The sequence below is a fragment of the Erythrolamprus reginae genome, chromosome 4, assembly GCF_031021105.1.
Source record: "Erythrolamprus reginae isolate rEryReg1 chromosome 4, rEryReg1.hap1, whole genome shotgun sequence".
Taxonomy (NCBI): domain Eukaryota; kingdom Metazoa; phylum Chordata; class Lepidosauria; order Squamata; family Dipsadidae; genus Erythrolamprus; species Erythrolamprus reginae.
Window position 1 is genome coordinate 40,761,028 of NC_091953.1, and position 144,179 is coordinate 40,905,206.

Here is a 144,179-nt window from a genome sequence, read left to right on the forward strand (position 1 = left end):
AATTACTCAAAATTTCTACTACCAGTTCTTCAGAACCTGTTAGAACCTTCTGGATTTCACCCCTGCTTTGCAATTCCAAAACACGATTGTGATGAAGCTGCTGTAAAAGTAGATTGATTGGGTGAAACATTCAATAGATCTTATGCTAAATATTTGTTTGATTTAAAATAATTTTAATATATTAAAATATTCATTATAGTTTGGTTCTGCTTTTAAATAATTGCCATGAATTAAATGTTTCCCGTTATAAGTACATGTCAATTACTTCAGTCAATGACAGTAGTCAATCAAGCTTTAAATTAGCTTTATTTATGAGGTGAAGTAAATTTTAATAACTTGTTATAAGAAACTTTAATTTTCATGCAAAAAAGTTATACACTATTCATGAAATTATTTCAAAACAATAAAAGTAAACAAAATTATTTTAATAATTTCTACATAGTAATAATAATAATTTCACAGTCATGTGAAATACAAATCGTTTAGCAAATTTTTTTTTTGCTAAACTTCATTCATATACTTTAAAGTAAATAGTTATTGGATTGCTTCCAATAATTTCAAAATATAACATAAAAGACAATTTAGAACTTTAGTAGTTAGCTTTATTAACATGAAAGACTTCTTCTGAATAACTGTAGATTATTTACCTTCTGTTATCTGCATATATATCTGCATCTTATATACATTCTAAAGTGTTACATACTTTCCCATTTTCTGTAACCATCAATGTAGATTCATTTATGTCAGAAGTTAGTAGTTGCCGGAACCAATGGATTGATTTCTTGGTTTAAATATTCTTCTAGGATGGTATCGACGTGTTCCAGATTATTTATAACAAGATGCTGAAACAACAGACAGCAAACATGTATTGCTGTTATAGTAACAGCTCCAGAGACAATGAACCTAAATGGCCCTTTGACTAAAACTGTGTATCACAGGCAACTGTTGTATGCAATGGTTTTCTTAGAATGGGAAAAGTAACTAGAAAAAAAATTATTCAGACATTTGATTGTGTCTCCCAAACTTCTGATACTTCTGTGTTCTATCGCATCTCAGACATTAACACCCTTGAAAATGTTCAAAGATACTTCACCAGAAGAGCCCTTCACTCCTCCACTCAAAATAGAATACCCTATGAGACTAGACTTTCAATCCTGGGCCTAGAAAGTTTATAACTAAGACGCCTTAAACAAGATCTAAGTATTGCCCACAAGATCATATGCTGCAACGTCCTGCCTGTCGTCGACTACTTCAGCTTCAACCACAACAACACAAGAGCACACAACAGATTTAAACTTAATATTAACCGCTCCAAACTTGACTGTAAAAAATATGACTTCAGTAACCGAGTTGTCGAAGCGTGGAACTCATTACCGGACTCCATAGTGTCATCCCCAAACCCCCAACACTTTACCCTTAGATTATCTACGGTTGACCTATCCAGATTCCTAAGAGGTCAGTAAGGGGCGAGTACAAGTGCACTAGAGTGCCTTCTGTCCCCTGTCCTATTACTCTCCTATATATCCTATATCTCTTCTTCTATTCTTTCATTGATATATTCTATTCCTATATATATATGTATATGTATATATATATGTATGTATGTATGTATGTATGTATGTATGTATATACTGTATATATATATATATGTGTGTGTGTGTGTGTGTGTGTGTGTATTCTATTCCTATATTCTATATATTCTATTCCTATATATTCTATTCCTATATCTTCTTTTCTATTATTTCTCAGATATATTTTACTATGAGTATCTCCTCTATAACCTTCATCATGTATTTTACTATGTGTATATTGATATATACTCACTAAAACCCTCATTGTGTATTGGACAAAATAAATAAATAAATAAAATAAATAAATAAATCCTAATCTTGTAATGCTAGATATGAACATTCAATTAGATCTGAATTTTCATTATTAATAGGGCTTAGGAGATAGCTTCATCAGTTGTTCCAACTACGTAGACAGAACTTACAGAGTTGGGCAGCACATTCATGTTATAACAGATTGCAGTTTTTATTCAGCTTTAAAGTTTAAATAAGAGTAATCTCAATCAGAAAAACAGCAGCCAGAAAAAATATTTTCATCCGAAGACCCCCTTCTGTTTTGCAAATAATTATTTCCTTTTCTGAACAGCTTTTTAATATTCTGGCCTAAGTTTGGAGACGTATATGTTAAGACCTGTATGTCTTAACATATAGGTCTTATATGCAACATATAGGTCTTATATGTAACATATATGTTGCATATAATTTATATTGGAAATTATATAATTTTATACCTGATATTATTATTTGTATCTTTTAAAATGATTTATTATATAATGTCTGTTATTTCTGTGAAATAATGATGCAGCTTTAGTGCAAAGTTATCTTAAATTGAATCACCTGTATTAAAAATTCTAATAGAATCAATAGTAATATTCAAATTAAAAATATTGAATATAGGATTCCATTTTATTTTGTTACACTGTTGTATAAAAATAACTATTTAAGAAAGAATTTTAAGGATCAGCTTTTCTAATGTTTTAAAAAATATTCTATGTATCAACTAATACATAAAGATAGAGATTAGAAATATCTGCCAATAATTTAGTTAATCATTTACGTTTTAATTTATATTTTGATTAAATTAATATATTCTGCTGATTGGGGAAAAGATTTTCCTTTTTCCTTTAATATTTCAATGGAAACAGCATTTGCCAAATAAATAGCATTTTAATATTTTTAATATTTTCATTTTTCATTGGTTATGATTTTAGAACATAAATAGTCCATAAACCTTTAAAAAAAAATTTCCTTGGGTTCCTACAAGTCTCATTTGGATTGCAGCCCTGTTGGAAATATTGAAATGATAATACTGAAATATAACTTTTGCAGAAATAGAATGTGTTTTATTGCATATAATATTGCAATTGAATAATAGCACTTACAGGATTTTTTCTTGATAGCAACGTGGCTATTTTTCTCCTGAGCTGTTCAAGCTTTATTTGGATTGCTTTTACTTGCTCTTCGCGTAGATATATTTCTCTTTCAGTGGCATAGACTTTTTGAAAGCAATGTTGTTCTTCATACTGGAGTTTTTGTGAAAGTTGTCTTTGATACTGTGAGAAATACTGAAATATATGCTTAGATGTTTGTAATTATCAATCAAATACAATGAATACTTCAGTTTCAACCACAACAACACACATACACAAAATAGATTCAAAGTCAATGTAAACCACTTGAAACTCAATTGCAGAAAATACGACTTCACCAGCAGATTGGTCAATGCATGGAATGCACTACCCGACTCTGTGGTTTCCTCCCCAAACCCCAAAAACTTTAACCTTAGACTGTCTACAGTCGACCTCACCCATTCCTAAGAGGTCTGTAGGAGATGTGCATAAACGCACCATCGGGCCTACCAGCCCTGTCTTACTGTCCTATTGTCCAACTTTATCTATACTACTTTGCTTTTGTTTATGTTTATACCATACCTATTGTATTGTACACATTTTGACAAACAAACAAACAAAAAAGTAAAGCTAACTTACTGTGCCCTTTCATGCTCTCCTTAAGTTAAGCATATACAGAGAATACAGATATGGGTATTTACTTACTGAAGTCTGAAAAATTTTTAGATTAGAAAAATATTATCTGTATTCACAAAACAAGGACCAGTACAAATTAGAGAAGATGGTTTTCAATGGCAAAATTAAGGGAATAAGAGTTGCAGCATATCATTCCAACAGAATTTGCAACAATGCTAGCGGCCGAATAATAGTCTTACATATGTAATTCTTTTAGTATTGATTAAGCATGCTATGAATCTCATGAATTGCATTTTATTATTATTTTTGTCGAGAATATATCTATTACCAATGTTAAAAATCAGTTTAGATAATATTTGTCATATTTTGTTTTACCTGATCAATGGATAAAATGACAGTCTTATTGTGATCCCAATGTCCTTTTAACTATTTTTACAAAAATGAACAAAAAGAAAAATAAGAAAACGTTATCACATAGCTTAATCAAATCATTTCTACTTTTAACAGTAGAAGTATTTCAGAAAGAATCAAATTCATATTAGACCCTAATAGAGATTAAGGTATTAGACTAGGAGCTGGGAAACACAAGTTCTTATCTTGCAACATCTACAAAAGCCAGATGATTAACTTTTGGCATCCCTAGGAAGAGATAATTGGAAATTACTTCTAAAAATATTTTCAAGGAAATTGCATGGACTTGTCTATGTAGTCACCAGGAATCAAAACTTACTCAAAGTCACCAAAACACACACAAACAAAAGAAGAAAGATCTAAAAATGTCTTAGACAATCATGGAGCGGAAATTTTAAAAATAATAAATGAAATAAATGTGGGCTTCAAATACTAAGTGGCAGCCAATAAGCGGATGGCAAAAAATGTTTTATCAATGAATTTTGTTCAGATGTCTACAGTGGTGTTGCAATAGAACTCCAAGGTCATAAATCCCTTCATTCAGCACCATCATAACTTTTAATGGTTGCTGAATAAATGGTGTTGGGTGAGACTACCAGTAACTATGTGATATTGTCACATACACGTTGACACATTTATTTTAATATAATTTAAATATTCACTCACATTGAACATAGATAAAACATCTTCTGGGCCCATGGAGGCAATATGTTCTCTTGATTTATCACATTCAGGTAAAAAATAGAGCAATATTTCTCTGAAAAGAAAACAAAGTATTGCAGCAAAATAAAGAGCCATACATGTCAGTCATTACATGGTTTTAGAAACATCATGAAGGAGAAAATCTTCTCATGTCCCTTTTAAAAGGGAAAATACGTACATACATGCTTGCTTCTTTCTAGTGGTAAGAATGGTATTCTGAAGGACTCAGAATCCAGACTTAGTACCATTTATTCTAACTTATAAGAATCTATTTTAGGCAATTGATAAAGTAAAAACATTTCAAAATGGCAATACCATACAAATCTGTTAGTCTTAAAGAGCCCCAGAGTTCTTTATTGAAACCTGGATAATAAATATCCACTATATATTTAACTGCAGTATTTAGGTATTCCTATATTCAACTGAAATTACTGCCATTTTTACAACATTCCAATCCTTAAAAACTACACTTCATGAATTAACACATTAAAGCAATAATGAATTGCTTTTAAAAATCCATTTAACCAATTTGGGTTTTTACTTAAAGGAGTAAAAAAAATATGAATTTCTGAGTTTCTATTCCTATTCCAAAGGAGTTCTGTGTGGTAATTAGCACCTCGGGGAGCAATTAGCAGCTCAGGAGGATTTTTCTCCTAGGAAGAAAATGAGTAAGGTCTTAATATTGCATTAAGACTGGTTGTATTGTCAGTATGCTGCAGTGATTCCTCATTTGTAAAACACATCCAAAATAGAGTGGGTAATGCAACGGAGTTAACAAAAAAGTACAATTGTATTTTTTCAAAAATGCTCTGTTTAAATTATGTGTGTCTGAAAATATAATTCCTTTGATTACTAAGTAAAATACAAAGGTACAATATCTCCCACTACACCAATTTTAATTGTGGCTCTTACTGAAACAAGTCACTGAAGAATTTTATATAGGGTATTAGAAACATAGAAACATAGAAGTCTTACGGCAGAAAAAGACCTCATGGTCCATCTAGTCTGCCCTTATACTATTTTCTGTATTCTATCTTAGGATGGATATATGTTTATCCCAGGCATGTTTAAATTCAGTTACTGTGGATTTATCTACCACGTCTGCTGGAAGTTTGTTCCAAGGATCCACTACTCTTTCAGTAAAATAATATTTTTTCATGTTGCTTTTAATCTTTCCCCCAACTAACTTCAGATTGTGTCCCCTTGTTCTTGTGTTCACTTTCCTATTAAAAACACTTCCCTCCTGGACCTTATTTAACCCTTTAACATATTTAAATGTTTCGATCATGTCCCCCTTTTCCTTCTGTCCTCCAGATTATACAGATTGAGTTCATTAAGTCTTTCCTGATACGTTTTATGCTTAAGACCTTCCACCATTCTTGTAGCCTGTCTTTGGACCCGTTCAATTTTGTCAATATCTTTTTGTAGGTGAGGTCTCCAGAACTGAACACCGTATTCCAAATGTGGTCTCACCAGCGCTCTATATAAGGGGATCACAATCTCCCTCTTCCTGCTTGTTATACCTCTAGCTATGCAGCCAAGCATCCTACTTGCTTTTCCTACCGCCCGACCACACTGCTCACCCATTTTGAGACTGTCAGAAATCACTACCCCTAAATCCTTCTCTTCTGAAGTTTTTGCTAACACAGAACTGCCAATGCAATAATCAGATTGAGGATTCCTTTTCCCCAAGTGCATTATTTTACATTTGGAAACATTAAACTGCAGTTTCCATTTCTTTAACCATTTATCTAGTAAAGCTAAATCATTTACCATATTACAGACCCCTCCAGGAATATCAACCCTTCTCTTCTCTGATTCCACAGAATTCAACTATACTTTTAAGTGGCCATTTCAACTGGTGTGAAATTCAGCCTAAAATATGACTTTGTACTTATTTACAAGCACACACAGTAAATGTAGATTCCTTTATATACTTTCTGAACACTCACTTGATATGAGATGTTAATATCTGAACCACCTTGGCTTTAGTGTCGCTCTGGGAATTTTCAGTTAGGTGTGAAACTTCAATTGACTCCTCTCCCACAATAAAGACTTGATCTTCGTCTTCTTTTGTAGTTTCTGTGGATCTATTAAATAAAAACATTATAGGCCTCATTACAAATATTAAATTATAACATTATTCCCAAAGTAAGCAGATAAGAACCACATTGAAAACGCAACATTAAATTCTAATTAAAAGAATCAGGTTGTGCAGTTTTTAAACCATCTCTATTTAATACTCTAGACAGCTCCTGTTATTCAATGAACACTAAGCCAAATTAACAAATAATCTGATAGGGCTTAAGTTGCTATATTTATCTCAGTAGGATACTAGGTCTTGGAACAAGCCCTGCAATATTATTTACATTTCTAAGATTGTTAGGTCTTGGATTGGCATTTTGTTGCCTGTTCAAGAATGCTCAGTGAAACTGAAATTTACAAATCCAGGTCATTTTCTCAATCTGTTTACGTTTTCAATGCACAATATTTCTTGTCTATAGGATGCCAGGTAAATCACAAAAATTTAGCTCTCTATAAAATCAAGCAGGGCATAATAGAGGTTTTCGATCAATTAGGTATTACTGTTACTAAAAAAACCCAAAGAAATATCTATATTTTATTGTGCGTCTTATATTAAGGATTAAATTTTTCATTATTTTCAGGCAAGCAACACAAAAGATCAGAGGGTCTCAATCTAATATCTTTGGAGCTTTTCAAAACTAGCTGAAGAATTTTAATAGTGGAAGATAAGTTTTTAAAAATTGCCTATAATTATATTAACTATATTCAATAACATACTGTAATTAAAATTCAATTTAAAATAAAAGGAAAAACAGTTTTTTGCTGTGTTTTACCCACTTTTTCTTTTCTTGGTTGATCCATTTTGGGAGGGAATATGGCTTCCAACACTTAGAAGCTACATATGATTTTTTAAATTAAAAAACAAACCAACCCAAAAAGATATCATGAGAGAGGCAAATTAAATAAAAATAAAAATAAAATTTGGAATTAAAATTATTGGGAGAAAAAATGAATTCATTTATGGTGATGAAATTACTTTGTTGCCTGGAAGAGAAGAAGACTTAAGGAATCTTTAATTGAAGGTAAAAGAACATAGTGCAAAACTGGTCCTCAATAGCAAAAAATAAACAAACTAAAACCCAAGTTTATATCTAATGTCAGCCCAAGGCAAGTAAGTAGAGAAGTAGTTTTTATTATTTTATTTTATATTTTAATCTCACATTTATCCCTTTTATAATCAACTCATGATTGCAAACATACCCAGTATCTTTTCTTCCTCCTATTTCCCGCCATAACTGCAACTCTCTGAGTTGGCTGAGAGAGAGCAACTAGCCCAAAGAAACTAATTTTATCTTCCTAGACTCAAAAATTCATAGATAGGTTGACTGCAGCTATGAAGAGATGTATTTACTGCTTAGGAGAATGTAAAACAAGACTTCACCAGAGTATTAATAATGAAGCATTAATTAATGAAGCATCAATATAACTTAGATGTTTTTGATACATCTTTGGAAAATATTATCTCAATTCACTTTTTATCCTTTTGGACTTAGTGTTTGCTATGTGAGGCCTTCACTGTGGCATGAACAGATCAGGGGTGGGCTACTGCCCGGAAGGAGAGGAATGCAGTGGGGTAGCGAAAATGGAGCTCCATCCCAGAGCACCCAATTTGCACTGAAAGATGTTGAAAGAAAATGCAGGGCGTCCTGCATAAGCCATGCCCACAGTGTGGTAGTAAAAACTTTGATAGCCCTTCACTGAAACACACATGCGCGCACACGCGCGCGCACACACACACACACACACATTTCTTTATGTCACAGTGAAGGCCTCACATAACAAACACTTACTAACTCCAAAAACATATATAGTAATCTTCTTATGTTCTATATATATTTATATTATATATATTTATTGGATTTGTATGCCGCCCCTCTCCGCAGACTCGGGGCGGCTAACAACAGTGGTAAAACAACATGAACAATCCAATTAATAAAAACAACTAAAAAACCCTTATTATAAAAACCCCAAACATACACACAAACATACCATGCATAACTTTTAGTAGCCTAGGGGGAAAGGATAACTTAACTCCCCCATGCCTGGCGACAAAGGTGGGTCTTAAGTAATTTGCGAAAGACAAGGAGGGTGGGGGCCGTTCTAATCTCTGGGGGGAGTTGGTTCACTGGAGAAGGCACAGATACTTGGCCAAACCAAATACAATAAAAAAGAAGCAGCAATAGAAGGCAAGATACTGTATCTGTATTACTGTATTTTTGTAATATATGACACACCTAGAATTGACAGGTGAAAAACAAGGAAAAAAGTATTCCGAACCAAATGGTGTAGTAAAATATTATTTAATAAAATACCAGTGTAGTAGAATACTTTTTACAACAACGTACACTTTTTACTAACTTCAAACTTGACAGGTTTAAGACTTGTGCACTTCAACTCCCAGAATTCCTTTTCCAGTCATGCTAGGTCAGAAATGGGAATTGAAGTCCACAAGTCTTCAACTTGCCAAGTTTATATACCCTTGCACCCTAATCCCTTACTCAGGGGTTTTCAAACATGCCAGCTTTAAGACTAGTGAACTTCAACTCCCAGAATTCCTGCTCCAGTCATGCTAGATGGGGTAATTAGAAGGCACAAACAGCCCAATTTTTATGAAAAATGGGTCGCTTTTCTCCCATTTATTTTTTCATAAAAATTGGGTGGACGGAGTCTGGGAAGCCTGCAAAGTGCTACTGAGGACTGTGGGAAGGCAAAAATGGCTCCATTCTATGACAAACTGACCTTATAATTACCCAATCTAGCATGACTGGAGGAGGAATTCTGGGAGTTGAAGTTCATTAGTGTTAAAGCTGGCAACCCCAGACTCTTTGCCCACCTCATTTTCATGGAAAAAGGGGCAAAAATGGCCTGTTTTTCACTGCTCCCTAGCACCCAAGAGCTCTCTGCAGGTGTGGGGTGGAGCTTCGAGACAGCAGAAATGGCTGCATTCAGTGTATAAGACGCACCAACATTTCCACTCTTTTTTTTGGGGGGGGGGGTGCGACTTATACTCCAAAAAATATGGCATATAAATATACCTATGACAGATATGGAAATTAACAAATGATATCCACTGGGTAACAAAGATTTGGAAGTAATTGAATAACAATAAGTTGTTTACACAAGTCTCCTGAAAAGCTTACCCTTTCTATTCTATTATCCCTTTTTGGTTTTTTTCTGGAGGAGACATGCTTAAATGTATACAGCAAACTGAGGATGTGTGAGCAGCCATATCATTCATGCATGACTTTCAAAGAAATTGCTTTATGAACATGCATGGTTAGCGATGCTTTCAACAAATAAAATTGAAATCTGGCTTTAACTGCACTGAGAATTAACATGCATCAAGACAAAGCATCAAGAGTTTTAAAAATAATTTAATATGAAACATATATACTACTTTATTATATGCCACATATCTAATTTTTAAAATTAATCACAATTCTAATTAATAAGTAATACATTTTCTTTGCAATAGTATTTGTTTTGTACAATCAGAAATAACTTAGCGGAAAATTCTGCTTGAGTCCTTATATGTCAAAGCATGTTTACCTCTGATCTAGCAGAATTAATATTAAATGTGATACTTTATATGCAATTAAAACAATACCTTTGTTCGGTCTTCCTTGTCATGAAAAATATTGCAATGTTATATAGAGTATGTTTTCACTTATTCATTAATTTCATATCTTGACTTTCCTCTAGCATTTTTAAATTACATACACTGCATTACATTCTGTGACACGCCCCCCTCAAAAAAAGCCCACCATGTATGTAGTAGATTGGGCTGAGTAACCATTCAAAGCCATGTAGTGCAGTTCTGTGGCTAAGTTGGAGTTGATCGATTCTAACAAGAAAACGTACTAATAGCAGAAATCCAGAATTTGTCTACTAAATGTTCCAGTATACTCACCTTTTTGAGTTTGCTGATAGCATAGATTTTCCATGCTTGTTTAGACCAAGGACACTGTCAACTGTCTCTTCACACTGTTCTTGTTTTTCTTCATTTGGTTTAAACATTTAAGACAATAATAAAAACAGTTATTAATCATGGATTTAACCAGATGGGCAGGATAAGAAAACTGGAGAACTTTCTGTAAGTTGGGATTTTGAAAAAAAAAATGAGTGAAAAATGAAGTTATGTGTTAATTGGTTATATTAGCCGATAAGTGGTACAAAAATTTGAACTTGGTCATAGCTTGACCAACATGAGCACATTATGATTCCCAGTTATTTAGAACATGAAAAGTTTCGTGTGGAAGTTCACATTTTCATAATATAATTATAGAATGTGCAATACAAACAAAAAAACCCCACAAAAAACACCCAACCCCTATTAAATATTGCACTAAGAGAATACCATATTTTCCTGAAAATAAGATAAGATCCTGTCTTATATTTTTTTGAATCCTGAAATAAACACTTGGCCTTATTGTCATGCACTCAAAAGCCCGACTGGGCTTACTATCAGGGAATGTCTTATATTGGAGGTAACAGGGTAGTGTCTAACTGCTGCAGGGCAGAGAATACTAGAAACCTTTTTGCAATGCTTTTCATTCCTGATCATTCAGTGTTATTAGACAGTAAGAAAAACTTTTCCTTCCCCTTTTAATAACATATATCAATACATATATTATAATATGCAATTAATATCATATTATAATATGCCTATTGTTCTGGTTTCTGGTAGAAGTTTAGTAATTACAAATAACTCTCATTAAATGCATCATTTCATGAATAAAGCAATTCCATTTATTTCTCTGCTCTCTTGTACTCCGACATCAATTGGAAATCTAGCCACATTCCTATCATTCTTTTTCCTGATTAACTTAGACAAGATTTATTTCCTAACTACCTATCTATAAAAAATAGCCACACTGACTAAATACAATACAAAATACTTTGGCTTACTTTAGCGTGGCGAAAAAACCCCTCCATATTTCTTTTCGGCAACGTTGAAACTCCACCCTTCTTCTCCACTAGCCCCCTTACGTGCCAAATACCTCACTACAATATTTAACCCATTTCTCTCAATATCTTCTTCCAGACCTTTGTTCTCTACGTTTCTGAATTCTTCTGAATTTAGGATTAGCCCAGCGTGCATCTGATTCTCCCTCGCTAGATCCTGAACTCATAGCCCCATCCTGTGGCTGGCCTCCCACCTGTTCTACTACCTGTAACCCCGGGCCCCCCACTACTTCATAAACACTATCTGAATCTGAGTCCTCAATATCTTCATCATCCTCCAACTGATCAAGAGTATGTACAACACCTATAATATATATATAAGATTATATTATATATAAAATTGTAGTTTCCTTCTACAATACAAGCATAAAGAATCCTCTGCCGTTTATTCAGTAAACACATTCCAATGGCCATTTTGATGTTTTTATTATACAGTATCCTAGTACAATGATACCTCTACTTACAAATGCCTCTACATACAAACTTTCCTGAGAACGGAATGAAAAAAAAATAAATTTTGGCGCCGGACAATGTTTTGTCCCTATCCCAGATGGAGGGATGGGACAGTGGGGCGAGGAGGATCGGGGGGGGGGCACAGTAAACAGAGCAGGAGACACACATCTCCACTCACCTGCAGGTGGGGAAGGGAGTTTGCGAGGCGTTTGTGAGGCGAAGTTACGGGAGAGTTGGGCTCCACTCAAGGCAACCTGGAATGGAGGTATGGCATCAGCGTCCCAGCTTCGGGATTTGAGGGGAGACTCAGAGAAGCGGGACCACCAACTCGGCCTGGGGGTGCTGAGGAGTGGCGATTCCAGACCATGAGCTGGATGAGAATGGGGGGGGGCAGGTGTGGTCAGGCCGGCTTTGGAGGATCCTGGTGGGCAGCAGTTGCAATTCAACCGGCCGATGGGGAGGAGGTGTGAAGAGGACTTGGAGCGGTTTCTCTCAGACGGAGAAGCCGCACAGGGTTGCCGGGGCTGCCGAAGATCAGGCAGAGGGAGGCGAAGTGGCGGCCGGATTAGGACTCCGGACCGCAACTTCAATTGGCTTCTGCCTCTTTGTCCGGGGAGACAAAGGGGAGCACGTGGTTGTCCCCACGGCTCTGGAGGAGGAAGGGGGGCATCTTGTCCAGCCATTTGGTCCCTGATTCAGCGTCTTCCGCCAGCGGGCATATGACCGGGCTTCCCAACTCTCCTTGGCTGAAAGTGGGCGGACAAGCCAGGCTCTCCCTGCCCACTCGGGTGCCAGGCACAGAGCCAGGAGCCTTGTCTGAATCCGAAGCGCCGGTATTCTCCTTTGCCGCCATCGCCAAAAACTTTCAGGGAGGGTGGAAGCCCTGCTGGTTGACAAGCCACCAGACAGCTTCCCACACGTGTCAATCCACCCAGGAAACTCCCTCCGGGCAGCCTCTGCTGTCTTCCCCCCCTCCTCCACCTGCCCCCAAACAAAGATTCGAATGCCGGTGGTAATAAGGCAAAAGGGGGAAGTTTTGGGATTGCACGCATAATTCACTTTTACATTGATTCCTATGGGAAAAATTGTTTCTCCTTACTAACTTTTCTACTTACGAACCTGGTCACGGAACGAATTAAGTTCGTAAGGAGAGATACCACTGTACTTCAATTTTTTACCTTTTACTCAGAGATCGTATATTAGCAATTGAGCAAGAAAGTGAAAATTCCCAAGTTCTGTCATTTTTCATCCAATAACCCTTCCCCCTGGTCAGTGCATTTGACATGTAAAATAATATCTGGAGGTAAAGATTGTTATCTTTAATCCACATGCAAGAAATTCAGAATTCAACATCAACGGTACCTGTTTTCATTAAAACACATCCTGCAAACAATTTATCCTTCGGTAGATCTTCACTTTCACTATCAGATGATCTAATCTGCAGTAAAACACTTTGATTATAAAGAAGTAGCATGCAAGTCCTAAATAATTAATTTCAACTTAAAATTTATTCTTTGCACACCTTGATTTTTCTTTTTATTATTTACACGTTTTAATTTTTGCATTGGAGGAATAACTATACATTTTCTTATCTACTCTCTTGGAAACTACTAAAGGTTAGAAATAACAGTTTTCTCCATTTATAAAAACAAGTAGGAGACGAGATATTTGCTTTGCTACAAAAATGTGCTCCCTCCCAATGCAAATAACTTTTTTGCTTGTAGTTATTAAGAAGTATTTTTTTAATGATTTCTCCTAATTTGATGCTAGCCAATAAAGAATTATAACTCTTTCTTCAAGGTTTCCTTGGTGTACTATATGTAGAAAAACAACAAAGATTTACTATCACATTTACATTTCAAATGGACTCTGGGAATGCAAACAACATTTATTTTAATCTCTGGTTATTATGCATTTTATGATGCAAATGATTCTTAAGTTATTCTAAAATGTTTGTTTTGCATTATTTCCTGGAAGCCAGTTTTCTTTTCCATATGCTACTTTAAATCAGTCTCCAAAGTGACTCTAAAATAGTACCTTCAAATGCTAATATTCTTTTCTCCCTAGTTAGACTAGTTAACGTAAGTGCAGTAACATAATTAACTGACAATGGTTAATTCTTCTGAGCATCTGCTAATTACACCAGAGTAACAGTTTGGGGACTGTCTTTTTCTTTATTAGAGACAGAATATACAGTATTTCTGATAAACCAAACATCAAGACAGATGAGTCATAAAGTAATAAAAAAGTAAAGAACATTTCAAAGCAGAATTTCAGAAAGTTGGATGTACCCAACTGAGTAACATTATGCTATATTATCTGTAATGAAAACTTTTTTGTTGCAAGGATGTTAAGAAAGAAAGACAAGAGAATGAAATGTTTACTTCTAAGTATGTTGAACAAATCTTTTAGTAGTAACAATCAAAACAAGAATGTGATAGCAATTGGTAGGATCTAGCCATTTATGAATGATCTCATCTCCTTCCTCAGAAGTGAAGTGAGACCTTGCTGGAATGTCAATTCTCTAGTGAGGAAAGAGGAAAACCACTCTGGAAAGTGACAACAAACGTCCAGGGAAAGACAATAGTATACAACTTCTATATAGAAGAAAACTATATGGGTAGTCCGTAGTTACCAAAATTACCAAAAGAGCTAGGGTGGCGCAGTGGTTAGAGTGCAGCACTGCAGGCTACTTCAGCTAACTGCTAGCTATAGTTCAGTAGTTCAAATCTCACCACCGGCTCAAGGTTGACTCAGTCTTCCATCCTTCCGACGTAGGTAAAAAGGGGACCCGGATTGTTGGGGGCAATATGCTGATTCTGTAAACCGCTTAGAGAAGGCTGTAAAAGCACTATGAAGCAGTATATAAATCTAAATGCTATTGGTATAAAACCAAGCTCAGTTTGAGTCTTCATTCATTTGTCAGTGAGTCAAAGTTTACTGTGGCCAAATTCTAGTATAGAATAAAGCAATTAACATCCATTTAAAATTAAAAGAAGAGGATAAAATAGAGAACACAAGCTAAAGAAAAAATATGCAATAATATAACAACTGATTAATCATCTCAAACCCCCCAAATCACCAGGGAAATTCATTCTGTCCCACAGTGGTCTAGGCAAGATCATTCACCACCCATTGCACAGATTATGAAGTAACAGTACATACCCTGCTATTTCCACCCCAAAATTACAGGTGACAATAAAAGGAGCACCAACTCAACAGGTCAAAGTTTTCAGATGCCTTGGAACTGAATTTCAGGCTTCAAGTGCATGAAATGCATATCGGAATTATGTAACTCAGAAGACCCGAAGATTAGCCTCAGCAACTGAAACTTTTTACAGAACAGAAATACCTTTTTATTAGAGCTGTCACTTATAAAATATATGCCCAGTTCTTGTACAGAGCATAACTTGGTCCTTACGAAAATGGTTAAAATTAGAAATTGTGCAATCCAAATTCTTAAGAAATATCCTCCAAGTACCATGCTGGCTCTCTAATGTTATAATGTAATTCTGTGAAACAGGATCAATTAGACTATGTTTAAAAATATGGCTAATTTTCAAGTACTGCTGAAGTTAATGTTTTTCCATCTAGGATTGACCCTCCTGACAAAATCAAGATTTTTTAGCGCCATGTGAAAGTGAAAGCATCTTGATAAAATGTACAGTGGTACCTCAAGATACGAACCCCTTGTCTTACGAACAACTTGTGATACGAACCCGGGGTTCAGAAAAATTTTGCCTCTTCTTACGAACTTATTTCGAGTTACGAACCAGCGTTCGGAGACTGCAGGGAAGCCGCGTGGCTGTTTTAAAAGGTGACAGCCGGGTGGCGGGGCTTCCCAGCAGCCTCCCGAACGCCGATTTGTAACTCGAAAAAAGTTCGTAAGAAGAGGCAAAATTTTTCTGAACCCCGGGTTCGGTTCGGGAGGTTGCTAGGAAGTCCCCCAGCCCGGCTGTCACCTTTTAAAACAGCCGCGCGGCTTCCCAGCTGTCTCCGAACGCCGAACGCGGAAGTTCGTGTTTGGCGTTCGGCTTCGGGAGACAGCTGGGAAGCCGCGCGGCTGTTTTAAAAGGTCATAGCCGGGCTGGGGGGGCTTCCCAGCACCCCCCCGAACCCCAAACTTTTGCCGAACTTCCAGGTTCGGGGTCTGGGAAGCCCCCCAGCCCGGCTGTGACCTTTTAAAACAGCCGCACGGCTTCCCAGCTGTCTCCCGAAGCCGAACGTCAAACCCGAACTTCCGCGTTCCGCGACTGCTGGGAAGCTGCGCGGCTGTTTTAAAAGGTGACAGCCGGCCTGGGGGGCTTCCCAGCAACCTCCCGAACCCTGAACTTTTGCCAAACTTCCGGGTTTGGGGTTCGGGAGGTTGCTGGGAAGCCCCCCAGTCCGGCTGTCGCCGAACGCCTTTTTTTTTGGTTGCACGGATTAATTGACTTTACATTGTTTCCTATGGGAAACAATGTTTCGTCTTACGAACCTTTCGTCTTACGAACCTCCCCCTGGAACCAATTAGGTTCGTAAGACGAGGTACGACTGTACTTTTAAATATCTGCAAGCAAACAACCAAGTTAAGAGAGACAAAAAAACTCCACAATTAACACTGTTTTTTGGTTCTACAGACACAATTTATACTAGTAACAATAGTGATAATGCAGTGGTTCTCAACCGTCTTATGCTGCGACCCCTCAAGTTGTGGTGATTTCCACCCATAAGTCTAGTGACAATTCTCCCAACAGAGCTTTATGCTGATTGGCAGGAAAGACAGAGGGACAAACGCCTGATTGGTCAGATTGTAAAAATATGTTCTAAGATGCCAGAATAGAAGCTTTAGTTCCTAACACCATGGGAAATTTGTCTGTGAAATGGTCATTCAACCCCCAAAGGAGTCCCGACCCCAGGTTGAGAACCACTGTGATGTTTCTATTATTCCTTAGCTTATATTTTATCTTAAACTTTGACTGACTGAAGATTTATTCATTTGATTATTCAAGAAGTGTGATAGCGGAGTACAGTGAACCCTCGAGTTTCGCGTGTTCAAGTATCGCGAAAGGGCTATTTCGCGAGTTTTCAACCAGGAAGTAAACTCCACCATCTGCGCATGCGTGCCCTTCCACGCATGCATAGATGGTGGAGTTTCCCCGCCGGGCAGAGGCTTCCCTGGGTCTTCCCCCTCTTGCCCCCGTAAGACCCCAGCGGCGGCGCGAGCAACGGCGTGGGCGGGCGGGCGGCACGCGCTTGGGGACATCCCAGCTCCGCTCCCCAGCTGGGGAAAGCGCGCGCGTTTGGGGACTCCCTAGATCCGCTCCCCAGCTGGGGAGCGGATATAGGGAGTCCCCAAACGCGCGCGCTTTCCCCAGCAACGCGCGCGCGTTTGGGGACTCCCTAGATCCGCTCCCCAGCTGGGGAGCGGATATAGGGAGTCCCCAAACGCGCGCGCTTTCCCCAGCAACGCGCGCGCTTTCCCCAGCAACGCGCGGGCGGTGGGGACTCCCTAGATCCGCTCCCCAGCTGGGGAGCGGATCTAGGGAGTCCCCAAACGCGCGCGCTTTCCCCAGCAACGCGCGCGCTTTCCCCAGCAACGCGCGCGCGGTGGGGATTCCCTAGATCCGCTCCCCAGCTGGGGAGCGGATCTAGGGAGTCCCCAAACGCGCGCGCTTTCCCCAGCAACGCACGCGCGGTGGGGACTCCCTAGATCCGCTCCCCAGCTGGGGAGCGGATCTAGGGAGTCCCCAAACGCGCGCGCTTTCCCCAGCAACGCGCGCGCTTTCCCCAGCAACGCGCGCGCGGTGGGGACTCCCTAGATCCGCTCCCCAGCTGGGGAGCGGATCTAGGGAGTCCCCAAACGCACGCGCACCCCAGGCGCGAGCAACGGGGTGGGCGGGCAAAGGGCGGGCGGCAGTGGAAGCAAAAACACCATCTGCGCACGCGCAGATGGTGTTTTTACTTCCGCACCTCTACTTCGCTAAAAATCGATCATCGCGTGGGGTCCTGGAACGGAACCCTCGCGATGATCGAGGGTTCACTGTATATAGATTTTGTTGTAAGTGACAAAAATAGTGATTGATTTGCTTTAACCTAGATCTACCCAAAACATATATCAAGATTTAGGGGAAACACGCTGCCCCACCCCCCGAAAATAAACATGACATATTCTTCCACTCAAGAAGATTCCTTCCCATTTTTGTTTACCCAAGCTTAATTTAGCTATTAGAATCAATGTAAAGTTATCTCATGTAGATTCCCTAAATCCTCAAAAGCCCCTCTTCGATTTTGAAAACAGCTCCCATTCCTCCTTTGGAACATATTTAAAAGTACCCTATTTTTTTGAGTATAAAGCGCAGTTTCCTCCCCCCCCCTTTCTCCCCTTTTCAATAGGATGAAAATTTGGATGCGTCTTATACACTGAATGTAGCCCTGCTCAGCCTCTTAAAAAGAGGCCTTTTTTCAGCCTCTGAAACCTCCTTTTGAGAGATTGGGCAAGGCTACAATGGAGGTTTCACAGCATGCAAAAAAGCCTCTGAAATGGAAGTTTCAAAGGGTGTAAAATGCCATTGAAACGGAGATTTTACAGGTTGGAAAAGTAATGCACAGAGCTCACAACCAATGAACCTGTTGCTAAAGTTCACTTCTGGGAACATCTGATTGAGGGTATTCAGGGAGGCCATCCATCCCCCAATCAGCTTTTTTTTAAAAAAATTATCCCCAAAAGCTAAGGTGTGTCTTATAGTCTGAAAATACGGTAATTGTATAGGATCAGACAGAGGAAAAGCAAATCAAAGCAAACAGGCTCTTACATAAATGATTTCTGGCTTGTTCTCTGATTCAATTTTCAATTCAGGCTCTTCACAATACAGCCTCTCAAAAGGTACTGAAGGTGGCATCTGTATGAGAATTATTAACAGTAGGATGAAAATTTGGATGCGTCTTATACATTGAATGTAGCCCTGCTCAGCCTCTTAAATGGAGGTTTCAGAGGCTGAAAACAGCCTCTGAAATCTCCAGTTAAGAGGCCTTTTTTCAGCCTCTGAAACCTCCTTTTGAGAGATTGGGCGAGGCTACAATGGAGGTTTCACAGCATGCAAAAAAGCCTCTGAAATGGAAGTTTCAAAGGGTGTAAAATGCCATTGAAACGGAGATTTTACAGGCTGGAAAAGTAAGGCACAGAGCTCACAACCAATGAACCTGTTGCTAAAGTTCACTTCTGGGAACATCTGATTGAGGGTATTCAGGGAGGCCATCCATCCCCCAATCGGCTTTTTTAAAAAAAATTCTCCCCCAAAACTAAGGTGTGTCTTATAGTCCGAAAATACGGTAATTGTATAGGATCAGACAGAGGAAAAGAAAATCAAAGCAAACAGGCTCTTACATAAATGCTTTCTGGCTTGTTCTCTGATTCAATTTTCAATTTAGGCTCTTCAATATACAGCCTCTCAAAATGTACTGAAGGTGGCATCTGTAGGAGAATTATTAACAATAATTAATGAAAACTGAAAGACTAAAATAAAATAAGAATGGCCTTGCTCAAATTATTCACTAATTTATATTAGTTATAAACAATAAATATACAACCTTAACATTTAAGAAAGCTTCCTATGTTAATTTTTTGCATAAAAGCCCTAAGCTGCTGTCAATTTATTCCACATTGTTATTTTGTTAGTGCTCTTGTTTGATTTAAAATTAGTATTTTTGTGATTTATTAGGCAAATAATAAGATAATACAATGAAACTATGTTTTCCAATGAGCTTCAAATTTACCAACACCATCCCTCACACTAGGCTTCTTATGGTCATAAAATGTGGTCGCGTGTCCATGGGATGGTGCAAATGATTGCAATGTTCCCATGTTTCCAAAGTTCAGGACTTGAATCTGGCTCATCAATCCCTTCTCAAATAAAGCAATCTTTTTAACAGAATCCCATAATGAAAACAAAAATTCACATTGTATTAAAATACAAATGATTAAGCACATGTTAACTATTGTCTGTTGTGGTTAGCTCTGGCCCAGCTCCTGTCCCAAGGACTGTGGATGTGGGGGAGACATCCACATGCTGCAGGCCTGTTTTGCGCCTGGTGGAATCTGCTGATGAAGGCTGCTCTGATCAAGAAGACATGAGTGACAGGGAGGAGGAGAGTGTGGCAGACAGCTCAGAAGGAGATCAATTATCTAGCTCCTCCTTGGATTCAGAACAAGAGTTAATGATACAGCCACGCATGTGGAGAGCGATGCATAGGCAACAACAACTGAGAGATTATTATCAAATAAAATGAGGCCACCTGTGGTTGGGTGGGGCTGTGGTAATTAGTGAGGCTGCTATAAATAGCAGCCTGTGGGTTTGGCCGTTGTGGAGGATTATCTGATCGTTGTGTTTCGTGCCTGTTTTGCTGACTTTGACCTTTGTGTGCTGATTTTTCCCCGCTTTGAAACTAAACCAGAGCAAAGTGTTTCACTTTGTGAAAGAAGAAGGACTGTGAATTGCCTCTCAGCTGCAAGCTAAGTATCACAGAACTGATCAGGGACTTGTACAAATTACCAGTTAGTTTGGAGATGAGTGCTCTTTGCTATACAAAAAGAGGGCTTAGTTTAAGTGAATTTTCATTATAAAGAACATTGTTTTGAATTTTCAAACGTGTGTGTGTCTGAAATTTGTACCTGTGAATTTTCGGAAGGATTCTACGAGAGAGCCCGACAGAACATTGTCACGTGTTTCTTTTCAACATTCTGAAATATACTCATATCCAATGACCTAAATGCCAGAGCCCACTGTAACAACATTGCCAAAAAAGCATTGTTGTTAATCTAATCTTACCTACCTTCTTCTCCAAAAACATTGAACTGCTAACCAGAGCTTACAAAACCAATTCTATCAGACCAATTCTAGAATACAGTTCACCTGTATGGAACCCACATTGCATATGAGACATAAATACAATCAAGAGAGTCCAGAAATATTTTACAAGAAGAGTCCTTCACTCCTCCTCTCGCAACAAAACACCTTGCTCCACCAGACTTGAAATGCTGCGATTAAACAATTTACAACTATGTTTGCCTCCGATCTGATCTAACAATAGTTCATAAAAATCATATACCAAAATGTCCTTCCTGTTAGTGACTACTTCACCTTCAACCGCAACAACACATGAGCATGTAATAGATTCAAACTTAATGTAAACCGCTCCAAATTAGATTGCAGAAAATATGACTTCAGCAATAGAGAGATCAATGCGTGGAACACATTACCTGACTTTGTGGTTTCTTCCCCAAACCCCAAAATCCTTAACCTCAGATTGTCTACAGTTGACCTCTCCCCTTTTCTAAGAAGTTTGTAAGGGGCGTGCATAAGTACACCATTGTGCCTACCGTCCCTGTCCTATTATCTTCTTTCATCATTACTTACCACTTATGTTATGCTTATACAAACTACAATCCTATACTTGTTTGACAAAATAAATAAATAAATAAATAAATAAATAAAATTACATAAATAAATATTATACCTTTGGCATACTGTGATCCTTTCTGTGTTCCATTGTGGATTTTTTTTCATTCTGATCAAAACAACGTGTCCTTGGTGAGCAAGCTGTTTGCGTTGCCAATGCCCGCTTTCGATAATTTGATTGTTTCATATCCTTACTTGCATTTTTTATAGCCAGGTGTCTGTCAGCTTGAGATGAATCTTTATTAAAAGTCTATAAAAAGAAATGCAAGAAAGAGATAATACTGAATTCTACCAAACTTATATATAAAGGTCTAAACATCTATAACACAACCAAATCTTTCAGAATCTGAAAGTATATAGGAAAAAAAGGGGGGGAAATTTTGTAAGCAATCTTGTTACTCCCTTTGTTCACCAGACACACAAAACTGTTGTTTTAGCAAATGATTTTGGATAATTTACGATTCAGGCGATATGTCTGAAATTAATATAGATTAAGATTTAGGTAATAATATACAATATAGCAATGTAAACGAGTATGTTGAAACAACAAAATAATATAAAAATAGCTGTAGCAATAGTGTCAATGGATAGGTTGGCAAATATGTAAATCGTTGAGTGTTTAAGATTTGATAAAGAATTGTAACTATGAAAATGACATTTATATGTCTGTATAGGTGGTGTTTTGTTTATGTTTGTTTTGTGGTATTTATGTCTTTTTTCTTAATGTAATAAAGATTATTTAAAAATAAATAAATAAGAAGTCTTCTGGCAGACATTTTTTTCAGACAAGGAAAAAAACCTCACAATCCTATATCATCTTTAAGCCTGGATTTGGATATTCTCTAAAGTCTCAATTCATTCAGTTCCTTAGTTTGGTTCTTGGGGAAAAAGATGGCCCTAAAATTACATAATTTTGCAAATTTGTTTAATGTAGGGGTTCCAAACTCCCAGCCTCAAATATTACTTGGCCTTGAGCCATATGGAACTGGCCTAAAGAAGTGGTAGGCAAGCATCTACATGCATACATCCCCAACTTGCGTGAGTAGTAGACAAACACATGCAATGAATGCTTGGGCCCACCACTTGTGCTGACCTGTCTCCTCTCTCTCTCTGATAGTCTACAACAGTGTTTCCCAATCTTGGCAACTTGAAGATGTCTGGACTTCAACTCCCAGCATTTGCTAGCTGGGGAATTCTGGGAGTTGAAGTCCAAACATCTTCAAGTTGCCAAGATTGGGAAACCTTGGTCTACAAAGCAGGAAAGGTTGGGGAACTCTGATTTAATGTACTGAATAGCCTGACATTCTATGTTTCTACTGGTTGTATCTGCATAGGATGGACATAATTATTTATTTCCTATTGGATAATTGCTTGTCTAAGTAGAAATTAGCATAGTAGTGTTCAAATTTTTGCTTTTTTTACAAACTGGGACTGCAAAATAAGGTCTACTCTTGGTTTCTAAATCGCAATTTAACTTTGTAGCCCGTAAAAATAAGTTTTCTAACAAATTATTCCTCTCATGTACTTGTGGCTGATGCAGTTTTAGTTAATTAAGGAAATACATTTCCACATAAAGACAAAATACATAATTATAACATACCTTAAATACCATATTTTCCAGAGTATAAGACGCACTGGAGTATAAAACAAACTGGAGTATAAGCCACACCTTAGTTTTTTGGGGGGAAACTAGGGGAAAAACAATCTGCCTACCAAATATTCATCAGGCTAGCATGCTTAGTCTGGTCAGCTTCAGCACATTATTTTGTCCCGATTAGGGCTTAAAAAAACCTTATTCGGAGGGAGTAATGAAAGAGCTTGCAAGCTGGGAACATTGTTAGTACCTGATTAGTGCTGGAAAAACATTCTTTGCAGAAGTAACTATGAAAGGGCTTGCAAAGTATGAGCTGGGAAGATCATTAGCACTTAGTTAGGGCTGAAAAAAAGCTTCGAAAAAGCTACATTCAGAGTATAAGACTCAACCAAAATTTCAACCTATTTTAGGGAGGAAAAAGGTGTGTCTTACACTCCGAAAAATAAGATATGTAGAGTAGACCCTGCGCCTTCATATGTATATTTGCATACATAAATGAAGGTATCTGTTTTGTTGACTATAGAATATTTGGTGCACAGGATTAAACTGTAGAATTCTTAGTGTTGTCTGAGTTTCTTAGTCAAATATAATATGGTTGATAAAAGTAGAAATAATTACATAACATGCTTTAGAAAAAAATTAACTTAAATTCAAAATATTGTCAATTATCAACAACTAAGTGTTGATAATTGACAATATTTTGAATTTCATTTAATTTTTTTCTAAAGCATGTTTTGTAATTATTTCAACTTTTATCAACCATATTATATTTGACTAAGAAATATTGAAATAGATTTATCAAATGGACTATAATATGAATAATTATGTATTGGTACATATTAATATTTATTTTTGTGTTACTTTTTTCCCTTCTGAGTTTAATCTAAATAAGGTTTAGATTTTCATTCTAAGCTACAGCTGTTCTGTTAAATTTTTAAAAGCATAGGGATGCATTTCCAAATAAGATTAAACTATGCATTAGGTTCAGTTCTGAAGCTTATCTCTGATTTCTATTGATAGTAATGACAAATATTCCTAGGAAAGTTATATATAGATTTGCAATCCAGATTACTCACATTCTTAGCAGGAATTTTGCTGTCATGTGTACACTTAGAAAATTTATGTGGTTGAATCAAATGAAGTTGCTGTAAAAAATACACAAAAGTAAGGTTTCTGTTTTTACTTTTTATTCTTTCAAATAACAACTTTATTATGAATGGGGAAACTAAGGGGAAACAATCCTATTTGCCACCTTGAACGCTCACTACGTACAAAGGCAGAATATCAATCAAACAAACAATGACATCCCTAGATGGTATATAAAAACTTTCTATTCCTTATCACAATGCAGATAGAAATAGAAGTTTAAAAATATTACAGTCAGAGTGTTCGTGATTTTGTGATTTCCCCTGAAGTACCTTTCAAGGTTTATAGAACATGTCTGGAAGTTTGGAATACAGGTTCTCTAACCCAACTATATAACTTATTTAGAAAGTCCTTTATCAACAGGAGTAGGAATCACTATTGGACCAATATCCTGACTGTAGCATATTCCCTACGTGCTCCTTTGGGACAAATATTGGGGACTGCAGTTCAAGGAATTTTTTTGCCTTTTCTATGCATTTAGCATGGTCATCTTATCTTCTTGAGTATCTTAAAAATGAGTTAAACTTCCGCCGCCCCGAGTCTGCGGAGAGGGGCGGCATACAAATCTAATTAATAATAATAATAATAATAATAATAATAATAATAACAACAACAACAACATTTGCCACAAATTCTCATTCTAAAATGTTTCTGAGACATTTTGAAATGTATTGAAAAAATACAGAAAGTACAGAATTTATATGAGCAAATCCTTCTATTGTACTTATTTCTACCAAATATATTATATTTAGTTATATAACAGTCCATATAACTTCTGTCTCATTCTAATAAAAGCTACAAAAACAGCAGACATTTATAAAAGCATCTACACTACAAGTATACAGCCCCATACTCTTTGTCAACTTTCTCCTCCTTTCTTTCATTTTAAATGGAAATTGATCCATTTCATCTATATATGCAGCTTTCAATATATGAGACACACATACTGTACATGTATTTACATTTCGTCATGCTGCATAATAGGAAGATAATGTATAGTCTAGTTTTCTGCTTTATGTGAAGTGGGTTAGATCAGCAATCTCCAAACTTTCCGGCTTTCTGGACCAGATGGCGGAGAGAGGGAATAGCTACACATAAGCACAAATGGGTCTGTGCATGCATGCGGTTGTGCAAATGCAACTATGCGCATACATGAGCTCACCTACTATTTCTGCAGCCAGTTCTGAAGAGGCTAAGGCCTGGCAGTTGCCTGCAGCCCAGCGGTTGGGGATCCCTGGGTCAGATAATTCTTAGATGGCCCTAGCAAATTTCTAGCAATTTGATGCTTTTGAGATGCCATTTCAATTTTGTATTCAAAATCATCTATTTTCCAAAATACCAAAATTTTAATTATTCAAGATGTATGTAGAATTTTATATTATTTAATTAAAAAATGATATTGTTTAATTCTACCCAGGTAAATTATGGAACAAAGCATATTGATCTCTTTGATAATGTATATTATAGCTCACCAGTTTTTCCATTTTCCTTTTATTTCTCTGAATGGAATCAATTAGTAGCTTTGCTTTGTCATTCAAATAATCAGTTGGGTTGAATGTGCCCAAAGGAATTTTGGGCAAATTCTCTGGTACACTGCACCTTTCAAATTGCAAGAAAAATACATTATTTATAGAAATAATTATGGTCTCCTCTTTATGTTTTGTCTTGGACAAACTATTTTGCAAATGAGTGGGACAATTTTAGCTGAATAGCTTTGCACATGGTTTTAGGCTACTCATAACAAAAGACAAAACCCAACATCACTGATCATGGGCATTTGTATTTTTATATGTGCATATATATAGTAACAAACAAATGAAAATATAACTCAAATGTGTACTTTATACAGTACTGCATGTAAGATGTTTGGTATTAATATTTTATTATTCTGACCTAGTATTCCATGAGCTATGTACAAAATGCTGCACTTAATATCTTAATGTTGTCTTTCCATCATTTCTGATATTACTGTTTGAACAAATATTGCTCCAAATATTTTGTTCTACCTTTTCTGATGGTATTTAAACATTCAACCAAGAATATTTACTCAATAAAGGTAAATGTTTTGTTAATCATAAAGAACAGAAGCTTCTTTGAACACTTGCTCTTCACAACAATTCCTATAGTCAGTTTATAATAGTAATGTTCTTTATCAAAATGACCAATTTTAAGTGATTTGCTTGTTAAGTACTGCTATTGACTTTAGGAACACGCCTACTATAGACTTAAATAGATTTGTATTATAAAGTATTTATAAATATAATGAGCTTGAGAGACATAAAATATAGTTGGTATGAATATAAAAATAATTACAAGTCTGATGTCTTATTAGGATCATGTATACTTAATGGAATAGTGCAGAGGAAAGGAACTCTGCTGGTAGTGAAAGAGCGCAGATTTATTGTAATATCACTACTTACTTATTTTCTAGAAAGTTGGGATTTTTTTCACAGTGCCAGATGTCATGATCAACTTCATTATTTATTTCAGTATTAAGTGACAAGAATCTCCATTTAAGGCAAATATCTAATGAATTAACATAATTAATCCAAAATTAATTATAAATTTGATTTTATATGGAACTTTAAACCTCTATCATTTATTTTATTAGGAACTTGAGAAGTTTTTGGAGAAGAGCAGTATACAAATCTTAAATAATAGTAATAATAATAATAATAATAATAATAATAACAACAACAACAACAACAATAACAACAACAACAATGTATCATAAATCTGAAAGTATTACTAAAGATATGGATGTCCCCTTCAGAATAATACTACTATTATCTGAAATAAGCTTAGAAACATCTAATGAATCTAAAATTAATTATAAAGTTAATTTTACATGGAACATTAAACCTCTATCATTTATTTTATTAGGAACTTGAGAGGTTTTTGGAGAAGAGCAGTATACAAATCTAAATAATAATAATAATAATAATAATAATAATAATAATAATAATAATAACAACAACAACAACGTATCATAAATCTGAAAGTATTACTAAAGATATGGATGTCCCCTTCAGAATAATACTACTATTATCTGAAATAAGCTTAGAAACATCTAATGAATCTAAAATTAATTATAAAGTTAATTTTACAGGGAACATTAAACCTCTATCATTTATTTTTTTAGGAATTTGATACCTATATCATAAATCAGAAAATATTACTAAATATATGGAATTTTATTTCAGATAATAAACTATTATTATCTGAAATTAACTTAGAAACATTTGAGTGCATGAAGTAGTTTCTTTCAAGTTGAAATAAAAACCGGGTAATCACATCTAGATTGACTTCCTGGAAGTCAATAAGGAAGCAGTTTGCTACTATCCTTTTTTAATCCCGTTTCACCTAATATTTCCATCCAAATATGAATCAAAACCTAAGCTGACTAAGTATTATCAAATATGCAATACTATTCACAGCTGAAATACATATTTAAAGAGCATTTTCCCAGATCTCTGGATTTCATTTAATCTTTGAATCACATGCCACGAGTTACATGCAATAAAAATCAGTAGGGAAAAGACCAAAAAAAGTTAGGACAACCAGAATAAAAACAGCATTTAATTTAAATTTAGATTTTATTAAGAGAAGATTAGAGATAGTGTCAGGGTTCTGACGGATGCACTAATTAAATCATAGACTAAAAGTAGATTAAAAGTAGATTAACTAAATGCATTTAATATAATTAATTACTGCCTCACTTAGTAGTGCTTGCTTATAGACCACAACTGGAATTGGCAATATTTTCCTAGATCTGTAGAATGAGCCCAAAAATCAAACTGGTAACCTTGAAGAGAGATTCTATACAGTGATCTCTCGGTTAGCGCGGGGGTTACGTTCCAAGACCTCCCGCGCTAACCGATTTCCGCGTTATACTGGATGCGGAAGTAAAAACCACCATCTGCGCATGTGCGCCATTTTTTTCATGGCCGCACATGCGCAGATGGTGGAGTTTGCGTGTGGGCGGCGGGGAAGACCAAGGGAAGATTCCTTCAGCCGCCCAACAGCTGATCTGCTCCGCAGCGCGGAAGCAGCGAGGAGCCGAAGATGGGGTAAAGGCAAAGGGGAAACCCCATCTTCGGCTCCTCGCTGCTGCCGCGCTGCGGAGCGGATCAGGTGTTGGGCGGCTGAAGGAATCTTCCCTTGGTCTTCCCCGCCGCCCAGGCAAAGGGGAAACTCCAAGATCGCTTGCCGCTTTGCAGCTTGGAGCCTTGCTTCGCCTCCTTCGCTGCAATAGGAAAGCGGCAAGCGATCTTGAGAAAGAGAGAGAAAGGAGGGCGACTTGCCAGTCCACGCCCCCCTGGATGAACAGCCTCGCATGGCCCCAGCGCCGGGCTCCGCTGTTGCCTCCGCCCCCATTCGGCTCTGCAGCTGAGAGGCCTTCCCGGCAGAGCCCTCCCCAACAGCTCCCGCCGCCAGCGCAAAAAAGAAAAGAAAAAAAAATCCCAAAAGAGGCAGGCACAAAGCGGGGGCACAAGGGGAGCTGCCCGGCAGAGGTTGCTTTTTTTCTTCTCGTGGGCAAGTGGAGGGGGGGAGAGAGAAGGGAGGAAGAGAGTGTGAGAGAGGAAGAAAGAGAGAGAGAAATGATAGAAAAAAGGGGAGAAAAAAGAGAAATGAGAAAATGATTGAAGCATAGTGACAGGAAAGAAAGAGAAAGAGACAGAGAAGTGACTCTTGGTGATGACGTATGACGTCATCGGGTGGGAAAAACCGTGGTATAGCAAAAAAAACGCGGACTTATTTTTTAATTAATATTTTTTGAAAAACCGCGTTGCAGCGTTTCGCGCTAATCGAGAACGCGTAAATCGAGGGACCACTGTATAATAGTGATGGTGAGTGGCACGTGGAGTCATATCTAGCTCAGTTCCAACATGCATGTGTGTGCTGGCCAGCTGATTTGTGGCTCGCACAGTCTCTTGAAGGGTGTTTTTGGCTTCCAGAGACCCTCCAGGGGGATCGGGGAGGGTGTTTTTACCTTTCCAATGCTCTAGGGAATCCTTTGGAGCCTGGGAAGGGCGAAACATGAGCCTACTGGGCCCACCAGAAGTTGGGAAACAGGCCATTTCTGGCCTCCAGAGGGCCTTTTGGGGGCGAGGGCAGGTGTCTTCGCCCTCCCCAGGCATTGAATTATGGGTGTGGGCTCTCACACATGTGCGATAGCATGCACACACGCTCTTTTGGCACCCAAGGAAAAAAAGGTTCGCCATCACTGCTATATAACATGTGTTATTCTAGAGACATATGTAACTACTTATGCAACTGCCTTTGGCATCATCTTGTTTCCAGAAATTCTTCAAAACAGCCCACACAGAGAATATTAGAGTAGTCTAAATGGGAGATGACTAGGTAGTTTTGAGCAGAGCCATCCAATATAGGAATAGATGCAACTGGTGCACAATGTGAAATTGTGCAAAGCCTGTTGTAAGCCTGACTACCATTTGCTCTTTGAAAAGGAGATGAGAGTCCAGGAGGACCCAGGTTGTGTAATGTCCATTTGGAGCTGCACAACCCCATCCATCATCAAGGATGGCATATTGCTAGAACTTGCGAGTCCCCAAATCAGTGTTGACAGGGTTTATCTGAAGCCCAGTGTTTCTTATCCAGACCCTCACAGCCTCCAGGCTCTGGGATGGTGCCTATAGCATAGTTTATTTTGTCAATGGAACAAAAATGTAATTGGATATCATCAGCAAACTGATGATACCTTATCCAATGGTGATGGATTAGTTCAATGGCCTATTGTAAAAGACAAATAGGTCCAGAATAATATAGACACATAAGTGCCAAAATAAAAATCAGAAGTTGGGCAGAAAAACATAAATCTCATGAATTACTTCACATAGGAAAATGGATATTAAAGAAATCTTAAAGTGCAATTTGAAAAAAATAGAAGGCTGAACAAGATCCTGTCAAAATAGATCTAACATTTTTTTTAAAAAAAATTCAGTTTGTTTGTATATCTCTCTTCTATCTCAACATCCCCAGGAATGTTGAGATAGAAGAGATTAAAAGAAAAAAAATATAAAGTTTTTTTTTATCTGAACAGTTCTCAACAGATAGTATACTTGCCTATAATCCTTTTTATTCTACTGTGAGGCCAACAAAGACATTTGTTATATGCGCTAACTTTACAATAAAACATGAAGGAAAACTTTTACATCTGCTGACTGATAGTTTGCTTTTAAAGGCAGCAAAAAATGAAACAAAGGAAGTGTTTACAAGAGGACCTTTTCAATGAAGAAGTGAAAAACACAGCTGTATGCACACCTGTGAAGAGGATAGAGCTCAAACTCTCTTCTTTGAAGTAAAAGGGAAAAAGAGGCTTTTTAGAAACATTCACTGAATTCTATCTTTACTTCTTTTTTTCTCTTTTCAAACTGCCTAGCTATAGAAACTCACCACATTGCACAATGTAAGGAATTTCTGCCGCTCGTCTTCTTTTATATTGAACTATCTGAGAAGGTCTTTCATACCATTTATCACTTAGGTATCCAAACTCATTCCAGAAGTTTTCTCCTTTTTGACCTTGGAAAATAAATAGTTTCAATATTACATTATATGTTGCAGTGAAAGAACAATCATAAACTCTATCAGATCAATTTGGGTTGGAACACTATGAAGATTGCTGGGTTATAGTCCGGAACAAGGACAAGAACAGGTCAAAAAGCAGTGTAATGTAATGGCAACTTGGTCACTTAAATAGAGTTCAACTTCATAATTTTTGTTTTTTCTTGATGACAGTCTTATTTAGACTGAAAAAAAATCTTGAAATTGTTTGGTTTAACAATGTTAAAGGGAATCAATGACTTAATTTTCAAGCAAAATTATGCTGCTATTTCCCACTTGCTCTCATTAATTCTAAACTCTCTTACAGATTACAAAATAACCACAATCCATCTGCATTTTATTTATAAATTTCATAGGCATACCAGTTATCCTCTAGACGAGTGATGGTGAACCTTTTTTTCCTCTGGTGCTGAAAGAGTGTGGGTACACACTCACACATGCGCGAGTGTCCACACCCATAATTCAATGCCTGGGGAGAGTGAATATAGTCTCCCTCACCCTCCTGAGGTCCTCTGGAGTCCAGAAATGGCCCGTTTCCCAACTTCTGGTGAGCCCAGTAGGCTCGTGTCTCACCCTCCCCAGACGCCAAAGGCTTCCCTGGAGCCGTGGGAGGGTAAAAACGCCCTCCCCCATTTCCCCGGAGGCTCTCTGGAAGCCAAAAATGCCCTCCCAGAGACTCTGTGTGAGCCAAAAATCACTTGGCTGGCACATACATGCACGTTGTAGCTGAGCTAGGGCAATGGCTCATGTGCCAGCGGATATGGCTCTGCGTGCCACCTGTGGCAACCGTGCCATAGGTTCACCATCACTGCTCTAGACGCTTAAGATGAAATAAGTAAAGGTCTTCTAGAATTGCCTCTTCACAACAATAACAATCCTGTTACTACAGTGAGCTCTTGTTAAGTAAAAACCTGGGTCTATCCAGCTGAATTTCAATACAAGCCATTAAACATGGTGGAGAAGAATATTGTGCCTTCAAATCAGTTTTGATACCTGGTGATGGCCAAGATAAGACAGCATTTCTTAGCAGCATTTTTGGAAGTGGTTTTCCACTGCCTTTTTCCTTGGGCACTCCATGAGAGAAAATGACTAGTTAAGGTCAGCTAGGTGGCTTTATGCCTAAATTTATAGAAGCTTCGTGCCTTTGTGCTCACATCAAATTTTTGCTCTATTCCTGTCTCTCTCTCTCTATTTCTTTCTCAAAACTTTCTCCCACAACATATTTCATCCTACATGGAGCCAAAATAAGTGATCTTTTGGAAGAAACAACATTATTCTATCCCTGGCCATTTCCCATAACTGATTAATAAAAATTCTGAATAATACTAACAAAATAAATATTCCATGTAATAATTTTTTATAATACATTACTGGTATACTGCATATCTACATTCAAAGAGACATTTTATATTCACATTGCTTGAATATTACGGACATATCGTTTCTGAATTCCCCCCTCCATTTTTCCACACAGAGAAGGCAAAATAAGAACTGATTTCTCTTTTCTGCCTTATTTATTTCCCCCATCCAATGAGGGCTTCCCTCTTAATTTGTCTTCAAGTGAATTAGGAGTAAAAGCATCATTTGATAAATGTGGAAAAGAAGTGGGAAGATGGCATCAGAGCTGGTGTGTATGACTGTATCATTTAGGCTGTCAGGTGTCTCATTGAGGCAGAATGTCTTAACAGAAATAACATGAACCTATGGTGGTGCAAATCACCTTCAACCATGACTACTTACTCATCCCCATGTCCTTCCAGTATTGAATAACATAATTTTCCATTGATTTCAGCAAGTGCATGTATTCCTTAATGTTAGCAAAAGCCTGCTTGTTGTGTGTGGGTTCCATAATGTCTAACGATACATCTATAATTCCCACAATTCCAGCACCGAAACTGTGGAGATTAAAATGGGTGTTAAAAATGAAACAATGGATCATGACTTTAGTCCTAAATGCTTTTATTTGTAACAATTTTCAGAAATTCTGTGTTCATTTTTAATAAAAAAATTAATACTTTATAATTTTTATTTATAATCAGAACTTTATATATAACCAATCCAATGAAATCAAATAAATGTATTTATTTATTTGATTTATTTAAAAAGTATTTTTTTAGCAATCCATAAGTTATTCTTACATGTTAAAGAAGAAAACTTACAATGGTCCTACGGTTTTCTGTGATTTCAGTTTCTCGAACATTCTGATCAGTCGATTATTGCTATAGACAAGCATTCCATCTTGACTTCTGTTTTGAATGTTTATTCCAAATATTATAAATAGCTTTTTTGGTCTTCTCAGATTTCTAATGAGAAACAAAATAAAGGGAGGTGGAAAATTCTCTCTTTCTCTAATACACACCCATGCATTTGCACCCTCCCCATCTATATGTGTATGCACACATACATACAATATATATATAGTGAAATATTAATGGCATAGAATGTAACTTGGGCCAAGAGTCTCTTGCTATCTTCATCAGGAGTGGAATTAAGATCTGAAGCCATAGCTTTTCGGATTAACTAATTCTCTACCATTTGGAAAAAGTGCTAGAATATGGTACAATGTGTTAACTGTAGGAATTATGAGAGAAACTCTGAGCACTAGGTAATGACATTTAAGAAATTGAGGATTCTAGTCCTGCTTTAGGCATGAAAGCTGGTTGCTCAAAAAAAGTCACTGCTCCACTAATCTCATAGAGTTGTTGTTGTAGTAGGAAAAATAGGAGGAAAGAGTATTACATAGGTTCAACGCCTCAAGTTATTTATAAAAATAATAAAGGCTTAATTAAAAATAATCTGAAAAAAATGCTGAGCAGCCAAAAAATATGTCATCAGTTATGAAGTTTAGCAGGACCCATATTGAGATGGTGTTGAACATGTAATGATTGTATTTCCATCAAACAATTGTGTAAACTAAAAGATTCCAAACAGGTGTGAATTGCAAAAACTGAAATAAAGAAATTGAGGTTATTTCTGACACTTAATTTGAATAATTATTGGTCTCAGATGTACAACAAAGCTATGATAACTAGTTTGGCTCTAGAACTAATTTTTATAACTATTTGTGATATAAGGTAATCTATTTTTATTTTCTTCAGTTGCAATACCTTTTTGAAAAAGTAAATTGTTATGTCTTTAACTTGCCTTTTTTTTCTCTTCATTTTGTTCTCTTCCTCTCTTTTCTTCCTCCAGAGCTTTTTGTAATGCAACTTGCAAATTCTTTTCCGCCACAATATCAGAAAGGAAAAATAAGTTATTCCATTATTTATGACTGACATGTGGTTATTTTGAAAAACATTTGTGACTAAGAAGGGATAAGTAAACTATAGCCGTCAGTTGTACATCAGTGATATAGTTCCTGCCTTTTTGTGGTTGGGGTATACAGTATATTAAAACTAAAATCCAAAACACAAAGTAGACATATCTAGTCCCCAAATTCTACTAGAAAACCATTGTTGCCCCTTTAGTTTCTTCGCTTGAAAAAGGTTATCTGCTCAAGGCTAAATTAAAGGATACATAGGTAGTATTTCATTCTACATTCGGTTGTAAATTAAGGAACAAATTGGAGGACAATGTTAAATTTCATTCTTAGATGTTGCCTTGAATTTGTAGGAATGCAACCTCATAAATTAAATTAGAATCTCCTTCTATTTTGGAGGAAGCATGCGCAATATATAACAGTCAATGAAGAAATTAGCAATTTTTTAGGACTAAGAATTCTCATGCACTCCATCCCTTTTGAGGATACAAGACTGATTGATGGAGGTTTTGTGGCTGAGGATGCATAGGATTGTAAACAAACAAACAAACAAACAAACAAACAAACAAACCCAAAGCCAATTGCTAGAGAGACAGAGACCATGAAAGCTGTTTTGTTTTGTTTGTCATGTGTAGAGAAATTTCTACACAGAATTAAGAAAAAAATCCAGATACAGCAATGTATCCAAAGTTTCGTCCTCTCATCTAGCTCTCAAAGGATCCCCCCTCCTTTATTTCTCTTCTAAAGCTACTGTACTTGGTATAATCACCTACTCTCTTATTTACCTACCATTTTTCTGTCTCTCCTTTTCCCCCATTCTCCTCCAGCTTTTGACAATGGGTAGTCCTCGACTTACAACCACAAATGAGCCCAGAATTTTGTTCATAAAACATTGTGATTGTAATACCCTGTTTCCCCGATAGTAAGACACCCCCGATTGTAAGACGTATCGGGGGTTTCAGGGGGGTCGGCTAATATAAGCCGTACCCCGAAAGTAAGACATATGTCTTACTTTCAGGGAAACACGGGGGTATTGCCGCCTCCCTCTCATCTAGCTGCGCGCTGCCTCCTGCCCATGTCCGCACCGTCCCCCTCTCCATACGTCGCTGCGTCTGCCACCTCCCTCTGATCTTAATGAGCGCCGCCTCCTGCCCACTTCCGCGCCGCCCCCTCCCTTAGGTCACTGCATCTGCCGCCTCCGTCTGATCCAAATGAGCGCCGCCTCCTGCCCACTTCCGCGCCGCCCCCCCTCCATACGTCACCGCGTCTGCCGCCTCCGTCTGATCCAAATGAGCGCCGCCTCCTGCCCACTTCTGCGCCGCCCCCCCTCCATACGTCACCACGTCTAAATGTTAATTTTATGGTTAAAACAAAAAATTTGACAATTTTTTTCCAATATAAAACATACCCCAAAAGTAAGACATAGTGGGGCTTTTGGGGATAAAAAGAAAGTAAGACACTGTCTTACTTTCGGGGAAACACGGTATGACTGGACTTGATTTTATGACAGTTTTATGATAGTTGTTAAGTGAGTGACCATGAGACTGAAGTTAATATGGTGCTCGTAAATCAGAATCCCTTTTCAAATCTCAACAGCTTGTTGCTGGACATACTTCCCTCCAGGTCTTCTTCCTCCACCATTTTCGGCTGAGGCTTTCTGGAGTGCTCCAGCATCTCTCTGCTCCCTTCTAACTTGGTTTTGGGGTAAAGTGGATTTCTCTGTCTGGTTATTCATTGATCTTCTCCCCGGGAAGCCTTCAGCTAAAATGTTTTCCCTCTTGGATCAGGAAACAGCAACTGCCCACTCAGTGACCCAGCATAATCACACAATGTCTCTCCAGCCACCAATTTCCTTCATAGTTACTTCAAAGCATTTAACTGCCTTCATGCTTCAGAGTGGCACAGGTTCAAATGTAGCAATATCTATTTCCTTATTTCCACTCTCTCTGGCTCATACCAATCTCATTCCCCCCAGTAATAGAGGAGGAAAAATAGCCCTCACTTTTCAATTCCAAAGCCTATATATAATGCTTAGCTTTCTTGCTGAATGCTGCCTGCATCTACTCTACAAATATCCTGGCTAGCACATCTGTCATCCTAGGCCATACCTGAGCTTGTTTTTCACAACTATTTCCTCTATTAGAATTTGCCTATACAGTGATCCCTCGATTTTCACGATCTCTATCTTCGCGAAACGCTATATCGCGATTTTTCCCACCCGATGACGTCACTCTCTTCCTTTCTCATCTTTCTTTCTCTCTCTCTTTCTTTATCTTGCTTCTTCTTCTCTCACACTCTCTTCCTCCCTCTCTCATCTCTTTGTTTCCTTCTCTCTCTTTCTCTATCTCTCCCCCTCTTGCTCTCGAGCGGCGGGCGAGCGGCGGGCGGGCAGCAGCGAGGAGCCGAAGATCGGGGTTTCCCCTTTGCGTGGGCGGCGGGGAAGACCCAGGGAAGGTTTCTTCGGCCGCCCAGCAGCTGATCTGCTCGGCAGCGCCGCAGCAGCGAGGAGCCGAAGATCGGGGTTTCCCCTTTGCGTGGGCGGTGGGGAAACCCCGATCTTCAGCTCCTCGCTGCTGCGGCGCTGCCGAGCAGATCAGCTGCTGGGCGGCCGAAGAAACCTTCCCTGGGTCTTCCCCGCCGCCCACGCAAAGGGGAAACCCCGATCTTCGGCTCCTCGCTGCTGCGGCGCTGCCGAGCAGATCAGCTGCTGGGCGGCCGAAGAAACCTTCCCTGGGTCTTCCCCGCCGCCCACGCAAACTCCACCATCTGCGCATGCGTGGCCATGGAAAAAGGGCACGCATGCGCAGATGGTGTTTTTACTTCCGCACCACTATATCGTGAAAAATCGAGTATCGCGAGGGGTCTTGGAACGTAACCCTCGCGATACTTGAGGGATCACTGTACTACCTCTGGCTAGGAGAGGTTGTTGCCAGTACCCAGGGTGAAATCTAGTAGTTTCCGGCAAACCGGTAGTGGAAATTTTGAGTAGTTTGAAGAACTGGCAGCGAAAATTTTGAGTAGTTCGGAGAACCGGAAAATACCACCTCTGTCTGGCCCAGAGTGGGGTGGGAATGTAGATTTTGCAATATCCTTTCCCTAGGAGTGGGGAGGGAATGGGGATTTTGCAGTATCTTTTCTCTGGAGTGGGATGGCAATAGAGATTTTGCAGTATTCTTCCCTTGCCACGCCCACCAAGCCACACCCACAGAACCCGTAGTAAAATTTTGGGATTTTTACCATTGCCATACTTATCCCTAAAAAGACTAGAAGATAGGGAATTTTGAAAATTACAGAAGCAGCCTCCTCACAAGGAACAGCTTATCATTCCACAACTGTCCTTTCATCTTTTTTTTATTGTCCACAGTGCTGTGGAATACTGAATTTGGAAGATCATAAAAAACTTCTGAAAATGTTAGGATGCAATGTTTTAAAGCAATATAAGTAATATTTTAAGGCTTAGAGTAGGTTACATACATATAATTACTAGGAATACATAAATACAAAATCAACCCATGCTGCACATGGATGTAAGCACTAATAATCTAGATAAAGAATCCCTTTATCCTTTTAATTGAAGATTTAAATAAGGATTTGGCATGCCCTCATGTAAAGCTGTCAAAGACCAATGGAACTTCCACTACATTAAAATAATATTTCTAGTAGACTGACCAGCAGAAAGGTTCATAAGACATTTTAGTTGTTAATTAACACAAGTATTTTACTATCTTGACTTGGGGTATGTAAGACTATTTACATGTAGCACCCAGAACATGATGGGACACTACATATATTTAGCAGGAAGCTTTGAATTATTAGTACAAGTCATAATTCCTTAAGCATAAAAATTCAACACCGTAGGCATTAATTACAAAATTATTCCCAAAGAATATTAAATAATGATTTAGAGAGGTATAATTAGGCTTCAATTACCATGATGAAATCCAAAATGAAAACTGCTTTCTTAACATTGTTTAAAAATAAATGAACCTAAAGCTAAGATAGCTTAGCAAAAACTTGGCAATAGTAAACAGGCAATTAACAAGATGTGAAAAATTTTCTTACTGTTTAAAGGTCATGCCAGGCAAACTTTCAATAAACTGGAATTAGCAATGTTAATAGCTGTTATTTTTCAGCAACTAACCTATCTATCTTAACAAACCCAGGAAGCAAGGTTTAATGTAGTTTATATGTTGATGTTTTGCAGTGTTTTAAAGTTTTTGCCATATTTCTCTTAGAATTTGTGTTACCTAATGTTTTTAATGCAAACAGAAATTGGGTTAGAAATTGTAGGACATACAGTATATTAAAAACTAATCTAATCCCTGCCATATTTTAAAAGGTAGCTGCAACAATACTGATCAAGAGTTTTCAACCCCTTTAATTAGATACATATAGTTTTAAAAATAATGCTGTTCCCTCACCACCCCCACCACCCCCACTTTCTTTTCAAACTACTGGCTTCACAGATTGTGTAAGAAGCATAATGGAGAAAGCAATTGTGTATTGTATGTAGAGAAATCTGCTTCAGTGATACACATATAATTCCTCCAAAGTTGGATTACTGCAACATGGTCTTTGTGTGTAGCCCTTGCACCTGACCTAAAAATAGCAGACCACATGGTGAATAAACTGCTCAGAGATGTCACATCTCACATGTAGAGTACTACTATACTGAATTGATTATTTCCCAAGCAAACAAAGACTTTACTTTAGTGTAAACTTCCTAACCTGATTTATTTTCTTGGACCCATATAGTCTACTCCATGCCTCAAGTCTTCAAAAGAATAACTTTTGTATACTTCAACTTCATGCACCTAATGTTGATAGTAAATCCTCTTTTATATTTCAGAGTACAAACTTCTGTAGTAAATATAAAATTTCCTTATCACCACTTTATTTTATCTAGGCCTGCTTGAGTTTATAAAAGATTAGAGGTTTATGCATCATTTTTTTCTTTATTTATGTGATTAGATGCCCAAAACCATTTGGGAATTAGCAGCATATGTGTAAATAAAAGGTAAATATAAAATAAAATATATATAGAATCACTTAATTATACCCTTTGACTGAAACTCAATTAAATTCTTAAATTCACACTTCTATGAAGTTTACAGCACAGTTTTTCAAATAAAAATTGTATACATTATATATAGCATACGTGTATCCAAAGACATATCGGAATCTTGCTTGCAAAAAGTATAGGTTCCGCAAAATAGTATAAATGTTCATTTAAAGAAGCCGTATGTACAAGTATACGGAAAACCAAAAGTATTTTTTGGCATAGAAAATTGGAATATTAAGCCAATGTAATACCGAGAAGTGTTCATCTCACTCCTCCAATTCCATATTTATCACTCCAATTCATTTCAGTGAGCATTATGCTGGGGATACCAAAAAGGATACTGATCTCTGAAAAGAAAACTTCAGATAAATATAATATAAACGTTATTCTTGGTTCCATACCTCACTATCTTCAAACAAGGAAAGCTGTTTTAGTTTGCCTTTTACTTCTGCCACAGCATTTTCGGCTACAAGCATAAGCAAAAGAATTTGTTAAACTATTTGGGAGAAATGTTTCTTTAGTCTATGTGACATACAAAGCAAAACTATTAAAGTTGACTCTAGCTGGCATCTGATTTACCATCCTTTATTGAACAGGGGTAGCACAAAAGATCTCCCTGCATTGGGATTGATCTCTGAACATGCCTGGATTTAATTCAAAGTTAGTTTTGTAGGGGTGAGAAGCCGAGGTAAAACAGATGAAACTTTTCAATTTTGCATATTTTGTGACATTTACTTTTCACATGCAATTCTTCCTTATTTCCAACTTATATTTTAAAAGTAACATTTTTGTATTTTATTATTGCAGAGGTATGAGCTACTGATTTTCAAAACGATGCAGTTGATTTCTCTTTAGCCCATATTATTTTTTCCTGAGGGTAAAAATTAGGTAAATTTCAAATAACCAAGGGATTAAAGACGTTCCTAAGTTTTTAAAAGCTTAAGGCTTATCTCAGTAGCTGCAAAGGTTTTCCTCACAATGGGAAAATGTCTGTCAACTATTTTTCTTTATTGCCACAGAAAAAATAATGCTGTAAAAGAAAACCCAACTTAAACATTCAAAAAAATCTGAGTGTGTATGTGTATGGATATTGGATACTGCATACCAGCCTTCAGTTCCATTTGTGCCTTCTGTAATTCACGAGTGGCAATTTGTTTGAATGAAGATGATATATATGGATACATCCTATTAAAACATAAAACATGAATTTCACAGAATTAGTATCCATACAAGGGCCGGTCTGGTGTAATGGTTAAGGCACTTGGCTAGAAACCCACAAACACAAAAGCATGTAACTTATTTACAACAATTATGTAAATTAAGCATTGATTATTTGCATTATACGGGTATTCATGGCTTCCTATGCATTTGGAGAATCATGTCTTGTTTATTCCTTTTCCCATACATTCTACTTATTGCATGGGATATATGAACAATAGCAATAGCGCTTTGACTTACAAACTGCCTTATAGTGCTTTACAGCAGTCTCTGGGCAGTTTACAATTTATTTATTTATTTATTTTGTCCAATACAAAATGAGGGTTTTAGTGGGTATATATTTATATACACATAGTAAAATACATGATGAAGGTTATAGAGGAGATACTCGTAGTAAAATATATCTAAGAAAGAATAGAAAAGAAGGTATAGTAATAGAACATATCAATGAAAGAATAGAAGAAGAGATATAGGAATAGAAGAAAGGTATAGGAGATATAGGAGAACAATAGGACAGGGGACGGAAGGCACTCTAGTGCACTTGTACTCGCCCCTTACTGACCTCTAAGGAATCTGGATAGGTCAACCGTAGATAATCTAAGGGTAAAGTGTTGGGGGTTTGGGGATGACACTATGGAGTCCAGTAATGAGTTCCACGCTTCGACAACTCGGTTACTGAAGTCATATTTTTTACAGTCAAGTTTGGAGCGGTTAATATTAAGTTTAAATCTGTTGTGTGCTCTTGTGTTGTTGTGGTTGTCAGCATATTGTCAGCATATTGCTTCCAACAACGTGGGTCCTCATTTTACCAACTTCAGAAGGATGGAAGACTCAGTCAATCTGAGCCACATCAGGATTGAAAACCAGGTTATGGGCAGACTTTGCCTGCAATACTTCACTCCAACTACTGTGCCATCAGGGCTCCAAATATATAATATAAAATTCCCTTTATGCATCTGTGGAACTCTGTCCACAGATATGTCATTTACACTACATAATTTGTGAGTGGAAAATGAAGACAAGTTTCTTAGGAATTTCTAGAGGCCTTCAAAAGCCAGCCTCTATAACTGAAGCAGGATTTGAAACTAACAAATATTGTGACGTGGGTTTCACTTTTCTCTTTCTCTAAAATGATTATATCAGCAAAACATAGAAGTCAGCCTGGCCAGGTACCATGGAATTAGTTAAAATATTTAATTTGTGGTTCTCACACAAGATTCAATGATTATTTTTCAAACAGGCAAATCTGAGAGATCAATGGATAGTTTATCCTCTTTCCTCGAAGTTCATAATACCAATAAATCATGATCTCCAATATATGTGTATGATTATGTTTCATTGAGTCAGATCATACACAAGCCTTTTGTAGTTCTGGATATAAAATCACTCTGAGACCATAATCTCCATAATGTATGGAAATATTATAATTTCAGTGATTATCACTACCGTTATCACCTATCTAAGGAAACGTTAAACACAAAATGAGACTGACAGCTAACAATAAATACATTTATACTATTACTTATTGTCACCATGAACGTACAAAAGTGCTTTTACAGTGCTATAGGCCAATTGTGTCTGGATTTGGAAGCTAAGAAATGAGAGTCTAGAGTCCTTCAGGATTGGGCGGCATAGAAGTTGAACAAACAAACAAACAAACAAACAAATCAGTATTATTGTCAAAAAATATTTTATGGAAATTATCAAGTAATCTGATAATAGGTGAAGTTCCAACTGATGTAGTTCTGGATGCACCAAAATTTTACCAGATTACATGGCTGATACCTAGGTTGCATTGTGTACCCCAGGCTGCCTAGTGATATTTATTTATTTATTTATTTATTTATTTATTTATTTATCCATCCATCCATCCATCCATCCATCCATCCATCCATCCATCCATCCATCCATCCATCCGATTTTTATGCTGCCCTTCTCCTTTAGACTTAGGGTGGCTTACAACATGTTAGCAATAGCACTTTTTTACAGAGCCAGCATATTGCCCCCACAATCCGCATCCTCATTTTACCCACATCAGAAGGATGGAAGGCTGAGTCAACCTTGAACCAGTGATGAGATCTGAACTGCTGACCTACAGATCTACAGTCAGCTTCAGTGGCTACACCACCCCGGCTCATAATATGATTCAAAATACTGATTATATGGCATATACTTCTCCTTTCACTTTATAGTTTTCAGTTCCAGGATATTAATTATTAAACTTCCAAATCCATGCTGTATTTGTAATGGTTAAATGAGAAAGATCTTGAGAGAGAAAGTGAAGAAATGCTGCCTAAGGAATAGACACAGTTCCGAGTATTTAATAGATAGATACAGAGACTCAGAAAGGAGAAACCCTAACTTCTGGTTCTTTGAAAATTAAATTGACTCCCTCTTCTTTGTGGCAGCCGGGATGGCGTAATGCAGGGGTAGGGAACGTTGGCTCTTCTATGACTTGTGGACTTCAACTCCCAGAATTCTCTGAACTAGAATGATTGGCTCAGGAATCCTGGGAGTTGAAGTCCACAATTCTCTGAACTAGAATGATTGGCTCAGGAATCCTGGGAGTTGAAGTCCACAAGTCATAGAAGAGCCAACGTTCCCTACCCCTGGCGTAATGGTTAAGAGCAGTGTTCCCTCTAATTTTTTTTGGGGGGGTGGGTGGGCGGAAAAGTATAGTGTCTGAGCAGCAGTCCCTTCGGGACTGGACGGCACAGAAATAATAAATAAATAAATTAAAAAACAAACAAACAAACAAAAAACAAACAAACAAACAAATAAAAAACCCACCCTGTTTTGCCTCAGAGAATTTCAAAATAAAATACTGTACTGTGTGTCTATAACAGTGAGCTCATAATAGGGCAACTCTATCAATATCAAAATGCCACTTAAATAGTTGAGCTAGTTTCAAACTAGATTTTGATTTTCTTTCTCTCTTCCTTACTCCCATTATTTTCTTTCTCTTTTCCTTCCTCTCTTTTTTCTATCTGTTTCTCTCTCTTCCTCTCTCTCTCCTTCCCTCTCACTCTTTCCCTCTCGGCTTCTGGGCAGGTTTGGAAAACTCTGAGTTGATGATGATTTTTAAGTGAGCGATTGCTCACTGCTCAGCTTAGAGGGAACTATGGTTAAGAGTGCAACATTGCAGGCTACTTCAGCTAACCGCTAGCTGTAGTTCAGCAGTTCAAATCTCATCACCGGCTCAAGGTTGACTCAGCCTTCCATCCCTCCGAAGTGGGTAAAATGAGGACCCAGATTGTTGAGGGAAATATCCTGATTCTGCAAATTGCTTAGAGAGGGCTGTAAAAGCACTATGAAATGGTATATAAGTCTAAATGCTATTGCTAAATAATGCAATATTGCTATCATGTCACCCCTCACCCTTATTTTTTCAAAACTGGCCAACACAATTCCTACAATGTCCTTCATGTTTTTGTCTCCAGGCCTTTAATCCTCTTAGTTTCTCTTCTTTGCACTTTTCCAAAATCTCAACATCTTTTTTTGTAACGTGGTGATCTAAAGCTTTCAAGCACATTGCTTCAAACATTTAAACTTCGTTCACATTTACCATGTATGGCAACTAATTTTATGCAAGAAATCCACTGTACTAAAAACAAGGATGTAATTTGGAACTTACAGCCTAGTCTATATATAAAGCGAACATAATTGCAAACAGCCGGTTGGGAGCATTTTTGAGCAAAATTTAAAAAAAGATTTTTTTTTAATTTCATTTTTCATTTGTTTATGATCAAGCATGTTCACATATAGTTTACTAATGAAATAGGTATTCAAAAAAACACTTAGTCACCGTTCCCCATAAGCTGCGCCCGTGAGCAGGTGCGCACCCCCAATACCCCCGCGCGCGCCCTTTTCCACGGGCGCACGCTCCCCATCCCCCTGCCAGCCCGCAGGGGGGGGGGAGGTGCGGCAGTAGGAGGAAAGGGAGCCGCGGCCGCCCCTGCCTCTCCATGGTGCCTCCGGCCAAATGCACCCCTGGCTTCTCGGCCCTGCCCCCCGCCCGCCCGATCCGCCCCCTCTCCTCCTCCGCCGCCTCCTGCCTTGGGACACGACTTCTCTCTCTTTCTCTCTCCCCCTCTTGCGGCGGTGGCGGCTGCGGCTTCTCCTTGGGATGAAATCGCTGCCAGCCAGGGGGCTGCGAGAGAGGGCTTTCTCCGCGGCCTTCGGGAATGCCCGCCCCGCCCCTCTCGCAGCCCCTTCGCTGGGAGCGCTTTCGTCCCGGACTTCCAGCAAGGGGGCTGCAGTAGAGGCAGGGCAGGCGTTCCTGAAGCGCTCGGAGAAAGCGCTCTCGCAGGCTCAGCCCCCTCGCTGTCGGTGCCTCCGTTCTGGAGCTCCGCCTCACAGCTGATCACTCTGCCGCCGCCCACGGCTACTGCCCAATGCCGCTGCTGAGAGAGAGAGAGAGAAAGGGGGGGAGGTAGCAAGAGAGAGAAGAGGAAGACAGCAATAGAGAGAGAGAAAGAAAACAAGAGAGAAAGAGGGAGAAAGATGAAAGTGGTAGAGAGAGAGGTAGCAAGAGAGAGAAGAGGAAGAAAGCAATAGAGAGAGAGAAAGAAAACAAGAGAGAAAGAGAGAGAGAGATGATAGGGGGGAGAGAGAGATAGCAAGAGAGAGAAGAGGAAGAAAGCAATAGAGATAGAAAGAGAGAGAGAAAGAGAGAGAGAGAGAGCAAGAGGGGGAGAGAGAAATGACTCTTGATTTAAAGCATATGGTAAAAAGCACCCAAATAATAACAGAGAAAAAAAAACCCAGCCGTTTGTGTGTGTGTGCGTGTGATTGAACTCTTGAAGTATTTCCAATAGCTCACCTCTAATTGGAAATGGTTTAAGAGTTCACACACACACACACCCACAAGGGGGGAGGAGACAGGGATGGAAAAAGAGAAGATAATAATAGTAATAGATTTTGGTTTTGTTTTATTATTAATTTCTTTTAATTAAAAAGAAGGGAATTTTTATTTATTTATTTATTTATTTATTTTTCTATGCTGCCCAGTCCCAAGGGGACTGCCACTCAGACACTATACTTTTCCGCCCACACCGAAAAAAATTTAGAGGGAACATTGCTTACAGTACGTAAAATCAATCTTTTTCTTAGTCTGGGACAAATAGACCTGGGAACAGTACAAGTGTATAGTCATTCCGCCCAGCAAAAACTAAACAACAACAACAAAAAACACTCATAGAAGGAACCCCTCAAATGAGGCAAAGTCATGTAATTTCAAGTTTCAGATATGCAGGGAAAAGTTTTTACAGGGTCTCAAATTTTGTTTGGGGTCAAATAGACCCGAACACAACACAAATATTAAATGTGTGCCTTTATAACAGTAAGCAAAGATTTATTTATTTATTTATTTATTTAGATTTGTATGCCGCCCCTCTCCGCTGACTCACCTGGGCCTGTAAAAACAGAAAAGCAAATGCTTGGTTTTGACTTTTTCAGCTTGAATGAAGATCCTCATTCGTGGATTGAGATACAATATAGCTGTATAACTTCTTAGTGATTTTTCTTCTGGATAGCTGGTGTAAAAAACATTTAAGGCCAAATAAATTTCAATTAGAGAATTGTACTAGATAGAGACAATAAATATTTATTTATTTATTTATTTATTTATTTATTTGATTTGATTTGTATGCCGCCCCTCTACGAAGTCTCGAGGCGACTAACAACAATAAAGAAAACAATGTAACAAATCTAATATTAAAAAATAATCTAAAAAACCCCAATTTAAGAGACCAATCATACAAACAAGTATACCATGTATAAATTCTATAAGCCTAGGGGGAAGGGAAAAAATTTCAATTCCCCCATGCCTGACGACAGAGGTGGGTTTTAAGGAGCTTGCGAAAGGCAAGGAGGGTGGGGGCAACTCTGATATCTGGGGGGAGCTGGTTCCAGAGGGTCGGGGCCGCCACAGAGAAGGCTCTTCTCCTGGGTCCCGCCAAATGACATTGTTTAGTTGATGGGACCCGGAGAAGGCCAACTCTGTGGGACCTAACCGGTCGCTGGGATTCGTGGAGCAGAAGGCGGTCCCGGAGATATTCTGGTCCGATGCCATGAAGGGCTTTATAGGTCATAACCAACACTTTGAATTGTGACCGGAAATTGATCGGCAACCAATGCAGACTGCAGAGTGTTGGTGTAACATGGGCATGCCTTGGGAAGCCCATGATTGCTCTCGCAGCTGCATTCTGCTCCATGGTTCAACGATATAGTGTATTACTAATGTGAAAGAAAACATACAAAGCTGTCAGAAAAAACTGCTATTCCTTCCCAAGAAAGGCATATAATTCTTTTTTTTTTTTAAAGAACATCCTGGAAGCAACTAAGAAGAAAAATATTCTTCATATGCTTGGCTAAACAGCAAGGTGCAACATGGCCAATAATCTGAGATTACATTTATTTTTACAAGATAATAAAGTGTTTAGTGAATATATTTATCAGTACTATGATGGGCAGCAACTTCTATGGAAAAATGAATTTAGGAATCTACCTTTCAAATAGATATGTATCACATATGTGATCTGTAGGTATCAGCTTTAATAACAAATTTATAAAAAATATTAAGTCATACTTTCTTTTTTATAATAACTTACTTCTCTGAGATCCTATCAGTCAATATATCCTTCTCATCTGTCACAATATCAAGTTCTGGCTCCCCATTCAATCCGAGTTTCAGATTATATATCACAATCAGAGTTCCTAGGTATGAATATATAAATAAAAGATTGTATTGTGTTTCCCCTCCCAAAAAACACTTACAATGTCAGTGAACATTCACTATAACAGATAACTATAATAGCTTATCTTTTTCAGAACGATCTATATATGGATATTTGGGCACTCTACATTAAGATCCCTCTCTTTGGGAGTAACTCAATTTTTAAAAATATACAATAAAGAACACTATTTTTGTTATCACCAGAAAAACACAACTCTGTTACTCCAGTAAAATGTGAAACAGAATGTTTTATATTGTTATGTAAACGGAGATTTATAAATATTTCTTGTAAAATTTGTTCAGCTAGATTTTATACTACTCACTTAAAAGCACATATATAAATTTATGAAGTAAACCACTTTGTGCACCTTTATAAGGAAAGTACAAAAAAAGAAATCATTACAAATATAAAACACATTATTCAGAAAATATACATTTTCTATTTTAGTTGTAGTAGAAGGGCACATTAATTTCTATTTAAAAGTAATTTTATTCAGAATTTTCTGTAAATGCGTAATCAAAACCTGGCCTTCCAAATCTATTATTTAATCTACATAATCTGCAAGATCATTTTTAGTTTTGCTTTAATTATTCTCTAGGTTGGAAGTTATCTTTACATTGGTATTCTGCCAGGCTCTCTGGTAGAAGCCTCCTGAAAATTCACGGGTACAAATTTCAGACACACACACGTTTGAAAGTTCAAAACAATGTCCTTTATCACAAAATTCAAAAGAAACAAAGCACCCTTTTTGTATTGCAAAGAGCACTCTTTCCCAAAACAACCTTGTAGGCTATACAAGTCCCTTAATCAGTCCTTAAGTACTTAGCTAGTAGCTGTGAAGAAACTTCATAGCCCTCCTTCTTCCCATGAAGTGAAACACACACACATTTTACTCTGCTTTGGTGTCAAAGGCGTGAAAAATCCACAAAGTTCAGAAACAGCGAGGCACGATCCTGAAGAACTGCAATCAGATAATCTTCCACAACGGTCAAACTAGCACGCTGCTATTTATAACAGCAGCTCTAATTACTGGAGCCCCACCCAAACACAGGTGGCCTCTCTTTTCTCCTGTAATATTTCCTCAATTGGTCTCTTCGATGCATAAGTCTGCGCCTGCGTGGGTCTAAAACTTCATCATCCGAATTGACCGAAGATAATGGTGATTGGCTTCCTGGGCTGTGTACCAAGCCCCCCTCTTCCATGTCACCCCCACCTTCTTCTTCATCTGAGGAAACTGCACTCCCTGACTCTGCCGGTAACAAAACAGGCCTAGGACATGTTGACGTTTCCCCTGCCTCCACCTCCACATTCCCAGGCGCAGGAGCTGGGCCAGAGCCAACCACAACACAATGGTATGTTGGTCAACAACAAATGAGCGCCTTCATACATGCACAGAGCAACTGAAAACTTTGCTGTGAAGAACATACAGGCTGACTAATGGTTCCAATTTTTCAATATACTGATAGACTCAGGATATGCAGAATGCCTTCTATCTGATTCTGAAGTCTATAAGCAAGTGGAGGCTCCGCTGGATTTCAAGTTCCAGAAGAGAAAGCATAATTTATGGGTAAAAGTTCCAGAAAGATATCTATGAAATTTTGAACTTCAAGATGCTTAACGATAAACTTAAAATTCTTTACTGCACTTGCTAATTGCTTGAAAAATATCTATCTACTACTAGTTGCAGTCATTGTCTGTTTCAGTGTTGAAACAATAATGCCTCTATCTTTAGTCTATTGGGTTTTGGTTTTTTTTGCTAATTGCTACAATCTCAATTGACCCACATTAATTCTGCCGCTGCGTGCCTTGGTCCAATTCATAGTATTCATGCTATTGCTTAAAGCAATTATCTGCAGAAGACAGAACAATATTGGAGGCTGTTATGGTCTAGATGGGTGCCAAAAGGCTCAAACTCAACCTTGACAAGATGGAGTGGCTGTGGGTTTTGCCTCCCAAGGACAATTCCATCTGTCCATCCATTACCTTGGGGGGGGGAATCACTGACCCCCTCAGAGACGGTCCGCAACTTGGGTGTCCTCCTCGATCCACAGCTGACTCTAGAACATCACCTTTTGGCTGTGGCGAGGGAGGCGTTTGTCCAGGTTCGCCTGTTGCACTAGTTGCGGCCCTATCTTGACAGGAAGTCCCTGCTCACAGTCACTCATGCCCTTATTACATCGAGGTTCAACTACTGCAATGCTCTCTACATGGAGCTACCTCTGAAGAGTATTCGAAAACTTCAAATCGCGCAGAATGCAGCCACGTGAGCATTCATGGGTCTTCCTAGATATACCCATGTTTCTCCAACACTCCGCAGACTGCGTTGGCTGTCGATTGGTTTACGGACACAATTCAAAGTGTTGGTGATGACCTATAAAGCCCTACATGGCATCGGACTAGATTACTTATGGGACCGCCTTCTGCTGCATAAATCCCAGCGGCCGGTTAGGACCCACAGAGTTGGCCTTCTCCAGGTCCTGCCGACCAGACAATGTCATCTGGCAGGGCCTAGAGGAAGAGCCTTCTCTGTGGCGGCCCTGGCCTTCTGGAATCAGCTTCCTCCAGAGATTTTCACTGCCCCCCTCACCTTTCGCAAGAGTCTTAAGACTCATTTATGTCGCCAGGCATGGGGCAATTAGATCAAGCCCCCTCCTGACTACCAAATGTGATGTGTGGTTGTGACTGAGGTGTTTGACTGTTTTTAATATAGTGGGATCTTAGCCTATAGTTTTAATTAATTAGATTTGTGTACACATTGTTTTATATTGTACCCTGTGAACCGCCCCGAATCTTCAGAGAAGGGCGGCATACAAGTCTAAATAATAATAATAATAATAATAATAATAATAATAATAATGATGATGATGTTGATGTTGGTAGATGTAGATTTACCATTTAAATTTAAGAAGTAAACTCACCTGTTTTTCCATAAATGGCATCAAACTGGTTCATAAGTTCATCTTCCTTATTAAAAGGAGAATATTTCAAAATTATGGACAATTGTGTAGCAAATTTCTCAGGATCATCTATTACTGGAGTCCTTGTGTCACTTGACCATGAAAGGATTGGCACAATGACCTATAACCAAGAAGAGTACAGGTTGTCCTAGACCAGCTATTGTGAACCATGGTGACTTGGTTTATAGCCATCCTCAAAACAGTTGTATTAAGTCATGTGGTGACTCGAGTCAAAATGACCAAATGGCAACAACTGCAATGATCGGTAATCAAAAGTTCAGGCCCATTTATGATTATTAACAAGGACCATTAACATCTGGAAATAGAGAGCTTCACTTAAAATAACCAATCACACATGTGGATACTATATATAATTTCCCTTTTTTAAAAATTTCAAATCTTTTGGGGCTTACAGTACAATTTCTGTCTGTAATGCCTTAAAATGTTGATCAACCATGTGTTCCATGTGCAATAATTATACTGACAAACACAGTAGTAACAAGAGTGGCATGAAAAATATGCTTTGGGAACTGTTTGCAATCTGGGCCATAATGTCTATTTTCAATACTAAGAACATGACCTATTTTCGTGTGCTTCTCTTTTCGACATTTCTTCAATGGGTTCAAATTAGGTCCCCGGGCAAAACATTATTTCTAAAAGAGAGCATGATTTTCTGCTCTGGAATCAGATGTATGTTCAAAACATCCCATCAATCACTGTCACAGCAGAGTGGTCAGGCAGAAATAACAGACACGCCACTTTCAGAGAAGCACATATTTAGTCATTATCCACTATTCTATTGTCATCTGTCTAATGAGAAATGAAGGAACAAGACTTATGACAGTAACCGTCATTTATAATCATTACGGCAATTTGTTCTGAAACTTTCATACAAGTTTCTTTACATTAAGGAACTGTTCCTTTTGGATAGGATATGGGACACAGATATTCTAGGACAGTGATGGCGAATGTATGGCGCAGGTGACACAGGTGGCACGAGAACCCATATCTGCTGACACATGAGCAGTTGCCCTAACTCAAGGGTAGGCAAAATTGGCTCTTCTATGACTTGTGGACTTCAACTCCCAGAATTCCTGAGCCAATCATGCTAGCTCAGGAATTCTGGGAGTTGAAGTCCACATGTCATAGAGGAGCCAACTTTGCCTATCCCTGCCCTAGCTCAACTCCAACGTGCATGTATGTGCCAGCCAGCTGATTTTTAGCTTGCAGAGGCTCTGGGATGGCGTTTTTGACTCCCAGAGAGCCTCCGGGGGATGGGGGAGGGCAATCAATCAATCAATCAATCAATCAATCAATAAATTTTACTCTCCCCTGGCTCCAGAGAAGCCTTTGGAGCCCGGGAAGGACGAAACACGAGCCTACTGGGCACACCAGAAGTTGGGAAACAGGCCGTTTCCGGCCTGCAGGGAGCGGGGAAAGCTGTATTTGCCCTCCCCAGGCATTGAATTATGGTGTGGGCACTTGCGCATGCACAATAGCATGTGCCCACGCTCTTTTGGCACCTGAGGGAAAAAAAGTTCACCATTACTGTTGTAGGATAATGACACTGTCTTCCTGAGCGCAGACATTTAAAAAAAAAAAAGTTACACATTTTTAGATGAGAGGCAGGATTAAAGAGAGAAAAACCCCCTGAAACCGTTAGGTTCCTTTCCTAAAATCTTACCTATTTCAAGTAATCTGGAAAACCAGATTTTTAAGGGTAGATTTTAATTAAAATGTTGAAGGCATAAAATTGACTCTTTGGTCTAATTTGAAGCAAAATATTGCCTTAATTAAGATTCCACTGCTGATTCCATGTGATAAAAGTTCATTATTTTAAACCTGCCAGGGCAGAAAGGTATCTAAAATAAAATGGATCAGAATCCAGAAGTGTATTTCACTATATCTACCTATTCATTCAAAAGTACTTCTCAATTAGAGGAAATAAGAAGAATAAAATACTGATTTATACAGCAGTAAGTGTACTTCTGTTCAGTGCTGCCTGTATTTATATTTTATAAATTTTCACTATACTTATTTATTTATTTATTGGATTTGTATGCCGCCCCTCTCCAGAGACTCGGGGCGGCTAACAGCAACAACAAGACAGCATACAATAATAATCCAATACTAAAAACTATTTAAAACCCATTATTATAAAAACCAAACATACATAAAGACATACCATGCATAAAATTGTAAAGGCCTAGGGGAAAGAGTATCTCAATTCCCCCATGCCTGGCGGCAGAGGTGGGTTTTAAGTAGCTTACGAAAGGCAAGGAGGGTGAGGGCAATTCTAATCTCTGGGGGGGGGGAGTTGGTTCCAGAGGGCCGGGGCTGCCACAGAGAAGGCTCTTCCCCTGGGTCTCGCCAAATGGCATTGTTTAGTTGACAGGACCTGGAGAAGAATAAGGCTAATGGTGTATGCAAGTAGAATGTTTTATACAACAATTTCTGGTGAGGCTGATCCTTGAATTATTATTATACATTTAAATTATTCTGATATTTCTATTTTTGCGGCTAAGACTGGAGTAACCAATATAGCATATTTCGGGCATAAATGTATCTGGAAAATCTTATTGCTAGATTCTCTCCTTTCTTTGTGATGGGTGAAAATACACACAGCAATGCCTATAAATGTAACTGGATAGTGAGGGTAAAATACCAGTATCATCTTTGAACACCTAAGATAGATATGGGTTCCTCCTGGTTTGGACCAGTTTGCCCAAACTGGTAGCAACCTGCTGGTGATGTCATCATGACATTACGGAACTAGTTCAGTCGGTGCCAGTCCGTGGACACTGCCATCTTTTGTTTGGATTTTTAAAAAAAAATTTGGGGAGAGGAAGAGGGATTTTTTTTCTTCTGCACAAGTGCAGAAGCCAATTTTCTGGCACTGTGCATGCAGTCACCACCTTGTTTTTAGCGTCTAAAAAAAAATTCAAAAAAATTGGGGGGGATTTTTCTCAGTTTTTCTTCTGCACATGCGCAGAAGCATAGTTTTTGCCGTTGTGCGTTTGGTCATCATCTTGGTTTTGGCTTTTTTTTGGGGGGGGGCGGACTTTGTTTGGATTTTTTGGATTTCTGCCGCATGAATCCCAGTGACCAGTTAGGTCCTACAGAGTGGGCCTTCTCCGGGTCCCGTCGACTAAACAATCTCGTCTGGCGGGACCCAGGGGAAGAGCCTTCTCCGACCCTCTGGAACCAGCTCCCCCCAGAGATTAGGATTGCCCCCACCTCCTTGCCTTTCGGAAACTCCTTAAAACCCACCTCTGCCATCAGGCATGGGGGAATTGAAACATCTCCCCCTTGTCCATGTAGTTTTTGTGTATGATTTGATTGTGTGCTTGTTTTTTATATATTGGGGCTCTTTTGGATTTTTTAACTTAAAACTGTAATTTAGATTGCGAAATATTAGATTTGTTACTATGTTTTGTTGACCATTGTTGTGAGCCGCCCCGAGTCTGCGGAGAGGGGCGGCATATAAATCCAATAAATCTAATCTAATCTAATCTTTTTGCCACTGTGCATGCGGGGTGTGGGAGGAAGTGAATTGGCAGCGAGGTTAAGTTAGTATCCAACCCTAACATAAGACATATATAGACCTATAGGTATTCTTATACCATAAAAATAAATATGGGTGATGCCTAGATTCTATCCCAAGTGGGTCAGTGCTCATAGTTTAATCCATTTTATCTCCTGGTAATTACAGGTTTTAAGTCAAGCTTCCCTACAATTACACCCAATTTATGAATGGAGAATTCCCTAATCAGGTAGTCATTTCTATAAATATTCATGATAGCGATACCCACATTCCAAATTTTCCCATCTGCAATAAGTAATGTTTATAAGCTTATTTTAAGCATTATGTGGGATTGGAAAAAAAGAATCAGCTGACTTGCAACGATCAAAGCCCGTGAACGAAACATTTATAGTGGCTGCACATTATAGAAATTCCCTTTTAGATATATAAGAGCCGGGGTGGCGCAGCAGGTAGAGTGCTGTACTGCAGGCCACTGAAGCTGGCTGTAGATCTGAAGGTCAGCGGTTCAAATCTCATCACCAGCTCAAGGTTGACTCAGCCTTCCATCCTTCCGAGGTGGGTAAAATGAGGACCCGGATTGTGGGGGCAATAGGCTGGCTCTGTTAAAAAAATGCTATTGCTAACATGTTATAAGCCGCCCTGAGTCTAAGGAGAAGGGCGGCATAAAAATTGAATGAATGAATGAATGAATGAATGAATGAATAAGTTAATTCATATATTTTGTTATGGAGGATTATTGGGATTTTAAAATATTATTCATTCATATAAAAAAGACCTGGAAAAGTAACACAAAGGCAACACGAATAGACACTTTGCATTTTTATGTAAGTAGGAAGGAATGACAAAAATATAAATGCAATATATAATTTTTCTTTGGGTTTCTTTGCACTTTAGTGTTAGTGCTATTTCAGTCTATACACGGTCATGTTTTAATTACATAACGATAACTGAACCACCTTAATATTCTTACCAGGACATAAAAATGGGAAATAAATACTTCAAAATGTAGTTGTGAATAAGCATACCTCATTGAGACCTTCTGTTTCACAGAAAGTCTGGGAGAAAAGAAGACAGGTCATGATATTCTCTTTTTTGGTAAATAATATCAAGTCATTCCCTATACGCATTGATCCTCTGTAGTAAAAACATAGGGGGGGGGGAGAAACATTTTAAAAATGTGAATTATTGAATCTAAATAGATTTTCTTCTTGTTCTTACTTTACTAATTTAAAACACTGATACCATACTGATTCATATAAGATATAAATGCCACAACCAAAATTTAATCTAATATTTTGTTTAATATTTAGTTAATGTTGTGATTCAGCCTGAGGCTACTCAGGGACCAGCTGTGTCTCTGCTGGCTCCATGCCCGGAGGAGGATGACAGCGCAGAGGAGGGGGCTGAACAGTCGGACGGGGGAGAGGAGAGTCAGGAATGGGATGAAGGAGAACAGCATGAGAGCCCCGGGGGGGGGGGGGGGGGCTCTCCCCAGCCAGTAGCTTGGAGTCATTAGGTGATGACGCACAAGCTGTCATTGACATGAGACAGAGACGTTCAGAGCAACGAAAGGAGCAGTTAAAGAAATATTTTCACCATTGAATTAGAAACAGCTGGGTTTGGGTGTGGTCATCATCAGCAGGGTTTAAAAGGCAGGCAAGGCCTTGAAGCCATGTGGAGTGTTATCAATTGGAGTTGCGGTGACCTGTTTTGATTCTCAGCGTCTCTGATCTTGGCTTGTGGCCTCGCAGTCTGGAAGACTCGTGGGAGGTGTCTGTTTGCTATCTACAGCTTCGTCTTGGCAGCAAGAATCTGGTATTGCTTCATGGACTATTCCCTTTGTGTATATATTGGAAGTTCCAGTGTTTTTCCTGTTTGTAAGGACATTTTCTGTTACCTGTGTTTTCCTTGAATTATATAAACTGCCTTTGCCTTTTACCAGTGCGTCTGGCTTCTCTGGTATTGGCTTCTGGAGTAACCCAGACAGAACAGTTAATAATTTAATTTAATATTTTGTTAGCTTCCTTTATTGTTATTTCTTATTTAATATTTAGTTAGGAATTTAATTTTATTTAATATCTAGTTAGTTTTCTTTACTTTCTCCTTGGATTTAAAAAAAAATAATCAAAAAAGTATATCTATTAAAGCTTCCCCTCCCCCGGAGGTAAGTAAGCATGGTACAATGAAAATTATGTTTTACTTTGTTGATGTTGTCAAGGTTATCATCATATTTTGCAGCAATATAACATAAAATCTATTTTGCTTTCACACTGAGTGCAACATTCTTTTATGCCCATAAATATATTTATTACCTGTTTTAAATTATACATTTTCTAAATACAAGAGTGTTGCTTATATATTGCTTCACGAGTTTGCACAAAGGTATTAGTAGTAGTGAAAGTAGTTACTGTTAGATTTGGTGCAAACTTTTATTTTTCTAGTACTTAACCTGCGAGACTTTGGCATTTCACGTATTTCTTCCTGTATTTCAAAACAATCGGAATAAAAATGATACAATAAAACATAGAAAAAAGTAAGTCTTACGATTTCAGTCCATTGCCATAATGTCCAATCATTTTAGGGTCTTTTTTCTTAGTCGATCTTCCAAAATATACAATATCTGTAGCTTCACCTAAAATAGGTTTATAACAGAGTTTCAAATGCTGTTCAAAATTTGGTTTTCCCTCCTACAACCACTGCCTAGTAAAGTCTTTCTCTCCCTCTCTTTTGCAGAAACAGGGTTCAATTTAGCACCGATATGAGTTAAGGTGCACTAGACCAGTGATGGCGAACCATTTTTCCCTTGGATGCCTAAACTATTGTGCCTGTGCCAGGGCCCACACCACCGTTCCCTGTAGGCTGCGTGGGTGAGCGCGCGCGCACCCCAAAATACCGCCCCGCGCGCCCTTTTCCATGGGTGCGCAGTCCCCATCCCCCTGCCAGCCCACGGGGGGGTGGGGGCGGGGAGGCGCCGGCAGTAGAAGGCGCTGCCCCTGCCCGATCCGCTCCCTCTCCTTCTCTTCCAACGAAAGAAACGCGCGGAAGCTGCTTGCTTTCCGTGAAACCAGCGCGCCTTTTAAACACGCTGCTTTCCTGCACCTCTTTTCTGGGGGGGGAGTGGCCTCCTCCCCCCCCACCCAGGAAAGAGTTGCAATAAAGCAGCGTGTTTAAAAGGCGCGCTGCTTTCATGGAAAGCAAACCCGGCTTTCCTGGCCGGCACAGGGCTTTCCTGCCGCTCTCCCCCGAAAACACAACGGAGGTCCAGGATGACAGGCGAAGCGAGGTGGAGCAACGCGAGGCTCAAGCTGGTGGCGGAAGACCTCCGTTGTGTTTTCGGCTGGGGGGGGGCAGGAGGACCTTCCTGGCTTTACCGGGCAGCTGGCTCTAGCCTTGTGCCGGTCAGCAAAGCCGGAGACGTGGAGAGAAAGGAAAGAGAGGGAGGGAAAGAGGAGAGGAAAGAAGGAGGGAGGGAGGGAAGGGAGAGAAAAGTGAACGAGAGGGAGAGAGAAAGGAAGGAAGAGAGGAAGGAAGGAAGAGATAAATATAAAGGGAGAGAGGGAGAAAGAGAGGGAGGGGAAGAGGGGAAGGAAGAAAAAGAGAGAGAAAGAGAAAAAAGTGGAAGGAAGAGAGAAGGAAAGAAAGGGAGAAAGAAAGAGAGAGAGAGAAGATAGGAAGGAAGAGAGAGGGAAAGAAAGAAAGTGAGAGAGGAGAGAGGAAGGAAGAGTGAGAGAGAGTGAGAGAGAGGAAGAAAGCAAAAGAGAGAGAGGAATGGAAGGAAGAGAGAGGGAGAGAGAAATGATAGAAAAAAAGGGGGAAGAGAAATGAGAAAATGATTGAGGCAGAGAATGACAGGAAAGAGAGAGAACTAGAGAGAGAAGTGATTCTTGATTTAAAGCATATGGTAAAAGCACTTAAATAATAACAGAGAAAAAAACCCCCAGCCCTCACCTGTTTTTATTAATAGTTATGTTTTTGGATTTGCTGGTTATTTTAGTTTTAATAGTAATAGAGTTTTGTTTTGTTTTATTATTAATTAATTTTAATAAAAAAGTAGGGATTTTATTTATCATTCATTCATTCATTCATTCATTCATTCATTCATTCATTTATTTGTACTTCTATGCCGCCCAGTCCCAAGGGGACTGCTGCTCAGACACTATACTTTTCCGCCCACCCCGAAAAAAAATTAGAGGGAACATTGGCCCACACCCATAATTCAATGCCTGGGTGTTGTGGTTAGCTCTCGCCCAGCTCCTGCCCCAAGGAATGTGCAGATGGATGTGGGTGAAACATCCACATGCCGCAGGCGTGTTTTGCTCCCAATGGAATCTGCCGACGAAGCCTCTTCTGACCAAGGAAGCATGAGTGACACAGAAGAGGTGAGTTTGGCAGACAGCCCAGGAGGAGATCAATCATCTGTATCATCCTTGGATTCTGAACAAGAATTAATGACACATCCACGCATGCATAGAGTGATGCATAGGAGACAACAACTGAAGGATTATTACAAGAGAAAATGATGGGTGGGGCTGCTGTAATTAGTGCTACAGATAAAAGTGCAACCTGGTGTTTTAGCCTCATGGCAGTTTATCTGATTCATTGTTTCGTCAAGATCGTGGTTTTTGTGCTGTTCAAGATTGTGTGTGGACTCTCTGGACTTTAGAATTGGACTCAATTTCCCAGTTATTGGGTGAGCAATTGGATTGCATTTAACCTGTGCCTTGTGTGTACCAGAAAATCCCTTTGACATTTAAAAAGGGAGCTGTTTCTGTTTTTCCATTTATAAAAACTTTTGGGTTTTCCTTTTATCGTGTGGTGTGTGTCTTCCTGGACTAATTTACCCTGTAATTACGCGCAGTTGAAACACGCCGGCAGAACACTGGGGAGGGCGAAAATTGCCTCCCCTGATCCCCGGAGGCCCTCTGGAGACCAGAAGCAGTCCATTTTCCAACTTCCGGTGGGCCCAGTAGGCCCCATTTTTCACCCTCACAGTTCCAGAGGCTTCCCTGGAGCCTGAGGAATGCAAACAAACCCCTCTCTCCCATCCCTCCAGAGGCTCTCTAGAAGCCAAAAAATGCCCTCCCAGAGTCTCTGCGAAAGCCGAAAATCAGCTGGCCGGTGTGCACATGCATGCCAGAGCTGACCAAGGGCAATGGCTTGTGTGTTGTCAGATAAGGCTCTGCATGCCACCTGTGACAGCTGTGCCATAGGTTTGCCATCACTGCACTAGACATTCTGTTTTCTTTTTTACCCTGCATAGAACATGGCAGAGACGGACAAAACTGAAAAATTATATTCAGTATGATTATTATTAAGTATTTTCTGCACCAGGCCTTGCAAAGGTATTATAAAGGTCGAAAAACATAAGGAAAGAGCTATCGGACTGATTTTGGTATTAGTAAAATATCTGAGGTAAAAATAAACATTAAAAAATGAGCTTTATCCAGGCAAAAAGTGAATTTATAGGAATATGTTTAGTAATGTGATGGCTTCCTTTGAATACTTTCTTGCCCTCGCCATTTTTTAAAAAAATGAAATTCCCATGAATAAGAAAATAAAGTTCCTATAAAAATAGGTAGTTCCTGTTGTACATACTCCTGGTTAGTTGGAGGATGATGAAGATATTGAGGACTCTGATTCAGATATTGTTTATGAATTAGTGGGGGGTCCGGGGTTACAGGTAGTAGAACAGGTGGGAGGCCAGCCACAGGATGGGGCTATGAGTTCAGGATCTAGCGAGGGAGAATCAGACACTTGCTGGGTTAACCCTAAATTCAGAAGGGCCCAAAAACGTAGAGAACAGAGGTCTGGAAGAAGACATTAAAGAGAGGAATGGGTTAAATACTGTAGTGATGTATTTGGCATGTCAGGGGGTCAGTGGGGAAGAAGGGTGGAGTTTCAACGTTGCCGATGAGAAAAATGGATGTTTTTCTTGCCACTCTCAAGTAAGCAAAAGTATTCTGTGTTGATTAACTGTCAGGGCTGCTGGTTTTAGAGCTCATGCATTTAGGAAAATACATCTTGTTAAGTGGAGAAGGAGAAGGACTGTGAGAAATGCGGTCAAGGGAGATAACGGACCAACAGATAAGTGTGTGTATGAAATGTGTTTGAATTCCAGAAGAGAAGAGAAATAAATGGAGTTTCTTTATTCATGATATAATGCATTTAATAAGAGTTATTTGTAATTGCTAAATTTCTACTAGAAACCAGAACAGTTTCCAAATTAAAACTACAACAGCACTAAATGTGTGACTTATGTGACTTTTTCACACTTATGACTATTGTAGCATCCCCATGGTCATGTGATTTACATTTGGATGCTTGACAACTGATTCACATTTATGGCGGTTGCAGTGTCCCATGGCCACGTGATCTCCTTTGCGACCTTCTGACAAGCAAAGTGAATGGGGAAACCAAGATTCCCTTAACAAACCTGTTACTAATTTAACAACTGCAGCGATTCACTTAAGAAATGTGGCAAAAAAAGTCGTAAAATGGGGCAAAAACTCACTTAACAAATATCTCAGTTAACATAAATTTTGGACTTAATTGTGGTCATACATTGAGGAGTACTTGTAACCCCCTCTCTGGATCTGAACAGGTTGCTTTTTAAGACATTTACTGAAGATGTGCAATGTGTCTGTATAATATTGCTTATAATAAAGCCTGTGACTTTTATGGTCAGAGCAAAGGCATCTGCAGGATTGGAACCTTTCATTACATTGCTACAAATCAATGCTGCTTTCATTATTTGCTCCTTGTCCAATCTACTTCAGTGAGATTTTCTTCCCTTCAGATGATAATCTCTAAGAAAGTAGAATGGACAAGGGATCATGTAACTGCAGTTGTGACCATCCACGGCTCTATTTTTTAAAGGATTATGTTTACACCTTTTGCTAAGATTGCAATGTCTAAATAAGATTGCTCTTATTTAGAAAATTAAAAAATAACAATATTTTTCTTTTAAGTTATGTCATACAAAATCCAGAAATGAACCATGGGAATACCACATGGAGATTCATTTCTCTTGTTTAAGTCTGCTTGTGAGTCTTTAGTCAAACTTGTAGGTTGAAAAGAACTATACTGCTCAAAAATAAAAATAAAGGGAACGCTCAAATAACACATCCTAGATGTGAATGAGTGAAATACAGTGATACCTTGTCTTACAAACTTAATTGGTTCCGGGACGAGGTTCTTAATGTGAAATGTTTCTAAGCCCAAACAATGTTTCCCATAGGAATCAATGGAAAAGCGATTAATGCGTGCAAACCCAAAATTCACCCCTTTTGCCAGCCAAAGCACCCGTTTTTGCACCGCTGGGATTCCCTGCAGCATCACAAAAACACGGAAGTCCGGAGGTGGGGTTTCCCATGGAGGGGAGCCTCAGGGAAATCCCAGCAGCGCAAAAACAGGTGCTTCGCTGGCAACGGAAGTCCGGAGGCGGAGCGCCCAGCGGCGGCGGTGGGTTTGTAAGGTGAAAATAGTTTGTAAGAAGAGGCAAAAAAATCTTAAACCCCTGGTTTGTATCTCGAAAAGTTTGTATGACGAGGCATTTGTAAGACGAGGTATCACTGTATTCTTATTGAATCCTTTGTTCTGTACAAAGTTGAATGTGCACAACAGCATGTGAAATTGATTGTCAACCAGCGTTGCTTCCTAAGTGGACAGTTTGATTTCACAGAAGTTTGATTTACTTGGAGTTATATTGTGTTGTTTAAGTGTTCCCTTTATTTATTTGCGCAGTGTATTTTTCATATGCAAATCCTATCTTTCATTTCACAACTTAAGATAATGTACTTGTCTTTTTATTCACAACATTATTGATGAAGGCGAAGGTTAAAAGCCATGTCTAGGCCAACATGTCCAATCAGAATTGTGGCTGAATTGATAGCAGAACATGGATCTTTTTTTCCCATGGGTCCACAAACCAAATATGACTGAAACCATGACTCCACACTAATGTTCAAGGAAATAGTACTTACGAGGGGACATGCCACATCCATCATCTAGAAAACACAGGATGAATCCTCCTCGCAAGTTATCATTATTCACTGAAAGAGAAAGCATCAGAAAGATAATTTTTTTTCTTAGTTCCCTCCGCAGTAGTATCTATAGCAGTATTTTTCAACTTTGGCAACTTTAAGACATGTAAACCTCAACCTCAATAATTCCCCAGCCAGATGCTGACTGAGGAATTCTAGAAGTTGGAATCCGTATGTCTTATAGTTGGCAAGTTTTAGAAATTGTATTTTAGAGAAAGCCAACCAGGCATAGAAAAGGCAGGTTTGTACTTCATCACACCTGCACATTTCTCTGTCCCTTTTAGAAATGGCAGGGCTTACATAAAGAAAAAAAAAGAAACCATGAGAGGGGGGAATCAGAGGGAGTGATTGATAGATTGATTGATCCAAGGAGCTTATTGATTCCTTCCCTAGTTTTTATATCTTTATGCTGAAGGTTGCAGTATTAAGTCATTTCCATTTCTTCAACAGTGGCTTATTTAATTTTAAATTTAAAGAAATTAAATTTTGTTCTGCCCAGTGGGGCACATCTACTTAAGCTCAAATAAGATGAAGCAAAGTCTATGCTTCCTTTCAAATCATACCCTTTTTTTGCTTGGATGACAAAAGATCACCGTGCCCATACCCATAATGCAATGCCTACTGCTCCCCCCCCCCCCCCAAAAAAAAAATGCATGAGTGCAAGCCTCATGGAATCCTCTGGCTCTTTTTCACCATCCACAGGCTCCGGAGGTTTTCCTGGGAACGGCAAAACCAGCCTTCCCCTACCCTCCGGAAGGCCAAAAAAAATCAGCTGGTCAGTGTGCACATGCTCATTGGAGTTGACATAGGGCAATGCCTCGATATAGCTCCACACGCTACCTATGGTATGCATGCCATAGGTTTTCCAACACGGACCTATGGGCTATACCACTCTTCACACACACAGCTTGATATCAAATTATAAATTGGCAGAGGGAGAACACGTGAAGAATAAGAAATGGAGCTACTGTATTTCTGGTTATGCCCACTTTATGGAATTAACACAATACTCAAAAGGCAACTGAAGCCCTCATTGAATAAAGGGCTGCACATTCCTCTATCTTATTCTCAAGATATCTTAAACATGCTTATTAATAAATAAAACATATGCCATCGAATTCAATATGATTCATTCCTCCCATATGTAAGATCTTTACTTTCTCTTTCTTCCAGTTGATAAACAAACCAACGTGTCAGATTAGTTTTATCACGTTTAAATCTGTATGTATTACTGTTAAAATAAATGATTATACATTTATAAACTCTCTCTCTCTCTCTCTGTGTATACTGTGCATCCAAAAGTATTCAGACCCCCTTCACTTTTGTCAATTTTGTTATGCTGCAGCTTCAATATAGTTGTTGAATATAATTTTTTCCTCGTTGATCTACACTCAGTGAATACACTGTATATGTATGTGTGTGTGTGTGTGTGTGTGCGTGTTTATATCAGTGTTTCCCAACCTTGGCAACTTGAACAGATCTGGACTTCAACTCCCAGAATTCCCCAGCCAGTGAATGTTTCAAGTTGCCAGATCTCTTCAAGTTGCCAAGGTTGGGAAACACTGGCTTATATGACACTAAATCTTTAAAGTTAAAGACAGGAACATCATCATAGCTTCTACCCAAGTATATAATAGATCTTTGCTTTCTTAAATAAAGGAAGAAAGAAATCTTCCAAATCATAAGGGAGCTAATAAATACATTGTGTTCAATAAAACAATGTAATAAAAAAAAAAAGAAGTCACTGAAAAGTATTTATATATCTAAATTAGTATTTATATAGAACTCACCAGTATAAATGTCAAGTCTTGTGGCACCAGCATCTCTGAAAATATTGTTCAGATATGGAAAGTATTAAAAACAAAACAAAACAAAACAGCAGAGTAATAGTAACTATTATCTTCTTACTCAGGATTTATGTCCTGGAAATGCAGAACATGCTAGTTTAAATTGTATTAACTCACATTAATATGAGTTGCCACTGAATCACAAAATTAAAAACACAATAAAACTTAATTGAAAAGCTACAATAAATTGTAAGTTATAACACCACCAAACCAGTGGATTAAGCATACGGAAAGGCAAAAGAATTTGCAGTATTGGGACTGCCCAGTAGGCTGAATTTTCCCATCTGCATTCTAGTTCAAACCCCAGAAAAAAAGAGGCCAAAAGACTTTTTCCTCTCAACCTTCCATTTCCCCAGTCTGGAGAAAGAAATGAAACGATTGTTTTAAAAAGATAAGATAAGACTGTGAGCAAACCAAAAAGAGAACTATCTTCCTCTTCCTTCTATTTATCCTGCCCAACTGTATCACAAGAACTCTACTACGTTGAGACACACTGAAAGGGGTTCTGAATTACTCTGCCTAACTCACAAGGTCGTTTTTAAAGAAATGTCAATGCACATTGCACATAATGTGCACAGTTCTATGATGCCCCCCCCCCCCCGAAAAGCACTGGGGAAGTGAATTTGCAGTTGATTTGACATAATCTGCCATTCATATAACTTATAAGGGCATTGAAAAATAAAAACAATGTTTTGTTTACTATCATCCCAATGGCTGCCTGATTATATTATCTTGTATACTGTGCACTTTTCTGGCTTAGTTTTTATGCTTCATGTTCAAGAATAGTTTTTAAACGAGTTTGTACTTCACCTAGAAACTGTAGTTAGAAGCGTAGTAAATAAGCCTTTAAAAGGTTCATTATACTAAAGATTAAGCTTCAATAGAGCACCAAAACTGAGCCCAATCAATGGGTGACATTGATTCTTTCCTAGTCATTCTCCAAGAGAGATGTCCTAGACTAAATAACAACATTTAATTAAATGAATAAAAAGAGACAACTACTTAGATTTTGTTTTTGCCAATCCATACCACCTTGGTCAAAAGCTCCTTTATCAGGATTGGAAGAACTCAGTCCCTGAACTTCTAACTCAGGGAGAAGGTCCAGCCTTCAGGTGTAAGTAGGTACTATGGCAGTAGAGCAAGATTCCCAACTACAAGCATGGTGGAATGTCAACTGCTAGAACTCTCAGCCAGCCAAAATCATGTTGGATATTAAAAAAATCTGTAACCCATTCTGAATCCTTGGAGCGTTCTTGGAGAACACTATAGAAGAGATTGGTTTTATTGAGTTTTTCAGCCATAGCTCTTCTGTTGAGGCAAAATCTGAATGAAGCTGGTCAAAGTACCATAATCAGGGTTGGGCTATTGTCAGGAGGGGGACGGGGGCGCAGTGGGGTAGCAAAAATGGAGCTCTACCACAGAGCACCCAATTTGCACTGAAAGATGTAGAAAGAAAATGCAGGGTGTCCTGCATAAGCCACGCCCACAGTGTGGTAGTAAAAATTTTGGTAGCCCTTCACTAACCATAATATTGTCTAAATTGTGTGTGTGTGTGGGGAGGGGATAAATTAGGGAAAACCCAGAATAAAAGGCCACTGGGAAAGGCAGTCAGGTACCAGAATGAAAAGCTTAGCTTATTATAAAACATGGACCTTAAAAGCAACATATTTACCTTGAATTGTCAATCAACTCAGCTATTGCTCCAAAAATGAAGTCGTGTGTTGTGCTAGAAAGAAGCATTAAGGAAATTTTAATACAAAAGAAGTCAGAAAACAACAGGGATGAATTACACAAGCAGAAAATGGCAATGCGAAAAAGGATTTGGGTTGCATTAGAACGCAGTAGTTTTTGAAATATGAAAAAATCAATGGGGAAGGTGGGGGAGATAAATACTGCTTTGAGAGATATTGGTGCATATGTGGGAAAGTAATTTTCTATATGTCCTAGCAAAATAAAACTATTTATTGGCCAAGTTGGATGCCCAACAAGTGACAAATCATGACTATCTCTAAATAGCATACCAGAACAGGGACCATATGATTAGTTCAAACACTCAGTTTAGGACAGGTAAAAAAGCATATCTTTTTAATTAAACCTTGTTATCTTCAACATTTCTTTTAGCTAATGCTTCTGGCTTATTCTTAGTCCTTGTGATCTTACTTCCTTTATTTTCAGGCTTATTGTTAAATTTGTTTCTAACAAATCTGATCAATGATTGCAATAGATTGACTAGGCTCCATAGGATGTCTTATTGCCTGAAACTAAAAACTTGTTCCTACTTACTTGAGAATTATCACCCCTAAACGTAAGAGGGCTACCATTGACCTGAGTAGTCACTCAATAATCTAATGCAACTTTTCTATATTGACAAAACTTCTTAAAAAAGCATACCTTGAAACATATCATGAAATATCACAAGCAGTGTTCCCTCTAATTTTTTGGGGGGGTGGGCGGAAAAGTATAGTGTCTGAGCGGCAGTGGCGGCATAGAAATAATCAATAAACAAACAAACAAACAAACAAACAAAAAACCCATCCTGTTTTGCCTCAGAGAATTTCAAAATAAAATACTGTACTGTGTGTCTATAACAGTGAGCTCATAATAGGGCAACTCTATCAATATCAAAATGCCACTTAAATAGTAGAGCTAGTTTCAAATTAGATTTTGATTTTCTTTCTCTCTTCCTTACTCCCATTCTTTTTCTTTCTCTTTTCCTTCCTCTCTTTTTTCTATCTGTTTCTCTCTCTTCCTCTCTCTCCTTCCCTCTCACTCTTTCCCTCTCGGCTTCTGGGCAGGTTTGGAAAACTCTGAGTTGATGATGATTTTTAAGTGAGCGATTGCTCACTGCTCAGCTTAGAGGGAACTATGATCACAGGCCCTAAAAGATGCAATTCACAAGTTTATGTGCTAGCAAATGCACCCATCCATAGGATGCCCCAATCTCAGGAATTTTTATTCAATTGAAACCAGTAGGACTCATTCCCAAGCAAAAATTAGGTGGAACACATCCCGGTTTATCTAGTTAAATGTTTTTGGACATTTTAAAGATGTGTGGAGTGGACTTCAATCCCTGGATTTCCCAGTTTGAAAAACATTTGGTCAACCATTTGATCCTGTGCTTTACAAATTTGCAAGGATTACTCTTATTTGGTCAAACAGATATTAGACTGAATTTGGCATTATTATGCATCCATTGAATCCTTCCCAATGACTTGGGAAAGGCAGTTATTTCTGTTTATTAAAAGCATCATTGCAGGATGTAATCTGCCCTAAGTAAAGCTGCCTTTTGAAACAGTTATTATTTTCACAATGGCATCCAGACAATAGTTTTTGCTGTGATGCTGACATTAGTATCATTTGTATTTTGCAAAAGCAGTATTAATCATTGTGAACTTTAATATTAGTAAAGACTTAGTCTATAGCAGTGTTTCCCAACCTTGGCAACTTGAAGATATCTGGACTTCAACTCCCAGAATTCCCCAGCCAGCATTCGCTGGCTTGCTAACTTGCTAACCATGATATGCTATAGACCAGTGTTTCCCAACCTTGGCAACTTGAAGATATCTGGACTTCAACTCCCAGAATTCCCCAGCCAGCATTCACTGGCTTGCTAACTTGCTAACCATGATATGCTATAGACCAGTGTTCCCCAACTTTGGCAACTTGAAGATATCTGGACTTCAACTCCCAGAATTCCCCAGCCAGCATTCACTGGCTTGCTAACTTGCTAACCATGATATGCTGTAGACCAGTGTTTCCCAACTTTGGCAACTTGAAGATATCTGGACTTCAACTCCCAGAATTCCCCAGCCAGCATTTGCTGGCTTGCTAACTTGCTAACCATGATATGCTATAGACCAGTGTTTCCCAACCTTGGCAACTTGAAGATATCTGGACTTCAACTCCCAGAATTCCCCAGCCAGCATTCACTGGCTGGGGAATTCTGGAAGTTGAAGTCCAGATATCTTCAAGTTGCTAAGGTTGGGAAACACTGGTCTATAGCATATCATGGTTAGCAAGGAAAAATAAATATACAGTAACATAAAGCAAATCAATTAAGGACTGTGGAGTCTATGGGATTGAAACTAATCTATGTAGGTTCTTTTCTATTGGCAGAACTGAGATTTCAAATTTTGAACAATTTATATAAGAACAACTCCCTTGAGAAAATCTGGAAAATATGGAAGAGGAGAAGACGATCAGCAGCAAGTTGGGTAAACTCAATCAAAGCAATGATTGGAAAGTTTTAAAAGCCCGATTTGAAACGGATCATCCCGTTTAAGTCTATGCACAGGTGAAACAATTAGAACATCGTGCAAACGTTATTTCAGTAATTTAAAAGGTGAAACTTAATATATGAGAGATATTCATCACACGCAAGGCAAGATAGTTCAAGCCGTGATTTGTATTATCAATATGTATAATTCAGAAAACGGACTGGTTTTTTCCCCCTACTGTTCATTGAAGGCGGAGCCCAAACAAGGTATCGCCACCCAAAAAAGGTGACCGTCTCTTCTCACACTCACGAGTTGGCATGCAAAAACTCCAGCGTTAACTCCGCCCTACAAAGACTTCCATAAATAGCCAGTTCCGCCATCGGCGCTACCAAGGAGAAGCAGAGAGAACAATGCCGCTCGCCGCGACTCAACAACAGTCAACCCCTCGTTCGTTATCCACGTGAACGCAGCGCGCCCAGGGCGTGGCTGCGAAAAGGCCACGGAATAGGGATGTGTGTGTGAGAGAGAGGGGCGGACCGTAGGCGCCCTCTTGTGGCGAAAGTGAGACTGCAGTCACGTGGGGACGCGAAAGTTTAGGAGTACAGTACTGTACAGTACAAACAAAATAAGCCCGGAATGCTTGTTATTCCTGACTCTGTAGTCTGTGCATGAATTCCCACCGACCCCAACCGATTACTTTTAGTGGGCGTGAATAAGAATTACACCTTTTATCACAGAAAGCTAGTTTACTGGAGTGGTTAAGGCGCCAGGCTACTATCTGGGAGTTCCGATTTAGGCACAAAGCGAGCTTGGTGGGTTTCTTCCAACCTTAGAGAGGCAGTGGGGTATCCTTCAAAACGCTTGCCCTGCAAACTGCAGGCGTTTATCCACACGGGGCGGAGGGGGGCCCGAAGGACTCAGAGCTCACGTTCACAATAATCTTCCTCGGATTTTAAGCGGGGACGGTGGAGACAATCGCGGGGGAAGGAAGAGAAGATTTGCGCTGGAAAAGAAAGCAGGGAATCGCCGGTTTCCAATTAGCTCCCCGACGCCCAGCTGATGCCTCTCCGGAGCTTCCAACAGCAGAGGATTCCCCCTCACCCGGTGATCCACGGTGCTGCCTGCCTGGAGCCCCTGACGCCCAAGTTAAAAAGCTCAAGCTGTTGCGCTCCATCGGCTCCACAGAGAGAGAAAAAAGAGGAAGGAAGGAAGGAAGGAAGGGAGGGAGGAAGGAAGGAAGGAAGGAAGGAAGGAAGGAAGGAAGGGAAACAGAGAAACAGAGAGAGAGAAAGAGGGAGGGAGAGAGAAAGGGAAAAAGAGAAAAAGAGGTAGGAAGGAAGAGAGAGAAACAAAGAGCGAGAGAGAGAAAGAGGGAGGGAGAGAGAAAGAGAGAGAAAAAGGAGGGGAGAGAAAGAAAGAAAAAGGTAGGAAGGAAGAGAGAGAGAGAAAGAGAGAGAGAGAGAGAAAGAGCGAGGATGAGGGAGAGAGAGAGAAAGAGAAAGAGTGAGGAAGAAAGAGAGAGAAAGAAAAAAATCTAACTCAACTATTTCAGTGGCATTTTGATACTTAGTAGAGTTGTCATCTGATTATCTGCTATCCAGGCTTTTGGGGGAGGATTTACAAGGCAGTGTATGTAACCAAAACCAATTTTGTCACGTTTAATGTTTCTACGCAGGATAATGACAAATTCCCTTCTAATTTTATTGCAGATGTATTGTACAGATGTCATATTTTCAGTTTTTTAAAAAAAGTCAGCAACTTATTTCTGTACAAATGTTTAAAAGTATATGGCTTTTTTAAATTGGATATTGTATTTTTTTTAAGTCTCGTTGAAGGTGCTTTTAATAGCTGCTAAATGATGTTGCTTTTGCTTTTTCAAAAAAACAAAAACAAAACAAAAATAATCAAAAAAATCACCTTAAGGTGCAAGTCATCTGAAAGTCTTAGAAAAGCTGAAATTAACAATCATTAACAATCAAAGCATGCCAAACCGATATGTGTTGGAACTATACAGTATAGTTCCAGTCAGTTTTTAGAAGTTGTTTATGGTTATTCTCGGTTTCTGGAAGTACAGTACTGTCTACAAGGTGGGAAGATGTTCCTCTAAACAAGAGATGTCTCTTGTGGCCTGTACAGATGTTTTAAAATGTGAAACATTTTCTAACTGCCTTGTATAATAATAACAACAGAGTTGGAAGGGACCTTGGAGGTCTTCTAGTTCAACCTCCTGCTTAGGCAGGAAACCCCACACTACTTCAGACAAATGGGTATCCAACATCTTCTTAAAAACTTTCAGTGTTGGAGCATTCACAACTTCTGGTGGCAGGCTATTCCATGGATTCATTCATTAGTCTAACTGTCAGGAATTTTCTCCTTAGTTCTAAATTGCTTCTCTCCTTGTTTAATTTCCACACATTGCTTCTTGTTCTGCCCTCAGGTGCTTTGGAGAATAGGTTGACTCCTTCTTCTTTGGGGAAACCCCTGAGATATTGGAACACTGCTATTATGTCTCCCCTGGTCCTTCTTTTCATTAAACTAGCCATGCCCAGTTCCTGCAACTGTTCTTCATATGTTTTAGCCTCTAGTCCCCTAATCATCTTTGTCGCTCTTCTCTGCACTTTTTCTAGAGTCTCAACATCCTTTTTGCATTCTGGCGACCAAAACTGAATGCAGTATTCCAAGTGAGGCCTTACACTTGGAATCCTGCATAGTATTATAGTTAGATGCCACAGATTTCATTCCAGGCTCAAAACAGTAGGAAACTCCCCTCCCCCCCTTATCAACTATGGTTGGAAAAAGGTGTATGTATGTATATATATGCATATGCATATGCATATGCATACGCATACATACATACATACATACATACATACATACATACATACATACATACTGTTCTGTCTGGGTCACTCCAGAAGCCAATACCAACCCAAAAAGAGAAGCCAGACACACTGGTAAAAGTCAAAGGCAGTTTTATAAAATTCAAGAAAAACACAGGTAACAGAAAATGTCCTTACAAAAAAGGAAAATCCTGTATCTTCAGATATATTCACAAAGGCCAAAAGTCCATGCAGCAATACAGAATTCTTGCTGCCAAGCCAAGGCTGTAGATAGCCAACCTATACCTCCCACGGATCTTCCAAAGCTGCTGGGCCACAAGCCAGGAACAGAGACACCGAGAAACAAGACAGGATAACGCCAAGCTGATAACACTCCACATGGCTTCAAGGGCTTGCCTGCCTTTTAAACCATGCTGATGAGTACCACACCCAAACCCAGCTGTTTCTAATTCAATGGTGAAAATATCTCTTTAACTGCTCCTTTCATTGCTCTGAACGTCGCTGTCTCATGTCAATGACAGCTTGTGCGTCATCACCTAATGACTCCAAGCTACTGGCTGGGGAGAGCCCCCCCCCCATGCTGTTCTCCTTTATCCCATTCCTGGTTTTCCTCTCCCCCATCCGACTGTTCAGCCCCCTCCTCTGCGCTGTCATCCTCCTCCGGGCATGGAGCCAGCAGAGACACAGCTGGTCCCTGAGCAGCCTCAGGCTGAATCACAACACATACTGTATTGGTATAAATTTTATATTGTTTTTCACACCTTACAGAGATTCCAATTCACATACCTCAAGCATAATACAATATAATATCAAATGTCAAATTCTTAGTCAAATTAATTCAATTTTTCTAATTATTTATCCAATTTATTCTGGTACATATCATTCATCCTGTGCTACCTCCTTTCTTGGCTATTTGCTGTTTTTCATAACTATGCCATCGTGCTTCAGTCCATTTCTAACATTCTACTAAACTCATTCCTGCTTTTATTTTTTTTAAAATTGATTCATTCATTATTCTAACTGTCATTTTATCATAGCTGCCCTTAACAAAAGAAATATCCAAATTTACTTCTCTTTGAGACCTAGCAAGGAAAGAAAAAAGAAAAGAAAAAGAGAAACATCATTTATATCGTGTCTTAATCTAATTATAACAATGTCAATATATATCGGAGGAAGGGTTGTTATTAGAAATTTTAAATGTATTTGCTATTCAATTCATTCCTTTCATTATATCCATATATCACTTAAAATTTAACAAATCAAAATCAATATAAATCATATTATTCCATTGTTTTTTCTTTTTCTTTTTTTTTTACAAAAGGTATCTTCCATTAGAAAAATCAATATAATATTATTCTTCCCTAATCTAGGTATTTTCCACTGTCGTTCTTAGTGTGATAGTCTTTCCTAATCTACAAGTTTCATTGCCAATCCCAGTCTAATTATCTTCCCTAATCTATGTGTCACTGTCATATCAGTGCAATAATCTTCCCTATTCTAATTGCTTTTACTGCTAAATGCAGTGCAATAATCTTCCCTAATCTATATATTGCCCTAATCTATATATTTTCCCTAATTCTATATATCTTCCACTATCGAACTCAGTGTGATAATCTTCCCTAACCTGTTCAATTTAACTCTTCCTTGTTTCATCTGTCTTTCCTTGTAGTGCCTAACATAATTGATACTAATTATTAGCCCATATTAATCCTACTCCTAATGTTATATCTCTCTTCCCTTTTCATTTCCCCCTTCCTCCTATTTTATTTAACACCATAAATCTGATAATCAATTTATAATTAAATCAATCAGAAGAAAAAGAAAAAAGAACAAAAAAGAAAAGGAGAGAAAAAAAAGAATATCCAAAATGATAATCATCCAGAAGTAATCATAACCATTTTCAATTATCTCATCTATATTAAGCACAATAATCATAACTATTTTCAATTTTCTCATTCACAAACCATTTAAAATTTCTCTTCTTGTATAGTTCTTCCATTTTAAAGTTTTATATTTCTTGCTTATATATATTCCAATAATAAACTCCAATAAGATTAAAAAATTAATAATTCCAATTCATTATACATACTCATTTCCTTTTATAATTTATAGCTTTGTAGGAAAACAAAACAAAACAAAAAACCCCAATCTTCTTCCTCCAATGTTTTTTCAATCAAATCAGGCAGTCCAATCATATCAAATCAAATCAGTTCAGTTCAGTCAATTTGATTTTGAATATTTTCTTCCTTCCATGCGATAGCTAATCCTCCTTCTCATAGCCAATCAATGTGGAAGCCAAAAGGATGTGTAGGGATCAGACAAATAAAATATATTTATAGGCTAGAATGTCAACGTTTTTAAACAAATAACAAGCTGCTATATTTCCTCCAGCCACACGATGGTGCTAGATATCAAACCTTTCAGCTCTTTTTCCCCACAGCTCTTCTCCACCTATTTCCAGTGTCTTCTTCTGGTATTTTAAGTTCCTCTTTGTTTATATAAGAAAAAAGAAAAATATAGCTTCCACAACAGAAATTTAAGGTTCACAATTTAAAGGGGCAAGTTAAAAAAAACTATTTAGATAACTAAAAAATCCAATGATGGGCAATTGGCTACTTTTTAAAGCTTTGCTGAATGCCACCTCGCACAGATAGCTGCTTTCTACAATCTCCGGCTGTTTTAGCTCCCATCACAAATTAATCAAAAAACAAAAGTCCAAAAATCTTTTTCAGGCATTCTTAGCTCACCACCAAAGACAGGATGTCCCTTCTTTTCTCTGCAGGTAACTCCTCCAGCTCTTTCCAGATGTAACCATTCAGCTTCCATCCCGGCGTTGCGTTGTCTCCGCAGCTGTGTCAGCCCAGGCATGGCTGCCTCTCCGGCTTCACCACAGCTGGTACGAAACAGACCAGTTCACCTGGCGGGGTATATCGGCCCCTGCCAGGCCTCTGGCAGCGTCCCATGTGTCACCCTCCCTGCAGGAGGGATCCGGTCCGGTCCAAAAGGACCAGAACCCCCGGACAATGGAAACTCAGGGCCATTCCCAAGAGAGAGGGACTGGCACCGCTGCTGCGGTCATCAGACCCCACTCCTTCTCCACAAAAAGGTATATTGAGATATTTGCTTTTGTAATAAATGTTGGGCTTAGTCAGATTTACTGATATTGCTTTTGGGCAGTAGATCTATTTAAATAATTGGGAGGAGTTAATGTGATTACATTTAAGAAAGCTTTCTTGGATTAATATACTGCCATAATGTACATTATTCCAATTCTTTACTATCTCTATGGGTCAGGCATACATGCACAGAAATATACAGCAAAGGGGGTATCATATAAATCCAATTAAATAAATAAAATAAAATAAATATCATCTGTGCCATTTGCTGTTTGGCAAATTGCTGGGAAGCAGAGGCCTTTTTTCTTTGTTTTCCTCCCCCAAAACTAAGGTGCATCTTATACTCCAAAATTACAGTATACTGGATTCCTTAAGTTATCCTAACTGGGGTAGCTGTAGAAGAGAATCACCAATACTAAAGGATGCTGTCTATGGGAAGGTTTGCCTATTTGCCGATGACTCTAAAGTGTGCAATAGGGTTGATATTCCTGGAGGCGTCTGTAATATGGTAAATGATCTAGCTTTACTAGATAAATGGTCAAAGCAATGGAAACTGCAGTTTAATGTTTCCAAATGTAAAATAATGCACTTGGGGAAAAGGAATCCTCAATCTGAGTATTGTATTGGCAGTTCTGTGTTAGCAAATACTTTAGAAGAAAAGGATTTAGGGGTAGTGATTTCTGACAGTCTCAAAATGGGTGAGCAGTGTAGTCGGGCAGTAGGAAAAGCAAGTAGGATGCTTGGCTGCATAGCTAGAGGTATAACAAGCAGGAAGAGGGAGATTATGATCCCGCTATATAGAATGCTGGTGAGACCACATTTGGAATACTGTGTTCGGTTCTGGAATCCTCACCTACAAAAAGATATTGACAAAATTGAACGGGTCCAAAGATGGGCTACAAGAATGGTGGAAGGTCTTAAGCATAAAACTTACCAGGAAAGGCTTAATGAACTCAATCTGTATAGTCTGGAAGACAGAAGGAAAAGGGGGGACCTGATCAAAACATTTAAATATATTAAAGGGTTAAATAAGGTCCAGGAGGGAAGTGTTTTTAATAGGAAAGTGAACACAAGAACAAGGGGACACAATCTGAAGTTAGTTGGGGGAAAGATCAAAAGCAACATGAGAAAATATTATTTTACTGAAAGAGTAGTAGATCCTTGGAACAAACTTCCAGCAGACGTGGTAGATAAATCCACAGTAACTAAATTTAAACATGCCTGGGATAAACATATATCCATCCTAAGATAAAATACAGAAAATTGTATAAGGGCAGACTAGATGGACCATGAGGTCTTTTTCTGCCGTCAGACTTCTATGTTTCTATTGCATTGGGGAACAGCAGAAGGGAACCATATTGGCCTGCATTTCAAGAAGTAATGTAGTTTCACACAGTTCTGCTCAAAAGGCAAAAATACTGGAAACGTGTTTGCAATAAAGCTTAATGGGTCCAGTGTCCATTCAAAGAAAGGAAAAACATGTCTGAAGTGAATCAAAACTTCCATGTAAGAAAGTCTAAAGGGCACAGAGTGGTCGATGGAACATGAAAATGCAACAATGGACTCTGCCCTCTTTCTGCACAACTGTGCAGACAGAGTAAATGATTGATAAAGCAAAGGGAATCAAATGGTCAAAAAGGATACAATTTTTACTATTCCAACGCCAGACAAGGCACCATGAGTATTATAATGCTTCATGTGGTGTCCTGTGCTGTTCTGCTTACAGGTAAGCTTTTAAAACACATTATGCTTGTTCTTGAAATATACATATTAATTTGGGTTGGATGAAGTGCTGAGATTCACAAAGAACTGCAAGGGACTCTCCTAAACCTATCAAATTCAGTTTCAATGGGTATAATTGATTGCAACCAGAGAGTTATGGTGATTCAGTCTAGATGGATTTTTCCTTTCAAAATAATGTCTGGTTTTGAGGTTTGAATGCTAATAGGATTATAAAAGGCAGTCTAATCTATTGATATCATGCTTAGTAATATTAAAACATTAGAAAAAAATTTCCCTAGCATAGTACTCTGAAATATAATTAACAGAGCATCACTACATTTTCCATATCTGGTGTGACCAATATATATGGAGGTGGGTTGCTCCTGGTTCGGGCCAGTTCTATAGAACCAATAGTAGGAATTTGCCCCTGCTCGTCGAACCAGGAGAGATGGCTGGCTGGCCATGTCCCGAACTGGCTCTCTTGGTGGTGTTGTAGGCGCCATCATCTTGGTTTTGGCTTCTGTGCATGCACAGAAGCTGGGTTTTCAGCACTGCACATGCACAGTGTGGCCTTGGGACAGGCAACATGTGTGAACCCACATGGTGCAGGAGGAAGCAAACCAGCAGGGAGGTAAGTAAGAACCCACCCCTGATAGCTATTTATTTATTATTTATTAATTAATTGGATTTGTATGCCGCCTCTCTCCGAGGACTCAGGGTGGCTCATAACGTATCAAAACAATAAAAAAATATACATATCTAAAAATGATATGCGTAGAATCTAGCATCCAAAAAAAAAGGCCCAATGAGGTGATTTGTATTATGGCATTATCTATGATTGTTGGAATATAAATAAGTAGTTCATATCATTTGTGTGATGATCCTTAGATGACACATATGTCAGTTGCCCCCATGCAGATGCCCATAGAGCATATCTGAAGATCATCAGATTACAGAAATATGGCATACAGCAGAATATTTTAGATTTTGTATATGCTCTGAACCCATGACTCTCAAGTCTGTGGCTTTGTCATTTCAGTGGCTTGGGGACTACCATTTGCCACTCAAGAAGAAGATAATGAATTTTTAGGACTTAAGAGGATACCCTACCCAGCCAATTGGCATGCAATTACAGTGTCTGAACAGGTACTAACCTTTTCTAACATCTTTAAAATCTATATGGGGGAACAGTGCGGTCAGGTGGTAAGGAAAGCAAGTTGAATGCTTGGCTGCTTAGCTAGAGGTATAACAAGCAGGAAGACAGAGATTGTGATCCCGCTGTATAGAGCGCTGGTGAGACCACATTTGGAATATTGTGTTCTGTCCTGGAGACCTCACCTACAAAAAGATATTGATAAAATTGAACGGGTCCAAAGACGGGTTACAAAAATGGTGGAAGGCCTTAAGCATAAAACGTATCAGGAAAGACTTAATGAACTCAATCTGTATAGTCTGGAGGACAGAAGGGAAAAGTGGGACATGATCGAAACATTTAAATATGTTAAAGGGTTAAATAAGGTTCATGAGGGAAGTGTTTTTAATAGGAAAGTGAACACAAGAACAAGGGAGTGCAAACTGAGGTTAGTTGGGGGAAAGATCAGAAGCAACGTGAGAAAATATTATTTTACTGAAAGAGTAGTAGATGCTTGGAACAAACCTCCAGCAGACGTGGTTGGTAAATCCACAGTAACTGAATTTAAACATGCCTGGGATAAACATATATCCATCCTAAGATAAAATACAGGAAATAGTATAAGGGCAGACTAGATGGACCATGCCGTCAATCTTCTATGTTTCTATATTGATTACTCAATTTCTAATTCGCCTTTTCCCAGGGGGGAGCTTAAGGCTGTATGCTGGCCTAAAACCTTGTGATAAAGACATCTAAAATAATGCAGGCAGTTCAAGGGCTGAGTGGGGTTTGAAACACAAGTGAACCGGCAGCGAGATTTGCACGCATATTTGCAGTAATGAAAAATCTAGAAAAAAAGAGCTGCATGCACAGTGCGAGAACTCGGCTTCTATACATGCTCAGAAGGAAAAAATATTTTTTAAAAAAATTGAAAAAAATACAAAAAAATACCCCCCCCCCAAAAAAAAGAGAGAGAGGGATGGCAGCACCCACAGACTGGCACCAACCAATCTGGTTTGGTGACATCATTTTGACATCACCAGTGGGTTGCTACCGGTTCGAATGAACTGGTCAGAACTGGTCGGAACCCACCCCTGGTGCTGGAAGATGTCCAAATTGTTATTATTATTTCAGTTTATATCCTGCTTTTCTGTTAAGAGCTATATCTATGAATTATAAACTTTAGCCTCTCTGAGATTTTCAATATTCATAAATATGCATAGGACATTTTTTTCTTGTTAAACTAAATCATATTTTTATTCTAATCAGATGAGTGAATACTGGTCATTACTGAAGAGATCATCACAGTATTCCATGGACATGGCCAAGTAAGTCATGGAATTGGAAATTTTTGAAAGAGCTTCTGTATTTACAGCATTTAATGGGATGGATATTAATGGAATGGCGTATATGAAGTGGGATTAATGGGATGGATTATATGAAAAAACTATATTTGATATTTTCAAATGTGTAATTTAGAAATGTTTACTATCTGAACCAACCATTGTTAAGTAGTCTAATAAATAGCTTAGTACATAGGGAATTTTTAAATGTTTGTTTACACTGATGAATCATAATATGAAGAACTCTGGATAATATATGATGCCATGCAAGATGAGAATTTGGCAGGGCATTCCTGAAAACTGAGAAATTCCCAATGATTAGTTTATGGCAAAACTTCTTTACTGTTGATATGAAATCTTGGAAAGAGTTTCATTATGTTGTAGGAGGCTATGGATCCACTGATTTTCTTTTAGCCAAATAATTGTGAAAACACCTTTTTTAGAGCACTGAATTTAAAAAGAAATATTTTATTAGCTTTAAAATGATTTCTGAAGCAATTTTTAAAAATAGTATTTAATAGTATAGCATAGTGTAGTGTAGTGTAGTGTAGTGTAGTATAGTATAGTATAGTACAGTGATCCCTCGAGTATCGCGAGGGTTACGTTCCAAGACCCCTCGCGATACTCGATTTTTCGCGATATAGTGGTGCGGAAGTAAAAACACCATCTGCGCATGCGTGCCCTCGCGCATGTGCAGATGGTGTTTTTTACTTCCACACTTGGGAAGACCCCCGCCCAACAGCTGAGGACCCGCCTGCCCGCCGCTTGTCCGGCCGCCGCGCCGCTCGTGCCGCCGCTGCTGGCGCGAGCAACGCCGCTTCCCAGCTGAGTGGCGCGAGCAACGGCATGGGTGGGCGAAGGGCGGGCGCGCGGACAAGGGGCGCACGAGCGGCGTGGCGGCCGGACAAATGGCGGCCGCGCCTGGCGGCAGCACGAACAACACAAACAGCGTGGCGGCCGAACAAACGCACGAGCAACGCAAGCGGCGTGGCGGCCGGACAAATGGCGGCCGCGCCTGGCGGCAGCACGAACAACACGAACAGCATGGCGGCCGAACAAACGCACGAGCAACGCAAGCGGCGTGGCGGCCGGACGAATGGCGGCCGCACCTGCCGGCAGCACGAGCAACACGAACGGCGTGGCGGCCGAACAAACTCACGAGCAACGCAAGCGGCGTGGCGGCCGGACGAATGGCGGCCGCGCCTGCCGGCAGCACGAGCAACACGAACGGCGTGGCGGCCGAACAAACGCACGAGCAACGCAAGCGGCGTGGCGGCCGGACGAATGGCGGCCGCGCCTGCCGGCAGCACGAGCAACACGAACGGCGTGGCGGCCGAACAAACTCACGAGCAACGCAAGCGGCGTGGCGGCCGGACGAATGGCGGCCGCGCCTGCCGGCAGCACGAGCAACACGAACGGCGTGGCGGCCGAACAAACGCACGAGCAACGCAAGCGGCGTGGCGGCCGGACAAATGGCGGCCGCGCCTGCCGGCAGCACGAGCAACACGAACGGCGTGGCGGCCGAACAAACTCACGAGCAACGCAAGCGGCGTGGCGGCCGGACAAACGGATTCTCCTCCGACCTGCCCTCACCTTAGCTTCCAGCTGATGCTTCGATCCTTGGAAGAGGCCAGAGCGCCTTTCTGCACCACACTCTGCGCTCGGGTTCCTTTCCGGAAGATGGAAGTTTCTCTCTTTCCATCCTTTCTAGCAATACAATACTCGATGGTTAAAACCATTTTAACCATCGAGTATTGTATTGCTAGAAAGGATGGAAAGAGAGAAACTTCCATCTTCTGGAAAGGAACCCGAGCGCAGAGTGTGGTGCAGAAAGGCGCTCTGGCCTCTTCCAAGGATCGAAGCATCAGCTGGAAGCTAAGGTGAGGGCAGGTCGGAGGAGAATCCGTTTGTCCGGCCGCCACGCCGCTTGCGTTGCTCGTGAGTTTGTTCGGCCGCCACGCCGTTCGTGTTGCTCGTGCTGCCGGCAGGCGCGGCCGCCATTCGTCCGGCCGCCACGCCGCTTGCGTTGCTCGTGCGTTTGTTCGGCCGCCATGCCGTTTGTGTTGCTCGTGCTGCCGCCAGGCGCGGCCGCCATTTGTCCGGCCGCCACGCCGCTTGCGTTGCTCGTGCGTTTGTTCGGCCGCCATGCCGTTCGTGTTGCTCGTGCTGCCGCCAGGAGCGGCCGCCGTTTGTCCGGCCGCCACACCGCTCGTGTGCCAATGTCCGCGCGCCCGCCTTTCGCCCGCCCACGCCGTTGCTCGCGCCACTCAGCTGGGAAGCAACGCTGGGGTTTCCCCGCCGCCCACGCAAAGGGGAAACCCCGGCAAGAGGGGGAAGACCCAGGGAAGCCACCCAGCAGCTGATCTGGCCAGGGGGAAGCAAACTCCACCATCTACGCATGCGTGGCCATAGGAAAAAAAAAATGGCGCACATGCGCAGATGGTGTTGTTTACTTCCGGGTTGAAAAATCGCGATATAGCGTTTCGCAATAATCGAGATCGCGAAACTCGAGGGATCACTGTATAGTATAGTATAGAATAGAATAGAATAGAATAGAATTTTATTGGCCAAATGTGATTGGACACACAAGGAATTTGTCTTGGTGCATATGCTCTCAGCGTACATAAAATAAAGTATACATTTGTCAAGAATCATGACAAACACTTAATGACTGTCATAGGGGTCAAATAAGCAATGAAGAAGCAATATTAATAAAAATCTTAGGATATAAGCAACAAGTTACAGTCATACAGTCAACATGGGAGGAAATGGGTGATAGGAATGATGAGAAAAACTAGTAGAATAGAAGTGCAGATTTAGTAGAAAGTCTGACAGTGTTGAGGAATTATTTGTTTAGTAGAGTGATGGGGTTTGGAAAAAAACTGTTCTTGTGTCTAGTTGTCTTGGTGTGCAGTGCTCTGTAGCGACATTTTGAGGGTAGGAGTTGAAACAATTTGTGTCCAGGATATGAGGGGTCAGTAAATATTTTCCCCGCCCTCTTTTTGACTCGTGCAGTATACAGGTCCTCAATGGAAGGCAGGTTGGCAGCAATAGTATAGTATAGTATAGTATAGTATAGTATAGTATAGTATAGTATAGTATAGTATAGTATAGTATAGTATAGTATAGCAATAGCAATAGCATAGCATAGCATAGCATAGCATAGAATAGCATAATTTGTATGGCAGAGTTAAGCCTTTTCCATTTGTTATGATTTACATCCTGAAATAAAACAAGTTGGACATGAAGATAGTCTATATGTTAGTGGAAAAAGCTTGTTCAAAATTCTTAGTTGTCAAAGGCTGCATCATGGTCACAATTAGCGTATTCTTAGGACCAATAGAAACAAACACCATTTTGAAAAATATTCCATTGTTTAATATTACTTTTAACAAAGCATTTTTCTTTTTTTTACAGGGACTACATTAGTTTTTACAAGAATATTTTATGGCAACAGGGAGAACATCAAGCTTGATCTGTGATTCCAAAAAATATTGCCTACTCATTCCATCATATGGTTTCTCTAAATGAATCAGTGTGCAATGTTTATTTATCTACCTGGGAATATTAATCGTTCATGAAAACAGATATAACATAGCAGAATCTATAAAGTTTGAAATAGCACTGAAACAGCAGAGAAATCAAACAATCTCTTTGAAAACTAAGATACACACAGTAGGTACTCCACTAAGCAGGTGCTCAGTTCAGTGTGTGATGTTTGCATAATCCTCTTGAACAGTTCTGGTAAACTACTTCAAGAGCAAGTTACCTCATTAAACAGAGTGGAAAAATAGGGGACAGGTGGATTCATACCCTATCCTTCTGTCACTGTTTTCATCACGCTCCAAGAACTGAGTAGTGTCCTATATTGTTTTCCATGCAATTTACAATTTTAGACACGAATCCCAGCGACCGATTAGGTCCCACAGAGTTGGCCTTCTCCGGGTCCCGTCGACTAAACAATGTCATTTGGCGAGTTCCAGGGGAAGAGCCTTCTCTGTGGCGGCCCCGACCCTCTGGAACCAGCTCCTCCCTGAGATTAGAACTGCCCCCACCCTCCTTGCCTTTCGTAAACTCCTTAAAACCCACCTCTGCTGTCAGGCATGGGGGAACTGAGATAACTTCCCCAGGCCTATACTGTTTATGTATGGTATGTTGTATGCATGTTTTTTAAATTATGGGTTTTTAGCTTTCTAATTATTGAATTTGTATTATATATTGTTTTCTGTTGCTGTGAGCCGCCCCGAGTCTGCAGAGAGGGGCGGCATATAAATTTAATAAATAAAATAAATAAAATAAATAAATAAATTCCTTAAGATATCTAATGGGTTAGTATCTTCAAATGTATTTGTGTTTACTAATTCATTTGCACAATGTCAAAGAAAACTTATTTTGTTCAGGACTAGGTTTGCAGTCTTATATCTCCTTTTACCTGGGAACAAAATAATTTAGTAAGTCTTCATTTGAGCAATTATGAATACATAATTCTGACAGTTCATGGCACATCTTCCTCTTTGTCTGCAGATAAACCAACCTATCTTCATTCTTCTATTTTTCCATTATTCCCGTCAATATCCTTTTGTTTTTATTTCAAAAGATGATGCTATTTTTTAAAACCATAGGCTGGAATTGTGACTCATAATTTTATATTAGCAATAATATAAGATTTTGTAAAAGATTTTAAGTGTCATGGAAATAATGGCTTAAGTTTTTATCCTCAATGGCAAATCCCATTTTTATTCCAAGTGTTATAGGAGCATTCCAAGCATTATTTTAACCAAAACATTTTTTAAAAAAAAGTTATATCAGCTGTCCCAGTTGGGATAAAAGAGGGAAGTACGCCCAATTCTATTAAGATGTATATTTGAATAGTTGGATCTAGGAAACAGCAATACATTCTAAATGTTTTTACACGTCATCCTTTGCAAGACAGTTATATGACATGTTTATTTTTCCTATTTTTATTTATGTAAATAGTACTTTGATTCCCTGGACTCTATTCAGAAGAAAATATCTGCTTATCTCACACAATTTCCGACTACGAGGAAGTATAAATAATAAAAATATGATCGTTTAGATCAGCCAGTCTCAACCTAATTATACTTCTTCCCTCCTCTGAGGTGCGTTGGGGTAAAGTTCCAACATATCTGAAGGGCACAAGGGTGAACCACAGGTTTTTAATCAGTCCATTGCAATCAGTCTATTAAAATATTATTTAAAATACATCGAAATGAAAATGGCAGCACACATCTTTTTCATATACTATATCTTTTTTCTCTGAAGCCCTATAGACAAAGTAAAAGATGCTATCTTCTTAAAAGATATGCCACCTCCTGCTGCTTAGTCCAACAGGCACATGAATCATCTAAAAACAAATAAAAGGCTGCTTCCTCCTTCAAAATGATTTATAGTCTAGAGCTCACCTGGAACTTGGCCTAAACAGATGCAGTTGGAAGAAAGATATGCTATTCCCTGCTTAATGCCAGCCTCTCCACCCCTTCTAATGATCTCTTTCTGTGGAATTGTAAACTAAGAGGAGGCTGGGATCTGATCTGTCAAACACCAGGCAGTTTGAGAGGACATGTGTAAATATATGTCTCATCCCTCAAATAAGATTTCTGTAACTGGATGACACATATTAAAAAAATAAGTTGTCCTGCTGAAGATAACTTGCCATTTAAATTTGGAGGGAGTAACTTGAAACCTAGAGAATATAATTTTTTTTTAAATTGGCCAAGTGTGATTGGACACACAAGGAATTTGTCTTGGTGCATATGCTCTCAGCGTACATAAAATAAAATATGCATTTGTCAAGAATCATGTGGTACAACACTTAATGATTGTCATAGGGATCAAATAAGCAATGAAGAAGCAATATTAATAAAAATCTTAGGATATAAGCAATAAGTTACAGTCATACAGTCAACATGGAAGGAAATGGGTGAAAGGAATGATGAGAAAAACTAGTAGAATAGAAGTGCAGATTTAGTAGAAAGTCTGGAAGTGTTGAGGGAATTATTTGTTTAGTAGAGTGATGGCGTTCGGAAAAAAACTGTTCTTGTGTCTAGTTGTCTTGGTGTGCAGTGCTCTGTAGCGACGTTTTGAGGGCACCTTCTGTTCACAACTACCAAAACGATGGCACAGAAAACACAAAACTATTGATAAAGGCCCTGCTATAGATTTATTGTGGTACAAAAACAAAGACAGAAAGTCCTTCAAGCTCCCCGCAGAGCGTACTGTTACCTATACCCATGTACAGTGAAGGGCTGCAAAAATTTTTACTACCACACTGAAGACGTGGCTTATTGTGTGGGTGTGGCTTCCTGGCCATGTAACCAGGTAGGAGTGGCTTGCTGGCCAAATGACCAAGTGGGAGTGGCTTGACAATCATGAGACTGGGGGTGGCTTAAAGGACATGTGACTGGGTGGGAGTGGCTTACTGACCAAGATAGGTTTTCAAATAGGTGCTTGGACTCTTTCAGTTGATTAAGTCACATTATTTGAAAAGCCACAAAAAGGACAAATGATAGACAGCATTATTTGTTATGGAGCACAGAAACATTTTAAGGTTTTGTCCTAAATCCACAAGGTTCAGTATGATAACAGATTAGGCAAGTAGATCAATTTTAATTGCTATAAAAGTTCAGTTCTAGATAATGATTAAAATGATTAAAGCATTTATGGGTAAAAACATACTATTTAATTATTTCCTATTTTAAAAGTAATTAAGGATCATACTAAGGTACTAGAGAATGAAGGACAATTTAAAAAAACCTATTAAGTATTCAATAAATAGTGCATAAACTTACTACCCCCACTGTGCAGCAGCCTATTACTGCCCATATAAATTTAAAAGGTAAAAGTTCTCCTTGCACATAGGTGCTAGTTGTTCCTGACTCTAGGGGGTGGTGCTTAACTCCCATTCTAAGCTGAAGAGCCAGTGCTGTTTGATGATGATTCTGTGGTCACGTGACTGGCATGACTAAATGCTGAAGGCACATGGAACGCTGTTACCTTCCCACCAAAGGTGATCTCTATTTTTCTACTTGCAATTTTTGCATGCTTTCAAACTGCTAGGTTGGCAGGGTCTGGGGCAAGTAACAGGAGCTCACTCCACTGGTACTAGGGATTTGAACCGCCAAACTACCTGATAAATTTTGTCTGATAAACTCAGCATCTTAGCCACTGAGCCACACGTCCCCTGTGAACTTAGTGTCAGATAAATAGTTCCAGATATATTGCACATATAACACACTCAAGCATGACATGAACTGGTTACCAGTGCGTTTTCAGGTGTAATTCTGAGTACAATTCAAGGTACTGCGAGACTGCCTTCTGCCGCACGAATCCCAGCGCTCGATTAGGTCCCACAGGGTTGGCCTTCTCCGGGTCCCGTCGACTAAACAATGTTGTCTGTTGGGACCCAGGGGAAGAGCCTTCTCTGTGGTGGCTCCAACCCTCTAGAACCAGCTCCCCCCAGAGATTAGGATTGCCCCCACCCTCCTTGCCTTTCGTAAACTCCTGAAAACCCACCTCTGCTGTCAGGCATGGGGGAATTGGAACATCTCCCCCTTGCCCATGTAGTTTTTGTGTATGATTTGATTGTGTGCTTGTTTTTTATATATTGGGGTTTCTTTTTTGGACTTTTTAATCTAAAACTGTAATTTATATTTCTAAATATTAGATTTGTTGCTATGTACTGTTTTTTTTACCATTGTTGTGAGCCGCCCTGAGTCTGCGGAGAGGGGCGGCATATAAATCCAGTAAATCTAATCTAATCTACTGGTGGTTACCAATAAAGCCCTAGATGGCTTGGAACCAGAGTAGCTGAAGGATCACCATTTTTCAAGAGTCTACCTCATCAGCTAAAGAATATCAGCTGGTGGAGACTAGAAAATGAAGCAGATTTTTTAAAAATAAATTGACTAGTTTTGTCCCTTTTCAGTAATTAAATGTAAATTATTATTATACATTTTGTAAAAAGATACAAGGGGAATGTTAGTTTTGATTCCGCTTGCAAACCAAAGATAATATTCAAAATTGCCTGATCACATGGACAGACATATCCATTCTAATAGGTAATGATTTCTAAGTAAGAAAAGACAGCAGCAAAATCTCATTAATTAAATGCCTTGTATCTCAGGAGATGGCCAAACCTCAAAATAAGTAATAATAACAATCTCATTTCCTTTCAATCTTTGCCAACCAAAATGAGGTTTAGAAACTATGAATAACTGTCCATCTTCAGTAGCATTCTTGTCAAAGGGCATCTCTTTAAAACAGGATGAGATTTATACACCATAATAACTCCATAATGATATTTATTCGGGTTTCTGTAAAGTGTTACTACCTTTTTGCTAAAACTTGAGAGCACTAGTAAACCTGTGATTTGAAATGGTCTACACGGCAGCTTCTTGTCAGTTTTGCCAACATAATTTACAGATGTTTGGGATGATAATTTCTATAATCACAACTATACAGATAGTCCTCAACCACAGTTAGTCCCAAAAGTTCTAAAACATTTCTTAAGACATTTTGCTCCATTTCTTGCCACAGTTGTTAAGTAAATCATTGCAGTTGATAAGTTACAATTCAGTTATTAAGTGAATCTGGCTTCCCCATTGACTTTGCTTGTCAAAATTGCCAAAGGTTGTCACATGATCTTGGGACACAGCAATGGTCATAAAGTATGGATCAGCAAGCGTCTGGATTTTGATCACATGATCATGGGGATGTTACAAAGGTTGTAACTATGAAAAATGTTCATAAGTCACATTTTTAGTGCTGCTGTAACATTGAATAGTCATTAAAAAGAGAAACATTAGGACAGGGGATGGAAGGCATTCTGGTGCACTGATACACGCCCCTTACTGACCTCTTAGGAATCGGGGGAGGTTAACAGTGAATAATCTTAAGGGTAAAGTTTTTGGAGTTATGTGATAATATTACAGAATCTGGTAGTGAGTTCCATGCATCAACTACTCAGTTACTAAAGTTGTATTTCCTGCAGTCAAGTTTAGAGCGGTCTACTTTATTTATTTATTGGATTTGTATGCCGCCCCTCTCCTTAGACTCAGGGCGGCTAACAACAATGATAAAAACAGCATGTAACAATCCAATTAATAAAACAACTAAAAATCCTTATTATAAAACCAAACATACACACAAATATACCATGCATAAATTGTAATGGCCTAGGGGGAAGGAATATCTTAACTCCCTCATGCCTGGCGGCATAAATGAGTCTTGAGTAGTTTACGAAAGACAGGGAGGGTGGGGGCAGTTATAATCTCCGAGGGGAGTTGGTTCCAGAGGGCCGGGGCTGCCACAGAGAAGGCTCTTCCCCTGAGGCCCGCCAAACGACATTGTTTAGTCAACGGGACCTGGAGAAGGCCAACTCTGTGGGACCTTATCGGTCGCTGGGATTCGTGCGGTAGCAGGCAGTTATGTTTGTATCTGTTGTGTGCTTGTGTGTTCTTGTGGTTGAAGCTGAAGTAGTCATCAACAGGAAGAACATTGTAGCAGATGATTTTATGGGCTATGCTTAGGTCATGTTTAAGACGACGTACCTCTAAGATTTCTAAACCTAGGATTGTAAGTCTAGTTGCGTAGGGTATTCTGATACGAGTGGAGGAGTGGAGGGCTCTTCTAGTAAAGTATCTCTGGACTTTTGCTAGGGTGTTTATGTCTGAAATGTGGTGTGGGTTCCAGACAGATGAGCTGTTGTTAAGTCAAGAACTACCTGTACGATGTTGAGGGGTGATGCAGTATAGTAATATTAAATCAGCCACAATTTGTTCAACTATTGATATGAATCAAATTCATGCCAGCTGTAAATACCAGGAGTTTCAGCCCTGAAACATTTGAATAAAGGTGTTGCTTAATTAGTATTTACACCAATAATTTGTAATAATATTGTTCTGTTTTGAAATTTAAAGAACAAGATAGTGCAAGATTTGTCAACTGGGCAACGTACAGTTGTATGAATATCAATTCCCAGAATACCAGCAATGGCTTTGTGATTTTAAGTCCACACATTTGGAAATTGTCAAGATTGGGAAAGATAGAATGCTGTATGCTTTTATGTTGAAAAACTTACCTTGTCTTTTCCTTATAAATTCTTGAACAAATGAAATGTTAACATTATCAAAGCATATAGATTTGTATGTGGAAAGAAATAATTGTTTTAAAGCAATTTTATTAAGGCTACCATATGTTAACTGCAAAAAACCAAACAGCCCAGCACAAAGAATTTGTGTTTGTAGCTCTTTGCTGCCATCTAGCAGTATTCATCCTCATGTTGGCAATTTTAGATACGATTTGCTAAATTTATCTTACTTCTTTACTGCTAATCATAAATAGAAACTGCAACAAAATAGATGATATTATCAATATACCTTTAATAACATGCCTTCCTCTGTTCAATGCTTAGCTATAATCCTTTGCATTTAAGATGAAGTTTAAGAAGGGGTACAAAAGCTAATTTGTGCCACTCTTCTAATGGAACATAGGGCAGTTTGGATATGACTCTAACAGGGAATGGAGTGTTCCAGGTCTAAAGTTTCTTCTTGACATTAACTGATGTGTTTTGATATGTCCCTAATTGCTTGCAGTCACATGGAACCGACACAGCTGTTTTCTGCAGCATCAAAGAGGGGGAAAAGAGGAATATTTTGCTATATTATACATTTAAAAAAGAGCAGAAGTTAACATTATGCTAAACATAATTAAACAATTAATTAATGGCAAGTCATGTGTGTCAGGCAATGAAGCAAAACATCTGGGCTGAATGTCAATAAGTCTTCAATTGCATATTAATTTTTAAAATTCTCTGAAACTGTGTATGCATTTGAATGCAAAATTTCCTAGCCTTTTTGCATAGCCATCAAACATAACAAACTGTTTGTTGTTGTTCACATTTCCAACGTAAATTTCAAGAGTAATTAAGAATGCTTTAATACTAGTTGTTGTTTTGGTTAATATTACAAAGAAAAAAGAACAAATGGAATTCTTGATAGGATATCTGTCCCCCCCAGTAATGGGCAGCCAAAATTTATACTGCCACACTGTGGGTGTGGCTTATTTTGTGGGTGTGGCTTAATGGTCATGTGACTGGGTAGGAGTGGCTTGCTGGCCATGTGATCATGTGGGAGGGGCTTGAACGATCATCATCATTCAAGTGAACTGTTAAGTCCTCGACTTACAACCTTACCAGTGTCGCTTGCTGGGATGACAATTTGCTTTGCGTTTCCCAAGCTCTCCTTCCTGGGTTTCCCCCCCGCCTCAGGCTGGGTAGCGAGATGAATGGGTGCTGCCAGAAGCATAAACGCTGCTAGCACTGCTTCTACCCACGCCTTCTGCTTGCACCTCAGGCAGGAGGTAGCCATGTGAGGCTGGAGGGGAGTTGGGCAGGAGAGAGGGAAGCTCATCCGAAGCCAGGAAGGAAGAAAGAGGAAAAAAGCAAAGTGCATAGAAGCAACAGCAGGGAAAACAAGGAGAGCTGAGCCGAGACCAGTAATCAGGGAAGTGACAGCTGTCAATCAACTGGAGCTGCACATGCATCTTTATTTCCGCCAGTGGAACTGCGTTCCATCCTGTCCTGCCTGCTGCCCACCCCTGGTCTCCCCCATAATTATTACACATCATTTATTTTATTAACATCTTCAGTTTTGTATCAATATTTTTGTATATATTATGAGTATCAAGAAATAGGATTAAAAGAACAACTTAAAATTAAAATTACTGTGGTATTATAAAAGTATCTTGATTGGCATTGTTTAATATGCTACTTTGTCTAAAACATGCACATATTTGCAGAAATTATTCTTATAATTATTAATTCTCCAATAAATAAATTATATGTCTACTTTTCGCTGGTAGGAAGATGAAAAAGCAATTAATCAAAAATATTGTGTGTTGATGGCAGACCACATAATAACCACATAATAATTAATATACAAATTAGGCTCTGAGTTAAACAATAACTGTATATTCTCTTCTTTTTCTGATGCAGTATGGTTTAGATTCTATTCAAATTTTCAGGAGATTTACAATATACATTCTTTCAAAACTTCATATGATTAAGGGAACAGTTGTAAAAGGCTAGAGTTGATATTATATTTATTTAATTTAAGAAATTAAAGTGAACAGTAAAAAATAGAACACAAATCCTACTATTCTCAGCTAAATCTGAAATCCATATGATAAACAATGTGAAGTCTGTACTAGCTTTCTGTATTTACTTGCTGCCTCTTTCTCACTACTGCCTCGTTAAAATGGAGCACAACTGGAGAAAAAGAGCTTTTATTACAAAACTAATTGCTTTCACCTCTAAGTAAATGTGTACAAAGAAATTGTGGTGCCCCACCCTTTCAAGTAAATCCCGGTTGGGGTGAGGGGCCTAGAAAGCCTAGAACTACGTCGCCTAAAACACGATTTGAGTATTGCCCACAAGATCATATGCTGCAACGTCCTACCGGTCAATGACTACTTCAGCTTCAACCGCAATAACACAAGAGCATGCAACAGATTCAAACTTAATACGAAGCGCTCCAAACTTGACTGTAAAAAATATGATTTCAACAATCGAGTTATCGAAGCGTGGAACTCATAACCGGACTCAATTGTGTCAACCCCTAACCCCCACCATTTCTCCCTTAGACTCTCCACGATTGACCTCTCCAGGTTCCTAACAGGCCAGTAAGGGGCGTACATAAGTGCACTGGTGTGCCTTTCGTCCCCTGTCCAATAGTCTTTCCTTTCTCTCACTTATCATATATATTCTCTTCCTTTCATATATCCTCTCCTCTAAGTTCACTTTTACCCTTATATATATTACCACATGTCCATTTTCTTCCTATATATTTGTGTATTGGACAAATGAATGAATAAATAAAAATAAATAAAAATGATCTTGGCTTCTCCCCCCCCCCCCCCCCAATGTTTCAGTAAAGCCCTTTTGTATTAAAACATGACTGCTCTTCAGGCACTTCACTTCAACTGTTATCAACTCTTCCATTAGCATAATCACTGTCTGCATTTAAAAAAAATGCTCTGGGAGCAAGGAATATAAATGGTCTTGGTCATTGCCAAGCACCTCCAATACTCTACAGCATTCATAAGTAATTTACAAATTCAAGTCCTGTGTAATTTTAGAAACATTTTCAAGAATGTAAGTTGAAGTGAATTCTCCCACTTTACCTTCAGTGGTGGGAGTCAGATTTTTTTTTACTACCGGTTCAATGGCATGGCTTGGTGGGTGTAGTGTGGCTTGCTGGGCATGGCAGAGGAAGGATACTATAAAATCCCCATTCCCTCCCCACCCCAGGGAAAGGATACTGCAAAATCTCCATGTCCATCCCACTCTAGGAAAATACGGCAAATTCCATTCCCTCCCCACCCTACTAACCTGCTTTCCAACTCCATTCTGCTGTTCAGGGCAACAAAAGAAGATCCAGCCAATCAGCTGGGACTTGGGAGGCAGTGAATAGATGGGGGCGGGGTCAGCCAGAGGTGGTATTTGCTGCTTCTCTGAACTACTCAAGCTTTTCGCTACTGGTTCACCAGAACTAGTCAAAAACAGCTGAATACCATCTCTGTTTACCTTGTAACCACTTCCCCGTGTCAACTGGTTTGAGAACTATTTAAACATTTGTTTAAAGCAGTGGTTCTTATCCTGTGGGCCCATGGAGCCTTGGAAGGCCACAATGTTAGCCCTGGATCAGTCTCTCCATTAAACACAGGCTCCATTTGGAGTTACTATAGCCCCTGGAATTACAGTTAATATACAATTATGCCCACACACACAAAAAAAAATCACAATTAGATATTTTACCTTTCCCTCACATTTATACATCTTATATCTTGAAAAGTCTGGATTTGATAAGCACTAGCATGAGAGACCACCTTTAAATTTAAAGGTTAAAATTGAAAAAAAAAACCTCTCCCAGTGACAATGACAAATCAAAACTATTTTTGCCATAAAAATTATGTAGACATATTTAGAAGAAGTCGAACTAAGGAAATCTTTGCACTTTGTATTAAAGCATGACTTTGGGATGTTAAGAAATTTTCCATCCCTCACTTAAACCGTTTAATACCTTGAATAATTAGCCTTTACTCTTGTGTTATGTAAAACTTTTTGCAAATCATAATTTTCTGCCCTTGAGTTATTTACATGCTGTAAATATTAAGTTGTATATTTACTTAGCATTTATTTCTTTATAAATTTATTATAAATTAATGCATATAAATTATAAATTTACTGTGTTATTTATGAAGTCATAAACTATTTATAAATATATTTAATATGTTTAATTATTCTTGCATCCTATTTGAAGAAACACATTTAATGCAATGCAGTTATATCTTGTCCTTCATTTACTCATTCAAGGGAGCCTTTTAAGATAAATGGGTTCTCAGTTGACAAAATATAGTTTATTTTTATTTATTTATTAGAGTTGGAAGGGACCTTGTAGATCATCTAGTCCAACCCCCTGCTCAAGTAGGAGTCCCTAAACCATTTCGGACAAAATGGCAGTCTAGTCTCTCTTTGAAAGTCTCATGTGTTGGAGCTTTCACAATCTCCACAGGCAAGCTGTTCCACTGGTTGATCGCTCTCACCATCTAGTTGCTTTTTCATGGCTTAATATGTTGTGTGATTTGTTAACTATGGCATATGATGTAGTAGACAGGTAGGTAATCATAGTTTATTCAATAAATCTCTGACTGACGCATGGTGCGAGCAGACCTGGAAACTGACAAAATAAGCTCTACACCAGATAATGAAATTTATCTTATTATCTGCATTTTAGATTAGCTGAAGAATGCATATGTGAAAGCTCAACTAAATGAAGTATTAAATAATCTGACTACAGTTTGGTATCTTAGAATAGGATATTTTCAATTTTAAAAGTTCAAGGCTTGTTTGAGTGATTGTGAGTCTTCCTGGCAGATGTTTGATGTAACTTTTGATGTTGTTGATATTTTTAACTCTAGCCATACTTACTTTTTTTAAATGAAAGGGGTTTATTTAACAGGGTGTAGAAAATATCACATAGAATCTATAATTTCATGTCATTAAAATAATGCTTTAGGATCGTTCAATGGAGATTAGAGCCCTATATGGAAAGGAAGATGTCAGATATTGACGAAACAGTTATATATTCTGTCCTTGTTTATTCATCCTATACAGAGAATGTATGAATTAGAAGATGAATGCATTCAAAATTAGACAAAAAAATTAAAAAAATGTGTTGTTGAAAATACTATTCTGTTATCTGCAAGCCAGAGATGGATGTCACAGACTGTAACAAGTAGTTTGCCCAGAACTGAAAATGTGAGTGCATATGTGGCATCGAAAAAAATGGCGATTATATAGGACAGGATAACGGCAGGGAAGATGGGTAGGCAAACCCGCTGGCTAGAACTACTGGTTTACCCGAACCAGTCTGAACCAACAGCAGCCCAACTTTGCTGCAAGCTCTAATAATGTCAAGGAGCAGAGTGAAATAAATGGGATTAAATATATAACACTAAACAAATAAGAATAGGTCAACCAGTATTGACAGTGAAGACATCAAACTAGATGGATGCAACATAGAGAATCCACTGCTAAGAGTCTAACCTGAGTTCAGATCATCTTGGAAAAAATATATTTATGTGATTTCCATAAGCCATCCCTGATTTGATATCTATCTATCTATCTATCTATCTATCTATCTATCTATCTATCTATCTATCTATCATCTATCTATCTATCTATCTATCTATCTATCTATCTATCTATCCATCTATCCATCTATCTATCAATGAAGTAATCAATCAAGCAATCAAGGATTTTAAAAATGAAAATATAAAAAACTCTTCTTGTTGGGTATTCTTTATTCTTTTTAACTTCTAGACTTTGTAGTATGGAATTTAACAGATTTGAATGTGAGTTTCTTTTTAATGTACTCTATTTTCCACAAAATAACATCCCCTGATAATAAATCCAATCGGGCTTTTGAGTGCGTGGCAATAAGACCATGTGCTTATTTCAGGATTCAAAAATTATAAGACAGGGTCTTATTTTCGGAGAAATTGTATGTTATTGGGAAAGAAAGGTTGTATGCAGACTTGCATAGCAATTTCTTTTGCAATGTACTACTAGCTTTTCCCCCTCTATTCATTTTGCTTGGAAAATAAGCTGAAAGATTTATTGAAATGGATTTTTATCAATTTCCATTTTAACAGTTGAGTTTGAATGGTCACCCCAGCTGATCTATAAAAGAATGAATCCAGAAATCTTTGTCAGAAGTAGAGAAGCAAATCCTGAATTTTAAAAGGCAGAGTAAATCCCTTTAAGCATTGAGGAAAAGCCAATTACTTAATCATTCTTTCTTTTATGAAAATAAATGTTTTATTTCCATAAAGTGAATTCAATTTCTATTAGTGCCACATATATTCAGATAGCAGTCTATTCTGTTAAATTTTAGTTATTAAAAGTATTTGTAATGGCTATTCCCAGCTATACATTCTTTTTCTGTAATACTACTTCCTTATATATCTTATACATCTTTTCCCATTAGTTTTTGAGCTCAGAAATACAGTGGTCCCCCGATTATCGCGAGGGTTCCATTCCAGGACCCCTCGCGATGATCGGTTTTTCGCGAAGTAGCGGTGCGGAAGTAAAAACACCATCTGCGCATGCGCAGATGGTGTTTTTACTTCCGCCGCAGCAGCGAGGAGCCGAAGATTGGGGTTTCCCCACCGCCCACGCAAACTCCTCGCTGCTGCCGCGCCCGCCGCTTGTCCGCCCGCCGCTTGTCCGCCGCCTGCCTGCCCGCGCGCCCGCCCTTCGCCCGCCCATGCCGTTTGCTCGCGCCGCTTCCCAGCTGAGTCCTGAAGCGAACTTCCGCGTTTGGCTTCAGGACTCAGCTGGGAAGCGGCGCTGGGGTTCCCCCGCCGCCCACGCAAACTCCTCGCTGATGCCTGCCGCTCGCCCTCCCGCCAGCAAGAGGGGGAAGACCCAGGGAAGCCGCCCAGCAGCTGACCTGCCCGGCGCCATCTACGCATGTGTGGCCATAGAAAAAAGGGCGCGCATGCGCAGATGGTGTTTTTACTTCCGGGTTGAAAAATCGCGATATAGCGTTTCGCAATGATCGAGATCGCGAAACTCGGGGGACCACTGTATCTTGAATTTTATTCAAATATGCAGATCCTACTTTTATTACCTGGTTTTACCTGGTTTTATTTTGTAATTAATAATAGAAACAAATGACTGGTCCAGTCATGGATTAATTGCAAGAAAGGATATAAACAAAGTATGACCAAAATTGAATCTATATTTATATGTTTACTATCTAAAACATGCTCTGAAACTTTGTCTGGCCCCAAATTAGAATTCTATAAGGTGTTTCTTCCAAACTGGGTTCTTTATTGTTTTCACATTTTTAGATAATATTTCACCAGATTGTCTACTACAGTGGTACCTCTACCTACAAACGCCTCTACTTATGAACTTTTCTAGATAAGAACCAGGAGTTTAAGATTTTTTTTGTCTCTTCTCAAGAACCATTTTCCATTTACAAACCCGATCCTCCAAAACTGTAACTGGAAAAAGCAGGGAGAAGCCTCCATGGGGCCTGCCTAGGAATCTCCTGGGAGGAAACAGGGCCCGAAAAGTTGGGGAGAAGCTTCCATGGGGCCTCTCTAAGAATCTCCTGGGAGGAAACAGGGCCTTCACTCTCCCTGTGGTTTCCCCAATCGCACACATTATTTGCTTTTACATTGATTCCTATGGGAAAAATTGTTTCTTCTTACAAATTTTTCTACTTAAAACTTGGTCACAGAACGAATTACTTTCGTAAGTAGAGGTCCCACTGTATTTGCATTTACAATGTAGTTGTGGTTGTCTTTACCCTCTGTGTCACACATAATATTTTTGCTTCTTATTGAATCCACTCTCTCCTTACTATATTACATCACAAACTGCCTGCTCAAGAAAACCCTGTTTATAGTTGCTGATCTCTGGAATTTTAGCCTGAAGTGAGCAAATATCCAGCTCAATGTTGAATATATCTTTAACAAATTGAACTCTCTGTTTGCATCCTTAGTTTCTCTTCAAAATACCAGAACTAACTTAATAGTTCTAAAAGGAGTTGGAGGCTGTTAATTTGATTTATAAACCTGCCTGAAACCAGGAATAATTACAAGAACCTGTATTTTTATAATCCAGTACTTCAGCAAAAGTAGATATGCAACAATAATTCATAGCTTGATGTATCAGCACAGTGACTGATAACAAATAAAAAGAATATAGATTTTTAAAAATTCTGTAGAATCTTTTTAATTTCTGTTTTATATCTATGATAGTAGAAACATCATACTAACTTTATGACAATGAAACTAATTTTTATTTAAATTCAATTAAGGATTTATGAAACATGGGGAAAGAGTGCAGCATAACTTCCAAGCTTTTCATTTGCTTGTTTACAAAAACTGGTATACCATGCTTGTGTGATGACCCAGGGAGTGGCATAAAGGCAATACAGCCAGAGAATAAGTAGTAGCCCCTTTATTAGCTTTATAAATTTGCTTCCAACATCCCTTTTAGTCTTAAATCTGGAGAAAAACTGTCCCACAAGCTGTGAGATGAAAAACTTCTAATGATTGTTCTGTCGGGCTCTCTGGTAGACTCCTCACAAAAATTCACAGGTACAAAGTTCAGACACACACACATTTGAAAATTCAAAACAATGTTCTTTATAATGAAAATTCACTTAAACTAAGCCCTCTTTTGGTATAACAAAGAGCACTCGTCTCCAAACAAACTGGTAATTTGTACAAGTCCCTTATCAGATCTGTGATACTTAGCTTGCAGCTGTGAGGTAATTCACAGTCCTTCTTCTTTCACAAAGTGAAACACACTTTGCTCTGGTTTAGTTTCAAAGTGGGGAAAAATCAGCACACAAAAAGTCAAAGTCAGTAAAGCAGTCACGAAACACAATGATCAGATAATCCTCCACAATGGCCAAACCCACAGGCTACTATTTATAGCAGCCTCACTAATTACCACAGTCCCACCCAACCACAGGTGGCCTCATTTTCTTTGATAATAATCTCTCAGTTGTTGTTGTTGCCTATGCATCCCTCTTGTTCTGAATCCAAGGAGGAGCTAGATAATTGATCTCCTTCTGAGCTGTCTGCCACACTCTCCTCCTCCCTGTCACTCATGTCTTCTTGGTCAGAGGAGCCTTCATCAGCAGATTCAACCGGGGGCAAAAAAGGCCTGCAGCATGTGGATGTCTCCCCCACATCCACAGTCCTTGGGGCAGGAGCTGGACCAGAGCTAACCACAACAACGATAATTCCAAGATAATTAATCCAGCAGGGCAAGCAAGATAAGGAGTTCCAGAATTAAAGTAGCACAACAGTAAATCAAACCAGTTGAGAGAATGCCAGGAACTTAGATAAAGCAGTGAACATGATCATGAACTTTGCTTCTCCTTTTAAACTTCATCCCCAGATGTGCCTTGTAAAGAGAATTGGGGCATTTTCCTTCCTTGTAAACCATGCAACCCGCAACCCACATTGCTTTCTTCTCCATTCTTCCATTTCCTAGCATGAGGAGGAGGTGGACCTTGAGGTTCATCAGAATCCCCTCTCTCTTGTTCCACCTCTCTCCAGCCTAACTTTGTTACTTCCCCAGTTTCCTCCATAGCCAATGAAGGCACTCTCTCACTCTATTTTTTATTTTTTATTTTTATTTATTTATTCTTTGTCCAATATACAATACATATGAAAGAGAATAGACATTAGGTAATATATATAAAGTAAGAAAGAAGAGAAGTAGAAGGGAAGGAGATAAAATATATGATATATGAGATAAGGAAAGACAATTGGACAGGGGACGATAGCCACATCAGTGCACTTATGTACGCCCCTTACTGGCCTCTTAGGAACCTGGAGAGGTCAATCGTGGAAAGTCTAAGGGAGAAATGTTGGGGGCTGGGGGCTGACACCACTGAGTCCGGCAATGAGTTCCACGCTTCAACAACTCGATTGTTAAAGTCATATTTTTTACAGTCAAGTTTGGAGCGGTTAATATTAAGTTTGAATCTGTTGCGTGCTCTTGTGTTGTTGCTGTTGAAGTTGAAGTAGTCGTTGACCGGAAGGACATTGCAGCATATGATCTTGTGGGCAATACTTAAATCGTGTTTTAGGCGTCACAGTTCTAAGCTTTCAAGATCCAGGATAGTTAGTCTATTTTCGTAAGGTATCCTGTTTCGAGTGGAGGAGTGAAGGGCTCTTCTGGTGAAATACCTTTGGACGTTTTCGAGCGTGTTGATGTCTGAGATGTGGTGTGGGTTCCAGACAGATGAGCTATATTCGAGAATGGGTCTGGCATAGGTTTTGTAGGCTCTAGTCAGTAGTGAGAGATTGCCAGAGTAGAAGCTACGTAGGATCAGGTCATCTCTGTCTGTTCCTCTTCTATCTCAGAGTCACAGTCCAACAGGGGCACGACAGCTTGTGAACATTTCACACAAATATTTTGAACCAGTTTGAAAGGTGTTCCAGATCTTCATTCCCCTGATGCCAGTAGTATTGGAAAACTAAGTGGAATTAATTCCAGATCAATGAAGTATAATCATTGTAAAGCTAGTTTGTTCCTCTCCTTCTCATTTGGAAGCCCTGTGGTTTATTTTGCCATTGAAGGAAATTCTTGTCTTCTGACCTGAAGATCTGATAAGAAAAATCCGATCTTGACAGCCTTGCAACTTCCCTTCCACAAGAGTTTTATCAGTAATGCCAAGCACCAGACTACACATTTCTCCCTTTCTTTTGCTTTTCTCTCTTTTATGTGGATTTTTGTATGGAGTTAAAATTGTCAAATTACGTATTGTATTTGAGAAAGAAATTCTGCTTTTATCTTTTGATATGTGTACCAAAGCATCGGCTTTAGATGAGAGTCGGGTTTGAAAATCCATACTATTTGCAACAATGAGATAACTAATTAGCCCAAATGTTTTAGATAAACATCTGGAAAATACTACATAAGGCATAAAATAAATGAAAGACAGCAAGGAAGAACTGCAGCTCTGCAGCCTTTTTCATGACTTATTTTACTTTTTTATATGAAAAAAATCTTTATTTGTTATACATTTTAAAAATGTATAATATATAATATGATCCAGGGTGGCGCAGCAGGTAGAGTGCTGTACTGCAGGCCACTGAAGCTGACTTGTAGATCTGAAGGTCAGCGGTTCACATCTCATCACCGGCTCAAGGTTGACTCAGCCTTCCATCCTTCCGAGGTGGGTAAAATGAGGACCCGGATTGTGGGGGCAATATGCTGGCTCTGTTAAAATGTGCTATTCTAACATGTTATAAGCCGCCCTGAGTCTAAGGAGAAGGGCGGCATAAAAATCGAATAAATAAAAATAAATAAATAAATAAATATGCATAACAATATAACACAATACAGATGGATAACAAAAAGAAAAGAAAGATACATGATGGTCTATTCCAATGATGGCAAACCTTTTTTCCTTTGGGTGCCAAGAGGGTGCGAACATGCTATTGTGCATGCGTAATAATTCAATGCCTGAGGAAGGCGAAAACAGCTCCCCCCCGGAGGCCTTCTCTGCAGGCCTCCGAGGGGAAAAATGCCCTCCTCCATCCTCCTGGAAGCTCTTTGGAAGCCAAAAATGCCCTCCCAGAGCCTCTGTGCGTGCCAAAAATCAGCTGGCTGGCACACACATGCATGTTGAAGCTGAGCTAGGGCAACGGCTTGCGTGCCAGTAGATATGGCTCCTTGTGCCACCTGTGGCATCTGTACCATAGGCTCACCAGCACATTATAGACTCTATTCAAGATATACATTGATTATTCCATTCCCCTCCATTAATTTATTTTATTAATAGAGTTGAAAGGGACCGTTAGGTCATCGAGTCCAACCCCTTGCCTGAGCAGGAAACCCTACAGCACCCCAGCCAAATGGAAGTCCAATCTCCTCTTGAAGGTGTCCAGAGTTGGGGAGTTCACCACCTCCCCTGGCAGGCAGTTCCATTGGTTGATCGCTCTGACCATCAGGAAGTTCTTCCTTATTTCCAGGTTGAATCTCTCCTTGGTCAGCTTCCAACCATTGTTCCTCGTCCGGCCCTCTGGTGCCCTGGGGAATAAAGAGACCCCCTCCTCACCGTGGCAACCCCTCAAGTATCTGTAAACTGCTATCATGTCCCCTCTAGACCTTCTTTTTTCTAGGCTGTCCATACCCAGTTCTCTCAATCTCTCTTCGTAAGTCTTGGTTTCGAGTCCCCTAATCATTTTGGTTGCTCTTTTTTGCACCTTCTCCAGAGTTTTGATGTCTTTTTTGTAGTGAGGTGACCAAAATTACAGTTAATTTTCTAATATCTGTTTAAGTTTGAATTGATTTAGAACTTCTCCATCATACTTTGTAGCCTTTAATCTTGGTTTTCCTCTCTATCCAATTATATAATTTATTGAAAGTTGCAAAATAATCTGGATCAGATTTGTCCATCTCTGCATATGGTAGAATTTATAATAATAATAATAATAATAATAATAATAATAATAATAATAATATAATATAATAATAAAAAAGCCGGGGTGGCGCAGCAGGTAGAGTGCTGTACTGCAGGCCACTGAAGCTGACTGTAGATCTGAAGGTCAGCGGTTCAAATCTCATCACTGGCTCAAGGTTGACTCAGGCTTCCATCCTTCCGAGGTGGGTAAAATTAGGACCCGGATTGTGGGGGCAATCGGCTGGCTCTGTTAAAAAGTGCTATTGCTAACATGTTGTAAGCCGCCCTGAGTTTAAGGAGAAGGGCGGCATAAAAATTGAATAAATAAATAAATAAATATAACAACAACAACAACAACAACAACAACAACAAAACATCAAACAACAACAACAACAATAATATAAGACTTCTTCTTCTTTAAGGACATTCTGAAACAAGAATTAGAAACTAAAAAGGATCAGTGAAAAACATTCTTTCCTAGCATAGTTGAAAAGAGTAATATATTAAGAGAAGCTTCAAAGGAAATGAAGCTGAGAAACAAAAAAAGTGCAGAAATTAGAAGAGGCATAAAATGGAAGAGCTATTGAATTAGAAATAGAGTTGGTTGGATAGAACAGAACAGAACTTTTTTGTGTTAGTGCCTTCTTGAAAGAATCTGTGGAGGATTCTCTGACCAATCCTTGAGATAGGTTAAGCTAAAAAGTAGATTAAAGTTACTGACTATCCACTTTTTTATCATTTGTTCTACTTTCTTTTCCATTTGCTCTATTCTTCTTTAGTTTTTTTCCTAATATTTGATGGATTATTTCAATTTTATTATCCATATCTTCCCTCATTGTATATCTTCCCTCATTGTCTCATGATTTCTGTCTAATTTTTCCTGGAGTTTTAGCATTGTTTCTTGGATTGCCATTACTGTTTCCTGCGTCTGTGAAATATTGCTTGTTTTTTCTGTTGCTAACATACTGGCTATTGTTTTTTGGGTTGAGGGGAAACCTGTTGTTAATGTTGGATTGGAGGATGGTTTTTTTTGCATATTTCTGAAATGTTGCCATTTTTATCACCCTTATTACTTCACCCCACTCTACCATACAAGTTACTGCAAATGTTTCTTTTCAGTAAGATAAATAGTCTCAGTTAATATCAATTAAATAGTTTCAGTTAATATAAATCCAATATATTCTATCAGTCCAATATATATTATACTATGACTAAATTTAAATTTCATTATTGTGAGTCCTGCTTACTACAATAATACCACATTAACCTCTAAAAATGGTTACATTGGCAGTTTTCCCCAAGCATGCCCATTTATTTAGATATGTATTTATTTATAGTATTTATCACCTGATTCTAAATGACTGGGTGGTTCACAATGCAAAGAAATAAAATATAACAAGAATAGAATAGAATAGAATAGAATAGAATAGAATAACAGAGTTCGAAGGGACCTTGGATGTCTTCTAGTCCAACCTCCTGCTTAGGCAGGAAACCCTACACCACTTTGGACAAATCTTTAAAACTTTCAGTGTTAGAGAATTCACAGCTTCTGGAGGCAAGTTGTTCCACTGATTAATTTTTCTGTCAGGAAAGTTCTCCTTACTTCTAAGTTGCTTCTGTCCTTGATTAGTTTCCACCCATTACTTCTTGTCCTCCCCTCAGGTGATTTGGAGAGTAGAATTCCCTCTTCTTTATGGCAGCCCCTGAGGTATTGGAACACTGCTTTCATGTCCCCCCTAATCCTTCTTTTAATAAACAATAAAAATAAAGAAACAAAAAGATGGCAAAGTTAGGCAACAATGAAAAATTTGCCTAGGCTACTCATGAGGCCTTCAACGACTTTAGCCAAAAGCCCAGAGAAAAAGCTAGGACTTCAAAGGTTCTCCGAAATCTCAAAAGTTTGGAACTCTAAAATCTCTCTTTTTTGTATGTTTTAATAGAATTAAAATATGAGTGGGTGCTTGTTAAAAAATATTATTTTGCTTTTGCAAACGAAGCACTACCCTGTTTCCCCGATAGTAAGACACCCCCGATTGTAAGACATATCGGGGGTTTCAGGGGGGTCGGCTAATATAAGCCGTACCCCGAAAGTAAGACATATGTCTTACTTTCGGGGAAACACGGGGGTATTGCCGGGGGGGAGCCCGATGACGTCGCTTCCAAGCTCCCCGCGCGCCCCTCGCCTTCGCCTTGCCACGGCGCCACCGCCTCTTCCCTGGCTTGGCAAAGCGAAGGACGGCGCTGGTCCGAAGCGAACCGAGCGGGCGGCGGCTTGCAGCGAAGGCGCTCGTCCCAGCAACCGAGTCCTGCCGAGGCTCGGCTGCAAGCGGCCAGCGAGGCCGACCAGCTCCGAGGCGAGCGGCCGGAGCTGCGCCCTCCTTCTCCCGCCTCCTTTCCGGCAGGCAGGTGGGGCTGCCCAACTGCGCAGAGCGGCTCCTCCCCTCCAGACACACGCTTCCCCGACACGCGTCTGTGGCTCCACGCGTGCACGCCGCTTGGAGCCCTGAGGTTGAACTTGGAAAAGGGCTCACGAGGCTCCTGTCCCGCGGCTGCCCTTTTGGACTCTGGGGAGATGCCTTCGGGAACGTGACCCTTTCAATTTTTTTCCAATGTAAGACATACCCCAAAAGTAAGACGTAGTGGGGCTTTTGGGGGGTAAAAAGAAAGTAAGACACTGTCTTACTTTCGGGGAAACACGGTACATGTAAGAATGCCTGCATATTCCACAGCCACATAATGGGAGAAAAATCTTCTAAACAACTGTTTAGAAGTAAGCAAAGTCATGATGTTTGTTTTCTTTCTCTGCTAACTAACCACTAGTGAGATTTTCCTTTCATGCGGGTGTATTTTGAATCTAAAATATCTCAAATGCTCGGGATTCATTTTTTTTTTTTTAAAGTTCAATTGGCTGAAGCAAGCTCCGAGAGTACATCAGCAGTGAAATAAAATAAACCTTTTATCAGTTGTCTTTTGCTCATTTCTGAATGCACTACAAGCTCAGGGGGCTTCTCCCACCGAGGCAGACACCACTTGAACCTTCATGCCTATTATCTTATTGAATTATATGTGGGCCTTGAGAGAGACTGTGTGTAACTGTGAGTGGATGAGTAAGGGCATAAAGAAATTTTGTGCGTAATGTGCCAACGGATTTTTATTTTAAAAGCCTTTGTACAATAACTCTATCTCCAAAGAGGTCTAGTCACCTGGCTACAGTTAATCTCTTCCTGGTAGTGGGCTTCTTGCCCAAAGTGCAGTCACAAGAAGATACTCGAGCATGCCAGGAACTGTTAGTTGGAAGAACATAATGTTTTAACCAGGAAAACAAAAAATCCTACCTAACAAAACCTAGCGGGAATCTGACTCAGGTTTTCTACTTAACAGGGTTCAGTTCTTTCATCTTCAAAGCTCACCCCTTCCCCTTTACAAGCATTACCAAATTAATCCTCACTACACCCTGGGGGAAAGGGAAAGAGTTATGTTCAATGCTATTATTTCACTGCTAGTCCAATTAGGCATAATTGTGTCTCATTTAGGCTGACCATTTAAAGGGCAAAGCAAACAGAGGCGGCAACAGATTAGAAAGCATTCCACATAATATTAAAGAGGGGGAAGTCAGTGTGATTGGCATCGTAATTTGTATACTCCCCAGAGAACTACTAGATGTGATTTTTATTGCTTCATACATAGTGAAAGGACTGAATCTGTAAACTCTGTAAGACTCACTTTTATACATATTTTCTGATAAAACGTGTCTTAACAACCTGTACAGCAGAAATACAGTAGTTGTTTTCTCATGAAAGTAAGGACAGTAAAATGTGAATGTAGATTTAGTTGACAATTCCACTAAATGAGGGCACCAGAGTGCCTTCCGTCCCCTGTCCTAATGTTTCTCTTTTACTAGTATCATGTATATAAAGATTATTATACCTTTGTATACCACTAATACATTTGACAAAACAAATAAATAAAATAAAAATAAACACTTAAATTCGGACAAGCAACTCTGGTGTCCAGATATATAACCAAAGCATTAATAAGTGTGATGGGGTGTGTGCAGGGTTGGGCAGCAGGCACCATGGGGTGGAACACCGTTCCTCCAGTGGAAATGAAGCTGCGTGCGCAGCTTCAGCTGACTGGCGGCAGTCACTTCTGAGACTACTGGTCTTGACTGGGCTCTCCTTTTTCCCCCTCCTGCTGCTGCCATCGTCTGCACTCCTATTTGGACCAGGAGTCACTGCTCACAGTCAATCATGCCCTCATCACCTCGAGGCTCGACTACTGTAATGCTCTCTACATGGGGCTACCTTTGAAAAGTGTTCGGAAACTTCAGGTCGTGCAGAATGCAGCTGCGAGAGCAATTGTGGGCTTTTTCAAATATGCCCATGTTACACCAACACTCTGCAGTCTGCATTGGTTGCCGATCAGTTTCCGGTCACAATTCAAAGTGTTGGTTATGACCTATAAAGCCCTTCATGGCACCGGACCAGATTATCTCAGGGATCGTCTTCTGCTGCACGAATCCCAGCGACCAGTTAGGTCCCACAGTGTGGGTCTTCTCCGAGTCCCGTCAACTAAACAATGTTGCTTGGCGGGACCCAGGGGAAGAGCCTTCTCTGTGGCGGCCCCGGCCCTCTGGAACCAACTTCCCCCAGAGATTAGAATTGCTCCCACCCTCCTTGCCTTTCGTAAGCTTCATAAAATCCACCTCTGCCACCAGGCATGGGGGAACTGAGATATTCTTTCCCCCTAGGCCTTTACAATTTTATGCATGGTATGTCTATATGTATGTTTGGTTTTACAATAAGGATTTTTAATTGTTTTAATATTAGATTGTCATATGCTGTTTTACTACTGTTGTTAGCCGCCCCGAGTCTACAGAGAGGGGGCAGCATACAAATCCAATAAAATCAAAATCAAATCAAATCAACCCTCACTTTTTTCCTCTTTCCTCCTTCCTGGCTTCAGACAAGCTTCCCTCTCTCCAGCCCAGCTCCTCTCCAGCCTCACATGGCCACCTCCTGAGGCCAGAAAGGAAGAAAGAGGAAAAAAGCATGGAGCGCACAGCAGCAGCAGGAGGGGAAAAAAGGAGAACTGTGATGAGTTGCGCCAAAACCTTTATATTTTCAAAGCCTTGCTCTTGTGACCTGGTGCAGCAGTTCCTTGGGAGAGGCCAGGATAAGCTTGGTGTTTCCTCTCTCCCAACATTCTTCCTCTCAACCTCCCTGCCTTTCTCCTTCCTGCCTGTGATCTTAGCTTGTGGTTCCTTGGCTTTTCTTTGCCTTTCTTCTGCCCATCCCATTCCGTGAGCTGGAGCACCGAGGAAGCAGGCAGAAACACATGAAAGCAAGAAATTTTAAAAAACCCAAAATAAACGCAGAGTTCCAGCCAGTAGAGACTTGGCTGCAGGGCTGCTGAGGAACAGAAGGGGGCAAAACTGAGGGCAAGAAGGTTTTCCTACCGAAGGAGCTCCTTTTCCCTCACCCCTTTCCCTGGGTCCATGGGAGAGTCTCTTGTCTCCAATAGTGACAGGTGCTTCTCTGAGCCCGCCGCAAGCTCTTTCACCCCCTTCGCTTCCCCCCTGCTTTTGCAAATACAAAAATACTTTGTGGCACCCTTGGGAAGCTGATCATGCTTTGAACCTTAGGAGAGGAGGAGGGAGAAAAGCCTGGAGTCAGAGGAAAGTAAGAAACTACCCTGCCCTTCTCCGCTGCCCAGCTTGTTGGGGGGGGGAGGGGGAAAACCTACCTTTAAATATGTGGCATGAAGGATTGCTGGGTGACTGTAAGTCTCAACCCCTCCACCCAAACTGCCCCGCAAACTGCCATCCAAACCCCTCTGCCCAAGCTGCCGTCTCCCTCTCTCCTTCCATTCTTCTGGCAACCTGCAGAAAGAGTAAAGGATTTAATACAAAATTTTTAGGAGGCAGATCCTTCCATGGCAGAAATCAGAAATTTACCTTATGCAACAAAAGTGGATTCTGAAAAATCCAGGAATATTTGCTACTATTGGGGATTAGTTCTATTAAAATGGGTGAGACATGCCCTCCATTTCTCACTTTCTGTGGCCTGGTTCACTAAGCCAAAAGGAGGGTGAAAATATTTTGGGTAAGCCCCTCCCACTCAGTCACATGGCCATCAAGCCACTCCTACCCAGTCACATGGTTGACATGCCAATCCCACCCGGTCACATGACCATCAAGCTACACCCACAAAATAAGCCACGCTCACAGCGCGGTAGTAATTTTTTTTGCTGCCCTTTACTATATGTGTTTGTGTATGCTTTTGAGTCAGCATTGATTGCTGGTGTCTTCAGAAAGTCCCTGCCATTTTATTAGCAAGCTTTCAGAAGTAGTTTGGTATTGCTTACTTCTGAGTGCTGAAAGACAGTGACTGATTCAAATGGCCATATAGGTTGTTCCTGAACCTCCACACTAAACCATGTTTCCCCGAAAGTAAGACAGTGTCTTACTTTCTTTTTACCCCCAAAAGCCCCACTACGTCTTACTTTCGGGGTATGTCTTACATTGGAAAAAAATTGAAAGGGTCGCGTTCCCGAAGGCATCTCCCCAGAGTCCAGAAGGGCAGCTGCGGGACAGGAGCCTCGTGAGCCCTTTTCCAAGTTCAACCTCAGGGCTCCAAGCGGCATGCACGTGTGGAGCCACAGACGCGTGTCGGGGAAGCGTGTGTCTGGAGGGGAGGAGCCGCTCTGCGCAGTTGGGCAGCCCCACCTGCCTGCCGGAAAGGAGGCGGGCGAAGGAGGGCGCAGCTCCGGCCGCTCGCCTCGGAGCTGGTCGGCCTCGCTGGCCGCTTGCAGTCGAGCCTCGGCAGGACTCGGTTGCTGGGACGAGCGCCTTCGCTGCAAGCCGCCGCCCACTCGGCTCGCTTCGGACCAGCACCGTCCTTCGCTTTGCCAAGCCGGGGAAGAGGCGGTGGCGCCGCGGCGAGGCGAAGGCAAGGGGCACGCGGGGAGCTTGGAAGCGACGTCATCGGGCTCCCCCCGGCAATACCCCCGTGTTTCCCCGAAAGTAAGACATATGTCTTACTTTCGGGGTACAGCTTATATTAGCCGACCCCCCTGAAACCCCCGATATGTCTTACAATCGGGGGTGTCTTACTATCGGGGAAACAGGGTATTATCAAGAGTATTTAGGAAAACCAAATTTTGAAAAGTGCATTAGAACCATCATTTAAGTATAACTTTAAGTCTGATTCCAGTTTCTGATGTCTTCTTTACTATCATAGAACTATAATTCTGTTACCATTACATAAAAATGTTATACGTTTTCAGATTTCATATAACCTTTATAAAGCACAGCATACATTATGAAATATTTATTTTCTTTAAGAAAAGAGTGGTAACATTTAAGAAGCATGAGTAAGCCAAGGCATTCTTGAGCAATCATTGAAACCCATAAATCTGAGGCTTTACCAATAATCTCTATTCAGAGAAATAGGAATAAACAAGAAAGCAGCTTAGCGCTAATTTATTTTTTGTATATAACTTCTTTCTGGAAGAGAATAAATGTATTCCAGACCGCATTTAAAATAATTTGATTTATTAACTGACCACACTTTTTCAAAAATCTGCAGCTGTTGAACCTGAATATGGAAGCAACATTTCATTGTACAACAAAAAATTCAGCAATGTGTTGTACTGTAGATGGACTTCACGATCACCAGGATTAACATCACAGATTGTCCCAAAGGTGTTTTTTCAAGAGGCAACTGGACTTTCTTTTCTTATTCATCTAACTCCAGTCCACAACGCTGTCCTTTCAGCAGTCCCAATAAGTCTCCACATCCATTTGCACTATTCAGGTGACCTGAGGGTATTGATAAACCTCCAAGTGTCCTCAATGACTCTTTAAAAGAATGCAAATGACCAGCTGTCTGCAAGCAATACAAATCCTTCAATTCCCCTACCATCCAGTCAGAGCTTCTTGGATAAGAAGCAAAATGCCTTCAAAGAAAAATGAGAAAGTCCAGTTACATCTTGAGACAACACCTTTGGGACAACCATAACCTGGATGACTGAGAATCTCCATAGACATTTAACATTACCAATTCTTTTTTCATTTCAGTAATCATATTGGCCACTGTTTTGCAACTTTCACAATAATCCAGATCAGGAGTGGCTTCTACTTATGTTCCCCACCAGTTCGCATCATAAAAGGAAGTGCACTTTTTGTGTCACTTCCCAGAAAGGACCCTTTCTGCATGCTCAATACTATAAAAAAAGTTTCTGGGCATGCGCAGAAGCAAAAAAACAAGATGGTGACAGCTATGGGCACTGCCGAGAGAAACAGCTTGGGGGTATCACTGCCAGTTCTAGCAACCCCAGCTGCCAAGTTACTACCAATTCTATACAACCGGTCCAAATCAGGAGAAACCCACCTCTGATCCAGATGAAGCATGGTTCCAGTGATACAGCACGAGTCAAAAAGAGGGCGGGGAAAATATTTACTGACCCCTCACATCCTGGACACAAATTGTTTCAACTCCTACTCTCAAAACGTCGCTACAGGGCACTGCACACCAAGACAACTAGACGCAAGAACAGTTTTTTCCCAAACGCCATCACTCTACTAAACAAATAATTCCCTCAACACTGTCAGACTTTCTACTAAATCTGCACTTCTATTCTACTAGTTTTTCTCATCATTCCTTTCACCCATTTCCTCCCATGTTGACCCCTATGACTGTAACTTGTTGCTTATATCCTAAGATTTTTATTAATATTGCTTCTTCATTGCTTATTTGACCCCTATGACAATCATTAAGTGTTGTACCACATGATTCTTGACAAATGTATATTTTATTTAATGTACGCTGAGAGCATATGCACCAAGACAAATTCCTTGTGTGTCCAATCACACTTGGCCAATAAAAATTCTATTCTATTCTATTCTATTCTATACAGGTAGGACAAATAGCAACTACATTGCCAAATAAATTGAATAAAATTGTCTATGATATAAAAGATGATTTCAAATTTGTAGAAATATATCATATTTAACTTAATGTAGTATCTAAATCTGTTTGTGCTGACTTAGGGATTCTCTGAAACATACAATTTGTATGTTTACCACAATTTCCTTTTGTGTGAAACTTTATATCTGAATCAAATAATTAAACACCAAGTCTTCCAAAACTCTATTCGATTGTTTTGGGATATATCCTAATGGCATTTTTAGACATGAGACTATAACATTTTTGACTGCTTTAAAAAAAGGCATTCTTTATAGTGAAAAGTCATTCTGAATTTTTTTTTTAAAAAAAATTGAACAGATCTATGTCTTGAATGTTTTCTTTTGAAAATTCAGAGGAGTTCCCATTTGATAATGGAACCAGAGACAAAACAAGAATGGTGACTAATAGGTCTTTTGAAAGTGTACAGAAATACTTTGAATACCACCACCACCACCACCAGATCTGTCATAAATTTAAGAACACAAGGAGTTATTCTGGGAAATATTTATCTTCCAGGAGAAAATTCATGTTGCAGATTTATATGCTATACAAAGACTGAATGCTATGCAAATTAATTTATTATTAAGTTACTAAGCAGGCCCAGACCTGGTTCTGTGTTGGATGGATGCCTACCAGATAATATTATGGCTTTATGCTAGAGCTAGACTAAAGGTAAAAACAACTTATCGGAAAAGTCAAAACACAAATCACTTCTGTACTGTTATCAGAAAAAAACCCAGGGACTGTTCATGAAGTCAGCAGAACTGACCTTTACACAAGAAAGTTGTTATTTTTTAAAAACTATATAGTAATAGTATCTGTGAGTATGCCTTTAGTATACTTGTGGGCCACTTGTAGTAAGAATCCAGATGCCAGAGGAAAAGGATTGTAGACATTGTGTGCTCTTGTTTCGGCAATCTCTAAAACAAAGAATTGTTCTAGTGCTGTTGACACTTATGGTGATTGTTCTGGTTTCTGGTAGAAATTTAGCAATTACAAATAACTCTTATTAAATGCATTATTTCATGAATAAAGAAACTCCATTTATTTCTCTGCTTTTCTGCAATTCAAACACATTTCATACAGGCACTTATCTGTTGGTCTGTTATCTCCCTTAACGGCATTTCTCAAATTCCTTCTCCTTCTCCACTTAACAAGATTTATTTTCCTAACAGCATGATTTCTAAAACAGCAGCCCTGACTGTTAATCAACACAGAATAATTTTGCTTACTTGGGAGCGGCAAGAAAAACCCTCCATTTTTCTGTTCGACAACGTTGAAACTCCACCCTTCTTCCCCCCCTGGCCTCCTGACGTGCCAAATACATCACTACAGTATTTAACCCATTCCTCTCCTTAATATCTTCTTCCAGACACCTGTTCTCTACGTTTTTGGGCCCTTCTGAATTTAGGGTTCTGATTCTCCCTCGCTAGATCCTGAACTCATAGCCCCATCCTGTGGCTGGCCTCCCACCTGTTCTATTACCTGTAACCCCAGGCCCCCCACTAATTCATAAACACTATCTGAATCCGAGTCCTCAATATCTTCATCATCCTCCAACTGACCAGGAGTATGTACAACAGCTAATAGCATTTGGGGAAGGGAGATGGGAAAAATAGAGATTCATAGGACAGTTAAATTGGGGATATAATCCCTGCATTCTGCAACAGGATTTTTTTTTTACAAAGGCACATCTGGACAGTCTGGATTGTTTTTGTTGGGCTATCACTCCTTGATTTCATATGTTTGCATTCTGCTTGTTATATTTCAGAACGTTGTGTTATGCAAGTGACCTGCCAGATCACTCTCGGAATCTTACAAGTGTTACAAGAAGATGATCTCTTGCTTTCATTACTGCTCTATAGAAACAAATGTTTAAATTACAGCTATGATATCTCATAGTCATGGCTAGCCCTTTTCTCCATGATAAAATAATGGAATCAACTTTAAATCTGCATTAAGTGATATTACCATATTTAATAGGTGAGAATACCAAGGTTTGTCAGACATGACCAGACATTTAATTCTAATAGTTGAACCTAAACTCTAGGACAGACCTGAGCAAAGTGTGGCCCGGGGGCCGGATGCCGCCCGCCCGCTGTCTGTGACTGGCCCGCGAGGCTGGAAGGAAGGAAGGAAGGAAGGAAGGAAGGAGAAATGGGGGAAAGAAGGAAGGAAGGAGAAAGGGGGGGGGGAAGGAAGGAGAAATGGAGGGAGGAAGAAAGGAAGGAAGGAGAAATTCTCTTTCCATGCCCTTTTGCAAAAGTCCAATAAATGCTCATTTTTTAATTGTTCATTGGTTTCATTGGCCTTTCCAAGAAATTTAAAGCAACCCCCCCCATCCCACCTCTCAGGGAGAAAAAAGGGAGGAGGAGGAGGAAGAAAAGAAATTCAGGCAAAGCCTCCACTATATTTTCTCAACTGACAAAGTAGGTCAGTTGAGGAGAGGCACCTGAAAGGAATATTTTGAAAGAGAAGTAAAGAACTGCCCAAAAACAGAAATAAAAGGCAGAGAAAATCAGAGATCTCTCCATCTGGAGAAGGAAAGAAGGAGAAATGGAGGAAGAAAGGAAGGAAGGAAGGAAGGAAGGATGGAAGGAAGGGGTGGGCAATTAATTTACAATTATAATATAATTATAATATATAATAATATAATAAATATAATATAATATATAATATATAATTTATAATTATAATATAATTAACTGAGTTCTACCCAATAATATACAGTATTGGGTAGAACTGAGTTAATTATATTAATCTGGCCCTCTAAAACAATCCCAATTTCTCATGCGGCCCAATGGCAAAATTAATTGCCCACCCCTGCTCTAGGATGATGGTGAATAAATTGCTTAGTAATAGCATGCTGTCCATTTCATCTGTCTTTAGATATATTATGATTATTTCAAACATATGTAAAGAAGATACAACAAAGACCATATATACAAACATAATAGGGTTGAGCATTAGGAAATCAGGAAACGATAGCATACTATTATATCTTCTTTAAAGAAGAACCTTCATTGGTTTGGACAGAGTGAGTTAATGTATCTGACAGGTTTCCATGTTGTTCAATTGAGCCAACTTTGGACAGAGTTTGGGATGAATAATCTTTTGTTCTCAAATTCTTTCTCTAATAACTCTCCTAGCCTGAGTGAATTCCAGAGGGTAAGTCCTTCATATTACCTTTAGTAATGAAAATATTTAGTACTTAAATGATATATGTGAACTTGGCAAACCGATTCTGAGCAGCTTGAAAATATGTCTTTGCATTTTTTTCACATGAGTATGTTCAAAATATTAGAAAACTCCAGTATTATATTAAATTCATTAATTTAATCTTTGTGTCTTTAACAGCAGGAAGATGGACTACCTTCTAGAGATGCAGCTCACTAGAGGGAACCTAATGTTATTTCCATTGCAAAAGGATTTTTTAAAAAAAGTTTGAAATACGTATGTACGTTGATACATTTTTCATTTCGAAGATCCAAATGACAACCATAAATAGGCTGAAGATCATCATAATAAAATCTAAGTTGTGTGGAGGTGGGTTTTTTTTGAAGAAAGTATAAGCTATCTAATAAAAGCATATCCATTAATTAGACACTATAATATTTTCCGGATGACCAATTTTTACTAAGGTGATTGGTTGATATTTGCTCTCGTGTTTAATTAGGGACAAGGTCAGAGAATGCTAATGTTCTTTGATGAAAGTTTAGTTCAAGTACAAATCAACTCAGAGAGATATCTCATCTTTCCATCAATGCCTGATATGTGTGGCACTATTAAATCAGTTTAATTCTTATTCTAGTTTTATAATACAATGCCCTTCCATCATTAATTTAGATCATATATAATATCCCAAGGCCAAAGTCACAGAGTAAATGGCAGGTTTGGTATAAACAGAACCAAAACCAGTTAAATAACATTTAATGGATTCTGATTCTTGTCACATGAATAATTTTTAAAAGTTTGCTTTAATGAAATCTTTGATTTTATGCATTTAGAGATATCCTTCACCTTTTCAATATTCAGCAAAAGCAACCAGTTATTGATACAGATGGTAGGTTTTTCTATGTGACTTTTCTCTTTATATAATCAACATTCTTAAACATGCGCAGACATCAATATTTCTTTCAAAACCAGTAATGTTTCATAAAACACTATCTGTATAGGACAGAGACAAAACAATCTTTTAGAAAACTCTTTGGAAGATTTGGAATTACTATGAGGGTCGCTCAGAAAGCAATGCACCACAATTTTTTTGTTCAACAATTATTTATTGAACACAATGAAAATTACACACAAGAAAGAATGATGTTTTGTCTACACTCCCTATTTTTCCATGTAATCTCTGTCCCATTCTATGGCCTTTCTGCAGCAGGACACAAGGGTGCATATGTCCTGTCGGTACCACTCCTTGTTCTGGTCACAAAGCCTTGCAACTCTGCCAAACTGTCTTCTAATGGCCTCAGCGCCTAACCATACTTCTAATGTGCCCAGTGACTATCTATACCTCTGTCAACTGCAGATTTTCCATAAACTGTACACAAACTGTGAATGTTCCCAACAGTTCCTTTCTCCACAGTAAGAAATTCAATGACGACACGCTGCTTGTAACGTACATCACTTACAGACGCCGTTTCAAAACACTGCTGCAGCTACGCTATCTGTCTGAAGAAAAGCAAAATTTACACACACACTCCTGACAATGCAAATAATATATATCTAAAGTTTCACATTCGTACCATTACTGTAGGCTGAGAAAAAAAAAAGTGGTGCATTCCTTTCTGGGCGACCCTCGTATTTGTTCATTAGGTTTGTAGGAACCCTCATGGCATAGTAGTTATGTGCTGTCACACACACACACACATCATAGCTCTTAGGAGCCTTTATTAAGGCTTCAAAGTCAGAATTCCCTTGAATTCCCTTGAAATTCCCTTTGCCAATACCAACACCCAACCCCCCCCAAAGAGTTCAACAGGCTTCTCAAGAAAAGTCAGGACAAGTACATAGCACAAAAGCAAAAAAAGTCCACGAGGCAAAAGCAAGTTCCACAATTCAAAAATTCAAGGTACAGAATCCAGTCTGAGCACCAAGGCAAGAATCACGAAGGATGAAGAAACAGTAAGGATACAGACACATTATTTCCGGTGTTGCTTCATTCTATTCGCTGAGCTAAATAGCTGTTTCCCAGTACAGCCTATCAAGAGGAGTGAGGCTGCCACCTTGCAGATAGCCTGGCTCACTTTCATTATGCCTGCCTCAGTGCCTCCTCTTAGTCCGGTGTGATATCAGATTGGGAGGAAGAGGCAATTATTCTCCATCTCTATCGATCAGCTACAGCTGAGGCACTCTTCACCTGAACTCTCTGGGCTTCCGAGCTACAGTTGTGCCTCTTCTGTCCCTAGCTCAACTGGCTGCTCATTCAATCACACCACTGAGCTCCTCTGCTCCTGGCTTGTAGCTGCTGGCAACCTCTGGACATTCCTCCACATCTCCCTGAGTCTAGCTCTTCATCGTTTGAACTAATGTCTGGGGAATTGTCTGGGAAGTCACCACAGGTTACTATGCAGTATTGCAGGAAAACACTGCCCACAGTCTAGGGTTTATTTATTTTATTTATTCATTTGTCCAATACACAATACATATGGAAGAGAATAGACATGAAGTAATATATATAAAGATAATATGTAAAAATAGAGGAGAATATATATGAAAGGAAGAAAATATATATGATATATGAGATAAGGCAAGACAATTGGACAGGGGACGAAAGGCACACTAGTGCACTTATGTACGCCCCTTACTGACCTCTTAGGAAGCTGGAGAGGTCAATCGTGGATAGTCTAAGGAAGAAATGTTGGGGGTCAGGGGTTGACACTATTGAGTCCGGTAATGAGTTCCACGCTTTGACAACTCGATTGTTAAAGTCATATTTTTTACAGTCAAGTTTGGAGCGGTTAATATTAAGTTTGAATATGTTGCGTGCTCTTGTGTTGTTGCGGTTGAAGCTGAAGTAGTCATTGACCGGTAGGACATTGCAGCATATGATCTTGTGGGCAATACTTAAATGGTGTTTTAGGCGTCGTAGTTCTAAGCTTTCTAGACCCAGGATTGTTAGTCTATTTTCGTAGGGTATTCTGTTTCGAGTGGAGGAGTAAAGGGCTCTTCTGGTGAAATATCTTTGGACGTTTTCAAGGGTGTTGATGTCCGAGATGTGGTATGGGTTCCAGACAGATGAGCTGTATTCAAGGATAGGTCTGGCAAAAGTTTTGTAGGCTCTTGTGAGTAGTGTGAGATTGCCGGAGCAGAAGCTATGTAGGATCAGTTTGATCCTGATGGGTCTCAAGAATGGGTCTCAGGCTTCCTTCCTCAGTAAAATGATAATGCTGATTGTTGGGGGGGGGGGATATGCTGTATTGTAAACTGTCAGAATTATTACCTGAGTTAATATTCCAGTTACAGTGAAGAAGGTTGTAATTAGTGTAAAGTAAAAGGAATGCTGAGTCATAGTGGATCAGCAGGATGTGTTATGATCTGATTGGTCAAGATCTCTATATACTGTAATGCACCTCTGCATAGGTGTGGTTTGTGGTCAGTGGTGGTTGGTTGTAGTTTATGGTTAGTGGTGGTAAGTCATCTAGTAAGATAGTTTGGTGTTCTGTAATATCGAATCGAGAGTACAGTTTTGATACTAAGAAGAAGTAAAAGTCTTCTGAAGAATTCCCGCTATAGTGTCTTCATTCTGAAACCTCTCCAGTTCCTGATATCCCTTCTGAACACAGCTTTGACAGTGCTACCTAGAGAGTGCAGTAAAGCACTATGAGGTGGTTTATACATCTAAGTGCTATTGCTGTTGCCAATAGCACAGTATATACTAAGAAACAGATAAGAATAGATAAATCAATGAATCTTGCCTATTTCATAAAAAGAATGGCTTAGTGAAACAATAGCATACCTTCCCAGGTAGGAAAATAGTGAGAAATGCAATGTAGGAGGCAACATGCTGATCAAGTAGTCTGTGAAATAAATTTTGATATGGATCTTTTAGAAGTAATTGGAGGCAATGGGAAAATAGGTTTGGAAACCATAGGCAGTTTTTCAAGATATAATCTCACCTCTGAAACCACTGTAGCAGCAAATCAGTGCTAGATTTTCAAAAGGATGTACTTTTGTGAGCATTTTTTTGTATCAAAATTTAATATCTCCTGGTCAATGGCCTATAACAATGGAGAGTGCAATTTCCTCAGTTATGAAGATGTCATAAAGTCTGATTGTCCTATCAGAAATCATGAGGCTAGATGTATCAGAAGGGGCTTCAAACAACACATGTATCATTTCTTTGATACCCATCCTATCAGTGTTTAAATTACTCAAAGCCAAAGGGTTATATCTTCCTTATTTTTGTGCTAATTTTAGTTCCTCAAACAAGGAACATGACCTATAGGTCCCAAATCAAAGAACAATTATTGAGGGCATTGCCCTGCATCTAGTTTATGAGTAAGAGAATTACAGCGGTACCTCATGATACGAACCCCTCATCATACGAACTTTTCGAGATACGAACCCAGGGTTTGGAATTTTTTTGCCTCTTCTTACGAACTTTTTTCACCTTACGAACCTGCCGCCAGCCTGCTGCTGGGATGCCCCACCTCCAGACTTGAGTCCCTCCCATTTTTTCCCACCCTGTCCTGCACCTTTCTCCCCTCTTGATCTCCATGGGTTCCTCCTGTTTTTTCCCACCCTGTCCTGCACCTTTCTCCCCTCTTGATTTCCATGGGTTCCTCCCGTTTTTTCCCACCCTGTCCTGCACATTTCTCCCCTCATCTTACGAACTTTTCACCTTATGAACCTCGTCCTGGAACCAATTAAGTTCATAAGACGAGGTATCACTGTACTTGAATTTTGGTTTTTTCAAATTTAATATATTTTTCTCTTTTTCAAAACACTTGTACTCGGGAAAATCTAAAGTAACTTTTAAAACTTTTATTTATTTTTTATTAAATTTCTACGCTGAACCTTTCATCAATAATGCAACATTTCTGTTAATAGATTGTCATATCCAGTCAATTACTGTATTATTCGGTGTATAAGACACACTCCACCTCCCCGATAGAAGGTGCAAATCTGGGTGCATCTTATACTTCAAATGTAGCCCCCCCCATGCTGTCTGTGTTGCATTTTCAGATGGTTCCAAACGGCGAGGATCCTCACTTCTACATGGAGCCCAGGGAACTGTGTTGACAGTGTCCCTAACTCGGGGCGAAGGTTCAGGAGGAGGAAAAAGGACACACTGCGCTAGGATCATCCCAGCTGCCAAAACAAAAGCCCGATTCTTAACAGAGCAAAGAGTGAGGAGGGAGGGAGAGGCGGGAAGAGTCAGCAGTGGCCGGGGGTTGGAAGTAGAATGCAGAAGTTGGGGGTAACTTGGGTCCCTGGGAGAACTGCAAGGGGGCTCGTTTCCCTTGTAACTGTGGAAAGCTTGGATTTGAGAGATGTGGGAATTCTCAAAGATGAAGATGCCGCCACCTGGGACAGACCACTCATCTGAATGCCTAACTAAGCAAGCGCTTGGGATCTCCAGCCTTTGTTTTGATCCCAAGTTGCCTGCAGAAAGAGAGCAAAGGATTGAATATGAAGTTTTCAGGTGGCAGATCCCCTCCATTTTGGGGGAGTGGGAATCTGCCACCTGGTATCTCTTTCTTCCAGATCTTCAATTTCAGGCATCCATTTTGCATTCGGGGAAGGAGATCTGCCACTTGAAAACTTCATATTAAATCCTTTGATCCCAAGTTGCCCACAGAAAGAGAGCAAGGAATTGAATATGAGGTTTTCAGGTGGCAGATTCCCTTCTGTTTTTTTGAGAGTGGAAACCTACCACCTGGTATGTCTTTCCCCCAGATCTTGATGTTTCAGGCATCCCTTTTGCAATTGGGGAGAGAGATCTGCCACTTGAAAACTTCATATTAAATTCTTTGATCCCAAGTTGCCCGCAGAGAGAGAGCAAAGGATTGAATAAAAAGGAAGCAGTGATGCTCCTTCAAAATGCCAGGGTGGCTCGACAAAAAAAATCACACATAACCCTTTCCTGGTACAATCTGATACAGGAGATGAGCCTGTAGTCTAATGGCTAAGGTCTCTTACAAGGCAGAGGCCCCAGGTTCAAATCCTAGTAAGGGTGTGGCTACCTGATAAAAGGCAAATAAGCTTGAAATAGATCTATAGTCACCCTTCCTTTTCATTATCAGCAAAAATGTTACACATACACACACACAGTTTCCATTGCTTTGACCATTTATCTAGTAAATCTAAATAATTTACCCTATTACAGATGCCTCCAGGAATATCAACCCTATTGCACACTTTAGAGTCATCGGCAAATAGGCAAACCTTCCCTACCAAACCTTCCCCTATGTCATTCACAAACATATTAAAAAGAATAGGACCCAGAACAGACGCTTGTGGCACACGGCTTGTAACCAGTTTCTGCTCAGAATACTCACCATTAACAACTCTCTGATGTCTACACTTCAGCCAGCTGCAAATCTACTGAACTATCCAAGGAATAAGTGCAATCTTCACTAATCTATCTATCAGCTCTTTATGTGGAACCGTATCAAAGGCTTTGCTGAAGTCCAGATAGGCAACATCCACAGCACCACCTTCAACCAACACTTTTGTGACATGGTCAAAGAAATCAATGAGATTATTCTGACATGATTTGCCTTCAGTAAAGCCATGCTGATTTGGGACCAATATGTTATTGTTTTTTAGGTGCTGATTTATCTTCTTTTTGTGTAGAGTCTCCATCATTTTAACTACAACTGATGTCAAGCTAACTGGCCTGTAGCTTCTTCTCTACTGCCCTTCTTGTGGATAGGCACAACACTGGCCATTCTCCAATCCTCAGGAACATCTCCTGTTAACAGGGATTGTTTAAACAAATCAGTCAGGGGGGTAGCAATGACAAACCTGAGTTAAGAACATTTCTACTTAAGAACCTGGTCATGGGACAGTATATTCGGGTTTCTTCCCATGTAGGATTTGGAAATTTTGTCATCTTCAGGCTGGTGTTTCTGTTCAAGGACAGAAACACCAGCCTGAAGATGACGAGTGGGACCTCGTCGAAATGTCGCCAGAAATTTCCAAATCCTACACGGGAAGAAATCCGAATATACCAAGACCATCATACCTGTACCCATGAAAATCTACGAAAACATATATATACAAATCCTACAAATGTGTGTGTGTGTGTGTAATTACCTTACCTTCTATAATATATATATATATTATAGAAGGTAAGGTAATTACACACACACACACACACACACACACACACACACTTGTAGGATTCAGTGATTTCTGGTGATGTTTCGACGAGGTCCCATTCGTCATCTTCAGGCTGGTGCTTCTGTCCTTGTTCTAGGGCAAACAGAGGACAGAAGGACAGAAGCACCAACCTGAAGATGACGAGTGGGACCCTGTCAAAATGTCACCAGAAATCACTGAATCCTAAACGGGAAGAAACCTGAATATGCCAAGACCTTCATACCTGTACCCGTGAAAATCTACGACAATATATATACAATTCAATTTTTTTTTTAAAAAAAAATTGTGATGGCCATGGACCAGCACTGACCAAACCAGGTCAGTGATGTCACCTGTGGGTTCCTACCGGTTCAGGTCTGAACCAGGAGGAACCCACCTCTGATATGTGTGTGTGTGTGATATGGAAAGTAGTATGGAGAGTAGCATTACATGCAAGAAATCTAAGATCAGTTTTTGGGTCCTGTTATGTAAAACAATTGAGATATAAGGTTAGTGAGAATATTGGGAATTATCTTCCTAGAATCCTAATACATTTTATGTAGCTAAACTTTTCTACGTTCCTCAGGGAAGAAGGATGAGTATTTAATTAATCTTCAGCGTGTATGTGACCTAACTGAAGAAAGACCACCTTCAATGACCTCATGTCTCTTGTTCCATTCTTTGAGTGACAAACAAATGGTAGTAGTGCTTTGGTTCCACAAAGAGGCCTAAGAACAAAAGAAGGTCTATTCATCAGTGAAGATTATATAACTGTGAATTCTCATGCATGAATGGCTTAGCAGAAAACAGACACAGGTTTTTCATTAGCATTTGCTTTGTTTCTCACAGTCCTGAAATAAAGCCCAACAGATGTGACTGTATTTGTAGAACAGGCAGCATACACATTAGAGGGAAAAGTCAAGGCTATTTAATTGAAACATATGGGATAACAGCAGTGACACTTGGCAGGTATCTGGCATAGTTTGGTCACTTTCTTTTGGCTTCCAGGATGCTTATCAGAGTAATTTTCCAATATAAACAGCATAGCGAGGCAACACAATAGGGCTAATTGATCCAGTCTCCTTGATTTGAAATCTGATGTTCTTGAATATTGGAAATTCTTTCATATGATACTTGATATCAGAAGATCATGAAAGCTATCATTCCACTGAGCAAATTAATATGGTGGTTCAGGCAATAGAAATATTTAATACCTTAAAAAATATCATAGACTACTAAGATTTCCAATAAAATGAGGACATCCAAAATTATATGGAGAATACAAATAATTTATTTGCAAACAACAACTACCCTATTCAAATATTAAAGTAGAATAAAGCTTCTACCTATTTATTTATTTATTTATTTATTTACTTACTTACTTACCTACCTACCTACCTACCTACCTACTTACTTACTTACTTATTGTATTTGTATGCAAACCAAGATAAAAGCCTCTGAAAAGATTAGAACTAACATTGTCAAAGCTCTCAAACCATTTGAGTAGACCAATGCTACAGAGAAAACACTGGACAATCAGTTTGGTGATAATAGAAAGAAAACGAAAACAAAGAATAAAAGCAAGCTTTTCTTTCAACAAAAATCTAAAGCTGCTTTAAAATTAATATTTAAATGTATGATAGAATTACATTTTATTGAGGAATTCCTTCAGGGGAATGATGCAATTTTTCCCCATCAGAACTAATTAAACCAAACTAATTCTGCAAGGCCTACAGGAAGTTACCTTATTTCAGATTACTTCTTTATCAAAGTAGATTATTATCAGTCCAGGGTCTTCTTTTAATGTTTTGGCTAAAAACTTAATCTGGAGGTTTTTGCATAATGATTCCGTTGAACCCAACTAATTTTCTATCCAGAAAAAACAAATAAAATAAAAATAAAATAAAATTCTAAGATAAATATATATTTGGTCTCATCCAAAGTGTTCTTCGGATATTTTTCATCTTCTGGTCTGATCTAATGAGTTGGGGTCTAGTAAACAATGAGTGAAACTAATACAATACTAAACTTTTCCTTCCTTAGAGAAACTTCTTTTATGTTGACATAGAGATGTTTCCATGTTTATATGTTGTGAGAAAAAGCAATTTTATTAAGAACCAAAGCAAGTGAAGATAGTTGAAATAAAGCATACTGCTCAAAAAAATAAAGGGAACACTCAAATAATACATCCTAGATCTGAATGAATGAAATATTCTCATTGAATACTTGGAGTTATATTCTGTTGTTTAAGTATTCCCTTTATTTTTTTGAGCAGTGTATTTGTTTTGCATATACAAATGAATTGATCGCTGAGTTCCTCACCCATTCCAAATAAAGCCAGATTATAGGTTACATACTTTTTGTTTGCTACATAGAAAAGACTAAGAAAACATTGTAAATCATGCTATGACCTTTATTGCTGGAACGCCTCTGATAATACCATTTGGGGTGACCTTACCAGGGCACTTCTGCATTCTATTAAACAGGATACTATTTTGTTTGTAGATACCATCATTACCAACAATGCCATTTATTGTGCTCATGTACTCTCTTCTTTCACATCATTAGGAAAGACAACAATCTGCTTTTCATTATCTGTGTCCTTGCTAAGGTCACATTTCTAGCTGCCTGTCTTTGCTTACAAATGCATATGTTTGGCTATTCCTTTCTTTATGTCCCCATTACTAAATTTCAACACTGTCTAAATGCCCTACTCTTAAAAACAGCCGGGACAAAAAGGTGGTAATTCAGTTGAAATAAAAATAATTAAACACAAGAAATACATTTTCTAACCAAGATGTTCCCAATAGCTTTGGATCGCACATGTTTGATCTGAGTCAGTTCCACTGCTTTAGGAAGGTTACTCTGTCTTCATCTTATCTTATTAATATAATCAACCTCAACTTCAGTTGCTGGTACATTAAGATTGATCACACACTATTTTTAACCCACCTCTAGCAATATCATATAAATTGATTTTGTTACAAGAAAAAAGAATATTTTATAATATAAAGGTGAAGATATATATATAATCTTGCAGTAAGATTCAACCCAGAAAGCCTGTCACCACACCACAAACATAACTCTGCTCTCCAGACAATTCTTCCAAAGTTACATCACTTTTCCAGTTTTTGGTATAAATTGATCTTCAAACTGAGATTTGAGCATGATGTGTGCTTTATTTCTAAATATAAAAACATCTAGGTTTTAGAAATGTGCCCTACCCAGATCTGTCTGCTCTCATTAAAGCATTTTGCAAAAAAAATAAATAAAAATAAAATTGTTTTGGTTTTATTTAAGTGCAGCCTTTCCTCACCTGGCAACTTTGAGATGTTTGAACTTGAATTCTCACGGGTCTTAGCAATGATCACCTTGGATAAGGAACCCTGGATGTGGAAGTTCACACATTTATTCAGGTTGTAAAAATTGATTTAGTGTACTATGGCATGAAATCTTTATTTTATTTTTTTAGAGAAGTTGTGATTATATCTCTGGGACCGCCTTCTGCCACACGAATCCCAGCGACCGGTTAGGTCCCACAGAGTTGGCTTTCTCTGGGTCCCGTTGACGAAACAATGTCATCTGGCGGGACCAGGGGAAGAGCCTTCTCTGTGGTGGCCCCGACCCTCTGGAATCAACTCCCCCAGGAGATTAGGGCTGCCCCCACCCTCCTAGCCCTTCACAAACTCCTCAAAACTCATCTTTGTCGTCAGGCATGGGGAAACTGATTCCCCTGGGCTGCTTCCACTTTACGCACGGTCTGTATGAGATGTATTATTGTTTTTATATTAAGGGTTTTAAATCGTTTTAGTATTGGATTTGTATTGTTTTTGTTGTGAGTCGCTCCGAGTCCTCGGAGAGGGGCGGCATACAAATCTAATAAATAAATAAATGAATGAATAAATGAATAAATGAATTGTATTGCAGATTGCTCAGTGGGGGCATGGTAATTCTCTTATTTGAAGCTCTACACGTTTAAATCCTAGTTCTCCAAGACATTGCCTGCTTTATCACAAGTTTGTTTAATTCTTGCAAAATGCAAAGATTATTTTGGCACATTCCCGTTAGAAAAGGGTTCTGTTTCAACTCCTGCGCCCTGGAATACTCATCATATGGTTATTCCTGTTAAATTCCATGTCTGCACTAATTGTTAAACATTAACAGGAGAAAAATGTTTTGGCACACAGTACATAAATTAGTGAATATTCTAGCTTTCACAGAAGCTAATACACATACCATCACACATATGAAGATTCCTTTCTGGCTTTCATTGCCAACTGAGAAAGGAGCTTAATGGTGAGATCTTAATGAGGTTGCTATGTGGAATGTAATCCCGTGGGACTGAACCTTATTTCTCAGTTTATAAAAAAAGTAAACTTTTTATACATGGCTGTAATACTACTTTAATTTAAAAAAATATATATAATAATTTTGAATGTTTATGGTTATTATTTTACTTCTGGTGAGTAAATAATTTTATTTATTTATAATTTTATTTAATTTATAATTTTATTTAATTTATAATTTTATTTAATTACATTTATATGCTGCCCATCTCCTCGCGGACTCAGGGTGGTGAACAACAATGAAAAAATACAATGCAGTACAAAAGTTAAAACCCCATAATAAAAACATTCATCCATCAATCATTCAACAATTAGCCCGGAGCAAGGTGTTGGTGCTTAATGGTCCTCTCAGGCTTGCCAGCAAAGCTGATTTTTAGGGCCTTTTGGAAGGCCAGGAGAGTGGGGACAGTGCAAATCTCCAGGAGAAGCTGGTTCCAGAGTGCCGGAGCCATCACAGAGAAGGCCCTACCCTGTGGTCCCACCAGTCAGCATTGTTTATCTGATGGGATCCAAAGGAAGCAGATTCTATGGGATCTGATTGGTTGTTAGGATGTATGAGGCAGATGGCGGTCCCGTAAGTAACCTGGTCCTAAGCCATGTAGGGCTTTATAGGTAATAACCAATATCTTGAATTGTGCTTGGAGATCAACCGGAAGCCAGTGCAGCTCGCGGAGTGTTGGAGTTACATGGGTGTATCTAGGAGCACCCATGATGGCTCACATGGCTGCGCTATGGACTAAATGAAGTCTCTGAATACTCTTCAAGAGTAGCCCCACGTAGAACACAATGATTCACTCATAATGAATATTTCTGCTTGATCTGACATGTGTTGTGGTTAGCTTTGGCCCAGCTCCTGCCCCAAGGATTGTGGATGTGGGGGAGACATCCACATGCTGCAGGCCTGTTTTGCCCCCGGTGGAATCTGATGATGAAGGCTCATCTGACCAAGAAGACATGAGTGACAGGAAGGAGGAGAGTGTGGCAGACAGCTCAGAAGGAGATCAATTATCTAGCTCCACCTTGGATTCAGAACAAGAGTTAATGATACAGCCATGCATGCGGAGAGCGATGCATAGGCAACAAAAACTGAGAGATTATTATTAAAGAAAATGAGGCCACCTGTGGTTGGGTGGGGCTGTGGTAATTAGTGAGGCTGCTATAAATAGCAGCCTGTGGGTTTGGCCATTGTGGAAGATTATCTGATCGTTGTGTTTCATGCCTGCTTTACTGACTTTGACCTTTTGTGTACTGATTTTTCACTGCTTTGAAACTAAACCAGAGCAAAGTGTGTTTCACTTTGTGAAAGAAGAAGGACTGTGAATTGCCTCACAGCTGCAAGCTAAGTATCACAGAACTGATAAGGGACTTGTACAAATTACCAGTTTGTTTGGAGACGAGTGCTCTTTGCTATACCAAAAGAGGGCTTAGTTTAAGTGAATTTTCATTATAAAGAACATTGTTTTGAATTTTCAAACGTGTGTGTGCCTGAAATTTGTACCTGTGAATTTTTGGGAGGAGTCTACTAGAGAGCCCGACAGAACAACATGCAATATTTTAGAGCAGGGGTATCAAACTTGTGATGACACGTTGTCATGTGAGGTTCGCAACTTTTCTCCCTTCGCTAAACTGGGCATGCCCAGTACGTGACACATCTGGCCCATGGGCTGTGAGTTTGACATTTTCCCTGAGAGTCTTCTTAGTAGAAATAAGCAGAACAAGGCAAGCCATTTTGATTTCCTTAGATCAGTGATGGCAAACCTATGGCACGCGTACCATAGGTGGCACGCGGAGCCATATCTACAGGCACGCAAGTCATTGCCCTAGCTCAGCTCCAATGTCCATGTGTGTGTCAGTCAGATGATTTTTGGCTCACACAGAGGCTCTGGGAGGGTGTTTTTGGCTTCCAAAGAGCCTCCGGGTGCTGGTGGGGAAGAGCTTTTTTTACCCTCCCCTGGCTCCAGGGAAGACTTTGGAGCCTGGGGAGGGCGAAACATGAGCCTACTGGGCCCACCAAAAGCTGGGAAACAGGCTATTTCCAACCCCCCCAGGGGAGGGAGCTGTTTTTGCCCTCCCCAGGCATTTAATTGTGGGCACTTGCGCATGCGTGGTAGCACACACGTATGCTCTTTTGGCACCTGAGGAAAAAAATGGTTTGCCATCACTGGACCAGAGCAAAAACTGTATAAAGTGGGCTGCCTTAATTTGATTCATGAATAGTCTATTTTTATGGTATCAGCCAAAAGAAGTTAAAGCCTTAAGATGCTGCCACATGGAATAATTCAAAGTTACATTTGCATTGATATGATCTTTCAAAGCAAATACCAAGGCAATTGCTTATTTAACTTTTAGCACTATTAACCTAGGTTAAACCACTTCTAGCAAATAGCTTGATTCACCTTCCCACATTTGTATCCCTCTTAAAATCTTGTCATGCCTGGTCCCTTATTCCAGGTAAATTAAAAAATCTTTTCCTCTGTTCCATTTTTAACTGACTTCAAGGAAATTTATTGCTTGGGGGTGACCATTAATTTTGCACTGCGGAGCTGGGTGTTCCATTACTTTTGTACCATTTAGTTTTGCTGTAGTCTGCAGCCCAAGATTAATAAACATATATTCTGTTCAGTCTTCAGTCTGATTTTTCCTTCTAAAGCAATGACCTTGATGTATTAATCAAAGCTCCAGTTTAAATGGAGATCAGAGCATTCCTCTATGTATTTGTGGTATATAATTTGTCTCTTGAGCAATGTAGACCATGCATGTGGAAGGAAAGTACAACATTCACTACTGTCCAATATAGAGAACCAATTGGAAACAGGAGACCTAAGGCAAATATAACTCCTGGCACCAATTTCTGCTTAAACTCCACAAGGATAAGACAATACAAATGTCAAGAATGCTATTTACTTACCTTTTTATGCAGATATTGAAGACTTAAGGTTTTGTCAGGTGTTCTCAATAACAACACATGAAGAAGGTAGAGACTGATACATCAGTTCCACCTTTGCTTCCTCAATCCCATCTCTCCATCTAAAGAGGAAAGATTTACAGTGGCAGTTGCAGTTGTATTAGTTGGAGGTAGATATAATACTATACAGAGCTGGAAACTTGATTGTATGGAATGCTGTAAATCTAAGGTACTGTATAGGTATTTATTTATTTGTTTGTTTGTTTGTTTGTTTGTTTATTTATTTATTTATTTATTCATTCATTCATTCATTCATTTATTTATTGAGTTGGAAGGGACCATGCAGGTCATCAAGTCCAACCCCCTGCCTAAGCAGGAACCCTATAGCATCCCAGCCAAATGGCAGTCCAATTTCCTCTTAATTATGGTAAGTAATAGTCTCCATTTATTTTGCATCAGATAGACCTCAGCTTCAGTTTGATAGCACTTGTCATATATTTGAAAGGTAGTAACTTCAGAAGAAGGTCAACACTTGTTCCTTTGCTACAGCATGGTGCACATAAACATTGATTTAGGTTACAAGAAATTTCTAAAGTAAAAGCAGTTTCAGAGTGGAATTACCTATTTAGAGAAGTTGTTGTTCTTCCTTTTACTGGATATGCTGAAATAAAATTTAGGTTGCATCCCTCTAGGATGCTTTAACATGGAACCTTGCAGTGGCAATAACTTCGGCTCGATATCTAGACTGAAAAGCTATTTAGACAGAGGGGTATTCAGCTGGTTCAGATTGATTTGAACCAACTGATAGTAGTGATCTGCCTGCCCCAGTGCTATGCCATCCTATTTAGGCATGTTTTGAAGCCACATGCATGCGTGCAAGCCATGGCCTTCAGACCACCGTTGCCCGTAGGCTGCACGCGTGTGCGCACTCCAAAATACCCCCCGCGCACCCTTTTCCTCGGGTGCACGCTCCCCATCCCCCTGCCAGCCTGCCGGGGGGTGGGTGGGTGGGCGGGGAGGCGTGGGCAGTAGAAGGGAGCCGCGTCCGCCCTTGCCTCTCCATGGTGCCTCCGGCCCCCTCACGTTCCTGGCCTCTCGGCCACTTCTAAGGAAGTGTTTTATGCAATCATATAGGAATATAAAATAAAGTGTGATACTTTGAAGATACAAAGACTGCTCCACTTTATCAGCCAAGAATAAAAGGTATTGAAGAATAATACAGGTGAACAAATACATTTCATCTATTCTTTTTGGTTTTAGTACATAGCCACAATCCTATTTCTAAACCCTGGAAATGATTCTCACCAACATTAAAAGTATTGTAAAGAGAGTAATCTCTAACTTAATTTGAAATAGATGGCAATGAACCTATGGCATTTCTAGGACAAAGATCTCCACTAGCCCAGAATGATTTGATTCTCCAAGGATGGTGCCCACTGTCAGTTAGATAAGTGTGATGTATTAACTGTCTGTATGATTGTGTCTGTTTCAGAGGGGTTAATGTTTCCTCTTTGGAAGACATCTCCTTTTTTTTTTTGCAAGGGTTAGGACAAGTTTATTTCTTTTTAGCTCTATCTGTGACTGCCTGGAATGCAGTCATGCTGTGAATATTTCAGATCTGTTTGATGATCCCATTGTATCAAACAGCTATGCATTACTCTTCTTTATCTTCTGGCAGGCAAGAGTATCTATCTGTATTTGAAAGCATTTCCCCCCAAAACAACAGCTGAATCATGTCAGTCCTAGGCAGAAAACTGCCTTTCAGTGACTTGATATTATCACTGTCAAAACAGTCATTCAAAATCAAACTTGTACAATTAAAGTATTTTAGTGAAGTCTGAACTCAAAGCTTTTGAGGCCATCCTCAAAGAATGGCCATCCTCAAAGAATGGCCAGTGTTGTGCCTATCCCCAAGAAGGGCAGTAGAGAAGAAGCTGGTAACTACAGGCCAGTTAGCTTGACATCAGTTGTAGTTAAAATGATGGAGACTCTACTCAAAAAGAGGATAAATCAGCACCTAAAAAGCAATAACATATTGGACCCAAATCAGCATGGCTTTACTGAAGGCAAATCATGTCAGAATAATATCATTGAATTCTTTGACTATGTCACAAAGGTGTTGGGTGAAGGTGGTGCCGTGGATGTTGCCTATCTGGACTTCGGCAAAGCCTTTGATACGGTTCCACATAAAGAGCTGATAGATAAGTTAGTGAAGACTTAATCCATGGATAGTTCAGTGGATTTGCAGCTGCCTGAAGCGTAGACATCAGAGAGTTGTTGTTAATGGCGAGTATTCTGAGCAGAGACTGGTTACAAGCGGTGTGCCACAAGGGTCTGTTCTGGGTCCTATTCTTTTTAATATGTTTGTGAATGACATAGGGGAAGGTTTGGTAGGGAAGGTTTGCCTATTTGCTGATGACTCTAAAGTGTGCAATAGGGTTGATATTCCTGGAGGCGTCTGTAATATGGTAAATAATTTAGCTTTACTAGATAAATGGTCAAAGCAATGGAAACTGATGTTTAATGTTTCCAAATGTAAAATAATGCACTTTGGGAAAAGGAATCCTCAATCTGAATATTGTATTGGCAGTTCTGTGTTAGCAAAAACTTCAGAAGAGAAGGATTTAGGGGTAGTGATTTCTGACAGTCTCAAAATGGATGAACAGTGTGGTCGGCTGGTAGGAAAAGCAAGTAGGATGTTTGGCTGCATAACTAGAGGTATAACAAGCAGGAAGAGGGAGATTATGATTCTGCTATATAGAGTGCTGGTGAGACCACATTTGGAATACAGTGATCCCCCGGTTATTGCGTCCCCGACCATTGCGAACAGGGTAATTTGCGATTTTTCAACCCGGAAGTAAACAACACCATCTGCGCATGCGCGCCCTTTTTCTTTCTATGGCCACGCATGCGTAGATGGTGGAGTTTGCCGGGCAGATCAGCTGCTGGGCGGCTTCCCTGGGTCTTCCCCTATTGCCGGGGTTTCCCCTTTGCGTGGGCGGCGGGGAAACCCCAGCCCCACTTCCCAGCTGAGTGGGGGAAACCCCAGCCCCGCTTCCCAGCTGAGTGGCGCGAGCAACGGTGTGGGCGGGCGAAGGGCGGGTGGCGCTGGCTTCCCCTCAGGAGATGCGCCTTCTCTTTTTTTTTTCTTGCGGCGAGTCCGAGCCGTTCCTCTCTCGACCGCAGCCGAGCTTCCCTCGGCCCCCTTTGGCCCCGTCGCCTCCTCCCCGCCAGCGAGACTCTTCTTCTCCGGCTTTCGGAGCTCCTCCGCCGTCACCCGGCTTCTGGCAGAAGCCTTCTCTCTTTTTTTTCATGCGCTTGGCGAGGAAAAGCAGGCGGGGAGGGGGCGAAGGGAAGCTCGGCTGCGGTCGAGAGAGGAACGGCTCGGGCTCGCCGCAAGAAAAAAAAGAGAGAAGGCTTCTACCAGAAGCCGGGTGACGCCGGAGAAGCTCCGAAAGCACGAGCGGCGGCCGGACGAGCGGCGGCCGCACCAGCAGCGGCGGCACGAGCGGCGGCCGCACCAGCAGCGGCGGCACGAGCGACGGGGCCAAAGGGGGCCGAGGGAAGCTCGGCCGCACCAGCAGCGGCGGCACGAGCGGCGGCCGGACGAGCGGCGGCCGCACCAGCAGCGGCGGCACGAGCGGCGGGGCCAAAGGGGGCTGAGGGAAGCTCGGCCGCACCAGCAGCGGCGGCACGAGCGGTGGCGGCACGAGCGGCGGGCGGACAAGCGGCGGGCAGGCGGGTGGGCAGGCGGCTCCTCAGCTGTTGGGCGGGGGTCTTCCCAGGTGCGGAAGTAAAAAACACCATCTGCACATGCGCGGCCATGAAAAAAGGGCGCGCATGCGCAGATGGTGTTTTTACTTCCGCAGCGCTACTTCGCGAAAACCCGCTCGTTGCGGGGGGTCCTGGAACGGAACCCTCGCAACGAGCGGGGGATCACTGTACTGTGTTCAGTTCTGGAGACCTCACCTACAAAACGATATCGACAAAATTGAACGGGTCCAAAGACGGGCTACAAGAATGGTGGAAGGTCTTAAGCATAAAACTTACCAGGAAAAGCTTAATGAACTCAATCTGTATAGTCTGGAGGGCAGAAGGAAAAGGGGGACATGATCGAAACATTTAAATATATTAAAGGGTAAAATAAGGTCCAGGAGGGAACTGTTTTTAATATGAAAGTGAACACAAGAACAAGGGGACACAATCTGAAGTTAGTTGGGGGAAAGATCAAAAGCAACATGAGAAAATATTATTTTACTGAAAGAGTAGTAGATGCTTGGAACATACTTCCAGCAAATGTGGTTGGTAAATCCATAGTAACTGAATTTAAATATGCCTGTGATAAACATATATCCATCCTAAGATAAAATACAGGAAATAGTATAAGGGCAGACTAGATGAACCATGAGGTTTTTTTCTGCCGTCAATCTTCTATGTTTCTATGTTTTGTAGCCATTTTTTACTCTTTAAAACAGTAATGGCCAATCTATGGCACGGGTGCTGGCACATGAGCCATTGCCCTGAGGACATGAGCTCCAACATGCATGAGTGTGCCAGCCAACTGATTTTGGACTCACACAGAGGCCCTGGCCTGCGAAGGGTGAAACATGAGCCTACTGGGCCCACCAGAAGTTCAGAAACAAGCCATTTCTGGCCTCCAGAGAGCTTCCAGGAAGCCATTGAGGGAAACCGTTTTTGCCCTCCCCAGGCATTGAATTATGGGTGTGGACACTTGCACATGCACGATAGCTCTTCCTGCACCTGAGGAAAAAAATGTTCGCCATCACTGCTTTAAATGATTACTTTCATTGGCTTTCATTGGCATGTTTCTAACTGTTGCGTCCTGAGGAGACACTGTTTCTGCCTAGCAACTAATGAACGCTTTCCATTGGCTGATGCCTGACAGCTCAGGTGGTGGGAGAAATAGATGGTTGCTATTGGTCACTTCGTTTAACAGCTGACAGAAAAAGTTTTGCTGGTTCTTTCTGTGCTGCTGTTCTATGGTTACTTCTTGAACTACTTTGGATCAGAAGTGCCTGCTTCGTTTTCCCTCACTTAACACTAACTGTGTTCATTAGATGGCAAGATTGTTCCTATCCAAGAAAAGACAATGTTATAGGAAATATAAGACAAACTTTGTAGAGGATGTGTATGCAGAAGTGAGCTACGAGCTGGAATGCTAAATTGTGTTCGCCACTGCAACTTGTAAGTTCTTGCTGGGCCAGCGCGATTTTGCTGCTGCACCTGTGGACGTAGCAAAATTGTGCATGGGGCCGCAAGTGCGCCCGTGTTTTGGCATGCATGGAAGCAAAAAAACCTCGCCAAAACACGGGCGCACCATGCGCGATTTTGCTACAAGCGCAATTTATCATTCCAGCTTGCACAATTTAGCATTCCAGCTTGTAGCCCACCGCAGTGTATATGCATGTTTTTGTGTGTGTGTATGCACAAAGAAACATATATAGTTCTGTAGCTTTATTTATTTATTTAATTTGTCAAGCATATATAAGATAACAGTTAAAAGTATAAACATAATTTTGAATACATGAAAAAGATATGAATAAAATGGGACATTAGGACAGGGATGATAGGTATGCTGGTGTGCTTATGCACACCCCTTTATTTAGCTTTATTTATTTGAATAAATACATATATTAAATATAAATTTATAATATAAACTTAATAAGTGAAGCCATTTACTTACTTACTTACTTACTTACTTACTTACTTACTTACTTACTTACTTACTTACTTACTTATTTATCTTTGCCAAATACATCTTCACAGATTGAGTGGCAGTGACTGGATTAAGAACCTCATTTCGGTAAGTGACTAAAAATTGAAATCTATATTTCCCAGTTCAAACTCCATGCTGTACTGACAAATCTGAGTGACTTTATATCAAATTGTAATGCAAAATGAAGTTTATACAAATCCAAGTGCAATTTTTTTTAGATAGATGATATTCACTCATGTTTTTTTAAATAACTACAACAGTACTGAACTATTAACCAGTTAAGCTACAGCAAACAAATTTCTACATCTGTAGCTTTTTACATTTTTGTCAGAGATTAAAAGTAAAGTTTGCAAAACCTGTGTAAGGAGTCTAATGAGAAGTGGAGAAAGTATTCTAAATGTGGCTTATTTAATAATGAAGCCTCCAAAAACCTGTCAGTTTATTGAATATCTATTTTACATTCAAGCAGGTAATATTCAAGTAGATTTGACTGTTGTAATTGGTGCTGAGCATTTTTTTCTGGTTGGCATTTTTCAGCATGTGCCATGTTTTACCTGTCAGTTATTTAGAATCACGCACTTTAAACTATTATTAGTTAAATATGTTGTTTGCCAGTCAGGCTTTGAAAATAATATTAAAGGTAGGACCCAAGGCCATATACTAGCTCACTCATTATAACTGACAACAGAAAAGTGGTTTGGAGATCATACTAGTTGACATTATAATGGCTTTCTAGTCCCTCATCCCATCCCATGTTTATTTGTGGTGGTGGTGGGGACATATACCATAGACATGTAAACTAAAGGTGAATCAGTATTAATGCATATATATGTTGTGTAGGAACAAAATTGGGAAACAGAAATGATGTGTCACGAAAGCAGCTTTTTACTCTTTTTAAAAATTGCAACAGTTTAATTTCCATATTGAAAAGCATAAGAGCCCATTGTGCCCAAGACAGCTATTCAGTTCTATTCAATTTATTTTATTTTGATTCTTTTCCAAGTACAGAATGACAAGAACCACGTTACCTGTTAGAATATAAATACATTTAAACACATATCCCTCAGAAATGCTCCAAAATCCCACAATTACAAGAAGATTAAGAAGATTCTATGTGAAGACTTTTCTCTAGAACTTTTAAAAAAAAAATTATTTGGAGTTTTGAAAAGTTTTACATACGTACATAAACTATAAACCAGAACTATCATGACCTGGAACCACAAAGCCTTTCTCTGTCTTAGCATAGATTATATACACTGTTTGCAGTCTATTTCTGTCCAAGTGTGCCTGGCCCATAAAAATAGCAAAGAATTGGAGAAATGTACATTATGGCAGCATATTAATGTTTTCTTAAATGTAGTCATACTAACTCCCCCCAATTATTTAAATATATTTACTCCAAACATGACTAAGTCAGGATTTAACTCATCTGCCTTATCTTAATATTAAACAGGACACTGCTACATTTCAAATTATATTTGCACAGATCTTTAAAATTGATGTAGTTTTGGAAACTACTGTGGTACCTCTTCCTACAAACTCCTCTACTTACTATTATGTATACTCCTGTTCAGTTTGAGGATTTTGCAGATTCTGATTCGGATAGTGTTTATGAATTAGTGGCAGGTCCTGATTTACAGGCAGTGGAAGAAGTGGGAGACCAACCACAGGACGTTCCTATGAGTTCAGACTCAAGTGAAGGAGAGACAGATATCAGATGGGTAAATCCTTATTTCAGATGATTACAGAGACAAAGGGAACAAGTGTCAGGGAAGAAATATTAGGAGAGGAACGGGTTAATTAATTAAGTAATTAATTCGTCATGTCTGGGTGTCAATGGAGAAGAAGGGTGGAGTTTTCAATCTGCTATGAATCAATATGGAGGTGCTTTTCCACGGCTCTTGAAGTAAGCTTTGTTTTATGTGTTTTTAATTGTAGCTTTTATTACCCTGAGCTAATGCTGCCTAGCCATAAATTTTAAGATGAATGAAGGAATGCTTTGAGGATGTTTACGCTGCCTTAATTACTAAAGACTGAGATAAAAGTGACTGCATACTGATATTACACAATTTGTAACAGATGGAAGAAAAAATAAAGATGAAGTTTTGTTTTTATAAATCTCTGCATTCAGCAAGCCTTTATTCCAATTAATAGTGGCCTCCGCCGGTGACCAGAACACTTACAATCTTTTCTAGATAAAAACCGGGTGTTCAAGATTTTTTTGCCTCTCTCAAGAACAATTTTCTATTTACGAACCCCAGCCTTCAAAGCTGTAACTGGAAAAGGCAGGGAGAAGCCTCCATGGGGCCTCTCTAGGAATCTCCTGGGAGGAAATAGGGCCTCCACCCTCCCCATGGTTTCCCCAATCGCATGCATTATTTGCTTTTACATTGATTCATATGAGAAAAATTGCTTCTTCTTACAAACGTTTCTACTTAAGAACTTGGTCATGGAATGAATTAAGTTTATAAGTAAAGGTACCACTGTATACATTATTCTCTATGCAAAAATACTGGGCCTCTTCAGATCAAGCATTTATTTTAAAAAGTTGTCTAGAAAAATAATAAAGCAGACTTTAAAAAATAAGTGTAATAATTTGAAAATTCTATAGACATTTATAGTTATTACTTACTGTTGTGGTTCCGTCTGAGGCCCCTCAGGGAATGGCTGATCTTCTGTCGGTTTCCAGCTCAGAGGGAGAGGATGAGGAACAGGAGGTGCAGGCAGACGAGGAGGAGGAATCCCAGGCTGAAGAAGAGGGAGGACAGCCAGAGTCCCCCCAGAGGGAGCTCTCCCCAGCAAGCAGCCTGGATTCCTTAGAGGAAAATGCACAAGCCATAATTGATCTGCGACAGAGAAGAGCTACACAGCGAAGGGACCAATTGGCTAGGTACTTTCAGCATTAAAGAGGCAACAGCTGGGTTTGGGTGTGGTGCTCTTTGGAAAGGCTAAAAGGCAGACCCACCCTTCCTGGCTTGTGGAGTTTTATCTTTGAGAGTCTTGGGACCTAGCTGTGAACTTTGGCGTCTTGGAATCCTGGTTTGTGCCTTTGACTACTGAAACCTTGGGGTGGGTGTGCCAGCAAGAAGCTTGCTGTATTGTCTGGACATCAGGACTCTGCTGTAAAGTATTATAGCCTGTCTGTTGGGAAGAACAGATTTTCCTCTGTGTTTATTTTTTCCAGCTATAAAGTACTTTTGCTTTTACCAGAGTGTCTGGCTGTTTTTTCCAGTTGGTGTTGAGGTCTGGGGGAACCCAGACAGAACACTTACCTCCTTGCATCCAGATTCAGCAACTGATTAGTGCAAGAAAATAAAATTCTGTCTCTGCCTCTTGCCTCTTCCCAGCTAAAGCTGATTTTACTTTCACTTTCATTTTAACAGGTGGCTTGCCTTGCAGACTTAGTCATCTGAGAGTTAGGAAGCTGATAATGAGTTGCTTTACTTAACAGGCTCTGTTCTGTTTGATAACTTGCTGGGAGACAGAGGCCAAAGCATGGGGGTGGCTGGCTAGCTGGGGCTACATTCGGTATATTAGATGCACCCAAGTTTTCACCCTCTTTTGGCATCTTGTTGGTATTATGTTGCGTGAAATCTACTTGTTTGTGTTCACAGATTTCAGAAGAGAAATGTTCATAAGATTTATTAATATTTAATAATATATTAAAATGTATACCATATAATAATCAAAATATGTGTCAAAAATATGAGTGCAGCACAAATCAAATGCTACCTTTGCAAAGAAGCTTAAGAAACAATGGACTAACTAGTTCACTAACTAATCCAAGAAGATTGCAGAAACTAACAACAAATAATGACATGACAAAGGAGCAACAATGGTATATTGGAATATCTTCAAGAAGTACCATTCGTCTGCAACAAAGAACTGATGAAACCACAAAATAGTCAAAATAATAGAAAATGAAGAAGCTAAAAATATTCTGGGTGATAGGGCAATCAATCTAAATAATAACACATGTTTATATAATAATAATGATAAATCATGAAGTAGGGAAAGTGACAGAAAATGAAGCTAAAGTGCTCTGGAACTTTAGAATTCAAGCAAACTGGCATATGTCACTCCAGACTTAGATTGCTTGACCAATAGTTTTGAATCTTGTAGCCCATTTGTTACCAGATGTCTAAGAACTGCAACATCAAGTATGGACCTTGTTGACTTGGATGATGACTGATTTGGTCACCCCATAACTATGTCAAGGTAGTGCTTTACTGAGAGTTTATTATTATTTATTGCTAGATATAAACAGAGGTGGGTTGCTGCCAGAATGGCTAACTGCAGATGCAGGGAAGCAAAAAATCTCACTGAAATGCAACTGCACACACATCCCTGTGTGCGATTTTGCTACTTGCACAGGTACAGGAAGCATAATTGTGCTCGATCCCGCACTTGCATTCCAAAGCCAAGGAGCTGCATGGATTTAAACGTTCCGGCAGCAGCCCACCTCTGGATATAAATATTCATTGGTGAACTTCATAATGGCAATATTGTATACGGAGCTTAACTACTTATTTCCATTTCCAGAAAAGTGGTGAACAGCCATTTCTATTCCTTTAAATAAAAAGGGAGAAAATTATCTCAATAGAGTCACTTTTTCATGGAAATATAAATATTCAAATGAATAAATAAATAAATAAATTTCCCAATAGGCTTATGCAAATACAGGCATCTTCAAGCTAAATTAATGTTAGAAGAAAGTAATTTAATGGAGGAGCAAAACAAATTCAAAGAAAGATGTTCATATTGAAGAGAAGTATATTTCCATTTTGGGTGGGCAGTTTTTAATGTTGCCTTTATTGATTTAACGGCAACTTCATGTCCAATTCCTGCAAACAGGCTCAAGAGAAAATAGCATTTCCTCTGATAATTGGCATAGCCTCACTTTGATTATAGCAGCAATTAATAATTTATGAAAATAATTCATTGGAGATTCATTGTAGCACTCAGAATGTCCTTCTTTCTCTACAGTTCTTTTTGAAGGGGCTGGGGCAAGGATGTAATTGGCACTTATGCTTTTCAGTTTCTATAATACTTTCCAGGAAGAAGAAGCCAGGAAAAGCACCATGCTCAGACATGATAACTCCTTCTTGCTTAAAAGTCTATCCTAACCAATTGGTCCCCATCTTCACCCAGATCTTCAATAAATCACTAGAGATATGCCAGATTCCTTGTTGCTTCAAATGCTCCACTATCATCCCATAACTGAAGAAGCCTTCCATCAAGGAACAGAATGATTACAGACCAGTTGATCCAAAATCTATAGTTATAAAAACCTTTGAAAGTGATGTCCCACTTGAACACCATCATGGACCCACTGTTAGACCCTTGCAGTTTGCATGCAGAGAAAATAGATAAACAGATGATACTGTTAATATGACTCTATGCTACAACATGCAACATATTGAATTTCCAAAGACCAACGTAAGGGTCCTCTTTGTAAACTTTAGTTCAGCATTCAATACCACCAACCAAACATTCTTCTAACTAAACTAAATCAGCTAGTGGTACCTGAACACAGTTGTAAGTGGATCACAAGCTTCATAACAGATAGGAAACAGCAGGTGAGGGTAGACAAAAATCACATCAGATACCTGTACAATTAGCAAAGGGTTCCCCAAGGCTGTGTATTCTCACCACTTCTCTTCTCTCTAAATACCAATGACTGCATCTCAAACGATACATCTCTTAAACTACTGAAGTTTTCAGATGATACAACATTAATTGGTCTCATTCAAGACAACGATGAAACTAAATACAGATGGGAGGTTGAATAACTAGCCTTGTGGGGTGACTGGAACAATTTGGAACTGAACACACTCAAAACCATAGAAATGGTGGTAGACTTTAGGAGAAACCCTCCCATTATACCACCTCTTACAATACTAGACAACACAGTATCAATAGAAGATAATTCAAGTTTTAGGTTCTATCATATCTTAAGAACTAAACTGGTCACCTAACATCAAAAACATAATCAAAAAAGCACAACAAAGAATGTTCTTTTTGGCCAACCCAGGAAGCTCAAACTGCCCAGGAGCTGCTGATACAGTTCTACAGAGAAATCATTGAGTCTGTCATCTGCACCTCTATAACTGTCTGGTTAGGTTCTGCAAGACAGACATAGACTTCAGGATAATCAGAACTGCAAAAAAAAAACCCAAACCCAATTACTACCAACCTGCCTTCTGTTGAGGACCTGAATAGTGCATGAGTCAAAAAGAGGGCCGTGAAAATATTTACTGACCCATTGCATCCTGGACAAAAATTATTTCAATTCCTACCCTCCAAATGACGCTATAGAGCACCTCACACCAGGGCAACTAGGCACAAAAAAAAATATTTCTATCACTCTGCTAAACAATTTCCTCACCACTGTCAAACTATTCAATAAGAATAACTATTAGTCTTCTCATTGTTTTATCAGCCATCTCCCCCCACTTATGACTACATGACTGTAACTTGTTGCTTGTATTCTTATGATTTATATTAATATTGCTTGTTTCCTGAGTGCTTATTTGTACGCTATGACAATAGTTAAGTGTTGTATCTCATGATTCTTGATACATGCATCTTTCCTTTTATGTACGCTGAGAGCATATGAATCAATGACAAATTCTTGTGTGTCCCAATCACACTTGTCCAATAAAGAATTCTATTCTATTCTATTCTATTCTATTCCATTCCATTCCATTCCACTCCACTCCACTCCACCCTACCCTACCCTATCCTTGTTCCAGCTTATGCTTTGCAAAATACCATTCTCATTCTTTAGTATGAGAATGATATAGTTACTTTGTGGGTATCTTAAATGGACTTGAAACAGTATCTATGGAAACACTTTTTCTCTTGTAGAGAGAGAAAGTCTAGTCAGTAGTCATGACAAAATAAAAGATGATGCGCTCTCCAAAAGACGACTGCCACTTCTAGAAAAAAAATGGTATCTACATTTAGTTCAAAGTATTCAAATATGAGGATGTGTTTCTGCAAGATTTGGCTAATTGGAATAAGCATTTAACAGTTATCTGCACTCAGGCTCATGGCACTACAATATGATACTTGTTATGCAAATCAAAATGGTAATAATCACATTTGAGCTGCAACAAATCTTTATGAAAGCAAAGGTAATGAGCTTTCTTGTTTATTATGCCCAGATCAGTAATTACCATAATTTAAGTCATCTCAAGTCTAAACACCCTAGATTTTTAAGGATTTAGGATTTAGAATATTCCTGGGTTTTCCCCAATTCCCTGCTAAGATTAGAATCAGTTTTATTTGCATGTAGCCTTGCTGCTTGGAATTTTGGCTTAAATGAATTTCTTTGCAAGCTCTTTAACCTCCTTGAGCTTCGCTTCAAAACAACTGCACCTAAGCTAAAACTGTATTTTTTTTATTTACCTTTTCAGAAAGACATAAGTATATGTTTTCACTAGAAGCCCTTTTCAGCTACAGTACTTCTCCATTGCTAATATGTCCAGTTTATATGAAAGCCATTGTTTTAACTGGATTTCATGTTTTGTCATTATCACCTCTGGAGGAGACATTTGAAATTATTTACTGGCAAGAGTTCTTTTTCAGATACCTCTTCATTATCCCTTTTATGCAATCTCGCAAAAATAGCTATAAACATTTTATTATTTAATTTACATGGAAGTTTAGAAAAGGAAATGATTAATACTAATTTCTAGATTTCAGCACTACAGCTATTTGGTTTAATCTGAAATATAGTAAAACTACTAAAGAAGTGTGTCATTTCAGAGAATTGATCTGTGTTTAATTATAGAAGCATAGAAACATAGAAGATTGACAGCAGAAAAAGACCTCATGGTCCATCTAGTCTGCCCTTATACTATTTCCTGACAGGGGGGGGGGGAATGCAGGGGATAGATATATGTTTATCCAGGGCTGGGCTACTGCCCGGACAGGGGGGGGGATGCAGTGGGGTAGCAAAAATGGAGCTCCGCCCGAGAGCACCTAAAATGAAAGATGTTGAAAGAAAATGCAGGGTGTCCTGCGTAAGCACGCCCACAGTGTGTTAGTAAAAATTTTGGTAGCCCTTCACTGTGTTTATCCAAGGCATGTTTAAATTCAGTTACTGTGGATTTACCAACTATGTCTGCTGGAAGTTTGTTCGAAGCATCTACTACTATTTGGATTGCTATTTGGAAAATGAATTTAAGGAGGCCTCAAAAAGAAATAGGGTAGTCATAATGGGGGACTTCAACTATCCCCGAATAGATTGGGTAAATTCTTGTTCTACAAGGTTCCTCGACATGTTAGCTGATTATTCCCTTGAGCAGATGGTCATGGAACCAAGTAGGGGAAAGTGGAACCTGGACTTGGTTCTAACTAATGCACAGGATTTGGTTCATGATGTCTTTGTAACCGAGCCCATAGGAACCAGCGATCACAACACAATAACCTTCAACTTAACCATGGATAGCAAATTGTCAGTGAAAACAGACACAGAGACCTTAAACTTTCACAGAAGGAATTTCACCAAAATTAGGAAAATAGTAAAGAAGAAACTAAAAGGGAACTAAAAGTAAAAAAAAGTCAAATCCTTCCAAAATGCTTGGAAACTGTACGTTACAACAGGCTCAACTCAAATGCATTCCTAAAAGAATAAAGAGGACTGGAAAGTCCAAGAGGATACCAGCATGGCTTACAAATGAGGTAAAGGAGGTTATTGGAAAGAAGAAAAACTCATTTATCTAGTAAAGATTAATCATTAGCCATATTACAGACGCCTCCAGGAATATCAATCCTATTGCACACTTTAGAGTCATCAGCAAATAGGCAAACCTTCCCTACCAAGCCTTCCCCTATATCACTCACAAACATATTAAAAAGAATAGGACCCAGAACAGACCCTTGTGGCACACCGCTTGTAACAAGAGTCTGTTCTGGGTCCTATTCTTTTTAACATGTTTGTGAGTGACATTTTCTAACATCTCTATTGGCTAAATCTCTGAAAACACCATTTAACTTCCTACCATGTTTTCCCAAAAACAAGACACTGTCTTATATATCTTTTGATCCTTGAAATAAGTGCTTGGCCTTACTGCCATTTACTCAAAAGCCTATTTTGGCTTTTTATTAGGGAATGTCTTATTTGGGGGGAAACAGGATCATTTTTAATGGATATATAAAGAAACAGTGATCCTGAAACAGAAAGTTATAACATAGAATAGACATATTGTATACAAAGAAAAGATGGCAGAAAAATAAAATAAACAAGTTATAGTTCTACCTAACTGTAATCCATATATTTTCCCTATGGATAAAAGGTTTGTTGAAATTTGTTAAATAGGGTAATGAATACATATTAATAAAATGTTGGACAAATTGGGGAAAGATAATGATTTATTGCTAGAACATTACTTATTGTTTTAGCGTGAATCCAGTCTTATATTTAGTTTAATCTAAAAAACAGCACATAGCTCTGTTTCATCATCCTAGCCAGGTCCAATTGTACCCAAAAGAATAATGTTACTTATTTTCTGATTTCTAATAGAAGAATATGAAAGATGCTTGAGATGGTAGTTTCTTCTTATTCGTCACCAACCACAACAAGAATATTTTACACAAATAAGCAGCTGGTTTGTGTATTTTAGATAACTATGTCTTTTAAATATTGAAGATAAACATATTTCCCGAATCAAATTATATTTGCTTAATCTTTCTTTGGAATAGATGTTAAAGAAACCACTGAAGCAAGATAAGCTGTTCTGTAAAAGGTCACATATCTTTGGAATAGTCTCACTCTTCTGATTCTGGGCAAAGTACTGCCTCATTTATCTGAATGACCTGAAACATGTCAGAAGGATAAATGGGGATGCTATTTCTATGAGTTTCATTTAGTCAGTCTGAACGTCTATAACAAAAAGATTTGAATAATCCAGCTGTGATAAGGGTAACAACTACATAACTTACGACTTGTCATACTTCAAACGTTTCTAATTTTTGGACTTCTTCTTTTGTTACTTTAGACTTTTCTGCATAGTGAGATTAAAAAGAAGAAAAATACCATTATGGTCCTTCAAATACTTGAAGGAAAAACTCTTTGGAACTAAGAGTTTCACTAAAGATATGGGGAATTAATATCACACACAGACATATTCAACTTGGGTTCATACAGCCTGCTAAACCATGTGTACTGCAACACAAACTGCTATGTACTTGTAAGAGACATCATGATTTGAATTAAACATTTTATGGGTTTTGCATTGTGATTTTCATTATACATGTTTCCTAATTTTGGTGCCATTATCCCTTAATATATTGAAAGATAGATGGAACATGTAATATTCTTGTTGATAAATATTAAATATAGCACATATTAGAACTTAATATTCACCCTAGTTTAAGGCTGATTTAGTTATAGTTTTTATCCCATTCTACTTTTAAATTTCTTCTACATACCTTACTTTTAGGTAACATCTTAATCTAATTAAATATTCTATGGAACTTAATAGAGTCCACATGATCTGAGTGATAACTAAATTAATTATCTAACTTTTGCTTTTTAAAAATATGATATTTAGAATTGGTCAAATTCAAAACATAGTACATATATTAGAAATAAAGAAAAAATGGATTTCAATTCTGTTTTGAGCCTTGGTGTCTATTTCACCAATTTTTGGAATTGGTTTGCCATGCCCTCATCCCTAATACTGAGAGTGAGATACCTTGGCTGAGTTTTCTGCCCAAAACAGAATTAAAATTCACATTTTTCAGTTTTTAATCCAGTGCCTTTAACCACTATATTAAACTGGATCTTCAGAAACATTGTAATATATTACAATTAACAAGTTGCATGGTAAAATAGTTTTTTTTCTTTGTTGTTTTATTTTATTTTATTAAACATATCACTTATTGCTGAGAAAGCTAAAAATAATTTATCCATCCTGTTATAAAGAGCTGTGCTATAAAAAGCAAGACATTGTAGTAAGGAAAATATATCCCTAAGTAATTTGAATTCAGACAATTCATTTCTTCACCTCAAATACAGATTCCTAACTAACCATAATGATTTATCACTTATTATTATTATTATTATTATTATTATTATTATTAATTAGATTTGTATGCTGCCCCTCTCCAGAGACTCGGAGCGGCTCACAACAACAAAACAGTACAAATCCAATGGTTAAAACAATTTAAAACCCTTAATATAAAAAACAATCAAAGATCTTATACAAACCATACGTAAAGCAGAAACGGCCCAGGGGAATCAATTTCCCCATGCCTGGTGACAGAGGTGGGTTTTAAGGAGTTTGCAAAAAGCAAGGAGGGTGGGGGCAATCCTAATCTCCGGGGAGAGTTGATTCCAGAGGGTGGGGGCAACCACAGAGAAGGCTCTTCCCCTGGGTCCCACCAGACGACATTGTTTTGTCAACA

At 39.3% G+C, this 144,179-nt stretch overlaps 1 protein-coding gene across 2 annotated transcripts; it reads right to left on the reverse strand.

Moving 5' to 3' along the window:
* Positions 1–289: 289 nt before the first annotated feature.
* MORC1 (MORC family CW-type zinc finger 1) lies at positions 290–68,286 on the reverse strand. 2 transcript variants are annotated; one of them, XM_070750110.1, is made up of 28 exons: positions 68,124–68,286; positions 65,270–65,323; positions 63,541–63,575; positions 61,691–61,759; positions 56,253–56,340; positions 54,734–54,842; positions 50,126–50,285; positions 47,082–47,187; positions 45,879–46,004; positions 40,358–40,437; positions 39,654–39,718; positions 34,078–34,150; positions 33,091–33,235; positions 32,672–32,826; positions 30,764–30,889; positions 26,767–26,872; positions 25,819–25,945; positions 24,277–24,345; positions 21,665–21,856; positions 19,536–19,622; positions 18,964–19,050; positions 13,532–13,607; positions 10,662–10,749; positions 6,619–6,756; positions 4,631–4,721; positions 3,929–3,979; positions 2,951–3,133; positions 290–842 (listed from the first exon to the last, which is right to left on the reverse strand). In XM_070750110.1, the coding sequence occupies exons 1-28, from the start codon at positions 68,192–68,194 to the stop codon at positions 744–746; spliced, it is 2,856 nt and encodes a 951-aa protein (XP_070606211.1). In that variant the 5' UTR covers positions 68,195–68,286; the 3' UTR covers positions 290–743. The 2 variants fall into 2 exon arrangements, with proteins under 2 accessions (XP_070606211.1, XP_070606212.1); XM_070750111.1 differs by lacking the exon at positions 18,964–19,050.
* Between the last annotated feature and the right edge of the window lie 75,893 nt (positions 68,287–144,179).

Excerpts from the sequence above, each read along its gene's own strand:
- MORC1 (XM_070750110.1), bottom strand. The coding sequence starts at position 68,194 with ATGGCGGAACTGGCTATTTATGGAAGTCTTTGTAGGGCGGAGTTAACG. Across the intron at positions 33,236-34,077 it reads ACAAAATGAAGAGAAAAAAA|GAAATCTGAGAAGACCAAAA; the intron begins AGGCAAGTTAAA and ends TGTTTCTCATTA. Across the intron at positions 25,946-26,766 it reads CCCAACTTTCTAGAAAATAA|GTGCAGTGTACCAGAGAATT; the intron begins GTAAGTAGTGAT and ends GCAATTTGAAAG.